At 28.4% G+C, this 116,252-nt stretch overlaps 2 protein-coding genes across 2 annotated transcripts; one reads left to right on the top strand and one right to left on the bottom strand.

Annotated features, from left to right (window-relative positions):
- The first annotated feature begins 36,950 nt into the window (after positions 1–36,950).
- On the top strand, positions 36,951–40,758 carry LOC142238367 (uncharacterized). The gene is made up of 2 exons (XM_075309982.1): positions 36,951–37,108; positions 39,959–40,758. Exons 1-2 carry the CDS (start codon positions 37,094–37,096, stop codon positions 40,376–40,378), a joined length of 435 nt encoding a protein of 144 aa, XP_075166097.1. The 5' UTR covers positions 36,951–37,093; the 3' UTR covers positions 40,379–40,758.
- Positions 40,759–61,218: 20,460 nt separating this feature from the next.
- LOC142238884 (uncharacterized) lies at positions 61,219–76,759 on the bottom strand. The gene is made up of 3 exons (XM_075310611.1): positions 76,547–76,759; positions 68,615–68,676; positions 61,219–61,761 (listed from the first exon to the last, which is right to left on the bottom strand). The coding sequence occupies exons 1-3, from the start codon at positions 76,565–76,567 to the stop codon at positions 61,431–61,433; spliced, it is 414 nt and encodes a 137-aa protein (XP_075166726.1). The 5' UTR covers positions 76,568–76,759; the 3' UTR covers positions 61,219–61,430.
- Positions 76,760–116,252: the final 39,493 nt, after the last annotated feature.

Below are 116,252 nucleotides of genomic sequence, written 5' to 3' on the forward strand. Positions count from 1 at the left end.
TTTTAAAAAATTTCATACAAGAAATGAAATTTTGACAAAATTTCCTATAGAAATTTCCTACAGAAATAAAATTTTGACAATATTTTCTATAGAAATTATAGAAATATAAAATTTTTATACGATTTTCTATAGAAATAAAATTTTGACAAAAATTTCTATACAAATAAAATTTTCTATAGAAATAAAATTTTGACAAAATTTTCTATAGAAATGAAATTTGATAAAATTTCCTATTGGAATGAAACTTTGAGAAAATTTCCTTCAGAAATAAAATTTTGACAACGTTTTCTATAGAAATACAATTTTGAAAAAATTTTCTATAAAAATAAAATTTTTTTAAGAAAAAAATATTGACAAAATTTTCTATAGAAATAAAAATTTCTATAGAATTTTCTATAAAAATTTCTGTAGAATTTCCCTTAGATGTAAAAATTTGACAAAATTTCCTATAGAACTGAAATTTTGACTATAGAAATAAAATTATAAAGAATGTTGTCAAGAAAAAAATTTGAGAATTGCTTTTATAGAAATAAAAATTGAAAAAATTTTCTATAGAAATAAAAGCTTGATAAAATTTCTTACAAGAAATGAAATTTTGACAAAATTTCCTATAGAAATGAAATTTTGACAAAATTTCCTATAGAAATGAAATTTTGACAAAATTTCCTATAGGAATAAATTTAAACAAAATTTTCTATAGAAATAAAATTTTTACAAGATTTTCTATAGGAATAAAATTTTGACAAAAATTTCTATAGAAATAGAATTTTGACAAAAATTTCTATAGAAATAAAATTTTGATGAAATTTTCTATAGAAATAAAATTTTGATGAAATTTTCTATAGAAATAAAATTTTGATGACATTTTCTATAGAAATAAAATTTTTACAAAATTTTCTATAGAAAAAAATTTTCTGTAGAAAAAAAAATTTTGACAAAATTTTCTATAGAAATAAAATGTTGATGAAATTTTCTATAGAAATAAAATTTTGACAAAATTTTCTATTGAAATAAAAATTTGACAAAATTTTCTATAGAAATAATAATTTTGATAAAATCGTTTATAAATTCAATTTCGTCTTGTTTGTTATTGTGGGTTTATTCTTTAATCAGTATTGTTGTTTTGATTTCCGCTTAAAACCGTGCATTGAATAAACTACAATAATAGCTTAGCAACAGAGGAATAGTAAAAACTTCAATCTTTCTTTAAAAAAGACTTTAAAAAATTTTCATATTACTTCATACTATCAATGACAATTGGAGTAAGTTCTTCCTTTTGGTAGAAGTAGTCCCTTGTTGGTGCAAGTTAAAATCGCTAAAACATTTAAAATTCGACACATTTACAATTCAAGGCATATTTATACACAAAAAATTTTCAATAGAAATAAAATTTTGAGAAAATTTTCTGTAGAAATAAAATTTTGAGAAAAATTTTTATAGAAATAAATTTTGACAAAATTTTCTATTGAAATTCTTATTTGGTAAAATTTTCTATAGAAAAAAATTTGAAAAGATTTTCTATATATTTCTGATTAAAGTTTGAGAAAATTTCCTATAGGAATGAAATTTCGACAAAATTTACAAAAAAAAAATAAAATTTTGAGAAAATTTTCTATAGAAATAAAATTTTGACAAAATTTTCTAAAGAAATAAACTTTTGACAAATTTTTCTATAGAAATAAAATTTTGAGAAAAATTTTTATTGAAAAATAATTTTGAGAAAAAAAATTATAAAACTTTGATAAAATTTTCTATAGAAAAATATTTGACAAAATTTTCTATAGAAAAATATTTGACAAAATTTTCTATAGAAAAAATATTTGACAAAATTTTCTATAGAAATGGAATTTTGAATTTCCTATAGAAATGAAATTTTGACAAAATTTCCTATAGAAATAAAATTTTAACAAAACTTTCTATAGAAGAAAATTTTGACCAAATTTTTTATAGAAATGAAATGTTCACAAAATTTCCTATAGAAATAAAATTTTAACAAAATTTTCTATAGAAATAAAATTTTGACAAAATTTTCTATGGAAATAAAATTTTGACAAAATTTTCTATAGAAATAAATTTTTGACAAAATTTTATAATTTTTATAGAAACAAGATTTGAGAAAAATTTCTATTGAAATAAATTTTGACAAAATTTCCTATAGGAATGGAATTTTGACAATATTTTCTATAGAAATAAAATTTTGCAAAAATTTTCTATAGAAATAAAATTTTGCAAAAATTTTCTATAGAAATAAAATTTTGACAAAATTTTCTATAGAAATAAAAGTTTGACAAAAATTCTATGGAAATAAAATTTTGACAAAATTTTCTATAGAAATAAAATTTTGTCAAAATTTTCTATAGAAATAAAATTTTGTCAAAATTTTCTATAGAAATAAAATTTTGTCAAAATTTTCTATAGAAATAACATTTTTAATAAATTTTCTATAGAAATAAAATTTTGACAAAATTTTCTACAGAAATAAAATTTTGACAAAATTTTCTATAGAAATAAAAGTTTGACAAAAATTCTATGGAAATAAAATTTTGACAAAATTTTCTATGGAAATAAAATTTGGCAAAATTTTCTATAGAAGTAAAATTTTGACAAAATTTTATAGAAACAAAATTTGAGAAAATTTTCTATTGAAATAAATTTTGACAAAATTTCCTATAGTAATGGAATTTTGACAAAATTTACAAACAAAAATCCAATTTTGACAAAAAATGTTCTATAGAAATAAAATTTTTAATAAATTTTCTATAGAAATAAAATTTTGACAAAATTTTTGTATAGAAATAAGATTTGAGAAAATTTTCTATTGAAATAAATTTTGACACAAGTTCTTATAGGAATGGAATTTTGACAAAATTTACAAAAAAATCAAATTTTGACAACATTTTCTATAGAAATAAAGGTTTGACAAAATTTTCTATGGAAATAAAATTTTGACAAAATTTTTTTATAGAAATAAAATTTTGACAAAATTTTCTATGGAAATAAAATTTGGCAAAATTTTCTATAGAAATAAAATTTTAACAAAATTTTATATATTTTATAGAAACAAAATTTGAGAAAATTTTCTATTGAAATAAATTTTGACAAAATTTCCTATAGTAATGGAATTTTGACAAAATTTACAAACAAAAATCCAATTTTGACAAACAATGTTCTATAGAAATAAAATTTTGAATAAATTTTCTATAGAAATAAAATTTTGACAAAATTTTGGTATAGAAATAAGATTTGAGAAAATTTTCTATTGAAATAAATTTTGACACAATTTCCTATAGGAATGGAATTTTGACAAAATTTACAAAAAAATCAAATTTTGACAACATTTTCTATAGAAATAAAGGTTTGACAAAATTTTCTATGGAAATAAAATTTTGACAAAATTTTTTTATAGAAATAAAATTTTGACAAAATTTCATACACTGAAAAAAAAGCATACCCGGTTCCAAAGATTTGGTCTTTACTTTAAAAAATTTGGTATTGATTCCGAGCCAAAGAGGCGGAGAATACAAGTAAGGACAGTTTTAAGACACAATTCTCTTTTAAATTTGGGTTTTGTGTACTTGCTTCTAGGAAGCAAATTTTATTTTTTCGTTTCTTCAGCTTTTTTTCTTCATATGCTATCAAAGTCCTTTAAAAACAAGTTAACGACGACTTTATTTTCCAAATTAAGACTCGACTTCTAGTAGAAATTATGCTGTGTTTCAAGTAAAAAACGTCTTCAAAATAAAGTGTTGAAAAACATGTCCTATATTTGAACAATTTTTTGCTTTGTAGTCAAGATGCAAAAAGACAACAAATTTAAAGACAATTTCATTAAATTTACAGATTTTTTCTAAATTATTAAAGTCAAGTTGACCTTAGCCCAAACATTTTTTCTTTCATGTTATGATATCCATTTTTAAATCAAATCACTTAATTATAAGGACAATACGACTTCATTGAAAAGTTTATCGACCTTTGGTCAAGGAAAAAAACTTTATACTAGAGAAATGCGTCTTCTATGCTAAGCAAAATTTGCATTCGTATTTTAAAGACATGAAATCTTTGACCTCACGACAATATTTTTTCAGTGTACTATCAATGTCCATTGGAGTAAGTTCTCCCTTTTGGTTGAAGTAGTCCCTTGTTGGTGCAAGCTAAAATCGTTAAAACATTCAAAATTCGACACATTCACAATTCAATTAAATTCAAGGGATATTTTAGATTGGTGGTAAATTTCCAGCTTGTGTCGGGACCCGGAAATTACAGAAGTCTCGTACCACTTACTGGGCCAATGTCAACCTTTATTCTTTACAAGAAGCATGATACTGGGATCCTTTTTCTTTCAGGCTCTCACCGATCTGCGGGAGTGTCGCTTAAGAAACATTCTCGCCTTTCATCAGGGCCACTGGTTGAATGTTTTAGGTAAATTTAAGGAAGACGTATAAATGAAAGTTCTTGGGCGACTTTAAATGGGACCACCTTACGAAGAAGAAGTCCAGGAATCTCAATGAACCTATAGCGGTCTAAATGGACAACAATTCGATTCAAGAAATATTGACAACCTAACCTAAAAGAGGATATTTTTTGGCAGACCGCATGTAGTTTATAATCAAATTAAATTGATTCAAATAAAATTTAATTAAAATAAAAATAAATTAAATTAAATTTAATTTAATCAATTATATTAATAAAAAATTTTTCGAAATCCTTAATTGTTTACTTTTTTCCTTGCCTCTACACCACTATTCCTTGGAAATTATTTATTTTTGTGCCACGACATAATAACTTTTGACCGCAACCGAGAAATGTGCATTATTAGTTTTGTACATTTTTTCCTTGCCTCTACGCCACTGTTCCTTCGAAATTATTTATTTTTTGTGCCACGACATAATAACTTTTGACCGCAACCGAGAAATGTGCACACAAATCGTGGACAGAGCCTGTAGAGAGAACTCAATGTTGCTTGCAACCTTTGTGGTCTTTAGTTTAGTTGTTGGTTGTTTTTTGTTTTTGCTGAATTGCACGAATTTTAGTTGGCTTGTGTCAAAACTTCACAACAATACCCCTTTTATTGTGGTAACAAATCTATCTTGACTGAGTCGTTGGCCATTATTCCTACGATATGCTTAGGACAACAATAAAAACAATAACAATTTGTTTTTAGCATCAAGTTTATATGTTGCAAATAAGACTTTAAAGTTAATTACAAATATGCATATGGTATAAATTTTTATGAAATGGGTGTGGGTGGGCTTGCTGCTTGCACATGGCAGGGTGCCTGCTAACCAAATGTGGAAATGTCAAGAAGTGCAATGATTTCTGCCACCATATGGCATAAGCAAAATTCCGTTTGATCCAAGTGTCACAAGGGAAGATTTACGGGAAAATATTTTCTTTCCATATCCATTAGGGTTGTCTACAGGAATAGGAATTTACACTGGGAATTTTGATATAAAATCCTAATATATGAAATTAGTTTTTACTTAAATTTTTATGTTAAATTTTTTTTTTCAAATTTCGGAGAAAAAATTATTTTTCAAGAATTTAGGTTTCGATATTAATTTTACAGGATCATTGATTTGCTATGGAAAATTTTGCCATAATATAATCGAACTCCACATCATAGAGGTGATCGCGATAAAAAAAAAAATATTTAAAATATTTTTTAAAATTTGAATGAATTCACAGGCCATGAATTTAAAAATACTCAGTTTTGAAAATCAATGTGAACTCATACAAATGAAACGAACTTTCATAAATAATAGAAACCCTAAAATTGATTCGAATTCTAAAGACTGCTTTTCTTTCGAATGGGATTTTGTACGATTTACGGACATAAACTTATATAGAAAAGTTGCAACTCATTGATTGGGTAACATTTCGATGCCCTCATTCCAGAGTACGCTAAGTCGACTTAGCAATTTTTGATGAAGTTTGTTGTTTTCTATTCGGATTGGTCTGAATTGCATCCTGTCAAAATTTCGAATTTAGTGGAAACTTCTATCAAAAGTTATGGTTAATATTGTACTTAGCCTCTGACTAAAGTTTTAAACAAGTAAGGAAAGTCTAAAGTCGGGCGGGGCCGACTATATTATACCCTGCACCACTTTGTAGATCTACATTTTCGATACCATATCACATCTGTCAAATGTGTTGGGTGCTATATATAAAGGTTTGTCCCAAATACATACATTTAAATATCACTCGATCTGGAAGAATTTGATAGACTTCTACAAAATCTATAGACTCAAAATTTAAGTCGGCTAATGCACTAGGGTGGAACACAATTTTAGTAAAAAATATGGGAAACATTTGAATGTGAAGCAATTTTACGGAAACTTCGCAAAAGTTTATTTATGATTTATCGCTCGATATACATGTATTAGAAGTTTAGGAAAATTAGAGTAATTTTTACAACTTTTTGACTAAGCAGTGGCGATTTTACAAGGAAAATGTTGGTATTTTGACCATTTTTGTCGAAATCAGAAAAACATATATGGGAGCTATATCTAAATCTGAACCGATTTCAACCAAATTTGGCACGCATAGCAACAATGCTAATTCTACTCCCTGTGCAAAATTTCAACTAAATCGGAGTTAAAAATTGGCATCTGTGGTCATATGAGTGTAAATCGGGCGAAAGCTATATATGGGAGATATATCTAAATCTGAACCGATTTCAACTAAATTTAGCACGCATAGCTGCAATGCTAATTCTGCTCCCTGTGCAGAATTTCATCTAAATCGCACCAAAAAATTGGCCTCTGTGGTCATATGAGTGTAAATCGGCCGAAAGCTATATATTGGAGCTATATCTAAATCTGAACCGATTTCAACCAAATTTGGCACGCATAGCAATAATGCTAATTTTACTCTGTGTGCAAAATTTCAACTAAATTGGAGCAAAAAATTAGCCTCTGTGGTCATATGAGTATAAATCAGGCGAAAGCTACATATGGGAGCTATATCTAAATCTGAACCGATTTCAACCAAATTTGGCACGCATAGCAACAATGCTAATTCTACTCCCTGTGCAAAATTTCAACCAAATTGGGATAAAACTCTGGCTTCTGGGACCGTATTAGTCCATATCGGGCGAAAGATATATATGGGAGCTATATCTAAATCTGAACCGATTTCTTCCAAAACCAATAGGGATCTATTCTGAGCCAAAACACATATTTGTGTCAAATTTTAAGTCGATTGGACTAAAACTGCGACCTAGACTTTGATTACAAAAATGTGTTCACGGACAGACGGACATCGCTATATCGACTCAGGAGCCCACCCTTAGCATTTTTGCCAAAGACACCATGTGTCTATCTCGTCTCCTTCTGGGTGTTGCAAACATATGCACTAACTTATAATACCCTGTTCCACAGTGTGGAGCAGGATATAAAAATGTCCAATCCAAAAAGGCTACAAACTTTTACGGTTTTTGAGAAATTCCAAAAAAATAACTTTGAACTTGTTTCCTGTAAAATTCACTTTTTAGACTTAGCGTACTTTGGAATGAAGACATCGATTTTGTCTTACGAAATTAATTGATTTAAAAAAGTAACCATAAAAACAAGCTTGTTTAGGATCGGAAACTGAAAATAGTGCACACCTTAATGTCGATATGTACCATTTCATATCTTCTATTGACATCTCTACCTCGACAAGAATTCCCTTAGATATGTAACGACCACTTAACATAGATCTAAAATCCAACAGTAGTCATTATGCTATTGAACAAGATTGACAACAAATATGTTAATGACAAATAATTGTCACCTAGGGTTAAAGTTTATTTGATTCCTTTTGGAAATGTATTACAAGATTTTTCGATACAAAAAAAACCAAAGGTTTAAGGCTGACTCATATCTCGCCATAAGCTTTCTCGAACAAAATAACACACAAATCCAACACAAATCCAACAAAGATAAAAATGTATCACATTACCAGACAACTAACTAATGTTGTCATCTAGTCCAAAAATGTTCATAAAATTTGTAATTAACTGCTTTTCATTGCAAAAAAAATTTAATTATCTGTGATCAGCATCCCATGCGTGTTTTGAAGCCAAGTACCCCCACCACAACATCTGCTACTCATAAATGTGACAATATAACAAACTGTTATAGCAATTAGCTTAAGCTTTATTGATCTATAATTAACGCTTTGGAATAGTTTTGTGTGATAAAAAGGCGCAACAGTTTGCTGTGAATGACTCAAAATCAAAGAGATTGGATGCTGTGAGATAGACGATAGAGATTATGTCATTTTCGAATATATTCGAGAATAAAAATTAGATTTTTGACACCATCTTCTATACAAATAAAATTTTTTGTAAAATTTTCTAAAAAATAATATTTCGAGGAAATTTTCTATTGAAATAAAATTTTGAAGTTTTCTAAAGAAATAAAATATCGAAGAAATTTTCTATGGAAATAAAATTTCGAGGAAATTTTCTATGGAAATAAAATTTCGAAGAAATTTTCTATAGAAATAAAATTTCGAGGATATTTTCTATAGCAATAAAATTTCGGAGAAATTGTCAATAAAAATAAAATTTAAGTACATTTTCTATAGAAATAAAATTGCGAGAGAATTTTCTACAGAAATAAAATTTTGAGGAGATTTCTATAGAAATAAAATTTTGAGGAAATTTTCTATAGAAATAAAATTTCGGGGAAATTTTCTATAGAAATCAAATTTTGAGGAAATTTTCTACACTGAAAAAAATATTGTGGTGAGGTTAAAGAGTTCATGTCTTTAAAATACGAATGCAAATTTTGCTTAGCATAGAAGACGCATTTCTCTAGTATAAAGTTTTTTTCCTTGACCAAAAGTCGATAAACTTTTCAATGAAGTCGTATTGTCCTTATAATTAAGTGATTTCGTTTAAAACAGGTATCATAACATGAAAGAAAAAATGTTTGGGCTAAGGTCGACTTGACTTTAATAATTCAGAAAAAATCTTTAAATTTAATGAAATTGTCTTTAAAGTTGTTGTCTTGTTGTATCTTGACTACAAAGCAAAAAATCGTTCAAATATAGAACATGTTTTTCAACACTTTATTTTAAAGACATTTTTTACTTGAAACATAGCACAAATTCTACTGGAAGTCGAGTCTGAATTTGGAAAATAAAGTTGTCATTATTTCGTTTTTATAGGACTTTGATAGCATATGAAGAAAAAAAAGCTGAAAAAACGAAAAATTTTAATTTGCTTCCTAGAAGCAAATACACAAAACTCAAATTTAAAAGAGAATTGTGTCTTAAAAGTATCCTTACTTGTATTCAATACCAAATTTTTAAAGTAAAAACAAAATCTTTGGAACCGGGTATAGTTTTTTTTTCACTGTATAGAGTAAAAAACTTCGTTTTCTGAAGAAATAAAAGTTCAAGGAAATTTCCAATAGAAATAAAATTTCGAAGGAATTGTCTACGAAAATAAAATTTTGATGGAATTTTCTGTAGAAAATAAAGTTTCAAGGAAATTTTCTATGAAAATAAAATTTCGAAGAAATTGTCTATAAAAATAAAATTTAAGGAAATTTTCTATAGATATAAAATTTCGTGGAATTTTCTATAGAAATAAAATTTCGAGAAAATTTTCTACAGAAATAAAATTTCGAGGAAATTTTCTATAACAATAAAATTTCGAAGAAATTGTCTATAAAAATAAATTTTAAGTACATTTTCTATAGAAATAAAATTTCGAGGAATTTTCTATAGAAATAAAATTTCGAGAAAATTTTCTACAGAAATAAAATTTTGAGGGCATTTCTATAGAAATAAAAGTTTGAGGAAATTTTCTATAGAAAAAAAAAATTTGAAGAAATTTTCTATAAAAAAAATCGACTAAGTTTTCTGAAGAAATAAAAGTTCAAGGAAATTTCCAATAGAAATGAAATTTCGAAGGAATTGTCTACGAAAATAAAATTTTGATAGAATTTCAAGGAAATTTTCTATGAATATAAAATTTTCTATGAAATTTTCTATAGAAATATAATTTTGACTAAATTTTCTATAAAAATAAACTTTCGGAGAAATTTTTTATGGGAAAAAATTTTCAAGGAAATTTTCATAAAAACTAAAATTTCGGAGAAATTTTCTTTTTTATTGAAATTTCCTTTAAATTTTATCTTCTATAGAAAATTTCGGCAAAATTTTTATTCCTATAGAAAATTTCCTTTAAATTTTATTTCTATAGAAAATTTCAAGGAAATTTTCAAAAAAACTAAAATTTCATAAAATTTCGGAGAAATTTTCTTTTCTATTGAAATTTCCTTTAAATTTTAATTCCTATAGAAAATTTCCTTTAAATTTTATTTCTATAGAAAATTTCCTTGAAATATTAGTTTTTTATGAAAAATTTTCTATATAAATCAAATGTTGAGGAAATTTTCTATAGAAATAAAATTTCAAGGAAATTTCAATAGAAAATAAAATTTTGAAGAAATTGTGTATAGAAATAATATTTTGATATAAAATTTCGACGAAATTTTCTATAGAAATAAAATTTTGAGGATATTTTCTGTGGAAAAATATTTCGAGGAAATGTTCTACAGAAATAAAATATTTAGGAAATTTTCTATAGAAATAAAATTTCTAGGGAATTTTCTATAGAAATAAAATTTCCACAAAATTTTCTACAGAAATAAAATTTCGACGAAGTTTTCTAACGAAATAGATTACGAGTTATTTTTCAATACAAATAGAATTTCGCCGAAGTTTTCTAAATAAATAAAATTTTGAGGAAATGTTCTATAGAAATAAAATTTTCGGAAATTTTCTATAGAAAATAAAATTTCAAGGAAATTGCAATTGAAAATAAAATTTTGAAGAAATTTGCAATAGAAATAAAATTTTGATAAACTTTTCCATAGATATAAATTTTCGACGAACTTTTCTATAGAAATAATAAAATAGAAATAAAATTTTGATAAACTTTTCCATGGGTATAAAATTTCGACGAAATTTTCTATAGAAATAAAATTTTGAGGATATTTTCTCTAGAATAATATTTCGAGGAAATGTTCTACAGAAATAAAATTTTGAGGACATTTTCTATAGAAATCAAATTTCTAGGAAATTTTCTATATAAATAAAATTTCTAGGAAATTTTGTATAGAAATCATACGAGTAATTTTTCAATACAAATAAAATTTCAAGGAAATTTTCTATATAAAAATTTTGAGGAAAATTTTTATAGAAATACAATTCTAAGGAAATTTTCTAAAGAAAAAAAAATTCACAATTGAACATAAAATTTCGAAGAAATTTGCAAAATTTTGAGGATATTTTCTGTGGAATAATATTTCGAGGAAATGTTCTACAGAAATAAAATTTTGAGGAAATTTTCTATAGAAATAAAATTTCGACAAAATTTTCTACAGAAATAAAATTTCGACCAAGTAATCTAACGAAATAAATTACGAGTAATTTCAAGGAAATTTTCTATAGCAAAAATGTTGAGGACATTTTTTATAGAAATAAAATTTCAATTAAAAATAAAATTTTGAAGAAATTTGCAATAGAAATAAAATTTTGATAAACTTTTCCATTCCATTATTTCTATAGAAATAAAATTTCGACAAAATTTTCTACAGAAATAAAATTTCGACCAAGTTATCTAACGAAATAAATTACGAGTAATTTCAAGGAAATTTTCTGTAGAAAAATGTTGAGGACATTTTTTATAGAAATAAAATTTCAAGGAAATTTCAATTGAAAATAAAATTTAAAGGAAATTTCAATTGAAAATAAAATTTTGAAGAAATTTGCAATAGAAATAAAATTTTGATGAACTTTTCCATGGGTATAAAATTTCGACGAAATTTTCTATAGAAATAAAATTTTGAGGATATTTTCTGTGGAATAATATTACGAGGAAATGTTCTACAAAAAAAAAAATATTTAGGAAATTTTCTATAGAAATAAAATTTCGAAAAAATTGTCTACAGAAATAAAATTTCGACAAAATTTTCTTTTTATAACGAAATAGATTACCAGTAATTTTTCTATACAAATACAATTTCGCCGAAGTTTTCTAAATAAATAAAATTTTGAGGCAATGTTCTATACAAAAAAATTTTTCGGAAATTTTCTATAGAAATACAATTTGAAGAAATTTTCTATAGAAATAAAATTTTGAGGAAATTTTCTATAGAAATAAAATTTTTAAGAATTTTGATAAAGAAATAAAATTTTGCCGAAATAAAATTTCAAGGCAATTGCAATAGAAAATAAAATTTCGAAGAAATTTTCTATGGAAATAAAAGTTTTAAAATTTTTTTATAGAAATAAAATTTCGAAAAAAAATTCTATAGAAAAATTCTGTAGAAGTAAAATGTTGAAATTTTAATTAAAAAACTGCTTTTATAGAATACTTAAAGCTCTAACCCCCATTTTCGGGAAGCTTCGTTAGTGCTACGTTAGCTTACGAACTTTTGAACCGTGCTATAGACATGTCTATCATCTTGTCTATATATGCCAGTTAGGAACTTAACTGTTAAAAATTTTTCAGTTAAAATTAGCCGCAGAGAAGATATTTCGATTTTACTTTCTGTTAACTGGGAGTTAAAGTCTAACGGAGATACATGAAAATGGCCGTAAATGTGTTTTATTTTAATTTTCGACATTTTATTTCGCGCTGTCTTGTGTTCATATATTGTATACGCTTGTCATGTACTTGTCATATTAGCTTTATCTACCTCTCTAATACTCTCATATGGTATCCAATGAAAAACTGATTAAATTGTGACAATGACAACATTATATTCTTTATAATTTATATAGCATCGAACGTTTAGATAATTTTGTAATTATTTTGACTATAAAAAAAAAACAATTTCATAGGCAAAACATGGACCACAACAGAAGATGAAATTTACATAGAAATGCAGTCAAGAACAAGTGTGGTATGTCGCATTCAGGAAGCATGTAAATGACCGGTTATATCAGAACCAGTAGCAAAAATAAAACTTAAAGGGGACCACCCAACAAATTCCGTTAATATATTTAGGGTTAGCTCCTCTATTCGATGTGACATTTTTATAAAAAAATAATGTTTTTCCAAACCTTTCATTGTTTTAGCATTTTGCATATAAATAAATAATTTGTCAAATATATAATTGGTCTTGTGCTGCTAATGAGTTTTAGCACTTAAAATTGGGTGCAGGCTTTTTATTTACATTACATTTATGAATGTGAGTGTAAGCAATTCAATCAATAACATTTTGCATATATTCTAAACTGTCTATATTATATTTCAAAAGCTGAAGTGTAGACCACAATTTCAACACACACCTAATAAAGCCTTCCGGTTAATTCATGCATACTATTTGAATAAATTTGAATAAGAAATTGTAAACTGGAAAGAGTGATTGAAACTAAAGTAATTGGTTTTGGCCATTTGGAATGATATAAATACTTTTGTGAAATAAATTAAAGTTTTGTATCAATTTATATGGTGTTTACTTCTTAAGTCTTTTGTATTTAGATTGTTTTGGATGAAAAGAAATGTCAATTTCATTTCTATTGAATAATTTGTCAAGGAGATTATTAGATTGGAACTTTCATCAAATTTATAGTTAACATACATTCACTAAAGTGAACCCTACATGGCACTGAACCAAATTTAACTCTATTTTTTGTTCATGGTTATTATTATCTTTTAGTTAAAATTTCTCCAATATAATAAAGTTTTTTATATATATAAAACATTTTCCAGTTAAATAAACCAAGAAGGTGGCAAAGTTATAGACAAATGAAGCGTAAAGATTTTCTAAATTCGTATTTCCCACAAAATAGTTCATAATTTGTTAAAATTTGTAAGGTTTACAACAAATACGACCATCTTGAGCGCCATATGAAATTCAAGACTTTTCTCCTGTAAACTACGAAATTTTCTTCAACAAGTGAACAAAATTAATTATGTTTATATATTCTTGAATATTTCGACAAATATTTACTTACTTTTGTGATAATGGTGTGATATTGGCGTTTATAATAGAAGTTCAATTAAAATTTGAAGATATATATCTGAGAAAAATTTAATAAAATTTTCTATAAAAATGAAATTACAACGAAAATTTTTATAGACAATTTCTATGAAATTTTCTATAGAAATAACATTTTAGGAAATTTTGTATAGAAATAAAATTTCTGGAAAATTTTGTGTAAACATAAAATTTCTTTGAAATTTTCTATAAAATTTCTCTGAAATTTTCTATAAATTATCTATGAAATTTTCTATAGAAATAAAATTTTTAGGAAATTTTGCATAGAAATAAAATTTCTGGAAATTTTTTTATAAATATAAAATAAAATTGTTAAGAAATCTTGTATAGAAAAAAATTTCTTGGAAATTTTGTAAAAAAAATTCTGGGAAATTTTGTATAGAAAAAAAATTCTGGGAAATTTTGTATAGAAAAAAAATTCTGGCAAATTTTGTATATACATAAAATCTCAAGAAGATTCTCTATAGAAATAAAATTTCTGGGAAATTTCGTATAGATATAAAATTTATAGAAAATTTTCTACTTATGAAATAGAAATTTTGAAAATTTTGCATAGAAATAAAATTTCTGGCAAATTTTGTATAAACATAAAATAAAATTGTTAGGAAATTTTGTATAAACATAAAATAAAATTTCTTGGAAATTTTGTATAAAAAAAATTCTACGAAATTTTGTATATACCTAAAATCTCAAGAAGATTCTCTATAGAAATACAATTTCTGGGAAATTTTGTATAGATATACAGTTTATAGAAAATTTTCTACTTATGAATAGGAAATTTTGAAAATTTTGCATAGAAATAAAATTTCTGGGAAATTTTGTATAAACATAAAATAAAAGTGTTAGGAAATTTTGTATAAACATTGTTAGGAAATTTTGTATAAACATTCTGCGAAATTTTGTATAGAAAAAAATTTCTGGGAAATTTTTTATATACATAAAATCTCAAGAAGATTCTCTGTAGAAATAAAGTTTCTGGAAAATTTTATATAGGTATAAAATTTATAGAAAATTTTCTACACAAATAAAATTATGGAGAAATTTTCTTCGAAATAAATTTTTGAAGAAATTTTCTATAGAAATAAAATTTCTAAAAAATTTTCTATAGAAATTAAATTTGAAGAATTTTTCTATAGAAATAAATTTTAGAAGCAATTTTCTATAGAAATAAATTCTCGAAGAAATTTTCTACAGAAATAAAATTTCTAAGAAATTTTCCTATAGAAATCAAATTTTGAAGAAATTTCCTTTAGACAAAAATATCCTCAACATTTTTATAAAGAAATAAAATTTCGAGAAAATTTTACTTTAACCATTGAAAAAAATTGATTATTTATGTCTAATAAATTTTTAGTTATTATTATTTGTAATTATAATGAATTAAGTAATGAATAAATAAATAAAATTTCTATGAAATTTTCTATAGAAATACAACTATGAAGAAATTTTCTATAGAAATAAAATTTTGAAGATATTTTCTACAGAAATAAAATTTTGAGGAAATTTTCCTATAGAAATAAAATTTTGAAGAAATTTCTCAACAAAAATGTTGAGGATAGTTTCTATAAAAATAAAATTTCGAGGACATTTTTCTTTAACCATTGAAAAAAAAATGGATTAAATTTTAGATTGATTTATTTTTTAATGTAGAATGGTAAAATTTCTATTGATATACAGTTTATAGATATACAGTTTATAGAAAATTTTCTACTTATGAATAGGAAATTTTGAAAATTTTGCATAGAAATAAAATTTCTGGGAAATTTTGTATAAACATAAAATAAAAGTGTTAGGAAATTTTGTATAAACATTGTTAGGAAATTTTGTATAAACATTCTGCGAAATTTTGTATAGAAAAAATTTCTGGGAAATTTTTTATATACATAAAATCTCAAGAAGATTCTCTGTAGAAATAAAGTTTCTGGAAAATTTTATATAGGTATAAAATTTATAGAAAATTTTCTACACAAATAAAATTATGGAGAAATTTTCTTCGAAATAAATTTTTGAAGAAATTTTCTATAGAAATAAAATTTCTAAAAAATTTTCTATAGAAATTAAATTTGAAGAATTTTTCTATAGAAATAAATTTTAGAAGCAATTTTCTATAGAAATAAATTCTCGAAGAAATTTTCTACAGAAATAAAATTTCTAAGAAATTTTCCTATAGAAATCAAATTTTGAAGAAATTTCCTTTAGACAAAAATATCCTCAACATTTTTATAAAGAAATAAAATTTCGAGAAAATTTTACTTTAACCATTGAAAAAAATTGATTATTTATGTCTAATAAATTTTTAGTTATTATTATTTGTAATTATAATGAATTAAGTAATGAATAAATAAATAAAATTTCTATGAAATTTTCTATAGAAATACAACTATGAAGAAATTTTCTATAGAAATAAAATTTTGAAGATATTTTCTACAGAAATAAAATTTTGAGGAAATTTTCCTATAGAAATAAAATTTTGAAGAAATTTCTCAACAAAAATGTTGAGGATAGTTTCTATAAAAATAAAATTTCGAGGACATTTTTCTTTAACCATTGAAAAAAAAAATGGATTAAATTTTAGATTGATTTATTTTTTAATGTAGAATGGTAAAATTTCTAGAAAATTTTTTATAAAACTAAAATTTCTTTAGGGCAATGGTTGCTAGTGTCCGTATAAATCATTTGTATTTATAATGAATTTGTAATTATAATGAATTAAGTAATAAATAAATAGAATTTATAGGAAATGTTCAATAGAAATATTCTATAGAAATAAAATTTTTAGACAATTTTGTATAGAAATAAAATGTTGAAGAAATTTTCTACAGAAATAAAATGTTGAAAAAATTTTCTACAGAAATAAAATTTTTAAAGAATTTTCTTTTCTTTAGGCCGACAGCCTCCAGTTGCTAGTGCCCGTATAAATAAGTTTATAATAATTTGTTATTATAATGAATTAAGTAATATATAAATTAAAAAATAAAATTTGTAGACAATTTTGTATAGAAATAAAATTTCTAGGAAATTTTCTATGGAATAAAATGTTGAACAACTTTTCTACAGAAAAAAAATTTTGAAAAAAATTTTCCTATAGAAATAAATTTTCGAACTTTCTACGGAATAAATAATACATAAATACAATTTCTAGGAATCTTTCTATAGAAAAAAATTCGAAGAAATCTTCTATCGAAAAAAATTTCGAAGAAATCTTTTATAGAAATAAAATGTCGAAGAAATTTTCTATAGAAATAAAATTTGAAGTAATTTTCTATACAAATTTCTTGGAAATTTTCTATAGAAATAAAATTTCGAAGAAATTTTCTATAGAAATAAAATTTCGAAGAAATTTTCTATAGAAATACAATTTGAAGTAATTTTCTATACAAATAAAATTTCTAGGAAATTCTCTATAGAAATAAAATGTTGAAGAAATTTTCTTATAGAAATAAAATTTTGACCAAACTTTCTATGGAAATGAAATTTCGACAAAATTTCTATATAAATAAAATTTTGAGGAAATTTTCTGTAGACAAACATTTTGAGGATGTTTCTATAGAATAAATAATAAATAGATACAATGTCTAGGAAATTTTCTGTAGAAAAAAAATTTCGAAGAAATCTTCTATAGAAATTAAATTTTGAAGAAATCTTCTATAGAAATAAAATTTCGAAAAAAAATTTCTATAGAAATAAAATTTGAAGTAATTTTCTATACAAATAAAATTTCTTGGAAATTTTCTATAGAAAGAAAAGTTTGAAGAAATTTTCTCTAGAAATAAAATTTCGAAAAATTTTTCTATAGAAATAAAATTTCGAAGAAATTTTCTATAGAAATAAAATTTGAAGTAATTTTCTATAGAAATAAATTTTCGAAGAAATTTTCTATACAAATACAATTTCTAGGAAATTTTCTATAGAAATAAAATGTTGAAGAAATTTTCTTATAGATATAAAATTTTGACGCAACTTTCTATAGAAATGAAATTTCGACAAAATTTCTATATAAATAAAATTTTGAGGAAATTTTCTGTAGACAAACATTTTGAGGATGTTTTCTATAGAAATATAATTTCGAGAAAATTATTCTTTAACAATTGAAACAAAATATATTATGTCTAATATTTTTGTGAAAAATATTTGCTTGTCTTTGTAATAATGGCTTGATATCGGTGTTTATAATACAGTTCAATTACTGTAAAACCCTAGGGACTTTATTTATTGACTTGGAAAGTAATCAAATTATCATTTGCATGTTTCATCCATTCATTCAATCATTATGATAGTGGAAAAACATTTTGTACTGATTTATTTATTAATGGTAGACTGGTAAGACGAAAATATATCTCTGCAGTTGGTTAAGTATTACCAGACATTCCCTTAATTATGAACTTTTTTTTTAAAGAACTGTCTTTAATCGCTAGTAAATGATACAGAATTTTAAAGAAATGCGATTAATTATTTAAAAAATACTAATATTCGATTAAAATGCCATAATAATTGGAAGTTAATCGATTTAAAAATAAAACTATTTTAATTTAAGAATTTTAAAACAAAAGACTTAAGACAAAAACCTATAAAAAAATTCAATGAAGAAATGTGATTAACATTAGGTCATAGCAATTTAGTAACACTGAACAGCTTAGTACTCTAAAACGTATCAAGACATATAGTAACTCAGCAAAAATATAGAAATAATATCCAAAGTTATATATAAAAATTCGAAAGTGGTACAAACAAGCAATGACTTGTATTAAAGGGTAGTCATCATAAAAAAATTATATAAAAATAAAACTTAAGCCTATCTCTAGAACATTTTTGAATTTACGTTCAAAAGTTTTTTTTTTATTAAATATAAAGATCGAATAAAATCAAAATTTCTAGTTATTTTTTTAACATAAAAAATGTGACATTAAAACTATGTTTGTCAAAAAATTCTTTTTTATATATTAACCAAAATACTGGGGATTTTTTACGTAATTTTGTATAAAAATAAATGCTTGCAGTCTAGTGTCGTTAATGATTTAATTGCGTATATGATTGCAATGTTTGTTCTGAAGTTGTTATGAGGGCTTGGGCGGTTGATAGATGACTTGTCATACAATTGCTCGTAATTATTGTCCAATTATGATCGTTTATATGGGTTTGTTTGATTTAGCATTAAAACCTTATACGAAGAAATTTGTATGACATTTATATTGTCTTACGATTATATTTGACAATTAAATTATATCATTGAATAAACGGATACAATATGACATTCATTAGATATTATTATGCGGCACTTTAAAGAGTTTTAATTTTATTTTTTTAGGTAAGCTTAAAATTTTTAGGTAAGCTTTCAACACTTCCGTATTTCTCCAAAGCAAAATCTTGCATAAAAATGTGTATGCAAAGAAAAAAATTTGGCAAAGAACAAAATTTGAATTAAAATAATTTTAAAACTTTGTATGTTTGGGAAATTCATTGTTATACAAAACTTGTCTAAAGTTGTAACTAAATTATTGTGTTTTTTTGTCCCATCCAAAAATAACATTTTGCATTAGGAGATTATCCTATTCCTTCTCTGTATGTATTGAAAGTTATTTTCAAAAGCTATTACTGTTGTAATTTTTGATACTTGTGTCTTAAGTCTTTTGATTTTGATTTTTTCCTACAACTAGTCTACTAGACCAATTGAGATATTCTATAAAATGAACTATGATACAATACTAGTGGTAATTTGTATTCAAATTGTAGACCATTTGATATGTGTACTCGAATTAACCGGAAGGCTTTATTAGGTGTGCGCATTCAAGTGGTTCTATTGGTGGTTAATTCATATACTTAACGGTGCAAATTTATTTATTTTAATTTAAAAAAATTTTATGCAAAATGCTCGAGTTTTATTCACTATGAACCAACCAAAGCATACAAGTACATGTGAATATTTGCTATAGCAGGCTATAAATTACACAAGCTAGACTAACTAAAGCATTGAGATTTTAGATTATTTTTAGTCGATGAAATCATGTTTTTGTCAAATGAAGAATTTCCAATGAGATCAGAATGGACATGAAAATTGAGATTAGCTAAAAAGGGGAGGTTTGAAACCATTAACATATTTTAAATATCTGAAGTTTTTTTTTTCATCTGTGAAAATCAAGTGCAGGTCAATGAGTTATGTTGTAGCATTTATCTTTAAAATATTAATGAACAAATTATGGTGGTATTAAAGAATTATGTAATGCGGTAGCCGGCTTGTAATTAAAGTTCATATAGAAAGATCAAAATATGATAGCGTATATTGTAATAGTGTTTTAATAAATTCATAAAATTAAATTTAATAAGAAACAAGTAAGGAAAGTCTAAAGTCGGGCGGGGCCGACTATATTATACCCTGCACCACTTTGTAGATCTAAATTTTCGATACCATATATAAAGGTTTGTCCCAAATACATACATTTAAATATCACTCGATCTGGAAGAATTTGATAGACTTCTACAAAATCTATAGACTCAAAATTTAAGTCGGGTAATGCACTAGGGTGGAACACAATGTTAGTAAAAAAAATATGGGAAACGTTTAAATCTGAAGCAATTTTAAGGAAACTTCGAAAAAGTTTATTTATGATTTATCGCTCGATATATATGTATTAGAAGTTTAAGAAAATTAGAATCATTTTTACAACTTTTCGACAAAGCAGTGGCGATTTTACAAGGAAAATGTTGGCATTTTGACCATTTTTGTCGAACTCAGAAAACCATATATATGGGAGCTATATCTAAATCTGAACTGATTTCAATCAAATTTGCCACACATAGCAACAATGCTAATTCTACTCCCTGTGCAAAATTTCAACTAAATCGGTGTTAAAAATCGGCCTCTGTGGTCATATGAGTCTAAATCGGGCGAAAGCTATATATGGGAGCTATATCTAAATCTGAACCGATTTCAACCAAATTTGGCACGCATAGCAACAATGCTAATTCTACTCCCTGTGCAAAATTTCAACTAAATCGGAGCAAAAAATTGGCCTCTGTGGTCATATGAGTGAAAATCGGGCGAAAGCTATATATGGGAGATATATCTAAATCTGAACCGATTTCAACCAAATTTGGCACGCATAGCAACAATGCTAATTCTACTCTCTGTGCAAAATTTCAACTAAATCGGAGTTTAAAATTGGCCTCTGTGGTCATATGAGTGGAAATCGGGTGAAAGCTATATATGGGAGATATATCTAAATCTGAACCGATTTCAACAAAATTTGGCACGCATAGCTACAATGCTAATTCTACTCTCTGTGCAAAATTTCAACCAAATTGGGGTAAAACTCTGGCTTCTGGGGCCGTATTAGTCCATATCGGGCGAAAGATATATATGGGAGCTATATCTAAATCTGAACCGATTTCTTCCAAAATCAATAGGGATCTATTCTGAGCCAAAACACATACTTTTGCCAAATTTGAAGTCGATTGGACTAAAACTGCGACCTAGACTTTGATTACAAAAATGTGTTCACGGACAGACGGACAGACGGACATCGCTATATCGACTCAAGAGCCCACCCTGAGCATATTTGCCAAAGACACCATGTGTCTATCTCGTCTCCTTCTGGGTGTTGCAAACATATGCACTAACTTATAATACCCTGTTCCACAGTGTGGAGCAAGGTATAAAAATTTATCGGTTCAGTAATTCCAAATAGTATAGCTCTGTTATCGTTTTATCCTTCTGCATGTAGACAATGCAGATCACCTATTGGGAATACTAGAAAACGGTGGTTTTAATCGATGGGTCTCCGCCTTCTTTGGAACAAGTTCGACGTCTACAGTCCACTCTGGACCCATGTTTCGTCGACTGTAAAGATGCAGAGATTCCCTCGGATTGCTACAAACACTGCTTTGGCGGCACCCATCGGGCTGGCAGCTTTCATATGCCCAATCAGTGTTGATTATGTTATGTTAAGTTGACACTTTTGTTGTTATACCCACCACCATAGAATGGTGATGGGGGTATAATAAGTTTGTCATTCCGTTTGTAACACATCGAAATATCGATTTCTGACTACATAAAGTATATATAGTCTTGATCAGGGAGAAATTCTAAGACGATATAAGCATGTCCGTCTGTCTGTCTGTTGTAATCACGCTACATCCTTCAACAATGGCGCCATCGTCCTGAAATTTGACACAGATTCGTTTTTTGTTTGCAGGCATGTCAAGTTCGAAGATGGGCTATATCGGTCCACGTTTTGATATAGTCCCCATATAAACCGACTTCCCGATTTGGGGTCTTGGTCTTATAAAAACCGTAGTTTTTATCCAATTTGCCTGAAATTGAAAATCTAGAGGTACTTGAGGACCATAAAAAGGTGTGCCGAAAATGGTGACCATCGGTCCATGTTTTGGTATAGCCCCCATATAGACCGATCTCCTGATTTTGCTTCTTGGGCGTCTAGAAACTGTATTTTCTATCCGATTTGCCTGAAATTGGAAATCTAGAGGTATTTTAGGACCATAAAAAGGTGTGTCGAAAATGGTCCGTGTCGGTCCATGGTTTGGTATAGCCTCCATGTAGACCGATCTCCCGATTTTGCTTCTTTGGCGTCTAGAAACTGTATTTTCTATCCGATTTGCCTGAAATTGAAAATCTGAAAGTATTTTTGGACCTTAAAGAGGTGTATCGAAAATGGTGTGTATCGGTCCATGTTTTTGTATAGCCGCCATGTAGATCGATCTCCCGATTTTTATTCTTGGGCTTCTGTAAACTGTATTTATTACCCGATTTGCCTGAAATTGGAAATCTAGAGGTATTTTGGGACCACAAATAGGTGTGCCAAAATTGAGGTGTATCGGTCCATTTTTTGGTATAACCCCCACATAGACCGATCTCCCGATTTTACTTCTTGGGCGTCTAGAAACTGTATTTACTATCCGATTTGCCTGAAATTGGAAATCTAGAGGTATTTTAGGACCATAAAAAAGTGTGTCGAAAATGGTCCGTGTCGGTCCATGTTTTGGTATAGCCTCCATGTAGACCGATCTCCCGATTTTACTTCTTGGACGTCTAGAAACTGTATTTACTATCCGATTTGCCTGAAATTGGAAATCTTGAGGTATTTTGGGACCATAAAGAGTTGTGTCGAAAATGGTCCGTAACGGTCCATGTTTTGGTATAGCCTCCATGTAAACCGATCTCCCGATTTTACTTCTTGGGCGTCTAGAAACTTTATTTAAAATCCGATTTGCCTGAAAATGGAAATCTAGAGGTATTTTGGGACCATAAAGAGGTGTGTCGAAAATGGTCCGTATCGGTCCACGGTTTGGTATAGCCCCCATATAGACCGATCTCCCGATTATGCTTCTTGGGCGTCTAGAAACTGTATTTTATATTCGATTTGCCTGAAAATGGAAATCTAGAGGTATTTTGGGACGATAAAGAGGTGTGTTGAAAATGGTCCGTATCGGTCCATGGTTTTGTATAGCCCCCACATAGACCGATCTCCCGATTTTACTTCTTGGGCGTCTAGAAACTGTATTTACTATCCGATTTGCCTGAAAATGGAAATCTAGAGGTATTTTGGGACCATAAAGAGGTGTGTCGAAAATGGTCCGTATCGGTCCACGGTTTGGTATAGCCCCCATATAGACCGATCTCCCGATTATGCTTCTTGGGCGTCTAGAAACTGTATTTTATATTCGATTTGCCTGAAATTGGAAATCTAGAGGTATTTTGGGACCATAAAGAGGTGTGTCGAAAATGGTCCGTAACGGTCCATGTTTTGGTATAGCCTCCATGTAAACCGATCTCCCGATTTTACTTCTTGGGCGTCTAGAAACTTTATTTACTATCCGATATAGACCGATCTCCCGATTATGCTTCTTGGGCGTCTAGAAACTGTATTTTATATTCGATTTGCCTGAAAATGGAAATCTAGAGGTATTTTGGGACGATAAAGAGGTGTGTTGAAAATGGTCCGTATCGGTCCATGGTTTTGTATAGCCCCCACATAGACCGATCTCCCGATTTTACTTCTTGGGCGTCTAGAAACTGTATTTACTATCCGATTTGCCTGAAAATGGAAATCTAGAGGTATTTTGGGACCATAAAGAGGTGTGTCGAAAATGGTCCGTATCGGTCCACGGTTTGGTATAGCCCCCATATAGACCGATCTCCCGATTATGCTTCTTGGGCGTCTAGAAACTGAATTTTATATTCGATTTGCCTGAAATTGGAAATCTAGAGGTATTTTGGGACCATAAAGAGGTGTGTCGAAAATGGTCCGTAACGGTCCATGTTTTGGTATAGCCTCCATGTAAACCGATCTCCCGATTTTACTTCTTGGGCGTCTAGAAACTTTATTTACTATCCGATATAGACCGATCTCCCGATTATGCTTCTTGGGCGTCTAGAAACTGTATTTTATATTCGATTTGCCTGAAAATCGAAATCTAGAGGTATTTTGGGACGATAAAGAGGTGTGTTGAAAATGGTCCGTATCGGTCCATGGTTTTGTATAGCCCCTACATAGACCGATCTCCCGATTTTACTTCTTGGGCGTCTAGAAACTGTATTTACTATCCGATTTGCCTGAAAATGGAAATCTAGAGGTATTTTGGGACCATAAAGAGGTGTGTCGAAAATGGTCCGTATCGGTCCACGGTTTGGTATAGCCCCCATATAGACCGATCTCCCGATTATGCTTCTTGGGCGTCTAGAAACTGTATTTTATATTCGATTTGCCTGAAATTGAAAATCTAGAGGTATTTTGGGACCATAAAGAGGAGTGTCGAAAATGATCCGTGTCGGTCCATGTTTTGGTATAGCCTCCATGTAGACCGATCTCCCGATTTTACTTCTTGGACGTCTAGAAACTGTATTTACTATCCGATTTGCCAGAAATTGTAAATCTAGAGGTATTTTGGGACCATAAAGAGGTGTGTCGAAAATGGTCCGTAACGGTCCATGTTTTGGTATAGCCTCCATGTAAACCGATCTCCCGAGTTTACTTCTTGGGCGTCTAGAAACTTTATTTACTATCCGATTTGCCTGAAAATGGAAATCTAGAGGTATTTTGGACTATAAAGAGGTGTGTCGAAAATGGTCCGTATCGGTCCACGGTTTGGTATAGCCCCTATATAGACTGATCTCCCAATTTTACTTCGTGGGCTTCTAGAATTCGTAGTTTGCACCTAATTCGGCTGAAAGTGGAATTCTAGAGGTATTTGAGGAACATTAAGAGGTGGTGAGTATTGGTCTATGTTTTCGTATAGCCCCCATATAGACCTAACTCCCGAATTCATTTCTAGGACTTCTGGAATCCGACTAACCGCAAATATGTCAGCCGTATATGGTGTGTGTCGATCCATGTTTTAGTATAGCCTCCACATAGACCGATCTCCAGATTTAACTGCTTGGGCTTCTAGAAACCGTAGTTTTTTATCCGATTTGCACAAAAATGTAAATATACTGGAATTTTGGACCCTCAAAAATCTATATCGCATTTATTTTTTACCGGTCCATTTTGTAAGGCATCGATATAAAAAATATTTTCCTCCGGAATAAAATTTTAGACAAACGAAATTTCCCTTTCGTATAAAGTATTTTCGTTTAGAGCAAACTAATCCGAATTTTTGATAAGCGATTCAACGATTGTCTCTAAAATCTGTGTCAAAAGAAAACTTTGCTTGTCTAAAATTTCGTCCATCAGAAAAGAAAAACACTTCTTTCAGGGTATAGCAGGCGAACTGATCATGAAAATTGCTTGAAACTGAAAATAAAATTTCCAGATTTTACAGATCGTATTCATTTAAATAATGGCGGAAAAAATTTACAGATTTAATATTTCAAATCAAGGCGTTATTTCATCATATACACAATATGTTTATGATTTCTCTAAAACTCAAACAAAATTGGTGCTCATAAATCCAAAATCTTATCTAGTCTTCATTGGTAGAATCTTTAAATTTTTTCTTCGGGAAGCGTACTGGTTGAACTGACAGAGAAGATTTGTCATCAAACCCCCTAAAATTCTATATATTATCAAGTAACCCGCTATGACGAAGAGTTTTCAAAGTAAACTATTATATTTGATTCATGGTGGTGGGTATTTAAGATTCGGCCCTGCCGAACTTACTGGGTATATACTTGTTTCTTTTTATACCCTCCACCATAGGATGGGGGGTATATTAACTTTGTCATTCCGTTTGTAACACATCGAAATATTGCTCTAAGACCCCATAAAGTATATATATTCTGGGTCGTGGTGAAATTCTGATTCGATCTGAGCATGTCCGTCCGTCCGTCCGTCTGTTGAAATCACGCTAACTTCCGAACGAAACAAGCTATCGACTTGAAACTTGGCACAAGTAGTTGTTATTGATGTAGGTCGGATGGTATTGCAAATGGGCCATATCGGTCCACCAAATTTGGCTTGCGAGGCCTCTAAGAGAAGCAAATTTCATCCGATCCGGCTGAAATTTGGTACATGGTGTTAGTATATGGTCTTTAGCAACCACGCAAAAATTGGTCCACATCGGTCCATAATTATATATAGCCCCCATATAAACCGATCCCCCGATTTGGCTTGCAGAGCCTCTAAGAGAAACAATTTTCATCCGATCCGGCTGAAATTTGATACATGGTGTTTGTATATGGTCTGTAACAACCATGCAAAAATTGGTCCATATCGGTCCATAAATATATATAGCCCCCATATAAACCGATCCCCCGATTTGGCTTGCGGAGCCTCTAAGGGAAGCAAATTTCATCCGATCCGGCTGAAATTTGGTACATGGTGTTAGTATATGGTCTCTAATAACCATGCAAAAATTAGTCCATATCGGTCCATGATTATATATAGCCCCCATATAAACCGATCACCAGATTTGACCTCCGGAGCCTCTTAGAACACCAAAATTCATCTGATTCAGTTGAAATTTAGTACGTGATGTTAATATATGGCCTCAAACACCCATGCAAAAATTGGTCGATATCGGTCCATAATTATATATAGGCCCCATATAAACCGATCCCCAGATTTGACCTCCGGAGCACCTTGGAAGAGCTTTTGCTCGGTTGAAATTTGGTACGTGATGTTAGTATAGAGTATCCAACAACCATGCAGGAATTGGTTCCTATCAGTGCATAATAATATATAGCTCCCATATAAACCGATCCCCAGATTTGACTTCCGGTGCCTTTTGGAGAAGCAAAATTCATCCGATCTGGTTGAAATGTGGTACGTGGTGGTAGCATATGATATTTAACAACCATGTGAGTTGATTTGTGGATGACAGTCTTTCGTAGAAGTTTCTACGCAATCCATGGTGGAGGGTACATAAGATTCGGCCTGGCCGAACTTACGGCTGTATATACTTGTTATTTTTAATGCATATCGATTGCCAAAAGCACCGTGGCATGACCGCTAGCCATTTAGTACTTTTTCATCACAATTACTCTATATAGAGTTATTCTGCCCTAAATGTGAATGTTTCTCAGTTATCGTTTCAACTCTTAAAATTATAAATAGCGGACATTGAAGAAATAAACATATTCCAAAATGAGGATATTTTGATTTTTATTACAGGATCTCAACATTTTTGAGAGGAATATTGTCTACGCCTATACACACATAGTGTCTTTAGTAATAACGCTTAGAGGCTGCCCCTAAGCCCATTGCTATAGTTGGTATAATTCTACAAAAAATAGTAAATTTTTTACTGTTTTGTAGATTGATAGAATTCTTGATTTTGGTAGATTTTGCAAAGAGGTAAATTTTCTATTGAAATAAACTTTTGACAAAATTTTCTATAGATATAAAATTTTGTCAAAATTTCCTATAGGAATAAATTGTTGAAAAATTTTTCTATAAAAATAAATAAATATTTAAAATTTTTATTTTGACAAAATTTTCTATTGAAATAAAATTGTGACAAAATTTTCCATAGAAATAAAATTTTAACAAAATTTTCTATAGAAATAAAATGTTGACAAAATTTCCTATAGGAATAAATTGTTGACAAAGTTTTCTATAAAAATAAAATGTTCAAAAATTGTCCATAGAAATAACATTTTGACAAAATTTTCTCTAGAAATAAAATTTTGACAAAATTTTCTCTAGAAATAAGATTTTGACAAAATTTTCTCTAGAAATAAAATTTTAACAAAATTTTCTATTGAAATAAAATTTTGACAAAATTTCCTATAGGAATAAATTGTTGACAAAGTTTTCTATAAATATAAAATATTCAAAAAATTTCATATAGGAATGAATTGTTGACAAAATTTTCTATGGAAATAAAATTTTGACAAAATTTTCTCTAGAAATAAATTTAACAAAATTTTCTATTGAAATAAAATTTTGACAAAATTTTCCATAGAAATAAAATTTTGACAAAATCTTCTATTGAAATAAAATTTTGACAAAATTTCCTATAGGAATAAATTTGTTGACAAAGTTTTCTATAAAAATAAAATGTTCAAAAATTTTCTATACAAATGAAATATTGACAAAATTTTCCATAGAAATAAAATTTTGACAAAATTTTTCAGAAAAATAAAATTTTGACAAAATTTTCCCTAGAAATAAAATTTTAACAGAATTTTCTATTGATATAAAATTTTGACAAAATTTTCCGTAGGATTAGAATTTTGACTAAATCTTCTATGGAAATAAAATTTTGGCAAAATTTCCTATAGGAATAAATTGTTTTCTACAAAAATAAAATGTTCAAAAATTTTCTATACAAATGAAATATTGACAAAATTTTCCATAGAAATAAAATTTTGACAAAATTTTCTCTAGAAATAATATTTTAACAAAATTTTCTATTTTCTATAAAATTTTGACAAAATTTTCCAGAGATATGAAATTTTGAATTTCGTGAATTGTAAAACAAAGCGTGTTAGAGGGAAGAATAACTTCCTCCATATTCGGATTAGGAAAATAAATCGGATTATTTTGTATTTATATAAAAAATGTATTTATATTTACACATTACACTTCCAAAATCCACTTTAAGTAGATTTCAACTGTCATTTGCCTTATAAAAAGGGATTTCAAATCTACTTTTAGTAGATTTCGAGTCTAATGTGAATGGGCTATAAGATAGTTTGGAAAGAGGATTTAGGTTGAATTCATGTCTGTTGACATAAACCCAATAGAGAGTATTCGCCTCATTGAGCGCTCTAATTTCTTCTTTCCATCGCACCCTTCAGGAACTCTGTGTTACTTACGAATTCACGACTTGGTTTCTAGTTCCTTGGTTTCTAGTTCCTGTGTGTTCCAAGGTCTCCTCAAAACACGCCATTCCTGCACCACCCCCTGTTGCTCCTATTCGACAATACTAGGTGCACGATCATTATTTCTACAGTCCTCCTGACTTTCTATATTCCCTAATTAGTTATCCAGCCTTTTCTTATCTGAGTCACCCCATAGTATTTACATCGCCCTTCCGATCGTTGCATTGGTCAACATCGCTTTATATGTCTCCCGTGCCCATTCATTCAACTCTATCCGTGTTGCCTCTATGGATTTGTGTTCTCCAAGTTCACTTCGCATGTGTCCAAGCTCTCATCGCCAGTTAATTTGTCTTGACATTTTCTCCTAAATTCGAGATGTCCCGGCACCCATACGATGTGGATCTTGTGGTATTCCGAGTATTCGTTGATAATGCTTTTTTCATTCCAATATGGATCGCAATCGAACCGTAATGTTTGTTATTCCTCTGGCAATCTGTGAAAATATTCACGTTTTTATGGCACGCACTTCTCCCCGCATGATTGTGCTGTGATCCGATAATCGAAATAGGATCTGTGTGTTTGAGTTCTCTACATACCAGACCCGTCCTTTCATCAATCTTCGGTGCAGCAGTTATTTCCCTCTGGTATTTATTCTGGGGTTCCATTCCCCCTTCTTACTGGTGTCAGAATTTCCCACCATAACATAGGTATGCGATCATGGAATATTGCGGCATCTGCCATTTCACCACCTACCTACCCTATTATTATTTGATTGTTCGTCATTTTTCGTATTTCTGTTCATTTTCCCAATATCTTCAATCTCATCGTAGCCATGATGGCTACGCTTTTGATCTGAACCTCTATAGGACATAAGTCCAGTATCGTCTCCAAGGTTATGGTTGACGTGGTCTTCATTGCCCCAGTAATGCCAAGACAACATGTCCGTTAGATCCGGAATCCTTTCTATTGATGACCACCAGACTCTCTCTCTTCTCTTCATTTCGGCGTATTTGTAAGCTTTCTCGGCCCTCTCTTTGATGTGGCTCTGTCGGTTCGATATATTGGTAAATTTTAATTCAAAAATTAAAAAATTAAATAAAATAAAAATTATTTAATTTTCCGGTCAGGGAACGTTTACCAGCTTCTCCAAAATGTTAAGGAAGTTGGGCCAGCTAGCTTTCTTGCACCTCAGATTTAACACAAATCGATTCAGTCAATTGTGATATTTCTGAGTGTATCAAATCGTATCTAAGTGTTTCGGATTCGCCCATTAAAAGAAGGTCCCTTGTCATTGGGCTACTCATGAAAACGGGCAGCAATCTGTGATAAAAAAGATTTTTCCTAAAATTTCATGCATTGCAGAGTTTATGTTTATATTTCAAGAAATAAAGTCCTTGTCACCACTCGGATATAAAAAATTGAAAAATTTATTTATAAGGAATAACCATTTTCTACATTCATTTGACTTACACTGAAAACAATATTGACCTAAGGTCTATCCATCCCAAATTTTCAAACATGCAACTTACAGAACATTGAGGAAAAAATTCCTTAAAATAATGGCATTTTATTTAAAAGAGAGTTTATAACCTTTGCTACAAAAATATTTTCCATTAAATTCAGGATACGAATCTTTGACATTGGCGTCATTCCTTTAGAGTCGCATATTTTTAAAGAAAGGAAAACTGAAAGAAAGAGAAACACTTTTGAATCAAATAAATAATCTTTAAATTAACTGAGATATTGAAACTTTAGATTACAGATAAAAACGCTTAAAATATAAGCCAAGTTTTTTGAAATTAAGAAAACTTATTTTACTTTGAAGTATCTGTTATAATTTGGATTTTTAATTTACGTGAATAGTTTTCTAATATATATGACAATAAAAGAAAGAAAATTCAATAAATTAGATCGATATCCTAATTCTAAAAAAATATTGTAACTTTAAAGAAGTCGCAGCTATGGCTCGAAATCTATACCAAATTCGTTAAGCGAGCGTCAAAATCTTTGTATGCAAAGCCATTTTTTTTTGAGTGTATAAACAAGAATAAAATAGGCTCAAGAACTGGTTACTTAATTTGCAGGGAAACTTTCGATATCCCTTCAAAAAAATTTTTTTTTTAAATAATTCGGTTAATTTTTTATTTAAAGTGAGGAAACGAAATATAGTTTGATATAATTCTTGATGTGCTCAGGATACGAAGCATATCCAGGTTAATAATTATAGCATTTGGTTACTACTATACCAAATACTAAAATATCGAGTTGCTGCTAAATCATACGATATCACAATGCCAATGCATATGTGAAAATCTTGTTCTTGTCTTGATAAATGTTCGCTATTATAATCTTGCATACCAAACGGGTGCCGCCTTGGTATATAGATTAAATAATATTATTTGTGCCCTTACATTTCACTTCGAGTATGCAAAATAGTTTTTTTTTTATTTTTTATAATAAATTAGCCTTTCTTTTATATTGGATATTAATTTAATTTTTATAAACCATAACCAGATCCTTTCTTGTTATGGTGTCTTTTTTTGTAGAATTATTACTAAATTCCGTTGGCAATACATCATAAGAGTAACTAACACCATTAACAATGCCACACGAGTTTAATCTTAAAACACTGAAAAGCTGGCATGCATTGAAAAACAAAAGACTTAAGACACAAACCTCTGACACAACCCACCGGGCTAAGCTAGCCTGGATGGCTGGCAGGCAGGGAGGCATTTCAACTTTAGTGATTGAGTACCTTTTATAGAAACTTATAATAAATTAATTATAACTGTATAATATAATATGTTTTGTTTTTACTATACATGTATGTATGTGTTTATATACTAACAATAAATAGAACAAAAACTCAACTAAATTCAATCACCTAGAGACAACAAACAAAGACAAATTTGAGAGCACATACTACATATCAATGAAAGTTGCTTTTGATATGACGTTAAGAGTCCATTGCCAATGTAAGTTGTATGGCTAGTAATTGTTGCATTTGTTGTTATTGCTGTATATAAGTTACATTTAATTCTTAGTGCCAGCAGCGGCTGATATTGTTTTAGCCGATTTTCACTAACACCCAACTTTAAGAGCAGCAATATTTATTGTTGTTATTATTGTTGTTCCTTCTAAAATCATATTAAGTAGACATGTATGAGATGTTGTATTAGCCTAGTGTTGTGTTGTTGACTGTTTGGCTGCTGCCGCATGTAGGTTGAAAGGTGGCCGTCTTAAGATTTACTTTGAAAAATTAAGTTTTCATTTTGCCATTCTTTTTTGTTTTCTTTAAAAACAGCATTGCTGTTGCTGCACAAGCCACAAATAATAATAATAGTAATATCGACTGTAAACACACAACTAAATATAAACTAATAATCATATTGTTAGATCAACAGAAATATGCGATCAGTTATTTTGTTTTTGTCCAATTTAAGACAACAGCAACAACCACAATGTTAGCAGCAATGCAAGCAATAACAACAACATCAATAGAAAATGAATCTAAGAGAGAACTAAAGGAATATGAATTTACCAAAGAATTTCTTAAGATTCCATTGAATATTGAACTACAATTACAGAAGAGAAAAAAGAAGTAAATTTAAATGCTTCTGGTCGAATAGATAGGGCAGTACTTTCACCGCTAAAGTATATACCATTTTTGATAGATTATACGTCTTTAGCTAAACACCAGAATTCATAAAAAATTCATATCTTTAGTTCCAAGTTATACAGTACTTTGCAGTTAATAAGTCGCCAAAATCGCTATAATATACTGAAAAAATATTGACTTAATATGAAAAATTACATAACATAATTTGTAAGAACTGCAATTTACATAATATTATCTATAGAAATAAAATTTTGACAAAATTTTCTATAGAAATGACATTTTGATAGAATTTTTTATAGAAATAATATTTTTACAAAATTTTCTTATAGAAATTTTAACAAAATTTTCTATAGAAATAAGATTTTGACAAAATTTTCTATAGAAATAAAATTTTGACACAATTTTCTATAGAAATAAAATTTTGACCAAATTTTCTATAGAAATAAAATTTTGACCAAATTTTCTATAGAAATAAATTTTTGACAAAATTTTCTATAGAAATAAATTTTTGACAAAATTTTTTATAGAAATAAAATTGGACAAATTTTTCTATAGAAATAAAATTTTGACAAAATTTTCTATAGAAATAAAATCGCTATTATATACTGAAAAAAATATTGACTTAATATGGAAGATTACATATCATAATTTGTAAGAAATGCAATTTACGTAACATTTTCTATAGAAATAAAATTTTGACAAAATTTTCTATAGAAAAGACATTTTGATAGAATTTTTTATAGAAATAAAATTTTGTCCAAATTTTTCTATAGAAATAAAATTTTGATAAAATTTTCTATAGAAATAAAATTTTGACAAAAATTTTCTATACAAATAAAATTTCGACAAAAATTTTCTATAGAATAAAATATTTGACAAAATTTTCTATAGAAATAAAAGTTTCTACAAAATTAATATTTTGATAAAATTTTCTATAGAAATAAAATTTTGACGAAATTTTCTATAAAAATAAAATTTTGACAAAATTTTTGATGAAAATCAAATCTTGACAAAATTTTCTATAGAAATAAAATGTTGACTAAATTTTCTACAGAAATAATATTTTGACAAATATTTTCTCTATAGAAATAAATATTTGACGAAATGTTCTATAGAAATAAAATTTTGACAAAATTTTCTATGGAAATAAAATTTTTATACAATTTTCTATAGAAATAAAATTTTCACAAAATTTTCTATGGAAATAAGATTTTGATATAATTTTCTATAGAAATCAAATTTTTATTCAATTTTCTATAGAAATAAAATTTTGATAAAATTTTCTTTAGAAATACAATTTAAAAAAAATCTCTAAAGATATAACATTTTGACAAAATTTTTCTGAAGAAATAAAATTTTGACAAAAATTTTCTGAAGAAATAAAATTTTGACAAAATTTTCTATAGAAATAAAATTTTGACAAAATTTTCTATAGAAATAAAATTTTGACAAAATTTTATTTTGAAAAAATTTTCTATAGAAATAACATTTTGACAAAAATTTTTTATAGAAATAAAATTTTTATATTTTCTATAAATTAAAATTTTCACAAAATTTTCTACGGAAATAAGATTTTGACATAATTTCCTATAGAAATAAAATTTTATAGGGAATACATTTTTGACAAAAGAAATAAAATTTGGACAAAATTTTCTATAGAAATAAAACTTTGAGAAAATTCTCTATAGAAATAAAATTTTGACAATATTTGCTATAGAAATAAAATTTGGACAAAATTCGCTATAGAAATAACATTTTGACAAAATTTTTCTGAAGAAATAAAATTTTGACAAAAATTTTCTATACAAATAAATATTTGACAAAATTTTCTATAGAAATAAAATTTTGACTACATTTTCTATAGAAATAAAATTTTGACCAAATTTTCTATTGAAATAAAATGTTGACAAATTTTTTCTATAGAAATAAAATTTTATAGGTAATATATTTTTGACAAAGTTTTCTATAGAAATAAAATTTGGACAAAATTTTCTATAGAAATAAAATTTTGACAAAATTTTCTATAGAAATAAAACTTTGAGAAAATTCTCTACAGAAAAAAAATTTTGACAAAATTCTCTATAGAAATAAAATTTTGACAAAATTTTCGGGAGAAATCAAATCTTGACAAAATTTTCTATAGAAATAAAATTTTGCAAAATTTTCCATAGAAATGAAAGTTTGACAAAATTTTCTATAGAAATAAAATTTTGAAAAAAAAAAATTGTATAGAAATAAAATTTTACAAATATATTTTTATACCCTTCACCACTACTGTGGTACAGGGTATAATAAGTTTGTGCATTTGTATGTAACGCCAAGAAATAGTGGTCATAGACCCATCCTTTAGTATACCGATCGGCTTAGAATTAAATTCTGAGTCGATTTAGCGATGTCTGTCTGTCTGTCTGTCTGTATATGTAATTTTGTGCACAAAGTACAGCTCGCAATTTAAGTCCGATCGTCCTCAAATTTGGCATAGGGCTGTTTCTTGGGACAGAGACAATCGCTATTGGTTTTGGAAAAAATCGGTTCAGATTTAGATATAGCTCACATATATATCTTTCGCCCGATTTGGACTTATATGGTCTCAAAAGCCAGAGTTTTTCCCTGACTTACTTCAAATTTTGCACAAGCTGTACTTTTAACGATACTATTGTATGTGCCAAATATGGTGAAAATCGATTCAGATTTAGATATAGCTCCCATATATATCTTTCATCCGATTTGAACTTATATGGCCTCAAAATCCAGGGGTTTGCCGTGATTTGCTTCAAATTTCGCACAATGAGTACGTTTAGTAGTATTGGTAATTGTGCCAAATTTGGTTGAAATCGGTTCAGATTTAGATATGGCCACCATATATATCTTCCGTCCGTTTTGCACTCATATGACCAGGGGGGCCAAAGTTATACTCCCATTTACGTGAAATGTGAAGTAGTTGAGATGGTAACGCAAATTTTGGCCTACATAGGGGTGAAGGGTATAATATAGTCGGCCTCGCCCGACTTTAGAATTTACTTACTTGTTTGTTTGATAGTTTTTTTTGTAAATTTTTTCTCCAAATTTTTGTAGATTATTTTTGGCTCGAGTGGCAACCGTTGTTGTGAGGTGGGCCCATTGGAAATCGGGGCTAGAGACCAAGGACAGTACTTACATGCGAAGCTTGATAGAAACGTGGGTCATCTCACTGTAGCCCGGTATAATGATGCCTAATAAAGATAAGATCGCACGTAGGGACCAGAGAAAGGATTCAGATTATTAAAATTTATTTTAGTTTAAAAAAATGTTCCTTAGAGTTGAATGAATTTTGTATCCTGACGTATAGATAGTTCAATTTTTCAGAAAAGATATGGCATTCCAAGGTTTTCGATTTATATATGTAAATCTGAGAAGTCAAATCGGTCTTTTGTCCATTGCTTTATTGTATACAAAATTTCAGAAAAATTTACCAAAATTACATTTCCTATTAAATTATCGGAATACGACATAGTCAGTAAGGTTCTTCTTTAATTGTTATATCAAATATTGAAAAAAAAATTCATCAGGAACTTCATAACGTAGAATATGCGGTAGGGTATCCTAAGCATTGTTGATGTTTATGACAACAATATCGCTGTCGTTATTGGTGCTGGTGTTGATTTTATTGCGACAAACCACCGGATCAATGTACAACGATTACGAGAGAGTAAGTAATCAAAGCAACGAGGGTTGCTACACAAGTCGAATTACAGGGCGGGCAGTAAAGTGTGCGAGGTGTGGCTTGCATTGGTTGGTTAACATAGTTGTCCATTCGCATGGAATCACTGTAATCGAGGGATACACTCACCCGAATTGCACCACTGTAAGCGTCCATTCGACAATCGACAGACAGACAAACAGACAGAGGTGTTTGTTCTAATGTGCTTTAGACAAAAATGCATTTCGCTTTCAATTGAAAAAAAAATATATGAAAATAAGGCAAATTTCAAAACGGTTTTGTTTTCGCCCTGGTGTTGCTAATGCTAATGCTAGGTGGCTGGCCGTCTGTCTGATGCTGGAACTGATGCTAATGCTGATGGTGGTCGTTGTCGTCGTGGTATATAAGTAACGTAGACATTTTAAGAATCTATCACAGTCTAGTTTCACAACGAAAACCAATTGGAAGTTTATTGGAACAAATATAGTTCAATTGTTTTTTTGTGAAACACCACAACATTATACTCTTTCGAAGCCTTCATTAGGATACATTTTATATTAAACATCATGTTCACGAAATTGGTAAGTTGAGTGTTTTATAAGAAATAAACAAAAGAGAAAAAAAATTAACAACAACAAAATATTAAAAAAAAATATAAATATTTAAATTAAAAAAAAAATGGTAAAAAGTGATTTTTAGTTATAAAAACGCCTATATTCAAGGATGTGATATTTTAATTCAAAAATGGGATTATACATTCTAAGCTCTTTCAATAGAGACCAAAGGCTCCATAAGGATATTTTTTTGAAACCGAATTTTATTCAAGAAACGAAGTGAGATCTATCGATTGAAAGCCTAAAATTTGAAGTAAAATATGGCTTGATCTAAAATACATCCAAAGAAAACATATTTTCCTGAGGAACTAAATTTTAGAATAACAAAATTGCACTTTCTTATAGAGTATTTTCTTTAAGAGCATTTAAACACGGAGTTATGAAAAACGATTCATCGGTCGTCTATATTCTTTTTTACTTGCTCTAAAGAAGTTTTTTTAGTGTGAAAAAATCTTTGCTTGTCGAACGTTTTGTTGCTCAGAAAAGAAAACTCTTCTTACAGTGCACTTTGCTATTCTATGAGACGACTTAGATCGAAATGGGATTACTCCTGGTGCAGTGATGACCATAGATTACAACGGATTTTGGTTAAACGGTTAAAACTTGGTTTTTGAATTCGAAATTGCATATTTACGGATCAAGAAGCACGGTTGCCACAGTTGGTAGAATTCTATCAAAAATGATAGAAATTTTAGCGTATTGTAGAATTTTTGATGTTTTGGTAGATTTTCTATATTCATCAAAATTTTATTTCTATAGAAAATTTTGTCAAAATTTTATTTCTATAGAAAATTTTGTCAAAATTTTGTTTCTATAGAAAATTTTGTCAAAATTTTATTTTTAGAATAAATTTCTTTTAATTTTTTTTCTACAGAAAAATTTTTCAAATTTTATTTCTAAAGAACAATTTCTCAACATTTTATTTCTATTTTAGTTCTGTAGAAAATTTTGACAAAATTTTCTATAGAAATAAAATTTCGACAAAATTTTCTTTAGAAATAAAGTTTTGACAAAATTTTCTATATAAATAAAATTTTAACAAAATATTATATAGAAATAAAAATTAACAAAATTTTCTAAAGAAATAAAATTTGACAAAATTTGCTATAGAAATAAAGTTTTGAAAAAAATTTCTATAGAAATAAAATTTTGACAACATTTTCTATAGAAGTAAAATGTTGACAAAAATTTCTATAGAAATAAAATTTTAACAAAATATTCTATAGAAATAAAATTTTGACAACATTTTCTATAGAAATAAAATTTTGACAAAATTTACTATAGAAATAAAATTTTGACAACATTTTCTATAGAAATAAAATTTTGACAAAATTTTCTATAGAAGTAAAATTTTGACAAAATTTTCTATTGAAATAAAATTTTAACAAAATTTTCTATAGAAATAAAATTTTGACAAAATTTGCTATAGAAATACAATTTTAACAAAATATTCTATAGAAATAAAATTTTGAAAAAATTTTCCATAGAAATAAAATTTTGACAAAATTTTGTATAGAAATAAAATTTTGATAAAATTTGCTATAGAAATAAAATTTTGACAAAATTTTCTATATAAATACAATTTTAACAAAATATTCTATAGAAATAAAATTTTGACAAAATTTGCTATAGAAATAAAGTTTTGAAAAAATTTTCTATAGAAATAAAATTTTAATAACATTTTCCATAGAAATAAAATTTTGACAAAATTTTGTATAGAAATAAAATTTTGATAAAATTTGCTATAGAAATAAAATTTTGACAAAATTTTCTATATAAATACAATTTTAACAAAATATTCTATAGAAATAAAATTTTGACAAAATTTGCTATAGAAATAAAGTTTTGAAAAAATTTTCTATAGAAATAAAATTTTAATAACATTTTCCATAGAAATAAAATTTTGACAAAATTTTCTATATAAATAAAAATTTAACAAAATATTCTATAGAAATAAAATTTTGACAAAATTTTCTTTAGAAATAAAATTTTGACAAACTTTTTTTTGGAATTAAAAATTTCGCAAAAATTTTCTATAAGTTTTGACAACATTTTCTATATAAATAAAATTTTAACAAAATATTATATAGAAATAAAAATTGACAAAATATTCTATAGAAATAAAATTTGACAAAATTTTCTATATAAATAAAATTTTGACAAAATTTGCTATAGAAATAAAGTTTTGAAAAAATTTTCTATAGATATAAAATTTTGACAACATGTTCTATAGAAATAAAATTTTGACACCATTTTCTATAGAAATAAAATTTTGACAACATTTTCTATAGAAATAAAATTTTGACAACATTTTCTATGGAAATAAAATTTTGACAAAATTTTCTCTAGGAAAAAGATTTTGAGCAAATTTCTTAAAGAAATAAAATAGAAATAAAATTTTGGCAAAATTTTCTGCAGAAAAAAATTAAAAAAAATATTGCGAATCCTAACTTTCCAAAGCAGTTTCCAAAATGCCTTTACCATAAAAAGGCGTATTTACTTTTACGCAAGGAAATATGGAAAATAAACTTTCTAGTCACCACCATGACATTGGCAACCGCTTCTAGTATCATTATAAGGATTTATGGTGCGTTACACAAACATTTGGTTGATCTTTAGGTGTCAGAGCGACAACAACAATAGTTCCTTGTGATTTTCTTCAATAGGCGATTGTTATTTGCTCATGTCATACATGACCACTTCGTGTCTGTTACCCTGTATACACATTTCCATATTGCTATATAGGACTCAAAATCTTCCAGCAACTTTATTTTGTGATATCATCATCTAATTTTCTTAATTGTTTTCCTTTTCTAGGTCATTTTGTCTTTGGCTGCTTTGGCTTGGGCCAAACCACAAGCTGCGCAATACCCTGCCGGCGTTAACCCTCAGGACTGTCCCGGCTTCCCCATCTGTGATAATGCTCGTCTCCACAATCCCAACAAATGGCAACAACCTGCCTGGCAACCACAACCCGCATGGCAACCACAACCCCAATGGGGAGCCCCTGCCCCAGCCTGGCAACCACAACCTCAATGGGGTGCTCCAGCACCTGCTGCCGGTGGTGATAAATACCCAGCTGGTGTGAATCCTCACACTTGCCCCAACTATCCCTTCTGTGATGTAAATGCTGGTGGTGCTGCTGCCCCCGCTCCCCCACTACCTGGATGGACTGAACGTCAATACCCTGCCGGTGTTAGCCCACACACTTGCCCCAACTTCCCCTACTGCACATAAGCTGTTCCCATTGTAATGGATGAGTCCTAGAACTATTTTCAACACTGCCAAACCCTGTCTTAGCGAAATCGAATTTTCATCAACTGTGTGCTGTTTTTTATTTTCGTTCCATAAATGATGAAGTCATTGAAGTGCTCCATTTCCCTTCCATATCCATTTTCCATACCTGCACCTCTCTCTGTATTCTCATCATTTATCCTTTCTCATGTCTTCCATCCTTTCTATTTCTTTCTTTTTATTTGGTTGTATCAAGACAAAGACTTATTTCATGAATTTTGTATCCATAATGAATGTGCTATTATTTCCTTGATAAAATAAAATTAAAATATCTTAATCAATAAAAAAATATATGACCTCGAAAGAGTTAAAAAAAAACAAAAGTTCTTAGATAATTTAAGTGAAATGATGATTGTTGTTGGTAAACACACAAAAAAATTTTGTTTTACACAATGATAATAATAAACAAATGCCCCAAAAGATCTTAGAGAAAATTATGAAAAACAAAATCAAAATGGTAAATTAATTTATTTTAGTAAAGCTGGTAAATAGAAAATTGGTGGAAAAATTTCCTCAGTTTCGGAGTGTAATGAGAAAAAATTGAAAATAATTTCTAAAAATGACTTCGAAAATGTCCTTTCCACTCAACACCTTTTGGGAACAAGATGTCAGTATGATATCCACAGTTGCCACTCATGCCAAACATAATCTACCAAAATTTCAAGAAAACTTTACCAAAAATCTACCGAATTAAAAACACAAATATTTTGTAGTTTTTGATGAAATTCAATCAAAATTTTATTTCCATAGAAAATTTTGTCAAAATTTTATTTCTATAGAAAATTTTATTTCTATCGAAAATTTTATCAAAATTTTATTTCTATAGGAAATTTTGTCAAAATTTTATTTCTATAGGGAATTTTGTCAAAATTTTATTTCTATAGGAAATTTTGTCAAAATTTTGTTTCTATAGAAATTTTTGTTAAAATTTTATGTCTATAAAAACTTTTGTCAAAATTGTATGCTTATAGAAAATTTTGACAACATTTTTGTCAACATTTTATTTCTTTTTGTCAAAATCAATAAATTTTATTTCTATAGAAAATTTTGTCAAGATTTTATATCTATTGAAAAATTTTGTCAAAAATTTTATATCTATATAAAATTTTGTCAAGATTTTATATCTATTGAAAATTTTGTCAAAATTTTATATCTATAGCAAATTTTGTCAAAATTTTATTTCTACAGAGAACTTTGTCAAAATTTTATTTCTATAGAAAACTTTATTTCTGTACAAAATTTTTTTATCTATAGAAAATTTTGTCAACATTTTTTTATTTACAGAAAATTTCGTCAACATTTTATTTCTACAGAGAACTTTGTCAAAATTTTATATCTATACAAAATTTTTGTCAAAATTTTGTTTTTATGGAAAATTTTGTAATATTTTATTTCTAAAGAAAACTTTGTAAAATTTTATTTCTATAGAAAATTTTGTTAAAATTTTATCTCTATAGAATATGTTGTCAAAATTTATTTCTATATAAAATTTTGTCAAAATTTTATTTCTATAGAACATTTTGTCAAAATTTTGTTATTATAGAAAACTTTGTCAAAAGTTCATTTCGATCGAAAATTTTGTTAAAATTTTATATATATAGAAAATTTTGTCGAAATTTTATTTCTATAGAAAATTTTGTCAAAATTTCATTTCTATAGAAAATTTTGTCAAAATTGTATTTCTATAGAAAATTGTGTTAAAATTTAACTCTATAGAAAATTTTGTGAAAATTTTAAGTCTATAAAAAATTTTGTCAAAATTTTATATCTATAGAAAATTTTGTTAATCTTTTTATTTCTATAGAGAATTTTGTCAAAATAGAAAATTTTGTCAAAATTTTATTTCTATAGAGAATTTTTTCAAAATTTTATTTCTATAGAAAATTTTGTCAACATTTTATTTCTATAGAAAATTTTTTCAAAATTTTATTTCTACAGAGAACTTTGTCAAAATTTTATTTCTATAGAAAATTTTGTAAAAATTTTATTTCTATAGAAAATTTTGTCAAAATTTTATTTCTATAGAAAATTTTTTCAAAATTTTATTTCTACAGAGAACTTTGTCAAAATTTTATTTCTATACAAAATTTTGTCAAAATTTCATTTCTATAGAAAATTTTGTGAACATTTTATTTCTATACAAAATTTTTTCAAAATTTTATGTCTATAGAAAATTTTGTCACGATTTTATTTCCAAAGAAAATTTTAACAAAATTTTATTTCTATCAAAAACAGTCAAATTTGCTTTCTATATACAATTTTGGCAAAACTTCATTTCTGTATAAAATTTTGTCAGAATTTTATTTCTATGGCTGTACTCGTCTGATTTTGATTGGACCAAAACTACCCTGAACTCTGTGATTAAACTTGGGTATATTCAGTGTGAACTGCCCAACCAATCTTACGTCGAGTAAGATTGGTTGGGCAATCGGGGGCATATGCCAGCCACGCTATTGTAATTTCCTTTGGACCAAAACTAAACTGAACTTCGGGATAATGTTGGGTATGTTCAGTGTGATCTTAGTAAGAGTCGATGTAGATGGACAATGGATTTTTTTTTTGGTATAGGAAATTTTGTTAAAATTTAATTTCTATAGCAAATTTTGTTAAAATTTCATTTCTAAAGGACATATTCTTTAAATTTAATTTCTATAGGAAATTTGTCAAAATTTTATTTCTATAGTCTCAATTTAATTTCTATATGAAATTTTATCAAAATTTAATTTCCATAGGAAATTTCGTCAAAATTTTAGTTCCATATGAAATTGTGTCAAAATGTTAGTCCTGAATGAAATTTTGTCAAAATTTAAGTCCTATAAGAAATTTTGTCAAAATTTAGGTTCTATAGGACATTTGTAAAACATACACTTCTATAAAAGTTTCATCTGTAAACATATCATTTTTATGTGAAATTTTGTCAAGTTTCATTTCTATAGGAAATTTTCAACAAATATAATTTCTGGAGGAAATTTTCAACAAATTTAATTTCTATAGCAAATTTTGTCAAAATTGCATTTCTATAGGAATTATTGACAAAATTACATATCGATGTAGGTTAGGTTAGGTGGCAGCTCGATGTATCACGATGTATCAGGCTCACTTAGACTATTCAGTTCATTGTGACAAGGGACCACCTTTTTATAGCCGAGTCCAAACGGCGTTCCACATTGCAGTGAAACCACTTAGAGAAGCTTTGAAGCCCTCAGAAATGTCACCAGCATTATTGAGGTGGGATAATCCACCGCTGAAAAATTTTTTGGTGTTCGGTCGAAGCAAGAATCGAACCCATGACCTTGTGTATGCAAGGCGGGCATGCTAACCATTGCACCACGGTGTAGAAAATTTTGTCACAATTTCACTTATATAGGAAATTTTTCTACAAAAATTTACTTCTTTAGAAAATATTTTAAAAATTTCATTTCTCTAGCAAATTTTCTCAAAATGTCATAAAAAAGAGAAATTTTTCTAAAATTTTTATTCTATAGGAAAATTTCTCAAAATTTAATTTCTATAGGAAATTTGTCAATATTTAATTTCCGTAGGAAATTTTCCAAAATTTAATTTCTATAGGAAATTTTGTCAAAATTGCATTTCTAAAGGAATTATTTTTATTTTTATAGCAAATTTTGTCAAAATTTTATTTCTATAGAAAAATTTGTCAAAAATTTATTTCAGTAGAAAATTTTGTGAAAATTTTATTTCAGTAGAAAATTTTGTCAAAAATTTATTTCTATAGCAAATTTTGCCAAGAATTTATTTCTATAGAAAATTTTGTGAAAATTTTATTTCAGTAGAAAATTTTGTCATAATTTTATTTCTATAGAAAATTTTGTCATAATTTTATTTCTATAGAAACTTTTTTCAAAATTTTATTTCTATAGAAAATTTTGTCAAAATTTTATTTATACAGAAAATTTTGTCGATTTTTTTTCTAAAGAAAATTTTGTCAAAATTGTATTTCCATAGAACATTTTTTATAATTTTATGTCTATAGAAAATTTTGTTAAAATATTATTTCTATAGAAAATTTTGTTAAAATATTATTTCTATAGAAAATTTAAATATCTCTTTTTTTGGAGAAGAACGTTTTGTCGATTTTTTTTCTATAGAAAATTTTGTCAAAATTTTATTTCCATTGAAAATTTTTTCATAATTTTATTTCTATAGAAAATTTTGTCAAAAAATATTATTTCTATAGAAAATTTAAGTATCTCTTTTTTGGAGAAGAACGTTTTGAATTTTTTTTCTCATTTGTGGTAGAGTTATACCAACTGTGGCAACCGTGATTTCTATTACAAAATGTCGTACAGATTACGAGCCAATTGATGTTTTCATATGTTTATTCCCTCAGTTTTTCGCGAGATTTTCGTCATACCCTATAACAACTATATTTTTTAGATTTTTTATTTTCTCATCTTTAACAATCTCGTTTGAGATTCCATTACATTCAAAGTCTTTGATATTTATTGCCCCATGATAAACTTACTTGATATTTATTTTCTGATATGAGGATAATGCATACGCAACCCCACCTACACATAGCCTTAAGAACAAAGCTACGAGAATGTTTTGTTTGATGTAAAGTGAAAGTTGTTTTGTAATTCTGCTTCCCTTAAAACCATAATAATAGTTGAAGGTCAAGACCAACTGTGTCATTTATTCTCCAGCAAAGAACTTCAAAATTGTAAACGTAAATTTCAAATGACCATAAGCTCAATAAATACCAGTAGTTCCTAATGCACAGCACGCTTTCAGTATCATATGAAACTCTCGTGGAACTTTGTTACACATTTAATAATCCATAGTTATAAAATCAATGGACGCAGTTAAAATTGCATATCTAACATTGGGTTAATTGTTCTAAGCCAGCTTTTCTAGTTTAATGGTCGCTATTGAACTGGTTAGCAATATTTGTATGTAATTTTTGTTTTTGTTCACTCAACAGCCGGAAGCTAAAACTTAACAACATAAATCAAAAATTTATTAGAGTTTTATTGCATTTTCTTGTGAGTGTTAAATTATCGAGGAAAAGAAACTTCAGAAATGACACAAAGATCAAAAATTGAATTTTCTGCTGTGTTTTCATTACTTAATGCCTTAGGTCACTGCACGAGGTGTTTTTTATTTCTTAAAAAATAATAGGTGTGGTTTTGTTGTAATTATTAGTTATCAGGGCTTTAATTAAAAATTCAATCCTTTAGAAAAAAAAATCTACAAATTCTTATAAAATTGAGTTATTTATTGATTTTGACTTTATGGAGCACAAGTTTAAGTTTATGTCTTAAGTCTTTTGTTTTTAAAGCGAACACACACTAACCACTTTTTGGATAACATTTTGGATTTTTTTTTATAGCTGTCACTATGATTGAGAGATTTTTTCGTTAATTTAATTAAAAACAAGTCACTTTGTAATGGTTTTCCATTTTATTTGATTATCAATTACAGTAGTAGACTTACGGCTTAAGTGTTATGGTCTTGTAGGTGGTCTTGTGCCCCAGAATGTTTAGAGGTAGCATATGCAGATTTTTTTGTTATTAATCAAATGAGATTTTTGCAGCATTGTTTTGCGTTTCTATATCATTGCGTTGTTTTGAGATTACGTCGATATTTTCAAAAGCAGACTGTGGGCTGTTTAAATTTTTGAAAACGTACTTTAGGTTAGGTTATGTGGCAGCACGATGTATCATGCTCACTTAGACTATTCGGCCCATTGTGATACGACAGTGGTGAACTTCTCTCTTATCACTGAGTGCTGACCGATTCCATGTTAAGCTCAATGACAAGGAACCTTCATTTTATAGCCGAGTCAGAACGGCGTTCTACATTGCAGTGAAACCACTTAGAAAAGCTTTGAAACACTCAGAAATGTTACCAGCATTACTGAGGTGGGATAATCCACCGCTGAAAAACTTTTTGGTGTTCGGTCGAAGCAGGAATCGAACCCACGACCTTGTGTATGCAAGGCGGGTATGCTAACCATTGCACAACGGTGGCTCCCGTGGAAAACGTAATTTTCACTGAAAAAAATATTTGCGGGGTATTACAGATTACGCAAACTAAATTTTAGGATTCGCAATTTACACAAAATCTTTAAGGGACAATATTATTTTAAAAAAATGAAATTTTAATTTTGCTTCAAAAAATTTTTTGTGAAGCAGTTTTGCTTTTTTAAATTTATTTTTGATTTAAACACTTCAAATGTAAGGTAAGACGGATTTTGTATCTTTGGTTTAAAGTTTTTTTTTTTATACCCTCCACCATAGGATGGAGGGTATATTAACTTTGTCATTCCGTTTGTAACACATCGAAATATTGCTATAAGAACCCATAAAGTATATATATTCTGGGTCGTGGTGAACTTCTGAGTCGATCTGAGTATGTCCGTCCGTCCGTCCGTCTGTTGAAATCACGCTAACTTCCGCACGAAACACGCTATCGACTTGAAACTTGGCACAAGTAGTTGTTATTGATGTAGGTCGGATGGTATTGCAAATGGGCCGTAACGGTCCACTTTTACGTATAGCCCCCATATAAACGTACCCCCAAATTTGGCTCTCGAGGCCTCTGAGAGAAGCAAATTTCATCCGATCCGGCTGAAATTTGGTACATGGTGTTAGAATATGGTCTCTAACAACCATGCAAAAATTGGTCCACATCGGTCCATAATTATATATAGCCCCCACATAAACCGATCTCCAGATTTGGCTTGCGGAGCCTCTAAGAGAAGCAAATTTCATCCGATCCGGTTGAAATTAGGTACATGGTGTCAGCATATGATCTCTAACAACCATGCACAAATTGGTCCACATCGGACCATAATTATATATAGCCCCCATATAAACCGATCCCCAGATTAGACCTCCGGAGCCCCTTGGAAGAGCAAAATTCAGCCGATTCGGTTGAAATTTGGTACGTTATATTAGTATATGATATTTAATAACCATGCCAAAAGTGGTCCTTATCAGTCCATAATCATATATAGCCCCCATATAAACCGATCCCGAGATTTGGTTTTGGAGCCACTTGGAGGAGAAAATTTCATCCGAGTCAGTTGAAATTTGGTACATTGTGCTAGTATATGGCCGTTAACAACCATGCCTAACTAGCTCCATATCGGTCTATAGTTATATATAGCCCTCAAATAAATAGATCCCCAATCATACAAAAATTGGTCCATATCAAGTTCATAATTGTATATAGCCCACATATAAGCTTCCCCCATATTTCAATTCTGGCTCTCTACGTACCGTTCAAAAGTCCATATCGATTCGTAATTATTTGTAGACTTACCTATACATACCGTTTTTTGTCTAATGTATACCACGAATGGACTAACTCACAATTTAGAAAATGGTTTAAGATACCTCAACCCAAGTATTAATTCGATTGTGGATGACAGTCTTTCGTAGAAGTTTCTACGCAATCCATGGTGGAGGGTACATAAGATTCGGCCTGGCCGAACTTACGGCCGTATATACTTGTTTTAATTTAAATTGCTTCAATAACGAAAATTGATTACCTAATTTAACTGAACTAATTAATTTAAATAAAAAATACACAGAAAAAAGTAAACTACATTATGGGACAAAATGAACTATATCTTGCGAAAATTGAAATAATTTGCCTTACAAATTTTGAGATTCATTAAATTAACGAACATTTCCCGAAATATTTGGATTTTTAATTACCATTTACGAAATGCATCTTTCTCGAAAAGAAAAAATTAACTAAAAATAAAGAAAAAACTTTAGGCGCCAGATCATTCTCATTTTAATCACGCTGTAGTTCATGCTTATTATTTTTGAGAATTGTACGAAAAACTTTTTCTGCTATAGTTAGAATTGAATTAATTTATATGTCATTGAAATTTTACTGTCATTTAGTTCATAAAATTTTTGAGATATACTTGGAATAAAGAAAAAATCGTTGGGCTGGGTAAAATATGTTTTCCGATTATTCATTGATTTTTATTTTGATTTAAGTCAAAATTTATATAGAAACTTATTATAAAAAATTTTCAATAATATATTTAATACACTCAAAAAAAGTGAACCTTAAAGCCAATTAAAGTCTATTTTAGTTCACTTATTTATTATATTTTGAGAAAATCTGTTTTACTTCAATAATTATTTGTGTACGTTAGTTAAATGAACTAAAAAAGGGTGAACAAATATACACAAATGAAGCATAAAGATGTACTAAATTCATGTCTCCCACACAAAATAGTTCAGAATTTCTTACAAATTTTAAATTTTACCAATAATGCAACCGTCATGAACTTCGAATGGTATTAAAGACTTTTTGTGCAATTTCGAACTCCAAGATTTCTTTTCAAACTTTAAAATTTTCATTAAAAAGTGAAACAAAAAATAATTATGACTAATAGATTTTCTTGAATTTGTCGAAAATATTTACTTATTTCTGTGAAATCCGTGAAATTTGTGAAATTTTAACTAAACTGTTTTACAAACGCTGACATCACGCCGATATCACAAAAATAAGGAAATATTTTTCAAGAAAATTTATTAGAGATACTTATTTTTTTATTTTGTTAAAGGAAAATTTTGTAGCTGGATTGAAAAAATTGCAGTTCAAAATTGCAAGAATGTCTTTAATGCCATATGATGTTCAAGTTGAGCGCATTTGTAGTAATATTTACAAATTTAAAGAAATAATGAATTATTTTGTGAGAAGTACGAATTTAGTAAATCTTTATACTTCATTTGTGTATAATTTTTTCCCATTGTTTAGTTCATCTAACTAAAATTATTAAATTATTAAAAAATTATTAAAATTTTTAGAGTAAAAGAAACTTTCTCCAAACATAATAATTCCGGGAACTAAAATAAAATTAAATTGGTGAAATAGAGGGTTCACTTTTTTGAGTTATTAAAACCAGGCGTACTTTTAAAATACAACTGGTGTACTTTTTAAATACAACTCATGTTTTTCAGTGTAGCTTATGATGAGTGTATTTTAATCAAATTATAAAACTTAAAAAAGTTTATAAAAATTAAGTCACATTTCTTATTTCTTGTAATATACCGTGTATACTAAAACCTTTGTCTAGTCTTAAATACTAGGTGTTGCTTATTAATATTTTTTGCATCTATTAGTTATAAAATCCATCCCACATATATAGAATTCCAGCTGCATGTTGTTGAACTAAAAAAAAATCAATAAAATTATACAAAATCAAATTATATTAGCGATATACTTAAACGCTGTAGGATAAAATCGAACATTAAAATGTTAAAATAAAAAATTACCAACTCATAAAATTGTATGAAAAATGAGGTACGAAAGCTATGTCATAGTGGCCACCTACATCCTGTGATCAGTTGATCAAATCGTAATAGACTGAATAAGCTTGTAACTATTATCAAGTTTTTTCCTTAAGTCTTTTGTTTCATACGAACTGGTATATTGAACTGTCTCATTGCAGAATTGTACCAGTGATCGATGTCTATCATGTTCATCAGATTATTCAACACATTTGCACTGGGTGGTGGACCACAATTTTATAATTTTCCTGTCAGCAGACCCAATTCGTAATTGTGGCAAACACAATAAAAATTTGATTGATGGCCTTGAGAACTTGTTTATGTGAATAGTTTTAGTTTTATTATGATTTAGGGTTTGTTGTAAAAATGTGTGATGATATTTTTTTTTTGTCTGCATTAAGGCCGGTACTATGTTCATTCTTGCGAAAAACGTTTATGGAAACCATTATTTCGCACATAGAAAGCTGTGTTTATTTAGGTAAAAGGGAGCGCTATTTAACAGGGAGCGATATTGAATTTAAATGGGGACTATATAAAAACCTGGACCGATATAGCCCATCTTCAAACTTGACCTGCCTGCAGACAAAAGACGAGTTTGTACAATATTTTAATTAAGTTGGTGGTTGCTGCTTGCTATTACAAAATTAACATTTTATTTCTCCTTGGGCAATTCATCTGCAACTCCTTTGATCCTTTGTATATTTGCGGAACAATAATATGATTCGTGTTTGCGTTATAAACCCACACAAATAGTTTTAAATTTATTTAATTTATTTATTTATTAAAACTATTTGTGTGGGTTTATAACGCAAACACGAATCATATTTTTGTTCAAGGAGCTGCAGATCAATTGCCCAAGGAAAAATAAAATATTAATTTTGTAATAGCAAGCAGCAACCACCAACTTAATTCAAATTTTGTACAAACTCGTCTGTTGTCTCCAGGCAGGTCAAGTTTGAAGATGGGCTATATCGCTCCAGGTTTTTATATAGTCCCCATATAAACCGACCTCCCGATTTGGGGTCTTGATCTTCTAGAAACCCTAGTTTTTATCCAATTTGCCTGAAATTTAAAATCTAGAGGTATTTTAAGACCATAAAGAGGTGAGCCGAAAACGGTGAGTATCGGTCCATGTTTTAGTATAGCCCCCATAAGAATGATCTCCCGATTTAACTCCTTGGGTTTCTAGAAACCGTAGTTTTTATTCGACTTGCGTGAAATTGTAAACATTTAGTTTTTATACCCTCCCCCATAGGATGTGGGGTATATTAACTTTGTCATTCCGTTTGTAAAACATCGAAATATTGATCTAAGACCCCACAAAGTATATATATTCTGGGTCGTGGTGAAATTCTGAGTCGATCTGAGCATGTCCGTCCGTCTGTTGAAATCACGGTAACTTCCGAACGAAACAAGCTATCGACTTGAAACTTGGCACAAGTAGTTGTTATTGATGTAGGTCGGATGGTATTGCAAATGGGCCATATAGGTCCACGTTTACATATAGCCCCCATAGCCAAATCTTGCGAGGCCTCTGAGAGAAGCAAATTTCATCCGATCCGGCTGAAATATGGCACATGGTGTTAGTATATGGTCTCTAACAACCATGCAAAAATTGGTCCACATCGGTCCATAATTATATATAGCCCCCATATAAACCGATCCCCCGATTTGGTTTGCGGAGCCTCTAAGAGAAGCAAATTTTATCCGATCCGGCTGAAATTTGGTACATGGTGTTAGTATATGGTCTCTAACAACCATGCAGAAATTGGTCCACGTCGGTACATAATTATATATAGCCCCCATATAAACCGATCACCAGATTTGACTTGCGGTGCCTCTAAGAAAAGAAAATTTCATCCGATCCGGCTGAAATTTGGTACATGGTGTTGGTATATGGTTTCTAATGACCATGCAAAAATTGTACCATATCGGTCCATAATTATATATAGCCCCCATATAAACCGATCACCAGATTTGACCTCCGGAGCCTCTTGGAAGACCAAAATTCATCTGATTCAGTTGAAATTTGGTACGTGATGTTAATATATGGCCTCAAACACCCATGCAAAAATTGGTCGATATCGGTCCATAATTATATATAGGCCCCATATGAACCGATCCCCAGATTTGACCTCCGGAGCATCTTGGAAGAGCAAAATTCTTCCCATTCGCTTGAAATTTGGTTCGTGATGTTAGTATATGGTATCCAACAACCATGCAGGAATTGGTTCCTATCAGTCCATAATTATATATAGCTCCCATATAAACCGATCGCCAGTTTTGACCTCCGGTGCCTTTTGGAGAAGCAAAATTCATCCGATCTGGTTGAAATTTGGTACGTGGTGGTAGTATATGATATTTAACAACCATGCCAAAAGTGGTCCATATCAGTCCATAATCATATATAGCCCCCATATAAACCGATCCCGAGATTTGGTTTTGGAGGAGCAAATTTCATCCGAGTGAGTTGAAATTTGTGGATGACAGTCTCTCGTTGAAGTTTCTACCCAATCCATGGTGGAGGGTACTGCCTGGCCGAACTCACGGCCGTATATACTTGTTATATTCAGTTTTTATCGCTCCATTTGGTAAGGCATTTATATAGACCGATTTCGCTTCTTGAGGGTATATGCAAGAAGGCGCACTGACCATGAAAAGTGATTGAAACTGAATGTAAAATTTTCAGAGTTTACTTCTCGTAATCATTTAAATTATGGTGGTGAAATTCTACAGATTTTGGATTTCAAATCAAGGCGTTATTTCATCATTTTCTTGTACAATTACAAGAGATGTTAATGATTTCTCTAAAATTCAAACGAAAATGGTTCTTATAAATCCAAAATCTGATATAGTCTTCATAGGTAAAATCTATAAATTTATATTCGGGAAGTTAACTGCTCTGCTTGTGAGAATATCCGTCATCAAGCCCCCCTGAAATTTTCAAGGTATTTTGATATTTGATCCATGGTTGTGGGTATTTAAGATTCAGTCCGGCCGAACTTACTATTGTATATACTTGTTTTATCATAAATAAAAAATTATTGGAATCAAATTTTCTATTGAAATGTGAATTTTGGGGATTTTGGAATTTTCCGATAATAAATCTGAAAATTCAAAATAAGCTGAAACATGGTTACTTTAACACCCACCAACATGTTAAATATTTTTTTTTTTCAATTTGCTTTTTTTTAAATATATCTCTTTGATTACAATCCTTTAAAAATTTTGACTTTATTTCAAATTTTGTAATATAGTTTTTTCAATTAACTTTCTTGTATTTTATATTATTTATTGCTTAAGGGTATTCGTAATAACATATGCCAAGTATTTTATGAGATTTGTAAACAATTTTGATAATATGTTCTTATTAAACTGTCAATTTTAGTTAAACATAACTAGCATAAACTATTTTAGTCAACCAGTGGCAAGACCTTGTCTCTAAGATTATATATTTCAAAAAAAATAATGAACATATCGTTATTTTTTTCGCACAAACTCGATTAAGTTCCTGTCAATTAATATCAACATAAATATTAAATGAATTAAGCTTTCGGTTGCGCCTTGGTTATTTCTTTACTGAAAGAAAGTTTCCTCCTTAATAGCACAAAAAAGTGACTTAATCTACGTCCCACAATGGTTAAAACTGAAACCATACATTATAGTTATGCTCATTGGTTTGGAATTTTGTTTCATTTCAATTAGGGGGGATTTTATTTCGAATTCCCAAGAGATTTTTGTTTAGTAACGCTCCCTCAATAATCACTGTGGTGTACGGGTATTATTTGGCCAGCAGTATAAGAATAAAATTACATGTTAGTCTAGTGCAACAGAAATTATTGGCTAAGAGGTTTCTTGCCATAAATCACAATGGAAATATGCGAGTGTGGCATGTGGCACTTATAGTTCAAGGCACACTTTTGACTATGACCACAAAAGCTATGAGAGGGTGTGATATGAATGAATTCGTGCTGTAAGATGTTTGTTTTTGATTTTGTATTTTTTCACTAGTTTAGTTCAGTTTTTTTTTATTAAATGTTAATGATAAGTCATAAGCTAATATTAGTTGGCCTAATGCGATTTATGGTTATGGTTGTTTGGCTTACAGCCAAAATAGGAATTGAATTAGAAGTTCGTGTCTTAAGTCTTTTGTTTAATTCAGTTTGGGAAAATTCGCTATGTAAGGTGAAATACAGATCAAATATACCCCTCAGAAAATACTTTTGACAATTACAAATATACGGTAACGAATGTTAGTTTTGTTCTAAGAGAATTATTTATTTATTTATTTATTTGTTCTAAGAGAATTATTTAAATATAAATAAACAAATCATATGAGTGCATATTCTCGTACATATGCCATGAAAAAAACTACACTTAACATAAAGTTGACTTGGATCTAAAAATGTTGACCTTAATTTGAAGATTTGGTATTGTAGTACCCCAGTTCCATTAATGAGGTTATGGAGAGTTTATAAAAGACAGCTAGATCATAAAAGGTAAATTGAAAAGTAATCAGCCTGATACATCAATACAAGTCCCCGGTCTGACACATAGATGGCTTCGCTAGTATTAAATGCATATTATTATACCCTAAACCATAGGATGGGGGTATATTAACTTTGTCATTCCGTTTGTAACACTTCGAAATATTGCTCTAAGACCCCATAAAGTATATATATTCTGGGTCGTGGTGAAATTCTGAGTCGATCTGAGCATGTCCGTCCGTTCGTCCGTCTGTTGAAATCACGCTTACTTCCGAACGAAACCAGCTATCGACTTGAAACTTGGCACAAGTAGTTGTTATTGATGTAGGTCAGATGGTATTGCAAATGGGCCATATCGGTCCACTTTTACGTATAGCCCCCATATAAACGGACCCCCAAATTTGGCTTGCGAGGCCTCTAAGAGAAGCAAATTTCATCCGATCCGGCTGAAATTTGGTACATGGTGTTGGTATATGGTCTCTAACAACCATGCAAAAATTGGTCCACATCGGTCCATAATTATATATAGCCCCCATATAAACCGATCCCCCGATTTGGCTTGCGAGGCCTCTAAGAGAAACAAATTTCATCCGATCCGGCTGAAATTTGGTACATGGTGTTAGTATATGGTCTCTAACAACCATGCAAAAATTGGTCCACATCGGTCCATAATTATATATAGCCCCCATATAAACCGATCCCCCGATTTGGCTTGCGAGGCCTCTAAGAGAAACAAATTTCATCCGATCCGGCTGAAATTTGGTACATGGTGTTTGTATATGGTCTCTAACAACCATGCAAAAATTGGTCCACATCGGTCCATAATTATATATAGCCCCCATATAAACCGATCCCCCGATTTGGCTTGCGAGGCCTCTAAGAGAAGCAAATTTCATCCGATCCGTCTGAAATTTGGTACATGGTGTTAATATATGGCCTCAAACTCCCACGCAAAAATTGGTCGATATCGGTCCATAATTATATATAGGTCCCATATAAGCCGATCCCCAGATTTGACCTCCAGAGCCCCTTGGAAGAGCAAAATTCTTCCCATTCGGTTGAAATTTGGTACGTGATGTTAGTATATGGTATCCAACAACCATGCATGTTGTTTCTCCATCGGATAATTTACTCACACGAACCATTTTATTTATATGATAGGATACAGTTTGCTAGGTCTAACAGAGGAAAAATTATTGTTCCAATTCGGTGTCAAAGTCATGTTTCAGATTGGCATTTCTACATAAATGCAGTACGCCTCTGGAATATATTACCTCATGACATTCAACTGACAAGCAACACAATGCAATTTAAAAAACGTTTATTTGATCATTATTCAAATGTACAATAAATATAGTAAATCAAAATCAGTTTCATTTATATTTTTTTAATAATTGTTAATTATCTTCATTTTCTTTTTATATATTAATTTTTTTTTGATATTAATTCATTCATTAATTTTTCACTCATTCAATTTATTACTTTAATTTATATTTTAATTTTTTTTTTCACAAATTTATTTATACACTTTATTTGTCATTTTTATTTTCTTTTTTACTCAAACAAACAATTGTTGTAGTTAAGTTCATTTCTGTTTTTTTATGTTCAATTTATTTTATTTTAATTTAATAATTTTAAATTAATAATATAAGGATGTTATTGTTGGACACTAAATGTCTGTACTGTAATTATAAGAATTAATTCTTGTTGTGCAGGTTATTAAAATACACAATAAAATATTAAATATTAAAATATAAACCGATCCCCAGAGTTAACCTCCGATGCCTTTTGGAGAAGCAAAATTCATCCGATCTGCTTGAAATTTGGTACGTGGTGATAGTATATGATATTTAACAACCATGCCAAAAGTGGTCCATATCAGTCCATAATCATATATAGCCCCCATATAAACCGATCCCGAGATTTGGTTTTGGAGCCTTTTGGAGGAGCAAATTTCATCCGAGTGAGATGAAATTTGGTCCATTGTGCTAGTATATCGTCGTTAACAACCATGCCTAACTAGATCCATATCGGTCTATAGTTGTATATGGCCCTCAGATAAATCGATCCCCAGTCACACAAAAATTGGTCCATATCAAGTTCATAATTGTATATAGCCCCCATATAAGCGACCCCCATATTTCAATTCTGGATACCTTGCCACCGGTATCCATGGTGGAGGGTACATAAGATTCGGCCTGGCCGAACTTATGGCCGTATATACTTGTTTTTATATAGTACCAACCTTCAAATGATTCGTGTCAAAATTTGACGTCTGTAGGTCAATTAGTTTGCGAGATAGAGCGTCTTTTGTGAAGCAACTTTTGTTATTGTGAAAAAAAATGGAAAAAAAAAGGAATTTCGTGTTTTGATAAAATACTGTTTTCTGAAGGGGAAAAAATACGGTGGAAGCAAAAACTTGGCTTGATAATGAGTCCGGACTCTGCCCCAGGTAAATCAACAATAATTGATTGGTATGCAAAATTCAAGCGAGGTGAAATGAGCACGGAGGACGGTGAACGCTGAGGACGCCCGAAAGAGGTGGTTACCGACGAAAACATCAAAAAAACCCACAAAAAACATAAAAAAAAACGTAAAATGAAGTTGATCGAGGTAGCAGAGGCCTTAAAAATATCAAAGGAACGTGTTGATCATATCATTCATCAATATTTGGATATGCGGAATCTCTGTGCACAATGGGTGCCGCGCGAGCCGACATTTGACCAAAAACAACAACGTGTTGATCATTCTGAACGGTGTTTGCTGCTGTTAACTCGTAATACACCCGAGTTTTTCCGTCGATATGTGACAAGGGATGAAACATGCCTCCATCACTACACTCCTGAGTCCAATCGACAGTCGGCTGAGTGGACAGCGACCGGTGAACCGTCTCCGAAGTGTGGAAAGACTCAAAAGTTTATGTTATTTAAGAAGTTTATGTTATTTTTCAAGAAGTTTGTGTTATTTTGATGTGGTCTGTAAACAACAACAAGAAACATTTTTAGTTAATAGACAAAAAAAAAAATCAGGGGTATGTAAACTTTTGTAAAACTGTGAATATAATATCTTAGATATGAGGAAACTTTTTATATCTCTACTCATACTACAAACTATTCTAGAAATGAGCCCATCACACGTTCGCTTATTGAATATAATGCTGTAAATGCTAAACATAATTTAGACTTATCAATGTCTTTGAACAAATTTAATGAAGTACTAGAATCATACGACTTTTAGTTTACGAGCTAGTCTATAAGTATTTTTGAGTATCCATAGACAAATGACAAAAAATTATTATTATGAGAAAAAATTATTAAAAATTTTATATTATTTTTATTAATCACAAGTACTTCTCAGAGTGTATAACGTATATAACATATATATAGTCATATATGATCTATGAGTAACTTATGTGGGTTTCGTATGTTTTTTTTTTTCGTAACACCTTTTATGGTGTCAGCCTCTTAGGCCAATAGATCAATTTTTTGTTTATTTTTTGTATTGGTCTTTTAGTCATTGTATTGTTGTTTGATTGATAAATATCTTTATTCTAGGATATCCTCATGTAAAGGTGTTGGCAAAGAATAAAACAAAAATTCATGACAATCGTGAATTCCCTTTTATAGGTGATAGGCGACACACCCCAGAGTTGGCATGGAATTAATTAACATGCAATGTTACTTTTATGAACTTTGACTAGATAATAAAATAAGGTGTTGTGAATTTTAATTTATTACCCTTTTGTATTTACATGTGTTAGATAAAAGTGTGGTTACATTTTTTTGGGCCAAAATTCATTAAAAGTATTAAAGAATTATGTTGATTTATAAGATGAAATTCACAGATGATGCAAAGTTCGATTAAAAAAAAAGTACCTATAGAAAAACAATTTTAACAAATTTTGTCAAAGTGCTGACAAAATTTTCTACAGAAATAAAATTTTGACAAAATTTTCTACTGAAATAAACTTTTGACAAAATTTTCTATAGAAATACAATTTTGACAAAGTTTTCTATAGAAATACAATTTTGACAAAGTTTTCTATAGAAATAAAATTTTGCCAAATTTTCTATAAAAATAAAATTTTGAAATTTTCTACAGAAATAAAAATTTGAGAAAATTTTCTACAGAGATAAAAATTTTACAAAATTTCCTATAGAAATAAAATTTTGACAAAACTTTCTAAAAAAAATTGACAAAATTTTCTATAAAAATAAAATGTATAGAAATAAAATTTTGACAAAAATTCTAAAACACTAAAATTGTGACAAAAAATTCTATAGAAATAAAATTTTGATAAAATTTTCTATAGAATTTAATTTTTTACAAAATTTTCAATAGAAATAAAATTGTGACAAAATTTTTCATAGAAATATAATTGTGACAAAATTTTCTATAGAAATAAAATTTTGACAAATTTTTCTATAGAACAAAATTTAACATAATTTTCTATAGAAATATAGTTTTGACAAAATTTTGTACCGAAATAAAATTGTGACAAAATTTTCTATAAAAATAAAATTGTGAAGATATTTTCTACAGAAATAAAAATTTGAGAAAATTTTCTACTAAAATAAAAATTTGACAAAATTTTCTACTGAAATAACATTTTGAGAAAATTTTCTATAGAAAAAAATTTTGACAAAATTTGCTATACAAATAAAAATTTTACAAAATTTTCTATAAAAATAAAATTTATAAAAATAAAATTTTGACAAAATTTTCTTTAGAAATAAAATGTTGACAAAAATTCCAAAACACTAATATTATGACAAAAATTTCTATAGAAATAAAATGTTAACAAAAATTTTCTATAGAAATTAAATTTTTACAACATTTTCAATAGAAATAAAATTGTGACAAAATTTTTCATAGAAATAAAATTGTGACAAAATTTTCTATAGAAATAAAATTTTGACAAAATTTTCTATAGAAATAAATTTTTGTACAGAAAAAAATTGTGACGAAATTTTCTATAGAAATAAAATTTTGACAATATTGTTCATAGAAATTAAATTTTTACAAAATTTTCAGTAGAAATAAAATTTTGAAAAAATTTTCTATAGAAATAAATTTTTGATAAAATTTTCTACAGAAATAAAATTTTGACAAAATTTTCCATAGAAATAAAGTTTTTACAAAATTTTGTATAGAAATACAATTTTGACAAAAAATTTAAAAATTTGACAAAATTTTGACAAATTTTCTATAGAAATAAAATTTTTAACAAAATTTTCTATCAAATTTTGACAACATTTTCTACAGAATAAAATTTGTTTATAGAAATAAAATTTTGACAAAATTTTCCACAGAAGTAGAATTTTTCAAAATTTTCTTTAGAAATAAAATTTTGACAAAAGTTTCTATAAATGTAAAATTTTGACAAATTTTCTATAGAAATAAAATTTTGACAAAATTTTCTATAGAAATAAAATTTTTACAAAATTTTCAATAGAAATAAAATTGTGACAAAACCTTCAATAGAAATAAAATTGTGACAAAATTACCCATAGAAAAGTTTTCTATAGAAGAAAAATTTTGACAAAATTTTCTACAGAAATAAAATTGTGACAAAATTTTCTTTAGAAATAAAGTTTTATTTGTTGTTTTGATCTCAGCTTAAATATCATTGCGTTGACTAAACTACAAGAGTAGCTTAACCAACAGAGGAAAAGAATGTTTGTCAAATTTATTTGGGCAAAGCCCTACAGACTGCAAGATGGTTGGATGGACGCACTTTTCGGAATTACCACATTCTTCATCAGCATCCTCTACTTGCAGCAAAACTATCAACTAATTATCAGAATAAATTCGGGTAGTTAACTAAATCCAAAGTGATCCACACTTGAACCTTGCGAAAAAAAGGTTTATGATAGCCGGCTTTTGCCACTGTCATTTAGTCAATTTTGACAAAATTTTCTATAGAAATAAAATTTTGACAAAATTTTATATAGAAATAAAATGTTGACAACATTTTCTAAGAAAAAAAAAACTTTTTAATAAATTTTCTATAAAAAAAAAATTTTTACAAAATTTTCTATAAAAATAAAAATTTGACAAAATTTTCTATATAAATAAAATTTTGACAACATTTTCTATATAAATAAAATTTTGACAACATTTTTTATATAAATAAAATTTTGGCAAATTTTTTTATAAAATAAAAATTTGACAAAATCTTCTATAAAATGTTGGCAAAATTTCTATAGAAAAATATGAATGTCATTATTAAACACGTAAAAAGAATTCCTAGAAATTTTCAGAGACTTACCATAGGATATGCAAAACTTAATATACAAACAAGTAAGTAAAGTCTAAAATCGGACGACGGCCACTATATTAGATTGTACTATGTACACTTTTTAGATCTACATTTGCGATACCATCTCATATCCTTCAATGTTATTCGGAGTAAAACATTGGCCTTTATGGTCATATGAGTGTAAATAGTGCGAAAGCTATATGTGGGAGGTATATCGTAATCTGAACCAATTTCTACCAAATTAGGAACACTTTACGATACCACCAATTGTACTACTTGTAAAAAATTTTAGCAAATCAGGGTAAAATTCTGGCTTCTGGGGCCATATAATTGTATATCGGGCGATGGATATAAATGGGAGCTATATCTAAATCTAAACCGATTTCTTCCAAATCCAATAGGGTACTATTCTAACCCAATAATACTTGTGCCAAATTCGAAATCGAAATCGGACTAAAACCCAGACATTGATCACAAAAATGTGTTCGCAGACAGATGGACGGACATGGCTAGATCGATTTAGGAGCCGTCCCTGAGCATTATTCCCATAAACACCATTTGTCTATCTCGACTCTTTCCGGGTGTTGCAAATCTCTGCCCTGTTCCACAGGGTATAGAAACAAAAAATTATCTAAATTTTGTTGTAGCAAAATTAATGATTCAAAACCATGGTCGTGCTTTTAAATGTTTTGTCCTTGAGGTTTTCAATTTTTTTGTAATTCTACATTGAATAAGAGTCATAAAAACATTTTTTTTTTAATAAGATCAGCTTTATTTATTTCACTATAACTTATCGCTAACAAAATATAGACTCAGTACGAAGACTAAAAACTAAAAACAAATAAACAAAAATATTTACAGATAATAACGAAAACACAAACAAATTAGAAAATCTTAATTAAAATGTTAGTTTAAGGGAAAATGAACAAAAAAGAAAAATAAAGGAAACAACTTAAATTCTATTACCATCCAGATGAGGACCAACCTTTATGATAATCACTGCTGCTAACCAAATATTCACTGCTGTGATCGCCACCATAGCTACTACCATGGCCATGACCATGACCATGACTTTCATGATGAACATGTATGGGAACATGAACGGGGACATGGACAACTTTTTCAACGGGTACATGAACGATTTTCTCAACAGGAACCTCTTTGACGACTTGCTTGACCACAAGTTTCTCTACAGGAACCTCTTTGACAACTTCCTTAATTACGGGAACCTTTTGCACATGATGATGATGAATGGTGTGAATTTTATATGGCACGTGGATAGTATGATGTTCGCTAAACAAATAGGGGAATACAAAAAAATAAAAAAAAATTAATAAACCTACTAAAAAAAATATATTTGGCAAACAAATTTATATTTAATGACATTTAATGTGAGGGCAGGTCTACTTCCCTTGGATATTAATGAAAGTTAAAATGTTTTAAACATTTTTTCTTTTAATATCATTTCTGAACTTGAGGTTAGACAGAAGATGGACAGACTATAAAATAATAGCAGCATTATAGGGCTCCCACCATATTGTATATATGGAAAAATTTTTTTAAAATTTTAAATTTTCTATAGAATTTTGACAAAATTTTCTATAAAAATAAAATAAAATTTTAACAAAATTTTTATAAAATTTTGAAAACGTTTTTTTATATTTGGTAAACAAATTTATATTTAAAGACATTTAATGTGAGGGCAGGTCTACTTCCCTTGGCTATAAATGAAAGGGAAAATGTTTTAAACATTTTTTCTTTTAATGTCATTTCTGAACTTGAGGTTAGACAGAAGATGGACAGACTATAAAATAATAGCAGCATTATAGGGCTCCCACCATATTGTATATATGGAAAAATTTTTTTAAAGTTTTAAATTTTCGATAAAATTTTGACAAAATTTTCTATAAAAATAAAATAAAATTTTGATAAAATTTGTATAAAATTTTGAAAACATTTTTTTGTTTTTTATATTTGGCAAACAAATTTATATTTAATGACATTTAATGTGAGGGCAGGTCTACTTCCCTTGGATATTAATGAAAGTGAAAATGTTTTAAACATTTTTTTTATATATGTACATTATTTTTAATGTCATTTCTGAACTTGAGGCTAGACAGAAGATGGACAGACTATAAAATAATAGCAGCATTATAGGGCTCCCATCATTTTGTATATATGGAAAAATGTGGACATTTCTATGCATAGCGCCAAACCCCAGTTTACAGCTTTAATTGCGAGATGGTGCAAATTTGAACTCACAACCACTTATGAATTTTAATTATGTCATGAAATCCACTAATTATTTTAGTATAGCGTTTAATTTTTGTAAAATATGTTGTGGCCAAGTGCATTATGTCCGGCAATGCGGCAGTGAATTTCATTTTATTTTAAGCTGTAGTTTTTTTTTGGGGTGTTTGGATTTGTGACAACTTGGAAGTCGCATATATTTCATCAAACTCGTGCCAACGAACTGTAATTGTATCTGTTTTGAAAACCCCCCCTAGCAACAATAATAACAAAAACTTTTTATTGCAGACACTTTTATCGGCAAATGGCAAAACAATTATAAACAAAATGAAAAAAATGCAGTAAATAATTAAAGAAAAAAGTAACACAAAAACTATAAAGACACAACAAACTTAAACAAGGAGACTGACAATTATTTGCTAAATCTGTAGCAAATCAAATATTTCTCTTTTCTTTTCTTTGTTTTCTTGGCTATGGTAAATTTATTCCAATAGTATTTTGTTATGGCATTCCACATATGAGATGTATATTAACCCATTGTGGGTGCCAATGTTATGTTAATAATAGCCTTGAACCGGAAGTGAGGTAGACATGAACCAATAAACATTATGAGTGGGAATTGTTTGAAACGAAATTAAAACAAAGCTAAATCACCTAAAAAATAATAAAAACTAAATCCATTGATAATAGATGTTGGATAGTATTGAAAATATAATAAACAAATAATGGTACCCAGCAAAAAAAAAAATTCGTCGCCAAAAAAGTAATGAAAATTTTCTTTTTGAATCCGGAAGTAGTTCAAAATTAGCACAAAAGCGATGAATTTACCATGGGCTTGTCATAGGACGGATGTCGACAATTTCAGCAGCCGTTACACTGAATATCCATCACTTCTTTAGGTGTGATCCAAATTTTGTGATATTTTGATAAATAAATAACTTTTAATTTTTTAATGATTTTTAGTGCAACGCTTGACCTCAAATATTTTCAAAACTTCGACATTTTTGTAGAATGGATTTAGGATTTTTTTCGACAAAATTTAAATAATTTGTACCATTTCATTATTTCTTTCTCTGTTTTTAAAATATATAGAAAATCAAGTTATAAACAATTGAACTAAAAGAACTTCATGAGTAGTTTAAATAAAGAACATCTTTGGGATGACATTTTTGGAAGCGTTTTTAAAGATGCGCCTTTAGAAGTACTTCCATTTTTTTTTTGCTGGGTAATTAATAAGGGATGTATAAAACAATTTAAATATTTTCAGCTAGATTCATATATTCAGCAGAATAAAATGGGAATTTGAAATTTGAATCTGTATATCTGTGTATGGGGCGAAAAACAGTGACTTCTAGGCAATAAAACGTATTCTAGGCATATTGATTTAGATGTGACTTAAATTAAAAATTCCAAAATTCCAGATTAGAAATCTCATCTTGACGAGTTCTTATTGGTCCAAAATAACACTAGATGGATACACATCAAGAAAGTCGGATATTTGTATTCTAGATGCTCTCTAAATAACATGAAGAAATCGGTCTACTTGGGGACGATATCAAAATGTGGACTGGTATGAACGATATTGGGATATATATCGTACTAAAAGTAAGCATTTTTGGATGCTCAAAATTTTGAAAACAGGGATCTTTTTTTTATAAATATTTTTTGGGAAGTTCTTTCAAAGGTATTCAAATAAGGTCTTGTAAACATGGATTTAATTTTCATTTCACAATAGGGTCTTTTGAGTGAGAAACTTAATTTTCACAAAATTTTTTATAGAAATAAAATTTTGACAATATTTTCTACAGAAATAAAATTTTGACAATATTTTCTATAAAAATAAAATTTTGACAAGATTTTCTATAGAAATAAAATTTGGACAAAATTTTCTATAGAAATAAAATTTTGACAAAATTTTCTACCGAAATAAAATTGTGACAAAGTTTCCTATAGAAATAACATTTAGACAAAATTTTCTATAGAAATAAAATTTTGACAAAATTTTTATAAACATAAAATTTTGACAAAATTTTTATAGACATAAAATTTTGATAAAATTGTTATAGACATGAAATTTTGACAAAACTTTCTATAAGAATAAAATTTTGACAAAATTTTCTGTAGAAATAAAATTTTGACAAAATTTTCTATAGAAATAAAATTTTGACAAAATTTTTATAAATATAAAATTGTTATAGACATGAAATTTTGGCAAAATTTTCTATAGAAATCAAATTTTGACAAAATTTTCTATAGAAATAAAATTTTGACAAAATTTTCCATAGAAATAAAATTTTGATCAAATTTTCTATATAAATAAAATTTTGACAAAATTTTCTATATAAATAAAATTTTGACTAAATTTTCTATATAAATAAAATTGTGACAAAATTTTCTATAGAAATAAAATTTTGACAAAATTTTCTATAGAAATAAAATTTGATAAAAATTTTTATAGACATAAAATTTTGACAATATTTTCTATAAGAATACAATTTTGCCAAAATTTTCTGTAGAAATACAATTTTGACAAAATTTTTTATAAAAATAAAATTTTGAAAAGGTTTTCTATAGAAATAAAATTCTGACAAAATTTTCTATAGAAATAAAATTTTGACAAAATTTTCTACAGAAATAAAATTGTAACAAAATTTAATTGAAATAAGATTTTGACAAAATTTTCTACCGAGATAAGATTGTGACAAAATTTTCTATAAAAATAAAATTTTGACAAAATTTTTATAGAAATAAAATTTTGACAAAATTTTCTATAGAAATAAAATTATCACAAAATTTTTATAGACATAAAATGTTGACAACATTTTCTATAGAAATAAAATTTTGACAACATTTTTTATAAAAACAAAATTTTGAAAAGGTTTTCTATAGAAATAAAATTCTGACAAAATTTTCTATTGAAATAAAATTTTGACAACATTTTTATAGACATACAATTTTGACAAAATTTTCTATAAGAATAAAATTTTGACAACATTTGCTATAGAAATAAAATTTTGACAATGTTTTCTATAGAAATAAAATTTTGACAAAATTTGCTATACAAATAAAATTTCTATAGAAGTAAAATTTTGAAAAAAATTTCTGTAGAAATAAAATTGTGACAAAATTTTCTATAGAAATATAATTTTGACAAAATTTTCTATAGAAATAAAATTTTGATATAATTTTCTATAGAAATAAAATTTTGACAAAATATGCTATAGAAATAAAATTTTGACAAAATTTTTATAAACATAAAATTTTGACACCATTTTCTGTAGAAATAAAATTTTGACAAAATTTGCTATACAAATAAAATTTCTATAGAAGTAAAATTTTGAAAAAATTTTCTGTAGAAATAAAATTGTGACAAAATTTTCGATAGAAATATAATTTTGACAAAATTTTCTATAGAAATAAGATTTTTACAAAATTTTCTATAAGAATAAATTTTTTACAAAGTTTCCTATAGAAATAACATTTGGGCAAAATTTTCTGTAGAAATAAAATTTTGACAAAATTTTCTATAGAAATAAAATTTTGATAAATTTTTTTAAAGAAATATAATTTTAACAAAATTTTCTATAGATATAAAATTTTTACAATATTTTCCATAAGAATAAAATTTTTACAAAGTTTCCTATAGAAATAACATTTGGGCAAAATTTTCTATAGAAATACAATTTTGACAAAGTTTTCTATAGAAATAAAATTTTGACAAAATTTTCAAGACATAAAATTTTGACAAAATTTTTATAAACATACAATTTTGACAAAATTTTATATAGGAATAAAATTTTGACAACATTTTCTATAGAAATAAAATTTTGACAACATTTTTTATAAGAACAAAAATTTTGACAACATTTTCTGTAGAAATAAACTTTTGACAAAATTTTTTAAAAAAATAAAATTTTGACAAAATTTTCTATAGAAATAAAATTTGGACAAAATTTTCTATAGAAATAATATTTGGACAAAATTTTCTATAGAAATAAAATTTTGACAAATTTTTTATAGAAATAAAATTTTGACAAAAAAATAAATTTCTACAAATTTTGGTAATTTTGTTTTGGATCGAGTGGCAACCGTTACCGGACGGCGAACCCCATTTGTTATTAATGTAATAGAATTATTAACTTGAAGGGAATAAAAAGGGATTCAATTGTGTCAAACATTTTCAGTTTGTTCTATAATATAATCATGAATCGTCAAAATGAGTGCTCTATTAAGAAAGTTCATTTTGTTCAGCGATAAATCTCATTTTTGGGTCTATGGGTACGTAGATAAGCAGAATTGTCGAGTTTGGAGTGAACATAAGCCAGAAGCATTGGAAAAGCTACATATGCCTTAAAAAAGGTATAGTTTGTCGATGTTTATGGGCTGCAGCTCTTCAAAGATGATGCGAGTCATAACGACACTGTGAATGGAGAGCGCTATCTTCAGATGAAATCCAACTTATGTTTGCCCAAAAAAAATCCAACTTTTGTTTGCCACATGCCACACAGTACGCGTAACAATGGAGTTATTGAGAGGCGAGTTCGATGCACATTTATTCCAACTTTTGTTTGCCCAAAAAAAAATCCAACTTTTGTTTGCCACATGCCACACAGTACGCGTAACAATGGAGTTATTGAGAGGCGAGTTCGATGCACATTTATTTCACGTTCGGTCAATTTACCACCTAGATCGTGTGATTTGACGTCTGTAGACAATTTTAAAGTTCATGTCTATAAATACAAGCCAGCTTCAATTGATGTAATGGAAGACAACATTGAAACATTTATACGTGAAACACCGGGCGAAATATGGCAAAGAGTATTCCAAAATTGGACAAAGCGGATGGACTATTTAAGGCACAGTCGCGTCAATATTTGTATGAAATAATCCTCGAACATTAAATTATATAGACCGTAATATGGATTTAAATAAAAGTTTTCATATAAAAAATCAACCTTTATGAAGGCGTTTGATATTTAAACGGGTTCCCTTTGCCAGAAGCCCGGAAGAGTAACCACATTTTTTATATGGATTTAATTAATCCATTGACATAGAATTTAGGTACTAGAGAATGATTCTTGTACTTAGTTTTGAAGGTTTCGATATCTGGGTGCAGAAAGCATAGCCCTAATTGATTGCGCCCTTTAAGCCTTCCGTCTTTATTCAAATATGAAATTAATCGTCTCTTTCTACTTTTAGACACTGTTATCGACTCTAATAGCTACAATTCATTTTTCGCTTCACAAAGTGTTAATTAACCATTGGCAATGCTAAATTAGAAGACCATTAAATACACGTTTATGTGTATCAACGAAGTGAGATTTTTCATTCATAATAATTTCCCAAGTAATGAAATTGATTTGAAAATTAATACAATAAAAAAACACGGCACCATACCCAACAATCGTCTCGTGGTAATCGTAAAACGGGAAAAAGAGGATGGAAACAACAGCAAAAGGAAAAACTATAAGGATACATTCACTTTAGAGACCGATGTTGTAACATGTATTATATTATGGTTATGAGAGCTTATATTTTTTGTATTGAAAAGATGTGGAATTATGATATAGATTTTCATATGCATACAAACACATATGTATCACTATAATCTAGAGTTAGTTTTTCTTTTGTTTTCTAACCGGTATTGCATTTTTATTTTTTTTTTTAATTTATCATAAAGAAATATTGTGGTCTGTTATATCGAACTAGCAATGTGTCTAAATCCTATAGAGTTAAATTGTTGTTTTAATTCATTGTTTTTTTGTATACAACATTGAATCACTCTGTTTGCTATGCTGTAATAGACATCCATAATTATGTGAACATTCGCCAATGAAATGAAATGCAAGACAATTGTTAAGGTATATGGTAATATTATTATTATTATTTCACTTACTGTTTGCCAAAGAAGCCTCCTGGAGAGCCACAAGCCAAGCCAAGCATAGCTGCCAAGAGCATCTAAAATTAAAAAAAAAAAAAATAAATAAATAAACACAAAAGACAACAACAATGTTTAGCCATCAATGTAAATTAATTTAATTATAGCTATGTACAAAAAACAAAGCCGCAATGATTATTGAAGTGGAAATAGAAATTGTGGGAGAGAAATTGAAATTGAAAAAAACAAACAAAATCAATAAAAGATATAAAGAAAACAAGTAAGGAAACTCTAAAGTCGGGCGGGGCCGACTATATTATACCCTGCACCACTTTGTAGATCTAAATTTTCGATACTATATCAAATCCGTCAAATGTGTTGGGGGCTATATATAAAGGTTTGCCCCAAATACATACATTTAAATATCACTCGATCTGGACAGAATTTGATAGACTTCTACAAAATCTATAGACTCAAAATTTAAGTCGGCTAATGTACTAGGGTGGAACACAATGTTAGTAAAAAAAAATATGGGAAACATTTAAATCTGAAGCAATTTTAAGGAAACTTCGCAACAGTTTATTTATTTATGATATTGCTCGATATATATGTATTAGAAGTTCAGGAAAATTAGAGTCATTTTTACAACTTTTCGACTAAGCAGTGGCGATGTTACAAGCAAAATGTTAGTATTTTGACTATATTTGTCGAAATCAGAAAAACATATATATATGGGAGCTATATCTAAATCTGAACCGATTTCAACCAAATTTGGCACGCATAGCTAAAATGCTAATTCTACTCCCTGTGCAAAATTTCAACTAGGTTAGGTTAGGTGGCAGCCCGATGTAGCAGGCTCACTTAGACTATTCAGTCCATTGTGATACCACATTGGTGAACTTCTCTCTTATCACTGAGTGCTGCCCGATTCCATGTTAAGCACAATGACAAGGGACCTCCTTTTTATAGCCGACTTAGTGAAGCTTTGAAACCCTCAGAAATGTCACCAGCATTATTGAGGTGGGATAATCCACCGCTGAAAAACTTTTTGATGTTCGGTCGAAGCAGGAATCGAACCCACGACCTTGTGTATCCAAGGTGGGCATGCTAACCATTGCACCACGGTGACTCCCAAACTACAAAAAAAAAATCAACTAAATCGGAGCAAAAAATTGGCCTCTGTGGTCATATGAGTGTAAATCGGGCGAAAGCTATATATGCTATATCTAAATCTGAACCGATTTCAACCAAATTTGGCACGTATAGCTGCAATGCTAATTCTACTCCCTGTGCCAAGTTTTAACTAGATCGGAGCAAAAAATTGGCCTCTGTGGTCATATGAGTGTAAATCGGGCGAAAGCTATATGTGGGAGCTATATCTAAATCTGAACCGAGTTCAACCAAATTTGGCACGCATAGCAACAATGCTAATTCTACTCCCTGTGCAAAATTTCAATTAAATCGGAGTAAAAGATTGGCCACTGTGGTCATATAAGTGTAAATCGGGCGAAAGCGAATATATGGGAGCTATATCTAAATCTGAACCGATTTCAATAAAATTTGGCACACTTGACTACACCACTAATTTTACTCCTAGTGCAAAATTTCAACCAAATTGGGGTAAAACTCTGCCTTCTGGGACCGTATTAGTCCATATCGGGCGAAAGATATATATGGGAGCTATATCTAAATCTGAACCGATTTCAATAAAATTTGACACACCTGACTATAGTACTTATTATCCTCCTGGTGTAAAATTTCAAACAAATTAGGGTAAAACTCTGGTTTCTGGGGCCATATAAGTCCATATCGGGCGAAAATATATATCGCATCTATATCTAAATCTGAACCGATTTCTTCCAAAATCAATAGGGTTCTATTCTGACCCAAAGCAGGAACTTCTGCCATTGGACTTAAACTGCGACTTGGACTTTGATAACAAAAATGTGTTCACAGACAGACGGACGGACAGACAGACAGACGGACGGACAGACGGACATGGCTAGATCGACTCAGGGACCCACCCTGAGCATTATTGCCAAAGACACCATGTGTCCATCTCGTTTCCTTCTGTGTATTGCAAACATATGCACTAACTTATAATACCCTGTTCCACAGTGTGGCGCTGGGTATAAAAAGGTTTAATTTCCTTTACCGGATTTATTGGCAATACATATATTTTAGTAGATAGTAATTATTTTTTATTTATAAATAATTGAAGTATTTAAACTTATTTAATTATTTTCTTGTTACAATTGATATATTTTTCTTAAGAGCTGTTTTTTTGTAAATTATTTTTTAATTATTTCATTGCCTTGAGTTTGTTTCTTAAGTCTTTTGTTCTAGCAAATCCCCATGTTGGCTTTGCAATGCAATAAATTACCTCAAACATAGTTAACATTATTGCTAGTATTTATCTTCCATCGATAATCTAAGTGTTTTGTGCTATTCATTAAGTTTTTATAAAAAAGTTTGTGTCTTAAGTCTTTTGTTTCGATATTAATGTTCTCGTCATAAATCATATAGGAATTACTGAATTATTGTTTAAACATTTTAGATTTATCTTACAATAATCTAAGCATAAAAAACAAATATAATGAAAGCTGGATTGATATAAAACAAAAAAAAAATATAAATATCTTTCATGGGATGAATGGAGTCTCTATGTCCGTCTTTCTTCTTGGATGGTATCGTAAATTTTCTTGAAAAGGACCGATTCATTGCAAATGTTATATCGAGCAATATTTTCATTAAGTTTAAGAGTTATCATTCACAACAGAGTGTTACAGATATATATGAGTAACAAGTAATTATGTCCAATTGAAAAAATATCGGGTTATGTTTTAAACAAATGTTAACGCAGTATCTTTGAAAATTGGGTTTTATGAATATAAACTAAAAAAACAGTGACACCACCAGGAAGGAAAAAGTTGGTTAATTTTAGAAAAAATGAGGTTATTTTAAACAATTCTAACTAAACAGTACTACAAACACTGATGTCACGACGATTTCACAAAAATAAATATTTTCAACGTAGTGTGAAGGAAAAAATTGGAGTTCAAAATTGCAAAAATGTCTTTAGTGTCATATGAAGTTCAAGATGGGTGCATTATTGGTAAAATTTAAAATTTTTAAGAAATTCTGAACTATTTTGTGGGAAACACGAATTATGTAAATTGTTATGTTTCATTTGTGTATAAATTTTACCTCATTTTTAGTTAATTTAACTAACATACGCAAACAATTTTAAAGTCAAGAAAATTTTCCAAAAAAAAAAAACGAATAATTACATGAACAAAAAAGAGTTAAATTGGTTTTAATGACATATAGGGTTCACGACTAACCTATTTTTCGTTTTTTGAAAATTTTGTCAATTCAACTTGACCTACTAATCGACTATAGGCTTCCGTGGGAGTGATGATCTTCTCATACAACTGAAGACATAATTGAAACTGGAAAAAGAAGTCAAATGGCTCTAATATAGCGAATATGGTCAGTGGTCCAGCATATAGCAGCCCATTTTCTTGTCTTTTCATTAATATCCGCTGATCAGCTAACAATATTTAAGGGATTATATCCGTTCAAATTATTATATGGCATTCCTATATTTACATTTCCATATACACAATAGATTGAATAGCCCAGCAAAAAAATTTAGAAGTTCTTCCAAAGGCACAACTTTAAAAGCTCTTCCAGAAGATGCACTCCCAATGATGTTCTTTATTTTAACTACCCAGGAAGTACTTTTAATTTAATTTTTTATAACTTGGTTTTTTCATACTTTAATTGGGTAATTTTAACTTTTTTTGTTTCAAATAGGTTAAAAACAGAGTAAGAATCCATAAAATGGTACAAATCATTTAAATTTTGTCGAAAAAATGCTAAATCCAATCTAAAAAAATTGTGAATTTTTGAAAATATTTGAGGTCAAACGTTTCCGACAAGCGTTAGAATCCATTAAAAATTAAAAAAAAAATATAAAAATTATTTTTTTGACAAAATATCACAGAGTTTTTTAATTTACATCCAAAACATTGAATTCGGATCACACCTAAAAAAGTGATGCAAATTCAGTACAACGGCTGTTGAAATTGAGGACTTCCGTCCTATGACAAGCCCATGTTAAATTCATCGCTTCTGCGTCAATTTGGCACCACTTCCGGATCCAAAAAGAACATTTTCACTACTTTTTTGGCGACGTTTTTTTGCTGGGATGACAAGCCAAGGATGAAAAGCGTCAGAAGCGATGAATCTAACATTAACATAGGATGGGTGTCCACTATTTCAACAGCCACTGCACTGAATTTGCATCACTTCCTAAGGTGTGAGGCGAATTCAGTGTTTTGGATGTGACTTAAGAAATTTTTTGATATTTTCACAAATAAATAATTTTTATTTTTTTTATGATTTTTTATGCATTATTACGCTTGTCTGGAACGTTTATCATCAAATATTTTCAAAAATTCGCAATTTTTCGAGAAATGATTTAGAATTTTTTTGGTTAAATTTAAATAATTTGTACCATTTTATTAATTCTTACTCTGTTTTTAACCGATTTGAAACAATGAAATTTTAAATTTCCGTTTAAAAATATGAAAAAATCGAGTTATAAAAAAATTGACTAAAATGAACTTCCTGTGCAGTAAAAATAAAGAACATCTTTGGGAGGGCATTTTTTGAAGTTCTTTTAAAGTTGTACCTTGACAAGAACTTGCAAATTTGTTTGCTGGGATAGGACGGATGTCCACCATTTCAACAGCCGTTGCACTGAATTTGCATCACTTAAAGTTGTGCCTTTACAAGAACTTGCAAATTTGTTTGCTGGGATAGTACGGATGTCCACCATTTCAACAGCCGTTGCACTGAATTTGCATCACTTCTTAAGGTGTTGTCCGAATTCAGTGTTTTGGTTGTGAATTAAGAAATTTTGTGATATTTTGACAAATAAATAATTTTTACAATTTTTTATGATTTTTAATGCATTCTAACAGGTTGGCTGATAAGTCCCCGGTCTGACACATAGATGGCGTCGCTAGTATTAAATTCATATTATTTTTATATAGTACCAACCTTCAAATGATTCGTGTCAAAATTAGTTAGTTTGTGTAAGTCAATTAGTTTGTGAGATAGAGCGTCTTTTGTGAAGCAACTTTTGTTATTGTGAAAAAATGGAAGAAAAAAAAGGAATTTCGTGTTTTGATAAAATACTGTTTTCTGAAGGGAAAAAATACGGTGGAATCAAAAACTTGGCTTGATATCAGGGAAATCAACAATAATTGATTGGTAGGCAAAATTCAAAAGTGAGCATGGAGGACGGTGAACGCAGTGGACGCCCGAAAGAGGTGGTTACAGACGAAAACATCAAAAAAATCCACAAAATGATTTTGAATGACTGTAAAATGAAGTTGATCGAGATAGCAGAGGCCTTAAAGATATCAAGGAACGTGTTGGTCATATCATTCATCAATATTTGGATATGCGGAAGCTCTGTGCAAAATGGGTGCCGCGCGAGCTCACATTTGACCAGAAACAACAACGTGTTGATGATTCTGAGCGGTGTTAGCAGCTGTTAATTCCGAGTTTTTCCATCGATATGCGACAATGGATGAAACATGGCTCCATCACTACACTCCTGAGTCCAATCGACAGTCGGCTGAGTGAACAGCGACCGTTGAACCGTCTCCGAAGCGTGGAACGACTCAAAAGTCCGCTGGCAAAGTAATGGCCTCTGTTTTTTGGGATGCGCATGCAATAATTTTTATCGATTATCTTGAGAAGGGAAAAACCATCAACAGTGACTATTATATGGCGTTATTGGAGCGTTTGAAGGTCGAAATCGCGGCAAAACGGCCCCATATGAAGAAGAAAAAAGTGTTGTTCCACCAAGGCAACGCACCGTGCCACTAGTCGTTGAGAACGATGGCAAAAAATTCATGAATTTGGCTTCGAATTGCTTCCCCACCCACCGTATTCTGCAGATCTGGCCCCAGCGACTTTTTCTTGTTCTCAGACCTCAAAAGGATGCTCGCAGGGAAAAAATTTGAAGGTCGTTATAATCGTTGTATCGCTCTTGAAGCGAACTATGTTGAATAATAAAAACGAATTTTGACAAAAAAAAATTGTTTTTCTTTGTTAGACAGGGGACTTATCAGCCAACCTGTTAATGCTTGTCTGAAACGTATACCATCAAATATTTTCAAAAATTCGCAATTTTTCTACAATGGATTTAGCATTTTATATCGCAAAATGTAAATAATTTGTACCATTTTATTAATTCTTAATCTGCTTTTATTCTATTTGAAACAAAAAAATTAAATTTCCCATTAAAAATATGAAAAAACCGAGTTATAAAAAAAAATTGGCTAAAATGAACTTCCTGTGCAGATAAAATAAAAAATCTTTGGGAGGACATTTTTGGAAGTGGTTTTAAAGTTGTGCCTTTAGAAGAAATTCCAATTTTTTTTTTTTGCTGGGAATCTAATCGGAAGTGGAAAAAAATCGGTGGGGAATACCGAGATGCACTTTAAAAGAAATGTTTGTGGACTTCTCCAAAAGGACTGCAATGGAAGTGGAAAAAATCGATCGGGGATTCCGCATTGTCCTTTAAAAGAAATGTTTGTGGAACAACTTCCAATATTTTTGCTGGGTTAGTACAAAATACACATCTGTCGAAAATTGATCGTTACAATTTTCAAATATTTTTTTTTAAAGTTTCCCTTATTCTATTTTATACACAGCGAAATTCAGAAAATTTAAATTTATTGCGAAAAGTGCAACAACAAACAAAGGCTTTTTATATATGTCCTCAAAAGAACTTCTTGTGAAGTGAAAATTAATTTCATATATAGAAGAGAATTTTTGAATGTACATTAAAAGTAATGTCTTGTTTATTTATTTATTTATTTACATCTACCGAGCTATGATCTTATGATCTTACAGATTACATTAAATTTTCATAATAATGTTGAAATATGATTTATACAGAGTCTACCTCATTTACTTGTTGGCCTGAAATATTTGACCCAAGCTTGTATTACACTACAGAATATGCTGTAGCCAAATTTTAGGCAGGTTATTATAACAAAAGGAAGATTGACTTAAGATTGAAGATTGACTTAAAACCAAAATCTCACGATGATCAAGAATGTTTCACGAAATTACAAAACCTCATATAGTGGATGATAGAAAAATTATTCATCTTCTTGGCCCCACTGTATATCCTGTATAAGACCAGTAAAAAAGAGTCTTCAAAAATACGTACATATGTTGTACTAAACCACATGTGAAACATTCTATAATATTGGATCTATTTTCACTCCATCATATGATGGACAATTTAAAAGCATTTATTCTATTTTGACCCACTGTACATCCTGAATAAAAACTGTTAATAGAAATTACCGATCTTTTCGAATAACGCGATACCGCAGCACATTTAGAGCATTCTAAAACATTGGATAAATTTTCACTTCAACTAGTTGTCATTACTGTTTTTTTTGTATCTCATTCATTCATTCTTGTTTTGTGTTACGTGAATAGAACGTGACTTAATTCTCTTGGCACTTGAATTGCTGGACAAGAATAATAGCCGGTATACACGTGTAAAAAACACAAAATGTGACAAAAAATAAACGACATTGTGCAATCACTTTCCCACGAGAATGGACAAAGCTCTCAATGAAATCGATCATGGTAACAATTAAGTCTAGCAGAATGGTTGATTGTTTTGTTTTTCTATTTGATTTCATTGTCAGACACTTAAAATTCCAAGAACATACAATATCAGTGAATTGAAAGCACATTAGGTGTCACCATAGTCCATTTCTTTTAATGTCAATAATTTTTTTTTTAATATTTTTGCATTCGATTTTTTTTAATTTACACTTTATTGCGATTTTTTTTCGAATTTTGTTTATTTAGATTTTCACTTGATTGTAGAATAAAACTTACGATTATCTTAAAGGTGGTCATATTTATGAATGGATTTTTTTCTATTGGGGGAGTTTGTCTTAAAGACTCAATACACGATTTTCAGCAAAATATCCTTTTGGGAGGAGAAATAAATCCTTTTTAAACTAAAAACACTTTGGATGCGTTTTAGTTGTCAATGGTGTTTCTTTAGTGCAGTGCCAAAATTGAATTGAACTGATAACCAAACATGGTTTGCATTTGGTTTTTATATATGAAGACCATGGATGGTCTAAAGCAATTCATTTTATGCCTCCATTGTTGATGTTGTTGGCATTATTATTACAGCCGCTATTTTTTTATTGTTGCTTGCCCAAACTAAAGCGAAAAGTCGGCTGGAGTATTGGCTGTTGGTGGTTTATTTTAAAATAAAGAGAGTAACTAAAGTAGCGTCATCATTATCGTCGACCGCGCTGCCATAACATACACTACATCGAAACCATAACAGTAATCACATTCAGTTAACTGCAAAGGAAATTTCAGTTAATCTCTTTTGATTGAGGGAAGCAAAAAAAAGAGTAACTGACACTCTTCTGCTGCTAAATAACAGGGGTTGCTGCCGGTTTTATAGGCCTAGTGTTAGTCACACTGAAGTGAAAATGTTAACATAGAGTATGAGTAGCAACATTTACTGCTTACTTAGCACTGTGGGGGATTTTTTAACCCATCATCCAGAGGTACTAAATACTAACATATCGACATTTTGGTTTTATACGCTCGCCCTTAGGATGGGGGGTATATTAACTTTGTCATTCCGATTGTAACACATCGAAATAAGACCCCATAAATTATATATATATGTATATATATATATATATATATATATATATATATATATATATATTATATATATATATATATATATATATATATATATATATATATATATATATATATATATATATATATATATATATATATATATATATATATATATATATATATATATATATATATATATATATATATATATATATATATATATATATATATATATATATATATATATATATATATATATATATATATATATATATATATATATATATATATATATATATATATATATATATATTTGATACATGAAATTTGATACATGGTGTAAGTATATGGTCTCTAATCACCGTGCAAAAATTGGTCCACATCGGTCTATAATTATATATAACCCCCATATAAACCGATGCCCAGATTTGGCTTGCGGATCCTCTAAGACAAGCAAATTTCATCCGATCTGACTGAAATTTGGTACATGGTGCTAGTATATGTTCTCTAACAACCATGCAAAAATTGGTCCATATCGGTCCATAATTATATATAGCCCCCATATAAAAGGACCCCCAGATTTGGCTTGCGGAGCCTCTAAGAGAAGCATATTTCATCCGATCTGACTGAAATTTGGTACATGGTGCTAGTATATGGTCTCTAACAACCATGCAAAAATTGGTCCATATCGGTCCATAATTATATATAGCCCACATATAAAAGGACCCCCAAATTTGGCTTGCGGAGCCTCTAAGATAAGCATATTTCATCCGATCTGGCTGAAATTTGATACATGGTGTAAGTATATGGTCTCTAATCACCGTGCAAAAATTGGTCCACATCGGTCTATAATTATATATAACCCCCATATAAACCGATGCCCAGATTTGGCTTGCGGATCCTCTAAGACAAGCAAATTTCATCCGATCTGACTGAAATTTGGTACATGGTGCTAGTATATGTTCTCTAACAATCATGCAAAAATTGGTCCATATCGGTCCATAATTATATATAGCCCCCATATAAAAGGACCCCCAGATTTGGCTTGCGGAGCCTCTAAGAGAAGCATATTTCATCCGATCTGACTGAAATTTGGTACATGGTGCTAGTATATGGTCTCTAACAACCATGCAAAAATTGGTCCATATCGGTCCATAATTATATACAGCCCACATATAAAAGGACCCCCAAATTTGGCTTGCGGAGCCTCTAAGATAAGCATATTTCATCCGATCTGGCTGAAATTTGATACATGGTGTAAGTATATGGTCTCTAATCACCGTGCAAAAATTGATCCACATCGGTCTATAATTATATATAACCCCCATAAAAACCGATGCCCAGATTTGGCTTGCGGATCATCTAAGACAAGCAAATTTCATCTGATCCGGTTGAAATTTGGTACATGGTATTAGTATATGGTCTCTAACAACCGTGCAAAAATTGGTCCACATCGGTCTATAATTATATATAGCCCCAATATAAACCGATTCCCAGATTTTTCTTGCGGAGCCTCTTAGAGGAGCAAAATTCATCCGATGCGGCTGAAATTTGGTACATGGTATTAGTATATGGTCTCTAACAAAAGTGCAAAAATTGGTCCACATCGGTCCATAATTATATATAGCCCCCATATAAACCGATCCCCAGATTTGGCTTGCGGAGCCTCTAAGAGAATCATATTTCGTCCGATCCGGTTGAAACTTAGTACGTGGTGTTAGTATATGGTCTCTAACAACCATACAAAAATTGATCCACATCGGTCCAAAATTATATATAGCCCCCATATAAACCGATCCCCAGATTTGACCTTCGGAGCCTCTTGGAGGAGCAAATTCCGATCCGGCTGAAATTTGGTACATGGTATAAATATATGGTCTCCAACAACCAAGCAAAAATTAGTCCACACCACAATTATATATAGCCCCCATATAAAACGATCCCAAGATTTGGCTTGCGGAGCCTCTAAGAGAACCATACTTCATCCGATCTGGTTGAAATTTGTACATGGTGTCAGTATATGGTCTTTACAATCATGTGGAAATTGGTTCATATCGGTTCATAATTATATATAGCCCCCATATAAAAGGACCCTCAGATTTGGTTTGCGGAGCCTCCAAGAGAAGCATATTTCATCTGATCCTGCTGAAATTTGGTACATGGTGTATGTATATGGTCTCTAACAACCAAGCAAAAATTGATCCACATCGGTCTATAATTATATATAACCCCCATAAAAACCGATGCCCAGATTTGGCTTGCGGATCCTCTAAGACAAGCAAATTTCATCTGATCCGGTTGAAATTTGGTACATGGTATTAGTATATGGTCTCTAACAACAAAGCAAAAATTGATCCACATCGGTCTATAATTATATATAACCCCCATATAAACCGATGTCCTGATTTGGCTTGCGGAGCCCCTAAGAGAAGCAAATTTCATCCGATCCGGTTGAAATTTGCTACGTGGTGAAATTATATAGTATCTATTAACCATGCAAAAATTGATCCACATCGGTCCATAATTATATATAGCCCTTATATAAACCGATCCCCAGATTTGGCCTCTGGAGCCTCTTGGAGGAGCAAAATTTATCCGATCCGGTTGAAACTAAGTACGTGGTGTTAGTATATGGTCTCTAACAACCATGCAAAAATAGGTCCACATCGGTCCATAATTATACATAGCCCCAATATAAACCGATCCACAGATTTGGCTTGCGGAGTTTCTTGGAGGAGCAAATTTCATCCGATCCGGTTGAATTTGGTACATGGTATAAATATATGGACTCTAACAAGCAAGCAAAAATTAGTCCACACCATAAGTATATATAGCCCCCATATAAACCGATCCCCAGATTTGGCATGCGGAGCCTCTAAGAGAACCATATTTCATCCGATCTGGCTGAAATTTGATACATGGTGTTAGTATATGATCTTTAACAATCATGCTAAAATTGGTCTGTATCGATCTATATTATATATAGCCCCCAAATAAACCGATTCCAAATCACAGAAAAATCACGATTGCCACTCGAGCCAAAAATAATCTACCAAAATTTTATTGCCATAGAAAATTTTGTAAAAATTTTATATTTCTATATGTCAAGATTTTATGTCTTTAGGGAATTTTGTCAAAATATAATTTCTATAGAAAATTTTGTCAAAAATTTATGTCTATAGAAAATTTTGTCAAAATTTTATTTTTATAGAGAATTTTGTCAAAATTTTATTTCTATAGAAAAATTTGTCAAAAATTTATTTTTATAGAAAAATTTTGTCAACATTTTATTTTTATAAAAAATTTTGTACTTCTTAATTGGAGTGAAGTATTTTGCAAAATCTTCGAAAACATCAAGAATTCTACCAATCTACCAAACAGTAAAAAATCTGCCATTTTTGGTAGACTCGTGTTCATAATTGTATATAGCCACCATAGAAAGTGACCCCCTGTTGAACTCCGTTCCACAACTGTTTTTAGTTTATTATTAACTTTTTGAAAATTTTGAATAATGTTTGAATATTTGAATTTAACGAAAATAATTGAATTGCCAATACATAATATGAATTATTGTTATCGATAATTGAATTCAACCTTTATGCGATAACCCTAAAGCTTTTACTCAAAATGAATTTAATTGTTGTAAATTCTAAACCATAATGTCTGACTGACACTTCGTTTGATATACAACTTCACTTGTGCTTCGTCATTGCCCTTGGTAAGCTGCCGTCATCCTGAATAAAGCCATACTTTTGAAATTTTAAACTTAAACTTTGCCTTTTGCTTTCTTCTCTTTTCGTTACAAAAAATCTTTACATTTCCGAGAGTTAATCTTTATCTACAGTCCACTAAAGGAAACATCTCACGGATTTGTACACCCCCCATATTTCAATTCTGGCTCTATAATTACCGCACAAAAGTTCATATCGGTTCATATCGGTAATTATTGTTGGCGTGAAGGAAAACAGCACTACCTTTCATGCATCTATACTGCATGAATTGGTTGCTATAACGTAAACGAATGATCATAAACTAGTTTGATTACTCGTTTACGTTATTGCCACCGATTCATTCAGTGTGGATGCACTACCTACTTTATTATATACCAAACAGCGCAACTAAATTCTTACTGCTGAAGTATTTTTTGCTGGGAGGAAACTCAAGATTATATATCACTTCTGAGCAATATTGCTATTGAAATGCGCAATTATATCAGCGCTATTTAAAAGCTGCTCTAAATCGGGACATCACCCACAAAAATCAGCACTGATTGGGTTATTTTGTAAGCAGTTAGTACTACCTCTCTCCCTTACAATCCTGCTGAAATAGTGCTCCATTTTTTGCTGGGGCTGAACGTTAAGATTAATCTTATTGGATCACTTTTATTATTTGAGGAGAGGGGCTTCTCGCCTCTTGTTGGACTAATTCATGAGTTACATGTTACAAGTTACATGATAATTTAAACAATTATAAGAGGCAGGTAATACCAGACATTCTATCGTGACCTTTCGCTTGACCCGGATTTTGAAACTTTTCGTGAGTCAATCTATGACAAAAACGGCGAAGATTTTTAAAATTTGGACATGGATTCAATTTTTAATTATATTTTTGAGTAATGAATTTCTTTGGTTTATTTGAAATTTAAAGGAAACCCAGATGGAGAAAAGAGGTACCAAAAAATTATACAAAAGTTCTCTGGAAAAATCATACAAAAGTTCTATGGAAAAATCATACAAAAGTTCTCCGGAAATTCTACTGTCAATTTTACTTAATATTTGACATTTAAAAAATAATCTTACATTAAATATTATCAATATTTTTTAAAAACCAAAATTTTAGTGTTTCAATTTTAGTAAAGAAATTATATTTTCAAATTCAATTAATACTTTATTTAGGAATTTTTTGCTGATATTTTTTTTAATAATAAATATACATTAAAATATGAATGTTTTTATTTAAAAATTATTTACACATTTTCAACTAATATTACCAAATAAATGACCCTACAATAATTTTTCTCTTGCAAAAAGTCTACCAAAACCGTGGAGAAGGTACACGCTAAACAATCCATTGCAAATTCAAATGCAAAATTTGCCATCTCACCCTAGAGTTTGACATGGAAATGCGTGCTTCAGATGATAATCTGTTGATACAGGCAATATTACCTTAACACAACATATCACAGTAGAAAAGAGAGCCGTTACCGCATACTCTCCCAATGGACGATGGATAAGACTGTGGTGAAGACATTAACAGAAACCAACAAGGCATTACTAAAAAGGGCTGTCCGTCCGATCGCTAGACCAATTATACATCCGTCTATCTGGCTTATCTGTGGCCAGCAAAGAGAGTCATCCGAGTTGAACAGAGGTTGGCAAGAGGTTGCAGCAATTCTGTTTACTGTTCAGTGTAACTGACTACGCGCGTACCGCCCCATTGCGTTGTCACAAGTTTTATACGAATATCTTTTACTCACTACTTAACATGGCCAGCAATTAACTGTTCGTTCATACATTTGAGTTATCGTTATATATTTTTGAACTTTTTGTTAGTTTGTTTTTTGGCTAACTCCCAGATGGACTAACCAAACCGATGAATGAATGAACTATGGCATGCGACAAATAGTATGTGAACATATTGTGGAGATATGAACAGCAAAAAAAAAACAAATTTTAAGTAGGTATTTGCAATAATGGGATGACCAATTTTTCATAGCAGTATTATTGGTAAAACATTATTTTTTTTTTCTTCCCATTCATACACATGGAAAAACTATTTAGTTGTTGAAATTCATGCGACAATAAAGTCATTTCCTGGAAATCAGGCTCCTGCACCAATTACTTTCAATACCATCGACGCTCAAGGACTGATAACATAGCTGCTTATCTGAGAAGGAGGGTTGACAGCATACTTATTTGCACCCTTTATATTCCTAAATATTTCTTTATTTATTTCTCTTAAAATATTTTATTTATTTCTTCCATTCCATTATTTTCTTAAAAATATTATGCCCTCTCCTTGAAAAGCGAATAAATTTGGGTTGTTTGGGTGTTTGTATAATAATCTCGGTTGCCACTCGAGCCAAAATAATCTACCAAAATTTGGAGTAAAAAAAATTAACAAAAAAATCTTCTTTTGCCAAAATTTTATTTCTATAGAAAATTTTGTCAAAATTTTATTTCTATAGAAAATTTTTTTAAAATGTTATTTCTATAGAAAATTTTTTTAAAATGTTATTTCTGTAGAAAACTTAATTTCTACAGAAAATTTTGTTAAAATTTTATTTCTTTAGAAAATTTTGTCAAAATTTTATTTCAATAGTTGGAGTAAAAAAAAAAACTACCAAAAAAATCTTCTTTTATCAAAATTTTATTTCGATAGAAAATTTTGTCAAATTTTATTTCGATAGAAATTTTCGTTAAAATTTTAGTTCTATAGAAAACGTTGTCCAAATTTTATTTATATTTTTGTTAAAATTTTATTTCTATAGAAATTTTTGTTAAAATTTGAATTCTATAGAAAATTTAATATCTATAGTGAATTTTTCCAAAATTTTATTTCTATAGAAAATTTTGTCCAAATTTTATTTCTATTCAAAATTTTTTCATTATTTTATTGCTATAGCGAATTTTGTGAAAATCTTACTTCTATAGAAAATTTTGTCAAAATTTTATTTCTATGGAAATTTATGTTAAAATTTTCTTTCTATAGAAAATTTATTTTCTATACAAAATTTTGTAAAAATGTTATTTTTATAGAAAATGTTGTTAATTTTTTTTTAGAAAATTTTGTTAAAATTTTATTTCTATAGAAAATTTTGTCAAAATTTTATTTTTATAGAAAAATTTGTAAAAAATTTATTCCTATAGAAATTTTTGTAAAAATTTTACTACTACGGAAAATGTTGTCAAAATTTTATTTCTATAGAAAATTTTGTCAAAATTTTATTTCTATAGAAAATTTAGTCAAATGTTTTTTTCTATAGAAAATTTTGTCAAATTTTTTTCTATAGAAAATTTCAAACTTTTATTTCTACAGAGAATTTTGTAAACATTTTATTTCCATAGAATAATTAATTTTTTTCTATAGAAAATTTCAAACTTTTATTTCTACAGAGAATTTTGTAAACATTTTATTTCCATAGAATAAATAATCTATAGTGAATTTTTCCAAAATTTTATTTATAGAAATATTTTTTTAAATTTTATTTCTATACAATATTTTGTGAAAATCTTACTTCTATAGAAAATTTTGCCAAAATTTTATTTCTATAGATAATTTTGTCAAAATTGTATTTCTGTAGAATATTTTGTCAAAATTTTAGTTCCATTTTTGTTAAAATCTTATTTCTATAGAAATTTTTGTTAAAATGTTATTTCTATAGAAAATTTAATTTCAATAGAAAATTTTGCCAAAATTTTATTTCCATAGAAAATTTTGTAAAAATTTTATTTCTCTTTTTCTTAAATTTTATCTCTATAGAAATTTTGGTTAAAATGTTATTTCTATAGAAAATTTTATAAAAGTTTTATTTCTTTAGAAAATTTTGTCAAAACTTTATGTCTATTTTTGTTAAAATTTTATTTCTATAGAAATTTTTGTTAAAATGTTATTTCTATAGAAAACTTGTTTTCTATACAAAATTTTGTTAAAATGTTATTTATATAAAAAATGTTATTAAAATTTTATTTCTTTAGGATTTTTTGTTAAAATTTTATTTCTATAGAAAATTGTGCCAAAATGTTATTTCTATAGAAATTTTTTTCAAAATTTTATTTCTATACAAAATTTTGTGAAAATCTTACTTCTATAGATAATTTTTCCAAAATTTTATTTCTATACAAGATTTTGTCAAAATTTTATTTCTATAGAAAATTTTGTCAAAATTTTATTTCTATAGAAAATTTTGTCAAAATTTTATTTCTATAAAAAAATTTGTCAACATTTTAGTTCTATGTTTGTTAAAATTTATTTCTATAGAAATTTTTGTTAAAATGTTATTTCTATAGAAAATTTAATTTCAATAGAAAATTTTACCAACATTTTATTTCTCTTTTTGTTAAAATTTTATTTCTATAGAAATTTTAGTTAAAATGTTATTTCTATAGAAAATTTAATTAAAGTTTTATTTCTTTAGAAAATTTTGTTAAAATTTTAATTCTATAGAAAATTTTGTCAAAATTTTATGTCTATTTTTGTTAAAATTTTATTTCTATAGAAATGTTTGTTAAAATGTTATTTCTATAGAAAACTTGTTTTCTGTACAAAATTTTGTTAAAATGTTAAAATATTTCTATAAAAACTGTTATTAAAATTTTATTTCTTTAGAAATTTTTGTTAAAATTTTATTTCTATAGAAAATTTAATTTCTGTAGAAAATTTGCCAAATTTTATTTCTATAGAAAATTTTTTGAAAATTTTATTTCTATACAAAATTTTGTGAAAATCTTACTTCTATAGCAAATTTTGCCAAAATGTTATTTCTATAGAAAATTTTGTCAAAATTTTATTTCTATAGAAAATTTTGTCAAAATTTTATTTCTACAGAAAATTTCTTCAAAATTTTATTTCTTTTTTTGTTAAAATCTTATTTCTTTAGAAATTTTTGTTAAAATGTTATTTCTATAGAAAATGTTTTTTCAATAGAAAATTTTGTCAACATTTTGTTGCTATAGCGAATTTTGTGAAAATCTTACTTCTATAGAAAATTTTGTCGAAATGTTATTTCTATGGAAATTTTTGTTAAAATTTTATTCCTATAGAAAATTTATTTTCTATACAAAATTTTGTTAAAATGTTATTTCTATAGATAATTTTGTTAAAATTTTATTTCTATAAAAAATTTTGTCAACATTTTATTGCTATAGCGAATTTTATGAAAATCTTACTTCTATAGAAAATTTTGTGAAAATTTTATTTCTATAGAAAATTTAATTAGATATGATTCGATCTCAAAATTGTTCACTTTAGATCTAAGCAGATTTACGCAGAGATGATGAGACAGAATTAGATATAATTATATATAATTCCACATATGACGAAATCTTACATCAGATCCAACTATATATAGGGATAGAAATAATAATATCTAAGATATTAGATCTAGGCCAATATTGAGGTCTGATCAGATCTAAGTCCATAGTAATTAGATATGATTAGATTTTACAATTTTTCGGATCTACTCATATCAAATTGTATCAAATTAGATCCCTCAATTTTTACTCGGGTATACACAATTTTGTTAAAATGTTATTTCTATAGAAAGTTTTGTTAACATTTTATTTCTATAGAAATCTTAATTTCTATAGAAAAGTTTGTCTAAATTTTATTTCTACAGAAATTTTTGTTAAAATTTTATTTCCATAGAAGATTTTGTCTAAATTTTATTACTACAGAAACTTTTGTTAAAATTTTATTTCTATCAATATATACAATATTTTGTCAACATTTTATTGCTCTAGCGAATTTTGTGAAAATCTTACTTCTATAGAAAATTTTATCAAAATTTTTTTCTATAGAAAATTTTGTACCTCTTAGTTGTACAGGAATATTTTGCAAAATCTACAAAACAAAAATACAGAATTCTACCAATCTACCAAACAGTAAAACATCTACCATTTTTGGTAGAGTTCTACCAACTATGGCAATCGTGATGATAATAGATTGATTTTCAAAAATGAGAATTTTCGGCCTGAAGAATTATGTGAAATTTTAAAATTATTTTTACTTTTTGTGAATGTGTACGAAAAGGTAGAACAAAAACAAATATCTTTTGTTTGAAAGCTTTCGTATGAGATAGGGAAAATGGAATTGTTAATCCAAGCTTTATTTATTTTCTTTTTTTCAGTGTAATTCTTGCAAAATAATTTACTACAAATACGGTTAAGATGTCACAAGTGCTTGTTGATAGAAAAATCCATTCATTCCGCAATTCATTCATACATTGTTTTTCACTTTTCATTTGCCAAAAACAAAACTTCAGCAGTCAAACTTGTAAGATTTCATAATTCAACAAAATATTAGCTATAAACAGTAATAAATTGTATAAATCGTTTGGATGTCTACATAGAGAAGTTTCATATGGTTTTTATAAAGTATTTTTCTATACTTTGTTTCTATATAAACAAAATGTAATAGACAGTATCAATAATGATAATAAAAATAGTTAACGTTCGTCGAATATTTCTAAGGTTTATGTATGTTATTTCATAAAGTGATAAAATAGACAGGGTCGTGGTATATTAAATCAAATATAAGCAGAGTGATTTAAGTTTCAATGCATTTAACACCATGATTTAAGTGGTTATTAAATTATTGGAAATAAATGTGGGCTTATGGTAATATATGTTAAATGTCATTGGCATTGGAAATGCATTAGGCTGAATTCAAAACAAAAAAATCACTGAGTTCCAATAACACATTTATAATATTTCCATAAATTTGAAAAATGGTGGAGGAACATAAAATATTTTATTGTTTTTAAAACTAACCTTAAAATATCCTCTCCAATTGAGAGCTAGAGGAATATATGAAATTTCTTAAATACAGAATGAAGATATCATATTAAAACCATGGTTATTCTGAATGATATTAATTCATTGCTGTAAAACTAAAGACTTAAGAAACGAACACAAAAGCTTTTAATGTGGGATAATATCAAAAATGATCCTCAAAAAACCCAAATGAAGTAGTGAAAATTATATGGACAATAACAATACTAAGTTTTATGTTTTTGCACTAAAAAAAAAATTGCCTCGGTCCAAAGATTTTGTCTTTACACGGATGGTTTTGGTATTGATTCCAAGCCAAAAAAAAAAAACGGCGAGTTGAAGAAAGATTAAATTATTGGAAATAAATTTAAATGTTTTAAGTAAAAAAGGTCTTTAAAATAAATGATTTTGAACTGTTTTTTGGCTTTGTAGTCAAGATAAAAAAGTGAGCAAATTTCAAGAGAATTTAATTAAATTTGAAGAATTTTCAGAATTATTAAAGCCAAGTAGAACTTCATCAAATGAAAATTTCAGTTTTAAGTCGAATTACATAGCTATAAGGACAAAACGACTTCATTGAAAAGTTTATGGACTTTTTGACAAGAAAAAAATTTTATTACTGAGAAATGCGCCTTCTATGCTTAGCAAAATTAGCGTTCGTATTTTAAGGACATGAAATCTTTGGTTCTCACGGCTATTTTTCTGGCTATTGTCCCCCAAGATATGATGTTTTCGTCCCCAATGTAAATTTAAATTCCTCACAAAAATCTCCAATACATTTTTGTAAGCTTTTGTTTTGTTTTGAAAAATAAAAAATAAATAAATAAGAAAAATGCTCTGCTGTAGAAAATCAGTAATAATTTAAAAATTAAAAAAGAGACCGGTGATCGTCTTCCAGATGCTGGAGATATGAAAATTGGAGTTCAGTTACCGTGTATTTATGAACGAAAATTTACTTTAGTAATATTGGGTGGTGGACACGGTTGCCACAGTTGGTAGAATTCTACCAGAAATCGTAGATTTTTGATTGTTTGGTAGAATTTTTGAACTTTAGGTAGATTTTTCAAAAAGGTACTCGATACATTTTCTATAGAAATAAACATTTTACAAAATGTTTCATAGAAATACCATTCCGACAAAATTTTCTATATAGAAATAAAATGTTGACAAATTTTTCTATATTGAAATAAAAAAATTTCTACAAAATTGTCTATATAAATTTTTTTTTGACAACATTTTCTATATAGAAATAAAATCCACAAAATTTGTCTATATAAAAATAAAATTTTGACAAAACTTTCTATATACAAATAAAATTTTGATAAAATTTTCTATATAACAATACAATTTTGACAATATTTTCTATATAGGAATAAAATTTTGACAACATTTTCTATAAAAATAAAATAGTGGAAAAAATTGTTTTTTTGTTTGGTTCTTTTTGGTAAAAGTTTCTCCCAATTTTGGTAGATTATTTTTGGCTCGGGTGACAACCGATCATCATTTCTCAATTTATAGGATATATTGTCCAAATCAGTGATGAACACTGATTAGGGGGGGCAACGAGTCTGAAATGATTTTGCAATTGTAGAAAAATATCATAGCCAAACTGAGTAAAATTTAAAAAAGAGCTTAGGCCCCCGTTTCTAGTTCAAATGCACCATTTTCACTCTTTCGAATACCGTGAAATAAAGAGCATCACAGTTTTCTTTTGTAAGAAATTTGATGTTAATTTATTATGTTAAACTGATTTCAAAAAATTCCCAAATTTATTGAAATTCCTCAAGTCCCCAACTCAGAAATTTCGTCCCTATTCACGAAAAATATCCCCAATTTTGGAATAATCCTCAATACTGGCAACACTGCTCATTACTAGTATCTGGGGCAGGAGTTAAAAACCAAAAGTTTTGTGTAAAAATCATAGTTATTTCTATGGGTGTATCGGTAAAAAAAATATTTTCACACTAGCTAAATATGGTTGTTTTAATTAGTAACCCTTCGTGTCAACTAGCCTTATATGAAAGAGAGATGATGAGCCTCCTTATTATTATATCACATCTCTATGTACTGTATCATATAAGAATGTAGCATTAAAACCTCTTCATTCAAGTCTATTATAGTAGTCTTGTTTTTGTGTTCGCTTCTTATGTCTTTTGTTTACTGACATAAATTAATCAAAGATTATTTTGTTCTTAAAGAAACATATAGTGTTTTGAAGGGTATACGCCGTTCATAGTTATTTCTATGGGTGTATCGATAAAAAAAAATTCATTAGAGCTAAATATGGTTGTTTTAATTGGAAACCCTTCGTGTCAACTACCTTATATAAAAGAGAGAGGAAGAGCTTCCTTATTATTATTATATCACAACTTCTCTGTATCATATCATACAAGAATGTAGCATTAAAACCTCTTCATTCAAGTCTATTATAGTACTTTTGTTTTTGTGTTCGCTTCTTAAGTCTTTTCTTTATTGGCATAAATGAATATCATTCAACGGATTTGCTTGTACTGAAAGAAACATATAATGTTTCGAAGCGTATACGCCGTTCATAGTTATTTCTATGGGTGCATCGATAAAAAAATATTTTCACACTAGCTAAATATGTTTGTTTTAATTGGTAACCCTTCGTGTCAACTACCCTTATATGAAACAGAGAGGATGAGCCTCCTTATTATTATTATATCACATCTCTATGTATTATACCATATAAGAATGTAACACTAAAATCTCTTCATTCAAGTCTATTATAGTAGTCTTGTTTTTGTGTTCGCTTCTTAAGTCTTTTGAAATGAATATCATTCGGCAGATTTGTTTGTTCTGAAAGAAACGTGTAGTGTGGAATACAGTCGTATTTTTAGGACACTTATTATTTTGTATTGTATTTTTTGTAATCTAATTTTTTTCTTTTTACTTTTATAATTCCTTAATGGATACGAACTCCAAAGATGTTAAATAAAAAAAAATGTTGCATAATTGGCAATTTCAATGAATTCACCAAATTCCTAGTCCATGTAATCTAAATATAGTAAAATCAATTATGACAGGCGACTGCAAAAGGCACACGCCATTTAGGAATTTTGTTGAAATTGCTACCAATGCAATATTTATTTCGATTTTAAATGTTTTTCGATCACCACAAAAACATGCTCGTATAATTAAGGCATTTAACAAATTGTTATCATAAACTAATGGAAAACAAATTTATCCTAATGCCCAGGTACATCTATCCTAAGCTAGCAATCAAATGTAAGTCTTTCCGTCCAGCAGTAAGGGGTTTCCCCTATCTCAGGCACATACTAAGCCAGTGGCAAAGACACACTGGCCCACTTCATAGCATATCTTTGTGTTGATTTTGTTACATTTTTGTTTTGACTCAAATTACAAAAAACTATGAAAATACGAAAAAGTGCATGAAAATTTCCTGATTCAAAAACAAAAATGTAAAACAACACTCTGGATCGCTGTAATTGTGATTGTGGGTAATATTCGGGCATGGGACTGGTTCATTTACAACACATTGGCTCACTGAATACCCATATGATGCAACCAAAATTAAGGAAATTTTCCATCGCCTGGATTAGAGTCAAACTGAATTACGTGATTTTTCTTTTGGGAAAATGGTTTTTCTTTAGCAGCATTTGTGTATATGTGTGTATGAATATGGGTCAGATTTTAAATCAAATCTTCGGCTCGTGTGTATTTTGATGCCAAACTTGTAAATACTTTGGTATATGGTTTCAGCACGCATGAGTCAAAGAATTTTAATTCCTGTGAAGAAATTTTTATATGTAGTCATGGAGTAGTAAAATAGAAAGAAATGTGATGGATACTATTTAAATGGGATTATATTGCATATTACTTTAAGAGTTACAATTAAATATTCATGGGAATATAAATCAATATGATATGGGTTGTAGAAAGCAAAATATTTGAAGGCATACCACAATTTAATATCACCTTTGAAGCACCAAAGCAAGCTACAATTGGCGAATCAATTTTCATTTTTGTTTTAATATTGAAAATTCGTTTATAATATCCTAATTTTGTCTTTTTTCTCAAAAAATACAAAATATTTTGGCGATTCATGTTTTCACAATGCATCATGTTCGCTAAATAATGAAAAATATATTTTCTCTAGCCAGCGACTGATATTTGTGTCTCCCCAATCGACTGATATTTGTGCCTCGAGAGTAATCTTTTTAAGTTCATGTAAAAATTTGTATATGACCATATAAGAAGACTATGGTGAATGAAGCAGCAGATGGGTATGGCCGGAGATACGATCGAGTAAGTTATCATTGTGAAAAGTCATTTTATTTGCCCAGTGAGACCATTATTCTTTAAATTCAGCATGGAGTTGTCCCAATAACGAGGTACAGCTCTATGATCGTTTTATCTCTAACGCTTCCCCACTATATGGTGGACGTCTCTTTTTCGTTTCATGGACTAGTCAACGCCTCCTTCGGAGCACGTTCTGCGTTCGCAGTTCACTTTTTTAAAATTTGTTTCATACATATTTCTATAGTAAATTTTGCCAATTTTTTTTCTATAGAAAATTTTGTCAAAATTGTATTTCTATAGAAAATTTTGTTAAAATTTTATTTACATAGAACTTTTTTTTCTGCAGAAAATTTTGTCAAAATTTTATTTATACAGAAAATTTTATCAAAATTGTATTTCCATAGAAATCTTTCAAAATTTCATTTCTATAGAAAATTTTGTCAAAATTTCTTTTTCTATAGAAAATTTTGTCAAGATTTTATTTCTATAGAAAATTTTGTCAAAATTTTATTTCTATAGAAAATTTTGTCAAAATTATATTTCTATAGAAAAATTTGTCAAAATTTTATTTCATTTTGTTGTTTCTGATTTCAGCTTAAAAACATGCATTGACTAAACTACACGCTGATAAGGAATGTGGTAATTCCGAAACGTGCGTTCATCCAACCATTTTGCTCTGTTGGTTAAGCTGCACTTGTCAATGCATGGTTTTAAGCTGAAATCAAAAACAACAAAAAGATTGAAGAATAAACCAACAATCACAAAATAAAACGAAAATTTTATTTCTATAGAAAACTTTGTTAAAATTTTATTTCTATAGAAAACTTTGTTAAAATTTTATTTTTATAGAAAATTTTGTCAACATTTTATTTCTATAGAAAATTTTGTCACAAATTTATTTCTATAGAAAATTGTGTCAAAATTTTATTTCTATAGGAAATTTTGTCAAACTTTTATTTATATAGAAAATATTTTCATAATCTTATTTCTATAGAAAATTTTGTCAAAATTTTATTTATTTAGAGGAATTTGTCAAAATTTTATTTCTATAGAAAATTTTGTCAAAATTTTATTTCTATAGAAAATTTTGTCAACATTTTATTTTTATAGAAAATTTTGTCAAAATTTTATTTCTTTAGAAAATGTTGTCCAATTTTTATTTCTATAGAAAATTTTGTAAAAATTTTATTTCTATGGAAAATTTTGTTAAAATTTTATTTCTATGGTAAATTTTGTCAATTTTTTTTTCTATAAAAAAAAATTGTCAAAATTGTATTTCTATACAAAATTTTGCCAAAAAGGTATCTCTATAGAAATTTTATTTCTATAGAAATTTTTTTCAAAAAATTTTTTTAGAAGATTTTGTCATAATTTTATTTCTATAGAACATTTTCTTAATTTTTTTTATTAGAGAATTTTGTCAAAAATTTATTTCTATAGAAAATTTTGTCAAAAATTTATTTCTATAGAATATTTTGTCAAAATTTTATTTCTATAGAAAATTTTGTCAAAATGTTATTTCTATCGAAAATTGTGTTAAAATTTTATTTGCATAGAAAATTTTGCCAAAATTTTATTTTTATAGAAAATTTTGCCAAAATTTTATTTTTATAGAAAATTTTGCCAAAATTTTATTTCTATAGAAAATTTTGTTAAAATTTTATTTCTATGGTAAATTTTGTCAAATTTTTTTTTCTATAGAAAATTTTGTTAAAATTTTATTTCTATAGAAAATGTTGTCCAATCTTTATTTCTATAGAAAATTTTGTCAAAATTTTATTTCTATAGAAAATTTTGTCAAAATTTTATTTCTATAGAAAATTTTGTCAAAAAATTTTATTTCTATAGAAAATTTTGTTACAATTTTATTTCTATGGTAAATTTTGTCAATTTTTTTTTCTATAGAAAATTTTGTCAAAATTTTATTTCTATAGAAAATGTTGTCCAATTTTTTTTCTATAGAAAATTTTGTCACAATTTTATTTCTATAGAAAATTTTGTCAAAATTTTATTTCTATAGAAAATTTTGTAAAAAAAATTTATTTCTATAGAAAATTTTGTCAAAATTTTATTTCTATAGAAAATTTTGTCAACATTTTATTTCTATAGAAAATTTTGTCAAAATTTTATTTCTATAAAAGATTTTGTTAAAATTTTATTTCTATAGAGAGTTTTGTCAAAAGTTTATTTTCATAGATAATTTTATCAAAATTTTATTTCTATCGAAAACTTTATCAAAATTTTATTTCTTCAGAAAATTTTGATAAAATTTTATTTCTATAGAAAAGTTGGTCAAAATATAATTTCTATAGAAAAATTTGTCAAAATGTTATTTCTATAGAAAATTTTGTCAAAATTTTATTTCTATAGAAAATTTTGTCAAAATTTTATTTCTATAGAAAATTTTGTTAAAATTTTATTTCTATAGAAAATTTTGTTAAAATTTTATTTCTACAGAAAAATTTTTTACATTTTTATTACTATTTTTTGGCTAAATTTTATTTTTATTGAAATATTTGTACAAAATTTATTTCTATAGAAATTTTTGTAAAAATTTTGCTGCTATAGAAAATGTTGTAAAAATTTAATTTCTATAGAAAATTATGTCAAAATTTTATTTTTATAGAAAATTTTGTCAAAATTTTATTTCTATAGAAAATTTTGTCAAAATTTTATTTCTATAGAAACATTTTCAAAATTTTATTTCTACAGAAAATTTTGTTAAAATTTTATTTCTATAGAAAATTTAGTAAAATTGTTTTTCTATAGAAAATTTTGTCAAAATTTTTTTTCTATAGAAAATTTTTTCAAACTTTTATTTCTACAGAAAATTTTGTAAACATTTTATTTCCATAGAAGAATTTGTTTCTACAGAAAATTTTGTCAACATTTTATTGTCATAGAAAATTTTGCAAAAATTTTTTGTCTATAGAAAATTTTGTCAAAATTTTAGTTTCATAGAAAATTTTGTCAAAATTTTATTTCTATAGAAAATTTCGTCAAAATTATACATTTGTAGAAAATTATGTGAAAATTTTATTTCTGTAGAAAATTTTGTTTTAAATATTATTTCTATAGAAAATTTTGCCAAAATTTTATTTCTATAGAAAATTTTGTCAAAATTTTATTTCTATAGAAAATTTTGTCAAAATTTTATTTCTATAGAATTATTTTCAAAAATTTATTTCTAAAGAAAATTTTATTTCTATAGAAAATTTAGTCAATTTTTTTTTTCTATAGAAAATTTAGTCAAATTTTTTTTCTATAAAAAATTTTTTCAAACTTTTATTTCTATAGAGAATTTTGTAAACATTTTATTTCCATAGAAGAATTTGTTTCTACAGAAAATTTTGTCAACATTATATTTTCATAGAAAATTTTGTCAACATTATATTTTCATAGAAAATTTTGTCAAAATTTTATTTCTATAGAAAATTTTGTCAAATTTTTTTTCTATAGAAAATTTTGTAATTTTTTTTCTATAGTAAATTTTGTCAAACTTTTATTTCTATAGAGAATTTTGTCAAACGTTTATTTTCATAGAAAATTTTATCAAAATTTTATTTGTACAGAAAATTTCGTCAAAATTTTATTTTTATAGAAAATTTTGTCAAAATGATATTTCTATAGAAAAATTCGTCAAAATTTTATTTCCATAGCTCAAGTCGATTGGTTGAAAAAAATGCTCGAAAAATTGTGTCTATGACATTGTAACAGGTAATGAATCATGGACCGAAAGTAAACAGCAGTTGACGTATGGATAAGTCAAATGCAACAAAAGTTGAAGCACTTCCAAGCAAATAATCGCTTGTGTTTTTCGGAAAAACTGGATATATCGCAATCGTATCAGTAAAACAACGCAGAATAGTCAATTCTGAGAAAGCAACCACCTGAGACGGATCACTTTTAACCACGACAATGCGAGCTCTCACATATCGGGTCCAAGAATTGCATTTTTGAGCACTCAAAACATCTATTTGATGGGTCATCCGCCGTATAGTTCTGACATGACTTCTTTTTATTCCCGTACGTAACAAATAAAATGAGAGGTCAACGTGTAAACGACACTTTTGGGCTGCCACTATACCTAACTTAACCGAATACTTGACTCTGTGTGGTAACCACACGCACAGAAAAAAAAAATGTTTGGACTTGGTTGCCGCATCCATTTAATGCTTATCTAGAGCATGTAATTGCCGCGAAAACCATGTATTTTGTCTTTGTAAAAATAGTTTTCGAGCGGAGAAAAATGTATGGTGGCAATAAGCATTTGAATGGTTCTCAAGTACCGCAAACATGTTCTATCATTTAAATGATAGAATTTGAGACCATTAAATTGTCGGGGAAATCATGTACCTGACCATTCAATTTTTTTTACGTTTTAGAAAAAAGTATTTTTATAGGTTAAGTATAGACATGTCTAGAACCATTACAGGGCCATAAATACCATTTACATTTTTTTCGTGACCATTTAATTTTTTAACATGTTTGCAGCGAAAAGAATTTTATAAAAACATTGAGCAGGTACACACGATTTTCATTTTGCGCGTCAGTCGTGTGTTGATTGTTTCTTGGAATGGACGAAGAATACGGATTTACTGTGTTTTGTGTTAATTTATTTATTCAGAAGTAGCACGTGGTTTTAAGTGAACACAAAAAAGGAAAGTGTAATTGAAAAAATGTACCTGTTTTTTGTTCTCCATTTTGCTATATGGTATCATTTATTTTTATTTGCAGTTACATGATGTCTGCGTTTGTACATTTGATGCGCACGATGTAAATATGGAATAATTACTTATTGTTGAAACTGAAATAAAATAGAGTGTGTAAAAATATATGATGTTTGCTTGAACGGCATTATAAATACAAATAAACAATGAATTTGTTTATAAATAAATAAAAACAAACAAATAAAGTTAATTTTGTGTTTTCTTTTCTCAAGTGGCGTCCTTTTTTCGACGATGAAAAAAGTTTTTTCTTAAAGATCAAAGCATTTTAGGTTGTGACCATGTTCTTTTAACTAGGAGAAAAACATTTTTAATGAATACCATAACATTTTAAATCGTGACCATTGTCTTTTCATTCAAACAAAATTCTTTTTATCAATATAATAACATTTTAGATGAGGACAATTACATTTTTCTTAGAACCATGTTCACTGAGCCAACATGGTTGCAGGTTAAAATGTTACATGGTCGCCGCAAAAATAGCTCCTATCATATTATTTTGCTCTTCGAATATGATTGTGACAATCATGTTTCTTCTCTGCGTGCATTTTGGGGGCCCTCATCAATTGCCATATTAGACATCAACTGTGGTATGGCGAAAATCCTGCAGAGGACAATTGCACTGCATTTCTCACAATTCATGTTTATACTAAAATACCACCGTGGTGCAATGGTTAGCATGCCCGCCTTGCATACACAAGGTCGTGGGTTCGATTCCTGCTACGACCGAACACCAAAAAGTTTTTCAGCGGTGGATTATCCCACCTCAGTAATGCTGGTGACATTTCTGAGGGTTTCAAAGCTTCTCTAAGTGGTTTCACTGGAATGTGGAACGCCGTTCGGACTCGGCTATAAAAAGGAGGTCCCTTGTCATTGAGCTTAACATGGAATCGGGCAGCACTCAGTGATAAGAGAGAAGTTCACCACTGTGGTATCACAATGGACTGAATAGTCTAAGTGAGCCTGATACATCGGGCTGCCACATAACCTAACCTAACCTAAAATACCAAATTATTAAAATGGAATATTTATTTGGATGCCTTTACCTATGTAGGGGGTCTTCATTATAGTGACTACCCAAAGACAGGTGATTTTGACTGTTTTCTGTAACATTCACTGTGCTAGATATTTTTATTTCCTTAATAATATTAAACAGTTTTTTTATTTTTCACAGCTATTTACTGCTCTTGACTTGTTTGTTTTTACTACAAAGATTGGTTCAATAACCAACTTACAATTGAGTTGATGTAAGTATGTTAAAAACATTAGAAAACCAGTCCTAATTACATCAGAGTTTAATCATTCGGATGCAGTTCAAATACTCTCCAAAAAAAATCAGCAAACCAGTAAACATGGGTGTCAATGATATTCAAATTATGTCATGCTAATAAAATGCTATTCGAAATGTGTTTTTTTATGATTTGTGTTGATTTTTTGTTTTTTTTTTTTTTTTTTCAAATCTAATGCAAGTCACAAATATGCAATGCGAACAACTCCTGGCCTTAGAGACGAATATAGGTTGTCTAGCAATTTAACAAAAAATAAAACTATAGGAGAAATAAATCAAGTTGATGGCAAAATACAGAAAGTAAAAGTACGGACAATGGACAACAGTTGCTATCAATGAATAAACGCCTAAATAGGAGATTTCCATAGACTTTTTTCAAATGAGCTCTTTTGCAGGGTTTTTATGTTATACTACTGGAAAAAAGTGTTTCCAATGGAAGTAGGCAAGATACAAAAAAATTGAATTTATGTATAATCGATATTCAGGTCTTTGGAAAAAAAGTGTTTCCAATGGAAGTAGGCAAGATACAAAAAAATTGAATTTATGTATAATCGATATTCAGGTCTTTGGACATGTACCGCACCAATGTAATCTGGATTAGTGGTTATCCCGAACTCTAGGCTAAAAGAATTGTTTGTATGTTACACGCGAAACAGGAAGCTTTTATAAATGCCCCAAAAATTTCGTTTTTTATACCCTGCTCCACACTGTGGAACAGGGTATTATAAGTTAGTGCATATGTTTGCAACACCCAGAAGGAGACGAGATAGACACATGGTGTCTTTGGCAAAAATGCTCAGGGTGGGTTCCTGAGTCGATATAGCGATGTCCGTCTGTCCGTCTGTCCGTCTGTCCGTGAACACATTTTTGTAATCAAAGTCTAGGTCGCAGTTTTAGTCCAATCGACTTCAAATTTGGTACAAGTATGTTATTTGGCTCAGAATAGATCCCTACTGATTTTTCAGATTTAGATATAGCTCCCATATATATATTTCGCCCGATATGCACTTATATGGCCTCAGAAGCCAGAGTTTTACCCTAATTTGCTTAAAATTTTGCACAAGCAGAACAATTAGTACTATAGTCAAGTGTGCCAAATTTTATTGAAATCGGTTCAGATTTAGATATAGCTCCCATATATATCTTTCGCCCGATATGCACTAATATGGACCCAGCAGCCAGAGTTTTATACCGATTTGCTTGAAATATTGTATTAACATAACACTTAGTCGTATAGTCAAGTGTGCAAAATTTGATTGAAATCGGTTCAGATTTAGATATAGCTCCCATATATATCTTTCGCCCGATATGGACTTATATGGCCCCAGAAGCCAGATTTTTGGCCGAATTTGGTTGAAATTTTGCACTAGGAGTACAATTACTAGTATAGTCAAGTGTGCAAAATTTGATTGAAATCGGTTCAGATTTAGATATAGCTCCCATATATATCTTTCGCCCGATATGGACTAATATGGTTCTAAAAGCTAGAGTTTTGACCCAATTTGGTTGAAATTTTGCACAGGGAGTAGATTTAGCATTCTAGCTATGCGTGCCAAATTTGATTGAAATCGGTGCAGTTTTATATATAGCTCCCATATATAGCTTTCGCCCGATTTACACTCATATGACCACAGAGGCCAATTTTTAACTCCGATTTAGTTGAAATTTTGCACAGGGAGTAGATTTAGCATTGTATCTATGTGTGCCAAATTTGGTTGAAATCGGTTAAGATTTAGATATAGCTCCCATATATATGTTTTTCTGATTTCGACAAAAATGGTCAAAATACCAACATTTTCCTTGTAAAATCGCCACTGCTTAGTCGAAAAGTTGTAAAACTGACTCTAATTTTCCTAAACTTGTAATACATTATATCGAGCGATAAATCATAAATAAACTTTTGCGAAGTTTCTTTAAAATTGCTTCAGATTTAAATGTTTCCCATATTTTTTTACTAAAATTGTGTTCCACCCTAGTGCATTAGCCAACTTAAATTTTGAGTCTATAGATTTTGTAAAAGTCTATCAAATTCTGTCCAAATCAAGTGATATTTAAATGTATGTATTTGGGACGAACCTTTATATAGCACCCAACACATTTGACGGATGTGATATGGTATCGAAAATTTAGATCTACAAAGTGGTGCAGGGTATAATATAGTCGGTCCAGCCCGACTTTAGACTTTCCTTACTTGTTTATTAAATAATTTATTGTAACAGTAGAGATTGTGTAAATATGGCTGGCTGATTGACTCTTCGTAAATTCCCTCACTTATGACAATTACCAGTTTTGTTGGATTTCTAAAGTGGCTTAGTGTCTGAAGTAGGTAGTAATTTTTTTCTATTTTAATTACATTTCCAAAGAAAATGAAAGTAAGCTATGTTTTTTGCGCAAAAAGAGAAAAATTTGATATCATCGAAATGAACTCTATTAAGCCATCGACATAGGTTTTGATCAAGTAGAGATTTTTTAAATTAATTTCATACAACCAACGAGAGGATTAATTTTTGGCACAGTGCACAGTGGGCCAAATGACAGGTTTTTGACGCATTAAATCAACGGAAGCACCCAGAGCTCGGAAATTGTGTACATATACCACTGGGGATGAGGATAAAGTATGATTAAAATTATGGACCGATCCGCCCACTGCCACGCCCACTTTAAAATGAAGGCCTATTTCAACCCAAAGGAAGCGCCTAAAGCTCTGAAATTTTGTACATGTACAACTGGAGATGAGAATAAATTATGATAAAACATTTGGACCGATCCGCCCATTGCCACGCCCACTTTAAAATGAAGGGCGTATTTTAACCCAAAGGAAGCGCTTAGAGCTCTAAAATTTTGTACATGTACCACTGGGGATGAGAATAAAGTATGATCAACATTTCGGACCGATCCGGCCACTGCCACGCCCACTTTCTAATGGAGGATGTATCTCAACCACTTTTATCATACACCAAATCAAATATTTCAATATGTAGTAACATTGGTGCTCACTGTTACTCCATCTTGATCACTGCCTTAGAGTATATTTGTATTTCAGCAATTTTAGTTTAATTCAATCTCTTACATTTTAGCTAAAAGTTTCAAATACCATTATTTCTGCAACACTATGTTGAAATGGGAACATATTCAGATACCGTTTTTGCGTTCCCAGTCCAAAAATAACATTTTGTTCTTGAAACATGTTTGAAGTGATCATATTACTTCTGTACGTGTCACTATCTTGACACTCTGCTATATGTAAGTCTATATGTAAATATTAGCTTTATGATTAAGCATATTTTGTAACTGAATTTGTGTCGACGAATCAGTTACAGTAAGACACCCTGGACGACATTTTATTTTATATACCTATTATTAATGATATGGTAGATATTGCAGATTTACCTAAATTTCTCTTTTACTTTTTTCTTGATGGTAGGCTTATCACTTTTTAATGTTTTTGCATTATTATTACAGCACTAGGAGTTGTTTTCTATCCAATATTTAATAATTTCTGCGTTTTGATTGTAACACCATAATTATAATAGGGTAGCTTCATTAGCACTTATAAGCAGACAAATTTATGTTTGCAAGAAAGACAACATCAAACGGGTTGCCATATTGTTTTACCATTTTGGATTTGTTTTTCGTAATGTTTTGTAAATTTTTCGTACCACCAAATATTTAATTTTCAAAAGTTCAAAAATTGATTTTTTCCGTGAGATTTCGGTCATTTGGCCCAATGTGCAGTGGTTGAATTAGAATATGTTTGGACGCAGTTATAATTTTCTGTTCACTGATATCTGTGGATCGTCAATTTAATAGCTTGGAAATCGGGTATGTGCACAGAAAAGTAATCAGCATTAACCATGTGGCCACAACGACCCGCTTAGAGGATTATATCCTTTTCATGAGATTTTGTATAACCAAATCACAAAATGGGTGTCCTATATTCTCCATAGACTCACGAATTCCATCTTTGAGTTCTTCAATAGATGCTGGTCTGTTGGTCTGGTAACATATCCTTATATTGAAAAAAAAAAATGTTGACCTAATTATACATCCTAAATTTTTGGACACCCAATTTGCACAGTATTAAGAACAATTTTCTTTACAATAAGATACATTTCTTTACAATTTAAATTAAACAAGTATATACGGCCGTAAGTTCGGCCAGGCCGAATCTTATGTACCCTCCACCATGGATTGTGTAGAAACTTCTACGAAAGACTGTCATCCACAATCGAAATACTTGGGTTGTGGTATCTTAAAACTTCTTAACATCGTTTTCTAAATTGTGAGTTAGTCCATACGTGGTATATATTAGACAAAAAAGTTATGTATAGTTAAGTCTACAAATAATTACGAATCGATATGGACTTTTGCACGGTACGTAGGGAGCCAGAATTGAAATATGGAGGTCGCTTATATGGGGGCTATATACAATTATTAAGTTGATATGGACCAATTTTTGTGTGATTGGGGATCGATTTATCTGAGGGCTATATATAACTATAGACCGATATGGACCTAGTTAGGCATGGTTGTTAATGGCCATATACCAGCACAATGTACCAAATTTCAACTGACTCGGATGAAATTTGCTCCTCCAAGAGGCTCCAAAACCAAATCTCGGGATCGATTTATATGGGGCTATATATGATTATGGACTGATATGGACCACTTTCGGCATGGTTGTTAAATATCATATACTACCACCACGTACCAAATTTCAACAAGATCGGATGAATTTTGCTTCACCAAAAGGCACCGGAGGTCAAATCTGGGGATCGGTTTATATGGGGGTTATATATAATTATGGACTGATATGAACCAATTCCTGCATGGTTGTTGGATACCATATACTAACATCACGTACCAAATTTTAACCGAATCGGATGAATTTTGCTCTTCCAAGGGGCTTCGGAGGTAAAATCTGGGGATCGGTTTATATGGGGGCTATATATAATTATGGACCGATTTCGACCAATTTTTGCATGGGTGTTTGAGGCCATATATTAACACCACGTACCAAATATCAACTGAATCAGATAAATTTTGGCCTTCCAAGAGGCGAAAGAGGTAAAATCTGGTGATCAGTTTATATGGGGGCTATATAGAATTATGGACCGATGTGGACCAAATTTTGCATGGTCATTAGAGACCATATGCTAACACCATGTACCAAATTTCAGCCGGATCGGATGAAATTTGCTTCTCTTAGAGGCTCCGAAAGCCAAATCGGGGGATCGGTTTATATGGGGGCTATATATAATTATGGACCGATGTGGACCAATTTTTGCATAGTTGTTAGAGACCATATGCTAACATCATGTACCAAATTTCAGCCGGATCGGATGAAATTTGCTTCTCTTAGAGGCTCCGAAAGCCAAATCCGGGGATCGGTTTATATGGGGGCTATATATAATTATTGACCGATGTGGACCAATTTTTGCATAGTTGTTAGAGACCATATGCTAACACCATGTACCAAATTTCAGTCGGATCGGACGAAATTTGCTTCTCTTAGACGCTGCGCAAGCCAAATCGGGGGATCGGTTTATATGGGGGCTATATATAATTATGGACCGATGTGGACCAATTTTTGCATAGTTGTTAGAGACCCTATACTAACATCATGTACCAAATTTCAGCTGGATCGGATGAAATTTGCTTCTCTTAGATGCTCCGCAAGCCAAATCGGGGGATCGGTTTATATGGGGGCTATATATATTTATGGACTGATGTGGACCAATTTTTGCATGGTTGCTAGAGACCACATACTAATACCATGAACCAAATTTCAGCTGGATCGGATGAAATTTGCTTCTCTTAGAGAATCTGCAAACCAAATTTGAGGGTCAGTTTATATGGGGGCTTACGTAAAAGTGGACCGATATGGCCCATTTGCAATACCATCCGACCTATATCAATAACAACTAATTGTGCCAAACTTCAAGTCGATAGCTTGTTTCGTTCGGAAGTTAGCGTGATTTCAACAGACGGACGGAAGGACATGCTTAGATCGACTCAGAATTTCACCATGACCCAGAATATATATACTTTATGGGGTCTTAGAGTAATATTTCGATGTGCTACATACGGAATGGCAAAGTTAATATACCCCCATCCTATGGTGGAGGGTATAAAAATTAATAAATATGACACGAATCTTTCAAATTTGCGTCTCTCTGTTAAATTAGGAAGATTTTAAAGGCAAAATTTCCTTAATGTAAATAAAAACATTTTTGATTTAGAGAAGTAATCTTTAAATTAACCGACATATTGATTTTTTGGAATGAAGATAAAAATGCCTCTAATATAGGCTACCATTTATTTTTAGGAGTTTTCATCTTTAAATAGTTTTAATTTTTTATCTTTTCTTATGAACTGCGAACTGTGACCGAAAAATCGTCACCACTTTATAGATTTTTTTTATAAATTCAATATCATTTTGAAGTGATGTATAAATTTTTCTTAGTTTCTATTTTCCAAATGCTAAAAGATGACAGCTTCAAAACTGACAGCTACTGGGAGATTCAAAATAACACCTATTGTTAGAAAATTATTTATTTGAATACGTGTTAAAATTTATTCCTAATTCATGAATAAAACAAATATAATGACCGAAATTTAAGGCCGAATCGTTAACTGACAAAAACCGTTTAGTTTAGTTCAAGGATTTTGACATACTTTTCCTCGCATGGCTTTAAACTGAATTTATCAAAATTTTCTATAGAAATAAAATTTTTATCACATTCTCTATAGAAATAAAATATTGACAATTTTTTTTTGTAGAAATAAAATGTTGTCAAAATTTTCTAGAGAAATAAAATTTTGCAAAAATTGTTTAAAAATTAAATCTATAGAAATAAAATGTTGACAAAATTTTCTATAGAAATAAAGTGCTAACACAATTTCTATAGAAATAAAATTTTAACAAAATTGCCTATAGAAATAAAATTTTGACAAAATTTTCTATAGAAATAAAATGTTGAAAAAATTTTCTATACAAATAAAATTTTGACAAAATTTTCTATGGAAATAAAATTTTAATAAAAATAAAATGTTGATAAAATTTGCTATAGAAATAAAGTGCTAACAAAATTTCTATAGAAATACAATTTTAACAAAATTGTCTGTAGAAATAAAATTTTGACAAAATTTTCTATAGAAATAAAATGTTGAAAAAATGTTCTATACAAATAAAATTTTGACAAAATTTCTATAGAAATTAAATTTTGACAAAATTGTGTATAAAATTTATAGAAATTTTAACAATATTGTGTATAGAAATAAAATGTTGTCAAAATTTTTTACAGAAATGAAATTTTGACAAACTTTCTATAGAAATAAATGTTGACAATTTTTTTTAAAGAAATAAAATTTTGTCAAAAATTTTCTAAAGAAATAAAATGTTTGTTGTTTTTTTTCATTTCAGCTTAAAACCATACATTGACTAAACTACAAGTGTAGCTTAACCAACAGAGGAAAATAATGTTTGTCAAATATATTTGCGCAAAGCCCTATAGACTGCAAGATGGTTGGATGGACGCACGTTTCGGAATTACCACATTCCTCATCAGCATCCTCTACTTGCAGCAAAACTATCAACCAATTATCAGAATAAATTCAGGCAGTTCATTAAACCCAACAATAAACCACACTTGAACCCTCAGAAAAAATGTTTTACATTGATAGCCGGCTTTTGCCGAAATAAATTCGTACAAACATCTCTCTTTTCCTTTGCCACCGTCAAATCATCGATTTGAATGAAGTTGGCTCGGTTTTATTTTGAGCGTGCTTCCTATTCTTTCTTTCATTCGTTATCAATGTAAAACCTTTTTTCGGAGGGTTCAAGTGTGGTTTATTGTTGGGTTTAATGAACTGCCTGAATTTATTCTGATAATTGGTTGATAGTTTTGCTGCAAGTAGAGGATGCTGATGAGGAATGTGGTAATTCCGAAACGAGCGTCCATCCAACCATCTTGCAGTCAATAGGGCTTTGCCCAAATATATTTGACAAAAATTATTTTTCTCTGTTGGTTAAGCTACACTTGTAGTTTAGCCCATACATGGTTTTAAGCTGAAATCAAAAACAACAACAATGATTAAAGAAAAAAACAAACAATAACAAAACAAAACGAATGGAAATCAAATTTTGTCAAAAATTTTCTAAAGAAATAAAATTTTGACAAAATGTTCTTTAGAAATAAAATTTTCACGAAATTTTCTATAGAAATAAAATTTTGACAAAATTTTCTGTACAAATAAAATTTTGACAAAATCTTCTATAGAAATAAAATTTTGACGAAATTTTTTATACAAATAAAATTTTGATAAAATTTTCTATGAAAATAAACTTTAGATAAAATTCTCTATAGAAATAAAAGTTTGATAAAATTTACTGTAGAAAAAAAAATTTGACAAAATTTTCTATAGAAAAAAATATGACAAAATTTTCTATAGAAATTAAGTTTTGACAAAATTTTCTGTAGAAATAAAATTTTGACAAAATTTTCTATAGAAAAAAAATTTTGACAAAATTTACTATAGAAAAAAAAAATTGACAAAATTTTCTATAGAAATAAAATTTTGACAAAATTTTCTATAGAAATAAAATTTTGATAAAATTTTCTATAGAAATAAAATTTTGACAAAATTTTCTATTTCTATTTTCTATATATTAAATGTTGACCAAACTTTCTATAGAAATAAAATGTTGATCAAACTCTCTATAGAAATAAAATGTTGACAAAATAATGATTGAAGAATAAACCAATAATAACAACGATCAAAACAAATGAAGATAGAGGAAGCACGCTTTTTTATCTTTAATCTAAAGATTCAATTTATCATAATAGTTTAAAGAAGATTTAATTAAACCAAAAATGTTTGTCTTTACTTTGAGGAACATTTGCCTTTTTCAAGGACATATGACTTCAACGGAAGGACGCAACTTTCTAACAAAAAAAAATAAATATTAAATAATATATCTTAATTATATTCTGATATCATATAGGGTAAAGTGCTAATTTACCAATTACTTCTCTATCCGATAAAAAAGGATTTTTCGAAAATGCCAACCGTGTTTCCATTCATTACATGACAGCGTCCAATGAAATGAGTAATGGTCTCCAAATTCATTTAGATATGTGCTATGAGTCTGTTCTTTGGTTTTTTCCATCAAATTTCTAGTGAAACATTTCCATTCGTTGAACGTATATTTTGATCATCCAACAAGTTGGTGGAATGTATTTTTTTTTCGTTAACCCAAAATAATTCCTGTTGCAATAGCAGTTTAGTGAGCGTTTTTAGATGTCTGTTATCGTTATATAAAAATAATTTTTTTCTATATATTTTAAAGAAATTCGTCTTTAATATTGTTTAAATTGTCTGTCCAAAATTTAGGAGGTATATTTGCATTGTCGTTGCAACATTTTTGCATTGTCGTTGCAACAATTTTGCATTGTCGTTGCAACAATTTATCAAAATTTTTCCAATGTATCGTTTAGAAATGTACAACCATATTTTTTCAATATACATGCTTCCATTGTGCCTAATATATTTCAATATCTTATTTGATATTTGGCTCTTCCTCTTTGTTTGCTCACTAATCTACTTATATCAATGTTATTTATTTTATCAATAAGTTTTTTTTATACGTTAATATTTGTTTCAGCTCAACGAATTAAATCATAAAATGAAGCCATTCACCTCAATGACACAATGACCAGCATCGTGAATGGACTGTTGCACTTTTATTATTATATTCATTTCACTTATATGTTACATTAAAGCCATATAAAAATATTTGTACCATTGTAAATGGGATCTGCTAATCGTTTCGGTAAAAAAAATTATAGTTTTACTGGTTTTTTATTTACGCTGCCAAATACGGCTTTCTTGTTTAATAGATCAAAGCACCATTATGCCTAATAAGAGTATTTTTCGTAAGTTTAGATTAAATTCAATATTTTATAATAATATATAACTTTAAAAGTATATAACACTTATTTTACAATAACATAGTATATAACTAATATTCTATAGAAATACAAAACTATTATAAAACAATTATATTATATGGGATTTCATAAAAGAGTGAACAAGTGCAACATTATTGTTTTTTTCTTATGTAGAAAAGTCACTTATTTATCTTTGAAATGAATAAAACAATTTACTTTGTTATTCATGTTATGAAAAATGGCACCAAATGTGCTACCTAACATTTACCAGAAGCAGTAGCGTTAAACCGTCCAAGAGACAATGCGTTGATGTTGCAAATTATAGTTGCAAAAGCAGTGATTGTTGCATTTTGAAACGCATGAATACTTCTCTCCGTTGACGTGCATTCGCAGTTATTTATATCGTAATAGTCAACCACAATTGGGTGTTTGAAACAATTTAAGCCAATAATGTTACTAAATTACAACACATTCAAATATTTAAGAAATTTATACTCTTACTGGAATTATTGAAATAAAGAATGAATTTTTTATATTTTTACAAAAATTATTTAGAAAAACTGTACTGATTTAATATTTTCTAAAAAAATTTTTACAAAAAGTGCTGAAACAAATAGTGTTAAAAAAACAAAAAGTGTTAAAATACGAACTTTGAAGGCATTCTTTCTATAGAAAATTTTATTTCTATAAAAAATTTTGTCAAAATTCTATTTCTATGGAAAATTTTGTCAAAATTTTATTTCTATACAAAATTTTGTCAAAATTTTATTTTTATAGAAAATTTTGTCAAAATTTTATTTCTATAGAAAATTTTGTCAAAATTTTATTTCTATAGAAAATTTTGTCAAAATTTTATTTCTATGGAAAATTTTGTCAAAATTTTATTTCTATAGAAAATTTTGTCAAAATTTTATTTCTATAGAAAATTTTGTTAAAATTTTAATTCTATAGAAAATTTTGTCAAAATTTTATTGCTATAGAAAATTTTGTCAAAATTTTATTTCTATAGAAAATTTTGTCAACATTTTATTTCTATAGAAAATTTTTCAACATTTTATTTTTATAGAAAATTTTTCAAAATTCTATTTCTATGGAAAATTTTGTCAACATTTTAATTCTATAGAAAATTTTGTCAAAATTTTATTTCTATAGGAATTGGGTTAAAACTTTATTTCTATGGAAAATTTGTTAAAATTTTATTTTTAAAATTGTTGTCAAAATAATTTTTCTATAGAAAATGTTGCCAAAATTTATTTCTATAGAAAATTTTGTCAAAATTTTATTTCTATAGAAAATTTTGTCAAAATTTTATTTCTATAGAAAATTTTCCGAAATTTTATTTCTATAGAAAATTTTGACAAAATTTTATTTATAAAGAAAATTTTGTCAACATTTTAATTCTATGGAAAATTTTGTCAACATTTTAATTCTATGGACAATTTTGTCAAAATTTTATTTATATAGAAAATTTTGTCAAAATTTTATTTCTATATTTCCAAAATTGTTGTCAAAATTTTTTTCTATAGAAAATGTTGTCAAAATGTATTTCTATAGGAAATTGGGTTAAAAATGTATTTCTATAGAAAATTATATGAACATTTTATTTCTATAGAAAATTTTGTCAAAATTTTATTGCTATAGAAAATGTTGTCAAAATTTATTTCTATAGAAAATTTTGTCAAAATTTTATTTCTATAGAAAATTTTGTCAAAAATTTATTTCTATAGAAAATTTTCTCAAGATTTTATTTCTATAGAAAATTTTGTCAAAATTTTATTTCTATAGAAAATTTTCGAACAATTATATTTCTATAGAAAATTTTGTCACAATTTTATTTCTATAGAAAATTTTGTCCAAATTTATTTCTATAGAAAATTTTGTCAAATTTTATTTCTATAGAAAATTTTTCAAAATTTTATATCTATAAAAAATTTTGTCAAAATTTTATTTCTTTAGAAAATTTTGTCAAAATTTTTTTCATTGAAAAATTTTGTCGAAATTTTATTTCATTGAAAAATTTTGTCAAAATTTTATTTCTATAGAAAAATTTGTCATAATTTTATTTCTATAGAAAAGTTTGTCAAACTTTTATTTCATTGAAAAATTTTGTCAAAATTTTATTTCTATAAAAAATTTTGTCATAATTTTATTTCTATAGAAAATTTTGTCAAAATTTTATTTCTATAGAAGATTGGGTTAAAATTTTATTTCTATAGAAAATTGGGTTAAAATTTTATTTCTATAGAAAATTTTGTCAAAATTTTATTTCTATAGAAAATTTGTCAACATTTTATTTCTATAGAAAATTTTTTTAAAATTTTATTTCTATAGAAAATTGGGTTAACATTTTATTTCTATAGAAAATTTTGTCAAAATTTTATTTCTATAGAAAATTTTTCAAAATTTTATATCTATAAAAATTTTGTCAACATTTTATTTCTATAGAAAATTTTGTTAAAATTTTATTTCTATAGAAAATTTTGTCAAAATTTTATTTGCATAGAAAATTTTGCCAAAATTTTATTTCTAAAGAAAATTTTGTCAAAATTTTATTTCTATAGAAAATTTTGTCAACATTTTATTTCTATAGAAAATTTTGTCAACCTTTTTTTCTATAGAAAATTTTGTCAACATTTTATTTCTATAGAAAATTTTGTTAATTAGAGTTAACCTTTAAGCTTTTTCCATAAAATTTGTATTATGTTGAATATGGTTGGCATTAGAAATAAGCCAGATGTAAGCCATAGAAAACATTTGCTTTTGTGTATATCGACATTTTTGCATTTCATACATATTCCATCAAAGAAATCGTCACCAAAAAAGTCGTGAAAATGTTCTTTCTGGATCTGTGTAAACCTGGCGCTGAAGCGATGAATTTAACATGGTTTATCATAGGCCAGATGCCCACCATTTCAACACCCGTTACACTGAATTTGCAACACTTCTTAAGGTGTGATTCGATTTCAATGTTTTGGATGTGATTTACAAAATTTTGTGAAATTTTGCCAAATAAATAATTTTTATATTTTTATAAATTTGCAATTTTTTAGAATGGATTTAAAATTATTCACTAAAAATATGGAAAAATCAGTTATAAAAAATCGGTTTAAAAAACTTCCCGTGTAGTTATAATAAAGAACATCTTTGGGAGGACATATTTTGAAGTTTTTTTTTTTTAAGTTGTGCCTTTAAAACAACTGAAAATTTTCCTAATTCTTATTTTAGTCCGTTAATTAGTTTCCATATTTTCCCATATGTTTAACTTATCAGACATAAAGACGTAAGGTCTGATAGCTTACTCCTATGGGAAAATTTAGAAACATCTAATTTTGTTTTGCTGGGTTATTTTAAAAGACCTCCTTTCAAATGGTACAAATGCGGAGATCACTGTTATATTAAAATACTGATCCGTAATAACCACCTTCAATAGATATATTTATTGGTCAACAAGAACGCTAGCTAAAAATGTATGCCTCCTTTCAAGTGTAACTAATTGGTTCAAAAAATTGCAATCAGATCTGTGTTTGTTTTTACCAAAGAAGAGGCAATGTAAATCCACTTTAGCATATTCTTGAGAAAAAATTCTGTAAAAGTGTAAGATCACTTTGTATCCAATAAACTGTTGATAAAGCTAAATTTAGTTTTATTGTCAAAACATTCTTTTCTGCTTGAAATAAGTCTCGAAAACTTTATAAACTAAAATAAATTACTTTACAAATAAACTAAACTTCAATATAAACTAAACCTGAACGATGTAAGAATGAACTACTGCAAGATTAATCAATGGTTTTTTCTTGTCTTTCTTTTAGTTATTAAATGACATAAAACGCCATTATATTTGTTTTGTGTTAAAATTCGTAGTGTATATCTAATAAATATAAAACAATAAATATCAATTTCCACATCAGGTAGGTCGCATGTGGTAGTTTTCCCATATGGCAACTAATTTCTTTCAGTGTAGTTCTATAGGCCATCTTCATATTTATTTTTTTTTTTAATTTTATTATTACTTTGTATTATTGCAATTTATTAATTGTTACCCAGTGGTATTCAACCGAAAAAAACTTCATTGAGTTCTTTTTTACGAAAGACTTAAGACACAAACCTGTTCATGTATGAATGTGAGTTCGTGTCTTAAGTCTTTTATATGCAATACATTAACGGGAAATGATTCGTAGACGTTAAATGTCCAAAAGAGATCCAAACAATATTAAATTGTATATAGACATATTTGTCTGTTCTTCACATAATTACAACAAAACAGGTAGAATGGTGATAAGTTCGCCTGTATCGAACTTGACACCGTTCCATATCGCCGATGACCTCCTCATTCGACTTACTTCAACAAAATACAATTTCAATAGGGCAAAATCACATCTTAACAGTGGATGGTATAGAAATATTTGGTGCAATGTACTCGTACTAAGCCGACAGGTTTGATGTACAATATCATAGTGAATGACCGATTTTGTTTTCATTAAGTGAGGCCGTTCTTTCTTCCATTCAGCTTTGAATTCGACCATTAATTCAGCGAAGATTTGGAAAAGTTTTCACAATCCTTGGAGCCCGTATACTAGTAGGCGCAACTGTTTCAACTATTCCTTCGTTTTCGATATTAAATGGATTGAAGATGCATATAAAACAGACATTAACGTCCCAATGTGCTTACGGAGTGTACAAAATTACTTGATTGATGGGTGATGTGCCAATCTTGCTGGTTCTCTTTCACTTCCTATACGAGTTTTTGATAATTGGCAGAATGTATTTTGTCCTTGATGTATTGCATCTCTGATGGCGGTAAACCACATCCACATACATGCCATTTGTATATACAGTCTGTCCCATTGTGGCTCATACAACGAACAAAAACAAACTAAATTTTCATTCTCGACAAGGTCGATCGTACAAGTCAATGACAATCTTTGAAGCTGAACCATAAAACCATGCAACAAAATTCGAGTCGAGTGGAATATACAACAATCACTATATCCGATGTTTGTGTGTTCCATTTCGTTTGCTTTTGGGTGAATTCAATTGAGTCGTCCCTCCCAGTGCAGATTCTGCTGATGACACATAAATGAGTAGGAACATTCGAAATGTGGAGCCCAAATCTGATTGTATATCTGTATGCTCTGTTGCAGTTACCATAATATTACATAATTGTGGTGTTTTGGTGCTTGTTTGGTAGCTTGAAATCCTCATCACACCATGTAAATCCCATTCACCAACAAGTGTAAGTAAGGTAGTCAGTCCGTTGTTAGTCAGTCACCAGATGGATACTTGATATAATGTAAAGCACAGAGTACGAATTGTTTATTTTTTTATTATTCGATTTAAACCACAACGGCCAAGTCTGCTCGCTTTGCGAGTGTGATAATTGGATCATATGCAATTTAAAATTTTGTGTTTGCAAATTCCATAGTTGATTTGGGTCAGGGTTACATTAACATCGTCGTGTTGTCCCGGTGACCTAGTAAAGGCATGACAATCATATGAGTTTGGACAACTGTCCCAGAAAGATTATTGTAATTGCAATGGGATGGGAATGTTAACAAGAATTTTTATGAAATGAATGTTGAAAGTTATAAATTGTGAATCGTGATCAAATGAGAACTCATTTAAGAATGACGCTAAGTTCTGAAGGATCGAAATTCACACGACGTCGGATACTTCAAATTCAAAATGTAGATCTACAATATAGCGCAGGGTATAATTAAGTCGGCCCCGTCTGACTTTAGTCTTTCCATATTTGTTTAATTTTTAATTAAATTTATATGCATTTTCTTATAAAAAAAAACTCGCCAATATTTTGATACTTTCCAATCCCAAGATCCAATTTGGTTTGTTTTTTGCCAAATTTGAACACAAATTGTAAGCCAAAACAACAAAGTTGGCTGATTCATATTCAACGTTTCGACTTATGAGCACTGTTGTCACAGTTGGTAGAATTCTGCAAAAAATGATAGAATTTTTACTTCTTGGTAGAATTCTTGATGTTTTGGTAGATTTTGAAAAATACTCCTATTCAACTAAGAGGTACTTCACAAATTTTCTATAGAAATAAAAATTTGAAAAATGTTCTATAGAAATAAAATTTTGACAAAATTTTGTATAGAAATAAAATGTTGACAGAATGTTCTCTAGAGAAATAAAATTTTTATCAAATTTTTCTATAGAAATAATATTTTGACAAAATGTTCTATAGAAATACAATTTTGACAAAATTTTCTGTGAAAATAAAATTTTGAAAAAAATTTTATATGAAAATAACATTTTAGCAAAATTTTCTATAGAAATAAAATTTTGACAACATTTTCTAAAGAAATAATATTTTGGCAAAATTTTCTATAGAAATAAAATGTTGACAAAATTTACTATGGAAATAAAATTTTGACAAAATTTTCTATAGAAATAAAATTTTGACAAAATTTTCTATAGAAATAAAATTTTAACAAAATTTTCTATAGAAATAAAATGTTGACAAAATTTTCTATAGAAATAAAATTCTGACAAAATTTTCTATAGAAAAAAATTTTAACAAAATTTTCTATAGAAAAAAAATTTAATAAAATTTTCTATAGAAATAAAATTTTGACAAAATTTTCTAATAAAACAAATTTTAGAAAATTACCTGTAGAGATAAAATTTTGAAAAATTTTCTATAGAAATAAAATTTTGAAAAAAAAAATCTATAGGAATACAATTTTGACAAAATTTTATAGTAAAAAAAATTAAGAAAATTTTCTATAGAAATAAAATTTTGATAAAATCTTCTAAAAGAATGAAAAAAAACATTGACAAAATTTTCTACAGAAATTAAATTTTGAGAAAATTTTCTAACAAAAAAATTAAGAAAATTTTCCAAAGAAATAAAATATTGACAAAATTTTCTATAGAAATAAAATTTTGATAAAATTTTCTATAAAAATAAATTTTTGGCAAAATTTTCTATAGAAATAAAATTTTGACAAAATTATCTAATAAAACAAATTTAAGAATATTTTCTGTATATATAAAGTTGTGCCAAAAATTTCTATAGAAATAAATTTTTGGCAAAATTTTCTATAGAAATAAATTTTTGGCAAAATTTTCTATAGAAATAAAATCTTGACAAAAATTTGTAAAGTAATAAAATTTTTACAAAATTTTCTATAGAAATAAAATTTTGACAAAATTTTCTATAGAAATAGAATTTCTATATGCATAAATTTTTGGTAAAATTTTCTATAAAAATAAAACTTTGACAAAATTTTCTATAGAAATAAAATTTTGACGAAGCTTCTATATAAATAAAATTTTTACAAAATTTTCTATAGAAATAAAATTTTTACAAACTTTTCTATAGAAATTTTGACAAAATTTTCTATAGAAATAAAATTTTTGTAGAATACATTTTTGGAAAAATTTTCTATAGAAATAAAACTTTGACAAAAAATTTTTTGACGAAACTTTCTATAGAAATAAAATTTTGTCAAAATTTTTTATAGAAATAAAATTTTGTCAAAATTTTTTATAGAAATAAAATTTTTACAAAATTCACTATAGAAATAAAATTTTCTATAGAAAAAATATTTTGACGAAAATTTCTATAGACATACAATTTTGACACATTCTATGACATTCTATTGTAAAACAAAATTTTTACAAAATTTTCTAATTAAGAAAATTTTCTATAGAAATAAAATTTTGACAAAATTTTCTATAGAAATAAAATTTTGACAAAATTTTCTATAGAAATAAAATTTTGACCAAATTTTCTATAGAAATACAATTTTGACAAAAATTTCTATAGAAATAAAATTTTGACAAAATTTTCAATAGAAATAAAATTTTGACAAAATTTTCTATAGAAATAAAATTTTGACAAAATTTTCTATAGAAATAAAATTTTGACAAATTCTTCTAAAGAAATAAAATTTTGATAAAATTTTCTATAGAAGTGAAATTATGACAAAATTTTCTATAAAAATAAAATTTTGACAAAATTTTCTAAAGAAATAAAATTTTGACAAAATTTGCTATAGAAATAAAATTTTGACAAATTCTTCTAAAGAAATAAATTTTTGACAAAATTTTCTATAGAAATAAAATTATGACAAAACTTTCTATATAAATAAAAGTTTGCCAAAATTTTCTATAGAAATAAAATTTTGACAAAATTTTCTATAGAAATAAAATTTTGAA

This window comes from Haematobia irritans, chromosome 5, assembly GCF_050003625.1.
Source record: "Haematobia irritans isolate KBUSLIRL chromosome 5, ASM5000362v1, whole genome shotgun sequence".
NCBI lineage: Eukaryota > Metazoa > Arthropoda > Insecta > Diptera > Muscidae > Haematobia > Haematobia irritans.

Coding starts and splice junctions, on each gene's coding strand:
- LOC142238884 (XM_075310611.1), bottom strand. CDS start 76,567: ATGACCACCTTTAAGATAATC. Junction 68,677..76,546: donor TGACCACCTTTAAGATAATC/GTAAGTTTTATT, acceptor TTTTAATTTTAG/ATGCTCTTGGCAGCTATGCT. Junction 61,762..68,614: donor GGAGGCTTCTTTGGCAAACA/GTAAGTGAAATA, acceptor CTATTTGTTTAG/CGAACATCATACTATCCACG.